At 46.5% G+C, this 127,225-nt stretch overlaps 1 protein-coding gene, 3 long non-coding RNA genes and 1 pseudogene across 4 annotated transcripts; 3 read left to right on the plus strand and 2 right to left on the minus strand.

Moving 5' to 3' along the window:
- Window positions 1–10,978: 10,978 nt before the first annotated feature.
- LOC126529811 (U2 spliceosomal RNA) lies at window positions 10,979–11,157 on the minus strand (annotated as a pseudogene).
- Window positions 11,158–12,784: 1,627 nt separating this feature from the next.
- On the minus strand, window positions 12,785–18,372 carry LOC129384425 (uncharacterized). The gene is made up of 3 exons (XR_008612146.2): window positions 18,142–18,372; window positions 16,745–17,042; window positions 12,785–13,477 (listed from the first exon to the last, which is right to left on the minus strand). It is a non-coding gene; the product is annotated as an uncharacterized lncRNA (long non-coding RNA).
- Window positions 18,373–45,840: 27,468 nt separating this feature from the next.
- LOC129384426 (uncharacterized) lies at window positions 45,841–47,006 on the plus strand. The gene is made up of 2 exons (XR_008612147.2): window positions 45,841–45,927; window positions 46,857–47,006. It is a non-coding gene; the product is annotated as an uncharacterized lncRNA (long non-coding RNA).
- Window positions 47,007–58,119: 11,113 nt separating this feature from the next.
- Window positions 58,120–69,186, plus strand: LOC129384427 (uncharacterized). Its single transcript, XR_008612148.2, has 5 exons — window positions 58,120–58,325; window positions 62,101–62,193; window positions 63,878–64,057; window positions 68,209–68,325; window positions 69,016–69,186. It is a non-coding gene; the product is annotated as an uncharacterized lncRNA (long non-coding RNA).
- Window positions 69,187–83,257: 14,071 nt separating this feature from the next.
- LOC126529604 (uncharacterized) lies at window positions 83,258–85,724 on the plus strand. Its single transcript, XM_050177120.3, has 2 exons — window positions 83,258–84,016; window positions 84,778–85,724. Exons 1-2 carry the CDS (start codon window positions 83,358–83,360, stop codon window positions 85,358–85,360), a joined length of 1,242 nt encoding a protein of 413 aa, XP_050033077.3. The 5' UTR covers window positions 83,258–83,357; the 3' UTR covers window positions 85,361–85,724.
- Window positions 85,725–127,225: the final 41,501 nt, after the last annotated feature.

Raw genomic sequence — 127,225 nt, forward strand, 5'->3', positions numbered from 1 at the left:
CATGGAGGAGTGTGCGACAGATACTACTCCCACAACATAGGGGTCTATTGGAGGCCATGGTACGGATTTCTCGGGTGTAAAAACTCATTTCATGGCAAAGAGCGGGTCCGGTCTTTACCAACAAGCAATGCGCAGTGTAGTGAAATACGTTGTCTTCATGCTAAAGTAAACTGCTTTTTTTGCTGCTATTTTACTTGCGAAATGCAAGCAAGATGTGGAGAGCAGTTAGCGTCTGGCCACATATTCCACATACTGGATGATCAGTACTGGCCAAGAGAAAAGAGAGTGTGCCATACGTGTGTTCTACTCCAAGTCGACAGAAAGGGACCTCTGTTAGTTGTGTTTTTGTTATAAGTGGCCCCCTTCCTAAATGTGGCCTCACTAAATGAAGTCTGAGTGTTGTATCCCCCAAGCGTTGCCAATAGTTGTTTGCGTAGGAAGGGTACCAGATCTATGGAAGGTACAGCCATAGAAGTGTTTTTAGTGTTTGTTCCTATAGCTGTAGCCAGTTTGTCCGCAAGCATGTCTCCTTCAGTGCTTCTATGCCCAGGAACCGAGCATATTACGACATCTTGAAAAGCGTAAGCTTTGCATGTAAGCCTAGTCAAGCTTAGTAATTGCAGGATATTTTTTTTTTGTTTTGTGGCGATGATAAAGCTTTAACGACACCTAAACAGTCAGTGAAAATCATTGCCTTCAGAATCTGGATAGGGTAGGTGTGCTTTACAGCCGAGAGTAGTGCGTAAGCCTCAGCCGTGGAAATGCTTGTTTACAGGCGCAAAGAAATGGCTTGCGCGAACGGTGGGCCCACTGCTGCATAACCAACGCGGGCATACGACTTTGATGCGTCCGTGTAGAATTATGGGGACTAGTATTTTGCCTAAAGTGCTAGGAAGTCTGTCCAGATGTGTGTACCGGGGCATGTAATCTAACCTCTACAAAAGACATGTCACAATCTATGAGCGGCAACTGTCGCAGCAGCAATAACGTTGCTGTAGCCAATAGTTGATGTTCAAGAAGTGGCACTCATTTTGTCACTAAGGATCCTCATTCGCCGAGAGAAGGGTTCTCCCACTGCAGGATGGTTGTGGAAGAAGATGGTACTGGTCATATATTTTATGGGTGAATAAGTCGGTTTGCATGTGTTTTGAGAAGGTACGTAAAACTGGGGTAGGACCTTTGGAAACGAAGTGACCATTGTTCTCATTCCATTGAGACTGTCAATAAAGCTTGTCCGGGAGGAACCGGTCGCTAACCGGATGTCTGTATGATAAACAGGGTCAAACACCTTCAACACAATATAGATGACAGTTTTATACACTATGGTCCCATAGTCAAAAGGTGTACACGCATGATACTTTTGTATACATGCTTGAGGCACTTCCTATCATTACCCTCCGTTGTTTGCGATAAAAATTTTAGGACATTCATTGTTCTTAGGCATTTGCTCTTAATATATTTTACGTGGGAAATAAACGTTAGGTTTTCACCTAATATGATGTCTAAAAATTTCTGTTGCGTGCTCACATGAAGTTGCTTTCTGTGCAGCTCAATATCAAGATTTGCGGGAGTCCTGTATTTCTTGATGAAAGAACGCAGCAGATTTTATGAGCATTTAGCTTAAAACCATTCCCAGTCGCCCGCTTTGATACTTTATTGAGGACATGTTCAATTTGTCAAGCGCAGACAGCGAGGTTGCAAGGGTTCAATCCTATCTGCACGTAATCAATGTAAGTGAAAAAAAATACTTGGTGGAATGGCAGTAGAGAATTCATTTCACAATAACAGAGTGCAACTAAGCACTCCACCTTGTGTTATTCCAGTTTCTTGGATAAATGGCGTGGCTATAGCATTGCCAAATCTGACAACGAACTTGGTGCGATGAATAACTTTGTATTACATTTGTGTTACGGATATCCGTTTCTGAGAGGTCTCGAAAAATTCCAAACTGCCACGTAGTGTCATAAGCTTTATAGATATCAAGGAATGCGGAAAGAAACACTGTTTGTGAATGAAAGCGTCATGAATGTGTGCTGTATCAATTGTTAAAGATGAAACGATTGTAGAATGGCTTTTTATAAAACCACAATAACATGGATTCAGCAGTTTGTTTGACTCGAGGCCGTGCACTAACCGGCAGTTGAGCATCGTTTCAAATCCTTTACATATACAGCTTGTTACTGCTAAAAGCAGGGAACTTGCTAAAAGGATGGATCTTTACCCTGTTTTAGAACAGGGACAACAATAGCTTCTGTGCATGCCACCATAATGTATCGTGTTGGCCAGATTGTATTGAAAAGTAGTAGCAGTATTATATCCATGTAAGAGTCAAGATGATTTAGCATTTCGTAAATAATTCTATCAGATCCCTGTGCACAAGTCTCACACATATGCAAGGAGGCTCTGAACTTGGCTCCATCAAAATGAGTGTTGTACGATTCATCTCTACTACACTTACGGCTTAGTGTCTTATACTCTTTTAAGCTTCAGGAAAGCTTCAGAGCAATAAATTAAACTAGATATATGCTCAAAACGCTGGCAGTCTCCTCTTCAAGGCAATTACTTCGATCGTCAACCAAAGGAAGAAAGTGAGATTACCGATATATTTTATTAGCCTTTTTCATCCTCTACAGCATGGCCTCATTCACCTTTGCACAACCAACCAACCATTCCATACTTTTGTTTCTTGTGCATTCATACTTGAGACGAACTTTTCTGATCATTCTCTTCACGTAATACGTCACGTTCGTCGTTCTTGTAACTTGATATGTTAAAAATTTACGAGGTTTTTTGCCGTGGGTGACTCGCATAGCAGACCCCAGGTTTTATTTTGTTGCTTACGAGCATTTCCACAATCTTTTCTCAGCCATGGCAGACTCCTTTTCTTTGGAGTTCAATTCGTTTGCTGAATACATTCTAATTCAGCATCAATTGTAAAAACAATAAAGCAGGCAACTACATCATCTATACTAAAATGATTCCAAGTATTTCTGGGCAAATCCATCATTTGTTTAACAATTGCCCAGTCTGTAGATGCTATTTTCCATTGAGGGGCGTATTGTGGAGGGTGCCATTCCTTCGTAGTTGTGAGACAGATAGGGAAAGGGTCACTGCTGTAAGGACCCTTAATCAAGTTTCATTCTGAGTGGGGCACTGACGTCGGGGATGTCATGCTTTGGTCTATGGAGCTTTGTGTGTTATGCGCAAGGCTGTTAAATGTTGGCTCTTGTTTAACAGGCATGTGGCTCAAGTGAAAATAAGTTAAATTTGCCGTCTCTTGCAACTCACCGAATATCTCCACAAAGTATTGTGTCTGTTAAAGTCGCCAACCAGTATACTAGGGCCGAACTGTCACTGCCTCAAGAGGCGTTCGGCGTTCTAAAGGCCGACATGTTGAATTGTTATCGACTATGATTGCTACACCGCCCCGCGCGGCATAAGCATAATCGCGTTCTTGCGAAGAATAGCGTACTGTGGAAGAAAGCTTGTGTAGGTTTCAAATGTGCTTCTTGAACACGCGTCACCTTTGCATTCAGTATATCCAAGAATTCCTTAATATCATCAATATTGCGGAGGAGAGCTCTGGCATGCAATCATTGAAGTGCTTGTCTATCCACATTGAAAGTGTTTTGTGCAGTGTGTTTACGAGGGAAATATGAGCTCAGGTGAGAGGACGCTTTACGGGCTCTGTTATGCCGGGTTTGTCTTTTGTGGTGCATTCGAGAGAGCTGCGTCGTTCCTTCGGCGTCTGCGACATCGATGCCCCAAGCGATGTGTCCATCCCTTCCACCGTGACGCTGGATGCCCGTTCGTGGTGTACGTTCACTGGTGCTTTGGACATTTTCGCGCGAGCAGAGGCCCCAGAGCCCGCATGCGCAGGTGATTGCAGGCGCCACTGCGTTGATGACGGAATGGTGCTAGCAACGTCCGCCTGGGGGGCTGGCGGCGTGCCTGTCGAGCCTGGGTATTTGGTCCGAACGGCCGCCAAAGCCGCTGTGGCACCGCCCCCTGACTTCCCCATACCGCATAGCTTGATTCTTGCGATGGGGAGAGATGTTTCCGTGCCTCTCTAAAGAAGATCTTTTTGATTTTCATTGCAATATAATTCTTCTTTTTTCCAGGATAGACCCGAGGGGCGAGAGTACGCTCCATGTTCTCTTTGGAAGTGTGCACAGGGAGGTGTGTCGGCACAGTTGTCGGAAGGCTGATCTTGGGAACTACATTTTGCCCAGGTTAGTCGGTCCCGGCAGCTCTGCTAGTCATGGCCAAATCTCTGGCAGTTGAAGCATTGGTGAGCACTAAAGATAAATAGCCTTAAGCTGATTCTTGTGCATCCAGTTTTAATAGTTTCAAGAAGTGTTGACTAAGGGCAAAAGTCAAGGTCAAATGTTTGGTGGGAATTTCTTTGTTGTCAGATTTAGTTTGATTATCTGCACATTGATGGCATCCTGGTCCTTCCAACCTACGAGAAGTACCCTTTCACTGAACTTCTAGAAAGATAGGAACTTCTAGATGGAAGGAACTTCTAGAACCTTAAGAGCAGCTTACCACCTGCCGTCTTCGTTACCTTGTAGCCTCGTCCTATTGTGATTTATAAAGATCTGGTGACGACAAACATCGAGACATTTGTTACAGCATTGTCGGATTTTTCGCTATGGGTCACCTGAAAACTCGGATATTTGACATGGCAGAGGAAGATGAAGGTTTCATCAGTCCGTCTTCTATTCGAAAGAGAGAATGATGAGGCAGGGTGGGTAAATAAGTTATAGCCATAAAGGTTTACGTTTTACAGCGAAGCTGTTTAACTCCAGCATCCGTATTCATCCCCAGCATGCGTGCCAAGCAGGAGGGGGGGGGGGGCGGTACCCTGGGCGGCTTACGCTCGTGTCGGGGACACGGTGCATGGAAAGGAATGGAGACGGGTATAGAGGGGAAAATAGTGTGGCGATGGTGTTGCAGCAATGACGACGGGCAAGGAAGATGAAGCAAGAGTGTAGTGACAGCGCTGATAGACTGGTGACGGGCGGTGGGAGAGGAGGAAATATTGTGGCGACGTCGCCTGTGAACGTGGCCTGAGCTTCTGTGGTTACAACGTCAAGCGCATCCGAGGTGCCGGCGTGGCTGAAGCAACGGTTGCAGCAGATGCATAGGAGGTGCGGTGGCCGTGGCGGCGCCCGTGTCAGCGTAGTGGGGCGCCATATGAAAAAACTATTATTTGATAATGTGTGCAGCCCATGTATGCAGCCTATGTATGCAGTCTAAGCAGCTTCGTTGGGGATCCGTCCCCATATATATGTTGCTGCCCCACAAAATTTTCTCGGCAGGGATCGTAGCCACCTACACGGAGGATTACAAGTGGATGCTACAATGCCTCTAAAAGGAGACTTGCATGCGGGAGCTGTACATCATCACTAAAAGGCAGTATATCATACCCAAGGTTGGACAGATTACACTAGGTTATTCCTTGCCACCGGAAAACAGGGAAATAATATGAAACAACAAAGTGACAGGAAAGACAATATAGAAAATAAGAAGTTAAAGGGCGTGGAGAGCGATAAGAAAAGGCGACGGCCGATTTTCCCAAGGCGAGTAAATCCAGACGTCATGTCTACGCGAAGCTAGGACCATAGGGTGTGTTGTCTCCGGCTAGTGCCCTTAGAAGCCCGAACACCTGACATCAGCTCAACCTCCGGTATCTCATTTTTCCTGGACACGGCTGAGCTGTTCAGGGGTAGACGTGGGAGGGTTCAAACCTTGTTTACCCTTGTGGGTAATGCACAACATAGTTTCTAAACAAAGTAAAATGCAATACAATTGTGTGCAGTCGCCTTGGTTAAAGGAAAGCTTTATTTTTAACATCTTGATAGACATATGTTAAAGTAATTGCTACTTGACGTTATCTCAACTGAGCATCTTGCAGATTACAAGCAGCTGCTCTCAGGTATTTGGTGCTGCATCTCGTTCTACTACAAAAACATGGAATGCACTTGAAGTGTTCAATTTGCTGACGAAAACATGCCTCGAACAACAACGCTGCGCATCGTTTTAAACCGCTGCTACGCGAACATAGGGCAGATTGGAAGATAATTGATTTTGTAGAGGTTGAGACGGAGAGTTCGTAGGCTGCCTTAAAGCAAGGCATGCAGGATTGAATGAACAAAGATTCTGCGCCAGAATTTACGGGCCTCCTTTGTGCACTCAGGAACTGGTACCTCTGCTCCACAATCAACTCTCTCATACACAAGTATACCTTGGAAGTGTACCTACTTGCATCGGTGCTTCTCCCCCTAGGCTCCGATAACTACTACTATCCCTTATCAACGAAAGTCATAAATATTCGTCAATACCTTATAGTGGAATATCTAGACGAATGCGATTCTAATAGCCAAAACGATTGAATTCCTATTCGAAACCTTGAATACGCGCAGAATGCAGTAGGATATATTCTACAACCTCCAAGACCTGAGCAAAACGCGCTTCTCAATTTGGGAGACCGTAATCGTACCAATACGTTTCGCGACTTCTCAGCTAGGGCCAAGAGCATGCACAGACACGCACTAAAATGTTATTTCGTGTCGCATATCTTTCAATGCTTTGGAAACAATTATGTTAAAATTAACTTTCGCACTCGCATTCAAATGCAGGATTGCCGCCACGCTGTGAAGTCCTCTGCATCCTGCGCTCATTACATCCTACGCTCAGTACATGTTAGCGAGAAATACTGTCTGAATATCTGTGGAAAAACATATTCAAGGCGCCTCCTGTACTTATGTCCTCATTCGTCAACGCCATCGATGAGAGACGTCACACGCGTACCGCTCGCAAACTTCCAGCAGCTACCCCGAACAAATTGGGAATTCCCGTGAAGCCAATACCACATGAAGGTGGTTCGGAAAGTGTGCCAGGCAGTAGTAAAAGGAAGAAGAATGTAAATAATATTTTCAAATCAATGAGATTTGAGTCTGGCGTCTTTTTAGTGGGTCTGGGCACCCGCCGCGGACGCGGTTCCGAGACCTACTCTCGAAGCGGCTTCCTCGGCTCGCTGGACGGCTCAGAGTTGTGTTGTCAGGTTCGAACTGAGCAGTGCGATCTGCCAGCGCTAGTGGAGGCTGGCACTTCCAGACTTGTTTGTTAAATCCTGACACTCCCATAACATGTGATTAAGTGTGGCAACCTCGCCACACGATGTGCATCTGTTTGTAGTGCACATGTCTGGATACATGGCATGCATGAGTCTGGGGTTTCGGCGAGAACTTGTTTGTAATTGCCCGAAGTGTACTGCTTACGTCCTGTCTAACCTAGCGTGAGGGAATGGGTATACGCATCTTTGTGACTGTAAGTGTATCGTGATGCCGTGGAACCTGGTCATACGATCCTCCCATGCCCAGACGTTTGCAGTACCCCGCGGGGGCATTTCCTCCGATGCTGCTCGGTGAGTGAGGCCTCGAGCAACCTGGCGAGCCGCTTCGTTGGGAGTGCTCAATCCAATGTGTGCCAGGACCCATAGCAAATGCCTTCAGTTATCGAAGTCGGCCTCTCCCTGGTGTATGGGATGTCGATGGAGTATGTGACACGCCTCTTGCGAGATGCGCCCATTTCCAAAGTTGCGAATTGCCGTTTGCGAATCGCAGATCACGTATGTAGCTTTGGTTTGTGTGAGGGCCAGTGCTATATGGGCGCTTCCTCTGCTGCTTCGGTATGTGCCGTGTTCACGGTGACGCTCGTGAGGTTGTTGGCTCAGTGGCTGGTAACTGCCACCATGAAACTCTTCCTGTCTCAATAACGGGCTGCGTCGGTGAAGACCGGCTCCTTGTCGTTGGAATAACTTTGGTTCATGTGTAGTACCGTGGCTTTACGTCTCCCCGTGTGTTGTTGGGGGTGCATGTTTCGAGGCAATGGTAGTACGTATAGTTGCTCGCGTATAGTTCTTGGAATTTCTACTTTAATGCCGTGCTGCGTGTGGTATGTGATGCCGAGTTTTCCGAGCACGTGTCTCCCAGGCCGGTTCTTGGATAGGCGCTCGAGTTGGGACACTTGTTGCGCCTCCAGGAGTTCCTCGAGCGTATTCTGCAAGCCTAGTTCTAAGAGCTTGTTTGTACTGACTCCGGGCGCAAGTTCCAAGGCACACTTGCGCATGCGTATGAGGGCGTTGAGATTGTTTCTCTCCGCAACCGTCCAGTTGTGAAACGCTGGCGTGTACTTTATTTGAGAAATGACGAAGGCTTGTATGAGTCGTATGACGCTGCTTTCCCGCATACCCGCGTGTTTGTTGGTGATTTGCCGAGTGAGCTGCACCGTGCTGGTGGCCTTTGCCGTTATCTTGCGAAGTGCTTCGCCATTGCCGCCCTTATGTTCTATCATCATTCCTAGTACCCGGATCTTGTCTACCATTGGGATGGGTAGGCAGTTTGATGTGTTTAGTTGGATCTCTTCCTTTGCCGGGTGCGGGGGGGGGGGGGGGGGCATGTTGTAGCCTTTAGGTGGGCGCCCCTTTCTGACCGGTCTATATAGCAGCAGTTCGAATTTTTCGGCCGTGCAGGTGAGTCCCTTTCCCATGAATTTTTTTACCTCATTGGGCGGCCTGCTGCAAACGTTGCCCGACTGCTCCGTCGCTGCTCGTTGTCGTCCAGATCGTAATATCATCCGCGTAGAGCATGTGATGCAGTCCTTCGATTTGAGGCAATAGGTCGGGTAACACCAGCAGGACGAGGTTGTGGAGCATCGGCGAGATGACCGAGCGCTGCGTGGGTGACCGAGCTCCCTATGTTGATTTGATATGACTCTAGTTGTCCCACTCGCATGTGAGTGGTTCTTCCCGTGAGGAAGTCTCGGACGTAGTTGTACGTTCGCAGTCCGATGTTTAGCTTGTCTATTTGTCGCAATATGGCATCGTGGCAAACGTTATCGAAGGCCTTCTTCAGCTCCAGCCCGAGGATGGCCCTCGTCGAGCGCCCCGGATGGTCTACGATTTCATGTTTTAGTTGCAGAAGGAAAACAAAGCAAAACAAGGTGGGTGCCATGACACAAAATCACATGGGCCTTGGGCCCAAACATGGGGAAAGTAACGCGCTGTCTTGAACAAGGTCAGTAAACGGTGGTTGACAGCGAAGTCTCTCAGATGTTTTTAGGTTGCACGATAAACAGTTTTACAAGCAAATGACATAGGTAAAATTAAATCACACGCTCTTTTTTGTTTCCTTTTCTATTCGATTTGTTCGAGCACAGCTTTTTACCAGCTTCTTTTTTCACGGGAGATTCAGGTTGAGTCTCGCTTGCTGTTTCGATCCAAAAAATTCACACTGCACAACTGAGAATCGAAAGCGTCCGCTTGCAGAAGTCTCTCACAATAGCAATTTAGCTATAGGAAACCGGGCCTTACATGCAATTGCATTTTGACCTTGGCTGGCAGTGAGCACACGCCTTCACTTCGTACTCAAGGAATAGACCACGAAAAAATAGTTATCAAATATAGTTGACGTAGGTATCACTTTTGTACAAATGCCTGATAATATAGGGTAGCATAACCTCTGACCTTAAAATCATAAATGCTTAAAAAATATTGTTGCAAATCTGTAGTTGACACATGCAAGCTCGCAAACTCATGGAAGACATCGACGTACACAATCATGCTCTCTAAAAACTTGAAGAGAATCGTCACTTTTTGATGCTGCTCAATGGAAATCGGGCAGTCTACTTTTGAGTTTTCGAGGAGGGTGACTCATATTTCCAAACCACAAGCTCTGAACATTTGTATTTCTTACATTCGGTAATGCTGAACAATGTATTAAAAATGATTCTCTCGGTGCATCGTTACCAAGACAGGGTTTGGCAACATTTAGTTGTATTCCAATTGTCGGTGAAATTCCAGGTCTGAATTATTCTTTCTTTATGCGATTCAAGCGAAACAAAAGCACGGTATTTGTGTACTTTATATCCACGACTTAGACACACTGCTGCATGGGTTTCAATGTACGCTCCCTACACGCAGACATGTGCTTAGCAACCTACTCTTTGGCTTCTTGACACACTTAGTTGGAGGTAACTTATGTGACGTGTTGCGCAGAAATTGAGCGGAGAGAGAACGTTCATTTATGTGTGAGGCTAAAAAAATGAGTCAGGTATGGACCTAGCCTTAACGCATATATGGAGACGAAGCATTATCGAGAGACCGTGCCATTAAATGGCGCCAAACATTTAGGCAGGGCAGGGACTCGGTGCAATAGGGTCCCAGAATCAGCCACCTCTAAACACCACGTGCCTCCCCACATAAGAATTGTGCATGCGAGCACGTTACAGCACAGAGGTCGGTCGCCGTGTTACTTAACGCGGGATATTCGGAGACTGAAATTTCATGCGATGTGTGTCACCGGTTCCTAAGTAATCATTTAAGAAAATGGAAACAATCTACAAAATACAATTCCAACCCCGAAAGACGAACGTGAAGAGAAGCCAGACAAAACACTGCCTTGGAACTTTTGGGAGAGGCCATTAGTTATCTCACATTATTTGCATGAAGCGTCCTTGCGCAGATGTAAGTTGGTGCTACCAGATTACCCTAAAACAAAACGAAAAATCTGAACGTCGCTTCAGCTTCTAAAAAACTGAAATATATGCTTCCGCTCTACCACATGCCCCATATTCGACAAGTAGCTCACCGTGGGACATGTCTATTTATGTTCCCCGTGTGAAATTGCCACTGCTTAGGGAAGTGCCGTGAAGATGTGGCGGAAATCCAAATTGATGCGGATAACGTGGGAAAGAGCACTCCAGATGAAGCACTATCTGATTGTTTCCGCAACCCCCATAAATAATGGTAGCTGGCCATGAATAGTCCACGAAACTACTTCCACAAGACCTCGAGTCTTTATTGTGTACGTTAAATATATTCAAGGTGCTTCCTACAGGCACGCTGTATATCGCTAGGTTCTGGAAAAAATAGCGTGCGTCTATCAAGCCATGTACATCGAGAATTTCTCACCATACGTGGGCCGATCCCGGAGATAGTGCAGTACCGGGCTGAACCGCGGAGGAGGGGATGTAGGCCTTAGGCACTTCGCCAACTAGCAAAAATAAGTTGAACATCTTAGGTTCATATGCTACCCGTATGAAATATAAGCTTAAAAGAACAGACGCTACCCTTTGATCCGCATCAGCCATGTCTACGTTCGCACCTCCCTCTGTTTGTCGGCGGTCCAAGCGCTTGCGTATCACCTTTCCTTTCCTTCCGCACTGCTGTGGTGGCGGTTCTATAAGCGTACAACCCGCCAGGACCACGAAGCGCAAAGAAATGCGAACCGTCCATGTGACCCCGATCCCGAAATCTTCAAACGTTTCACCGGAGCAACGGCCAGGTTTCAGAGGAAGTTTTCGGCTAACAAATTTTGCGTGGCCTATGTATTGTGCGACCGCTTGTGCTTCTCGAGTGACCTCAGAACCACTACTGCAGTGCGGGACGTCGACCAACGCACGATCGCCTTGGCTACGTTGAAGCGCTGTGTGCCCTCTGAGTGCGGTGAACTGCGTGTCTGTTCTACGTGCCGCGATTCGTTAGTAAATGATGTCGTGCCACATTCTGCAACAGTGAATGGGTGCGTATACCCCTAGGTTCCTTATCTTCCGAGGCCCAACATCGTGGAGGAGCGTCATGTCGCGCCTGGCCTACAAATTTTGTGCATAGAGCGTTTGACGCACGGCAATGGACAGTTCTCCATTAAGGAGCCCTCATACACAGCTTCGCTTCTCATCTAGCATCACGGTGGGGAATGGCACTGAATTTTTAAGAGTTGAATCTTGGAAGGTCTTTCCCTCCAACATGCTACAAACTAAGCTTCTTAGATGCCCGATTAATGATTCTGCAAGGTTGTCGCCTATTTAATTGTTCTAATAGCTGTTTCAGCAGCACTGAATTATATAGCCGTGTACTCTGAGATAACGGAAAGAAAATTTACGGAAAATAAAATGTGCTTAGAGCGCATACGGCTAGCATTACCAAATCCTGACTGTGAGCTTATAACTGTCGTTGAAATCAAAAGTGTGCAAACATTGCATTCTCTCCGTGCTAACATAAGGGCTGAAACATGGAGGTTAACAAGGTGCTCAACAACAAATTGCGGACAGCACGAAGAGCGACGGAAGGAAGAACGTTAGGCGTAAAGCTAAGAGACAGGAAGAGGGCGATGTGGATCAGAAAGCAGATGATGATAGCCGATATTCTAGTTGATGTTAAGTAAAAAAAGATGGAGCTGAGCAGGTCTAATTGCACAGGGCGGAAAAGCGGTGGTGTACCAGTTACAAAACAGATTCCAAGGGAAGAGAAGCGCAATCTAGGACGCCAGGAAATTAGGCGTGGTGACGAAATTTTGAAATTGAGTAGTGCATCACGTGGAGAATGAAGCATCGTGCGATTTATTAGTGTGCGCTCAAAACTTTGGGCCGAGTTTATTTGTTTCCCCTCACCGACCGTCGCTGTGGCAGAGAAGCCCGTATTGTTTCGGCGGCCCCCGAAAATGTGTTACCCTTTCTGTTGTGCTGTATTCGCGGTCAGCAAGGTGCATGTCTAAACTCCAGCTGCCGCAAGCAAACTGGTGGCAATAGCCTTAATTTTTTTGACGACGGAACCATGACGATAAAATGACAATGAAAGAACGTCACAATACCATGAAGGTGACGAACTAACAACGAAGCAACGACGATGACGCCATGGCAACGACGCTATGTATGTGTAGCGGTCCACTACTGCCCTCGCGTACCATTACCTGCCACCGCAGGCCGCCCTAATTAACCATATGTACGGCGTTTCTTTGTACTGTATCCGGTACCAGGCTAGAAACCTGCTTAAATTCGGACAATATCTGGTGTTCTTTAACGAATTTCTAGTACTAACCAAAGGGCCGCCCTAATTCGCATGATATCCGGCCTATGACCGGTTCAAGCCTATCGAGTCGCCTTAATTCGCAATGTACATACATGGTTTACACTGCAATATCTCGGAGATCTGCCCACATTTTTCGCAGACAAAACACTATTGAAACGTGATGGCGTCCTTGAGCGTGACCTTGCTTTGACCTTACTTGGGTTTCTCAAAGCAAAAAAAAAAAAATATTTTGCATTCAAGCTTTTTTCCAAAATTTGTAGAACCACATAACGGATTGAAAAGCGCGCAATGTCAAAGATAATTTAGAGCTTTATTCTAATATTATTCGGAACCTGAGAGACATCTGGTGGCTTGCAACTCCACAAACAAAGGTTTAAAACACTGCCGTGGGTGTCTTTGTCTCCGTCTTCTGCACTGGGCGTGTTTTCATAATAAGTTACCAACATGCCCATGCGTCTAGCCTTGCCCACAAACAAGCTGAAATCCTGCTGCTCACCTCGCCATCGACGCAGTAGGTCTCTGGAAAGGAATCGTCTCCCCTGGTACCGTATTCGTCGAAAACACCATACCTTAGGTGCGCCCACTCGTGCACGAAGGTATACGCTGAAAAAAAAAGTTGTAATAAAATAGTCACCCGCAATAAAACACACATTTTCTCAGCTCTCAAACGCAACTTCAGCGCATTCATCCCGCATGTAACGAGAGCCATGCACGAACAACCATTCCGGCACCGCCTTCTGCACATCCAAAAGGACCAACAACATTTAGCTTTCTTTCTGAATGGACATATCACACCTTGAAGATTTAAGAAATTCCGCGTACTGAATGCCTCCTCTTTTACATTAAGAGGCCAGACAACCGCCTAGCAAATGCCTTCAGATGTTGGTGGAAGTGAGAAGAGATATTTATGGGGATAGAATCGACCATGTGGTCCGCCTTTGAAGCCGAAATTGTAACTTACAATTTGCACTAAAATTCGCAAAACAATGACTCGCCATCCCGTCCCTGAGATGCAATGCTTTATTGCATTAGAGTAGCAGTAGTAATGGTAATTCAGAGTAATGGTGGTAATGCGAGTAACGGTAACGTTAGCAGCATGCAGCGGCTGGTCGTATTATCGTATTCACGCTGCTCCTCAGGAGCCCTAACCATGGGCTTTGTGTCCGTAGCGGTGCTGCAACAGTAATTAAATCCGCTGCTAGGCTGGTTATTTAATATATGAAAGGCTTGTTGATGTCACTCTCCACAACGCAAGCTGCCGTCGCAGCGGCAGCCTGCATAACAGTATTCTTTACCGTGAAATGCATGCGGGTACCGCTACGTGCATCGTACTGTTATCACGAGCTCCTAACCATGAATGATGTGGTTTGGATGCGTGTTTTATGCTTCTTTATTGAAATGGGTGCGGTATAGTGCAAGTTGTATTTTGATACCAAGGAATACACTTTTTTTTCTATCACTGAAGCTTTGCTTTTCAACTACTCAAGTATCGTTTTTTTTTTTTGTGAGGACGACGCATCGAAAGATATCCACCAACTGAAGCCTAACTGCTACGCAGTAAATTTGTAGGTAGCGTGAACTGCCAGTGAAGCATTGATGCTTCAAGTGTAGTAAATGAAATTACTGCACGCAGGTCGGCAGTAACTGCATGCCACCTACTTATCGTTTAAAATCCCAGTTCTTTATACTGCATAAGCGCTTGCACGTTATTGTGCGCGTAATACGACGTAAAAAGGTTCACGCTAACGAGAGGCGCTGCATTAAAGGCAGCGAGTGCCGTCCTTCATTGTATGGCGCCGTACATTAGTGTTCTTGTATGCGCGCGAGTTGGCGAGTGCATACCGAGGGTTTTCTGGTCTCCCTGTGAGAAACAGCACGTTATCCACTATAATTGCTCCGTAGATGGGTACCAGCACTTCCATAGGTTTCTTTTTTTTTTTAATTATTAAAGGTGCACGGCGCCATAAACGAAAACGTGCAGGTGTTATTGGTTGTGTTGCACATGGCTGCACCCACTCTCTGCCAGGATGAATGGCGCACCGCACCACGGTATAACCGTGCCTGTACACCTTCCACTCGGTGACGCGAATAGAGAATCCACTGCTGTAGCTCCTACAATTGATAGACTAGGTGCAGCGGACCACAAATAGGTGCAGGAGGTGTAACAAAACTTCGTTGAATGGAATAGACCTTATTGATAGGACTACGGATTGAACAGAATTGATATGATTACTAATATATTCTACCATTTAGCTTGGTTTGGCTAAAAAGAAAGCCTCGACTTGTGTATGGCCAAATCAGTTGGACTCAGCGCTTTAGAGAACATAAGACGCGGGAGCATCGGCTTGACAAATAATTACTCTGTTGAAGCTGTGCCCCGGATGTGTCTTTTCAGCAATACCAGTGAGTAATCACTATCGCACTAACCTATCGTTGTTTGCAGCATGCTTCCAGCGCACAATTACACCTTTGCTGCACATAAATAAAAAGTAGGACAAATATGTTTCGCGGCGTTTTCCGCATTATTATGCATCATTGGTAAGCAATCTGCGGCATTAAAACATCCTGAGCTTCGGAAGACTAATCAACAAACATTCACTTTATTAAGGCCAAAGCCTTGGATGGCTGATGGGTCAAAAACTTGAGCGTCCCTAAAATTCAATGGCACGTAAATTCAATGGCATAAAAGGGGAGGGTGGAACCTTTGACCTTTGGTGTCAGTCGAACTCTCGACCTTTGGTGTTAATTAAGCCGGGATTTATTAAGACAATTATAATGAACATAGACTTAAATAAACGAACTGAAACCACCACCTTTGGTGGGAGCAAAGCCCACGATACTTGGTGTTATTTAGGGCAATGTAATTAAGCCACAATTAATTACCATAGAATCAGACAAAGCAGTTGAAACCGCGACCTTTGGGGGGTAGGGGAAGTAGAACCCTCAACGTTTGGCAGGAGTCGAAGCCACGACGTTTGGAATTAAGGCATTGTAATTTAGATCTTTTACCACCCAGGTAAATGGGGCACTCGAACTCACGAACCTTGACTTTTGTTGCGAGTTGGACCTACGACCTTTGTGCTTACCTAAAGCGAAGTTAAGGCATTGTTAATTACGGTAGACTTAAGGCACTGTAAGCTATGAGCTTAGGTGGGAAAGAACAAGTCATAGGAAGTAACGACGCATGAGAATGAGAACGTAAAGTAATTTAATGAATGTGTCGTGAGCGCGCGCAGGCTTTCGGCCTTCATCCTCTTCAGCGTATGCTAATGTAGCTCGATTTTTCATAGGTGCCATCCATCCATCCATCCCCCCATCCATCCACCCATCCATCCACCCATCCATCCACCCATCCATCCACCCATCCACCCATCCACCCATCCATAAATCAGGACGCCGATACTTATGTTGCGAAACCAGTTTTCTTGAAATTCATAAACACAGAAGGGTCGCTTTAGATAACCAGACTTCATAAAAAAAACATTCGGGTCCCGTAGGAACACATAACTGCGGCAGCACCGCTTTTATCTGCTACCATTTGAGGTGACGTGATTCCGGACTACCACGTTTTGCGAAGTGTTGACACTAACCACCGTATTCAGAAATGCATCCTAACTTTAAGCTCATGCCCTGTTTTATACAGATGACGCTTCCCGTGATTGCGCCGAAGGGTACGCAATGAGCGTCCTTTGCATATTCACGCCAGGCGTCATTTATATGAAGTCAATCGTGGGCTCCAAGTTAAGATGCATTTCTGAATAAGGAGGTGAATACCGCTGTCGCGCTATGTATTTTTCATGCAGCTTCCAGCATGTGCTGCTGTCTTTTTTTCACACTAAGACCCTTGTAAATGCAACAAAAGATCCTTACCAGCACTTTCATTTGTTTCCGCCGTTAAGGGCCCCAGGTGTTGGAGATATTGCGCTGGAATGAATACGTAATCTCCCTTTCCTTGGCAGCCTTGTGACGTCACCGTGCAAGGCTCCTGGAATCCGCAACTCTTGGAACTCACGATTCGCACATCGCTGTTTAGGAACTGCGTTGCCCCTAGGTGACGATCCACTTTTCTTTTCGGCCAATATTTTGGTACCTCGATGACGAATGACTTGAAGTATACTCGACCGTTTGTTGCTCTGTGTAGGAACCGTGATGATGATTCCAGGAGGGCCTGCACGACCAGAGTCACGAGTTACGACTCTCTAGGCCTTGGGATACAGCAGCAATGTTACAAGCACGAAATATAATTGCACGTGCCACTTCATTTTTCTGACGAAGAAAAAAAACGGTAAATACCTCGCCTATTAGCGAATTGCTGTTTTGAGTCTCCAGGTACCGCTATCTTGCAAGCTTCATTGTAACTGTAGGCGAAATTTATGTAACCATTCATTGAGGAAACATACAGGAGAGCAAAATATTCAGTCCAACTAATTTTTTTTTTCTCCCTACGAATGACAAATTATTGCAAATGAGTTTCAGTGTAACTCCACTTTTTTTATTCATGTACCCTAAAAGCCCTTTTTTAGGTATTACACAGGGCTTTAGATTACATTACATAACATATCACGGTGAGTAAATAATGAAGATACAGAAGCCATTTGCTGAAAACATAACTTGATAAAACATACTGAAAAATACACTGGAAACACTGAGAACATACTGGAAAAAGTAGAACTACAACGGTAGTGAAAACAGTAGAGAATAGTATATTTTTAAGCGGTCGGCACAATACAACTCAAACAGACCGAACGCAATGAGCAGTTCAGTTGTCAAACAAAAGTACTGTTTGTATTGTTTGTACGTAGCGTTTGCTAGCACCACATAACATTCTTATGTAGTGTCCTTTTAACGACGGAAACTTGTAACTTCAACTATGCTCTGGTAATCATAGGTTTTTCGGGCCGCCAAGCTTTTGTGTGTTCTGTCCTGTAGCCTTCACTAAAGCCCGGGAACAAAGTAAGATCTCAGTTGCCCGAAAGCCCCTATAGCTTCATTATTGATGACCTATGCCACACAGGCGATTACATTACGTTTTTCAATACATGAGGCGTTAAATGTAGCATTTTGCAGTGCATATTTTTCGGTGAAGTATGGTCGGCCAAAAAACCAAATTTGAGCGGGCTCTCGGCTGTCGGCCTGAGTTCATCAGGAGACTAGGGACACAATTACTCAGAATTTAATCAAGTTTTATGCAACGACGGTCGTTGAACATACGTTCTGTTAGCTTACTAAATAAGCTTTAAAGAAAGTTTGAAGCCTCCAGCACGTACCTTTAGGTTGCGGATAATGTTTTCGTCCGGTGGGACCTCCGGCTCGATTGATACCAAAATATTGATATAGCCGCCATCCCTCTCGTCGATGTCCGTAGCGATGGCGCACGCCAAACAGAAAAACCACAGGGTCGCTGCGAGTGTCCCTTGGGAAACGCCCATGACTGTTCCGTAACGAGACCGATGAGGCAAATTTATATGACAAGCTTTACCCCCACACAAAGGAGTGTATACTTAGTACAAATGGGCTATTTGAAAAACTTCTAGCAAGCTTTAACGCCTGGGGGCCTCCTCCACCCAAAGGTCACTTCGGGCCTTCCCAGGGTTCCGCCTCTTTCGCATTGCTGGCCTTCATTCCCGCAACAACTGCGCTACTGCGCAACAAAGACTGTGAATCAGTTGACGCCGCTGCAAACAAAGCAAGCTCTCCAGCCAACTAAAGAAAAGCAACGGAAGCCACCTAACGCGAAGACTTCATGGCACAGTAAAAAATGCACCCTATGCTGACCTGACTTGCGCAGAAACACTCCACGGAGTAAAGGCCCGAGAAAGGACGAAAAGACGACGAACAAAAATATAAAGTCAAGTAATACTAGGCCAGGTCACACCCTTGAAGGGTACTGGTCGAACACAAGGCGTCGGCGATTGGCGCGTGGCGCACGCGTACTTCGTCGTTGAGAACGCAGCTGCTGCTGCTGCTGATGGTGGTGGTGGTGGTGATGGTGATGATGATAATCAACTCCTTAAAAGCAATCGGGAGAAATTCGTACTCTCTCTTCGACGTTGCCTTTAGTGTATGATCGCAAGAATTCTTTTTGTGCTTGATTTGTTTTTCTGTGCCATGCTTCAGTTACGCAAAATGAAAGAACAACGAAAACTCGCCGAATTACAGCGTCACGGATTTCACAAAGCGGAGCAGTATACAGTGAACTACAGTGGATCTAGTACCTTCTTTCTTTTTGTAAGAAGTGACCTTAATTAAGGTGCTTCTATCTTAAAAAGGAAGCTTTGAGCCTCTTGGTGGTTGGCATTTCTCGTGTCCGTCCGAAAGTGAAGTGTCCGCCAGCAAAGTCAAGCAAATAGCGCATGCGTGCATTGGAATAACGCATGCGACGTACAGAACAGCGTATGTTTCAATAGAAAACACGCACAAATCAAGTATCTATCACCAGCAGCAATGGCCCTTACGCCCGTAAGCAAGAAAAAAATGCAATGGCTCATACGTCGGGAAGACGAAGACACATTACACAGGTGTGCAAATTTTGGATTGTTTGTCGCGAGCGGAAGTTGACATAATATCCAAAAAACTTTAATATCATTTGTCCGTGTACTATCTCCCCTTAATAGGATTGACGTCATCACTCAGTCACGTGGTTTTGAGTGAGCGAGTGTATGAGTGAATAAACGTTTATTGGCTCCAGCAAAACGCGATAAAACGCGCACCCGACTAATCCCACGACGGGACTGACAGATCTAGTCTGCCGGCCCGATTGCGGGCGCGCTGGACCGCCATGATTTGGTCCTCGAAAACCGGACTTCGCAGGAGCGCGTCCCACTCTTCCTTGGTATACTTCGGGCACAGCGACCCGCACTCCCAGAGTGTATGAGGCAAAGTAGCAACCTCACCGCAGGCCACGCCAGAACAATTAGGATAAATATCGGGATACATGCTGTTAAGGGACGCCGGATTTGGGTAGGAGTTAGTTTGCAAGAATCTGAGCGTGACCGCCTGCGGCCTGCTTAGCTTGGAATGTGGCGGCGGGAAAACCCTTCTCTCTAAGTAAAATAATTTAGTAATTTCATCGTGCGTGATAAGATCGTCTCTGTGTCTGCTGAGAGAGTCGCCCGATCCGAGGGCAGCGCGGTCGCTAAAGCCACGCGCAGCCTCGCGGGCAGACTCGTTGAGGTTGAGAGTAAGCCTCTCAATTCGCCACGAGCTGGGCAGGGCACCAAAGGATGGAGTGTATGATGCATGTTCATTGAGCTGTCGAGTATTTTTTCTGTCGCTTAGGATGAAATATCTATGTATATATATTCGAATTAATAAAATGACGTACACTTGCACTCGGGCACTCGTGCAGCTGGCACGAGGAGAGGAAGAGAAAAAGTAAACGAAGTCTGTATATTTGCATATATATATAGCAAGCATAAGAAGCCAACAAGGACACCGAGGACAACACAGGGGAAACTACTCGTACTCACTACTTGAATTCAAGAAATGATAAATTAATGGCAATGAAAGTGGCTGCAAAAACAACTTGCCGCAGGTGGGGAACGATCCCATGTCTTTGCAATACGCGTGCGATGCTCTAGCAATTGAGCTGCCGCGGCGCCATTCTACTATCCACTTCCTGGGGCTTGCATGCTTTATTGCTAGAACTAACCCAAGGAGTACCAGCCAGCGCCACCACTCACAAACCGTTTTCATTTGAAACCTTCCACAAACCTCCTTTCTTCTCGTGCGTGCCTGCGTGTGCGTGCGTGCGTGCGCGTGTGTTTGTGTGTGTTTATACATACAGTGGGTGTTCTTTTAGCTACCCAAAATTTAGAAATTGCTTGTTGTAAAATGCTCAATTTTAACCCTTCATCTAGGTTACGCTTCGAGGACGCCATTACTTGCACGATATATCAGCAGCTCTTTCGACAAATTAATAAAATTAGGCTTAATGTCCTCTCTATTTTCTTATGGCACATATTTCTATCTACGAATTACGGTCGATGAATTCGCAAGACGTACCCACTTAGAACGAATTGTATGTACTGCAATGTTTCGATCTATTAATTTTCAGGGTGTCTGACGAAATAAAACGAATATGTGTTCCAGTCACTTTTGTTCTTGAAGTCATAAGCCAACGTTTTTGTTTTTTAGGAATGTAAGTGGAACGCCAACGCATTTTGTTGCACACGTTGAAAATTATTGCCTCGCAAGTGCTGCGGTCTCTATAATTTTTTTTCTAGTGGATGTACCTTGTAAACTCGCCGACTCTAATTCATAGATAGAAACGTATACCGCTATGTAACTAATTAAAATATTAACAACGGAATTCTGCTAATTATTGAGGTAAGCTTTTTGATGCGTCATAAGAGTATTGACCGGCTCATCAAGCAATATATATCAAGGGTTGGAATTGCGGTATTTGGAATAGGCAATGTTAGTGTAGCTAAAAAAAAATAAAAACGTGCAAATAACTTTACCCAAGCTTTTTAACGAAAAAGAAGAGCAACAAAACATAGTGCGAAACAGGATCTTAAGACCTCTGGTGTTCGGTTGTCCGAAGTCTGACGACTGAATATCGCAGGTCTACTAAATTCATCCTGAAACGCGTTTGTTCTTAATCTGTTTTCGTTTCTCGTTTTTTTTATGTTTGTTCAAGAGCTTAGCTAAACTTATCTGTGACACCCCGTATAAGGTTGCTGCAGGGTTATTTAGAGAGGACGATTTACAGATAAGAGAAAATGGACAAGCCTATGAAGCCAAAGGGTACTCTTTAATAATAAACGCTTGATTATTCACTTTAGAGCGCGTATTGCAGAAGATAGAAGCGTTGTTGACAAATTCGACTTCGTCCTGCTAGCCGCCTGGTTAGTTTTGCTGGTAAGGCGGGTGGCCTGGAAAGACGGTGGTCCCGGGTTCGAGTCTCGGACGAGGGCGACTTTTTCTTTAATTGCGAGGCTTTTATTTCGAGGAATCCGTACGAGTTTCCCCTGTAGCAGTTGCTACAATTGGGTCATTTTCCTTTAAATACTTCGCTCCTCCTTGCGGGTTTCCGCAGAACTATTAGATTCATTTTAATGTTAGGCGTATGGATTCACGCTTAGATAAACTAGACAGACGGTTCAGAAGCAGAAAGACAAACAGCATCTCACCTGGCGGAATACAAAAGAACTTCGCTTGACAACTGCCCTTGTCCTTGCACCGCAGCACAGAGCAGAGGGAACCATTCCAGGAGCCGGGACGTTTGTTGGTTGATGTCATGTCTGCTACGGGGCCCAGCAAATATAAATGTTCTCTGCAAGCGCCAAAGGCAATGCAGCCTTGAAAACAGGTCCAGAAGAAGGCATTGGTGCTGTGCGGTCGTCCAGACGCAGTCGGCAGCCCACGCAGGGTGTATCGCCGGTGCAAGAGCAATCATGTTTGATTCGTGCAGTGATTGAGGGACAGAAGTCGAGTGAAAGAGGGAACTTGTTAAACTTTCTTTTTGTTCCAATCTTTCTCACTCGAGTAATAGGCGCGTGACAAAAGGGAAAGGCGGCAGCAGTAAAATGTCAAAGGCATTTTCTGACACATCTTTTTCGATGTCTGCAATGCGACGGGTGACAGCGATCAAAAACAAAACGAGAGATGACATTCCGTCACGTGACCATACGGCCAATATTGGGCGTAAAACGTCGAAAGACTAGCGTTGAAAACTGATCAGTTCACGTGACGAGTATGGTTGTTTCAATCTGCCGAATGTTTCTCGAAAAAGTAACTAAGCAGAGTGCTAATTAGGGAAGTACGCTTCAGAGAACAAGTTATTACAATACCAGCTACTGAAGATATATTCACGTGGTGACTTGCCTTGAGGTCACGCGTCAAGCCTCGCGTATTTCCAGAGGAAAATCACGAAGCACTGCATGGTACACTATCCTTGAAAAGCGTTGTTTACGGAAATTATAATACGTTAGTTGCCAAACTTGAAGACTGGCCGTGTGGGTATAACGCATTAGAGGTTGGATTGTGCAACATATTGACGAGACCGAGCGCTCTGTGGTGTTTCTCTTCTGTGTGTCTCATCGAAATGTTGCGCAATCTAACCTCTAATACGTTAGCTGGCTGCTGTCTTGTTTCAATTGATACGTTTTGGTACTGAAATATAGGGCCAACTTTTATGGATGCCGGTATCGACATTTTAAAACATGTAGCCGTGGTTCTTCTGATGGTGTAAGAGGCTCTGAATATAAGCTTCTACAAATTTCGCTACGGTGAGCGTGATTCCTGGTAAAGGTAAGCGCGTAAACTTCAGAGGATCCGTTTGGAAATTACAACAGTAATAACGTACACGAGTAGTACAAAACAGAAGGGCGGAACGAAAGTGATAAAGAATTGTGCGCTGAATATGAAACCTGCAGATTTTTTTTTATTTCTAGCAGTTTCGGGATACTTGCACTAGGTTCAATTATTAGAACAAATGGTAAGAGGTTATACATAGTGAAGTGCCACCGGAAAAATTGCCCGTTGCCTTCTGTCTTACGGCACACGATTCTGTGTTCACGGCGTCTCCACGCGCCGTTATCGTAATGCATCACCCACGCGGCTGAATACTAGTGCCTGCGGGAGTCGCATCGATGAGCGAATGCGAGAGTAGCGCACATTGGTTGTTGTCATTTCAAACAATTTCCTAACTCGAATTGAACTAACCCGTTCGTTACCTGCGCGTGTCATCATAGCTTCGTGCTTATCCTGAATGACCAGTCGCGAGATACTTCTCTATTCTTCTTGCCGAAGAGGCAAATTGTTTGTGTGCTCGTTTACTCTTGTTACCACTATAATAAAACATGCAAACGCAAACATGCATTAAGACATACAAAGCTGGACAGTGGAGGCAGCGGAAGCAGGAAAGTGCGCCTAATTAAAAAAAAAAACGATGAAATACCGCGAGTTTGCGCACAACGAGCCCGACATGAGTTTGGGGCACGCCGTAGAGAACTCCAGATTAATTCTGACCCCCTGGGGTTCTTTGACATGCACCGAATGCCGTATGCACCGAAAATGCGGTCTTTGCCGCCGCGATTCATTACCTTCACCTTAGCGCTTAGCAAACGAAACGCCCAAACCAGTATGCACCAGGGCGGGTCGTTCTCATCAAAGCCTGTTCTTAGCACCGAAATCTTGGAACACATTTAGGAGAGCGCTTTGGTATGGCGAGCTTTGTGTGGGGTACGATGCGGGGTGATCTAAGTGTACTGAAAGTAGTAAAAATATAATTTCACCTAAGACACTTGTGTTATTCTACGAAAACCACCTGTAACGCAGCGCGGCAGCTTTGATAACATCTTTCTCAAATCCGACGACGTCCTCGAGGAACGTAGCACCAACTGACTGTTCGGCGAGCCCACATGCAGCACCAAAGATGCAAATTATTACTTTGAACTTCTCTAGCGCTAAGGTTCTTAAAGTGAATGCTAATTTCAAAGCATAAGCGAACTTATAGCGTACCCACCTACCTGCTACATGTAGCTACTCGGTAAACAAGATGCAATCCTAGGCCCATTCAGCTGCTCAAACAACTGAAATCTAAGTCCGCCACCGCTTGCACCACTCGGTCACTAACTTTTTCAACCAAAATACAAATACTGCAGGGCGTTTTTCGAATCCGCTGTGGCTATACAGTGTAGCCCGGGCTTGCCTGGGCAGGCGGAGCAAGAACTGGGCATGCGTGTTTTGTGAGTTTGAGCGATCATTGCTTCAGAATTTATACTCCCCCCCCCCCCCCCCCGCCCCAGGGATGTACTGCTCCATCCGGTCTTTTTCCGCCATGAAGCCATGCGCCGGCACGTGGCTTGAAAAAATAAAGTTTTGCCGTTTTCCTTCATCTTCGTCATGTGAGTGATGCTGTCGCACTATTTACGGCGATAAAATGCGCGGAAAAAACGGCCACTTTTGACTTTGCATACGGTTACCGTTGTCACTTATCGGGGAGATCCAACATAGGGGCACCGAAGCCTGAGATACCCGTAACGAACGACATCTCGCCAATGCGCATGCGTGTAGCGCCAACAGCTTCTTTAGGCATGCGTTCGCATTCGAGAGCTCCAAAGCTTGCGTGAACAGATATAGGCGTTGAAGTTTCCCAGGTGGTCACAACTAATCCGGAGTGCAACACTACGCCGTGCTCATAATCAAATCGTGGTTTTGGCACGTAAAACACAAGAATGCATTCATTCAAGTATGGGCACCTTGCAACGGTGAGGTGGCGCTAGGACCCTTTCAGTTATCACGCCCATGTAGCTAAAACCAACCGCTAACGCCACGATGAAAATGCAAGATTTTAAAAGCCGACAGGAACCCACACGCTCCGTCACACATCTGAGTGATATACACCGAGCTTAGCCGAGCTTAGACCAAGTATGGAGTTGTTCCTTTTGTCATGTTCATGCGTGTCCATGGCTTATCATCGCAGCACGGACAGTGTCGTTAAAATTTGCTGATCGTAGGTACTCTTGCCCGCAGCAATGGGCTATCGAAAGTACCACAGCAAATATGAATCGCATTGTTCATTTCAAAGACGAGGTCTCTTTTGGATGGCGATTTCACACAGGTTTGGCGTACGTGGGATCTGGGCATCTGACTGGCCTTTCTGTGAAAAAAAAATGGCTCTTCCGCGCCTCTAGGGCATCGTAACGAGCCGCGAAAGGTATTAATATGCTGGTCTCACTGAGACAAAAAAAAATATAGAAATGGTCGCAATGTAGGCGAAGGTAACGGCACGGCCGTAATTAGCGTCAGTATAATCAGAAATTCACCACGCTTTATCGTGGATTGCAATTATGAAAAAATCACTCCCAAGTTCCCCAGGAACGGCCAGGACCTGATTGACGCCCTAAAAAGCATATGCCTAACTAGCGACCCTGTGCGACCCTGCCTCCTAAGTTACGAAGGGGAACCAAGACTAGAAATGGACGCTCTGTTGACGGAGGAAAAGGTGTACGTTGCGGCGCGAGCCTCACAGCGCAACACCACTCCCGGGGCCGACAAAACTACCAACGCCATGAATAAAAACCTGAGCCCGATACACATCCTAGACTTAACCGAATACCCTAGCGAAGAACTCTGGGCAAGCACCACGTACCGGACGAGTGGAAACACCCCGAAAGCGTGGCCATTCACAACCCCAAAAAGAAGGCCACGATCGAGACCCTACGTCCCATCTCGCTGACGACGTGCTTCGGCAAGCTGTACGAGACGGCCATCCAAGCCCGCCTCCAGCACTACGTAGATGACTGTGACCTCCTCCCGCAATACATGCTGGGTTTCAGGCCGGGACTCTCTCCGCAAGAGGCTTTCCTAATCCCAAGTGCTCAAGGGTGTCTCGAAGGGACGAGAACATTGCTTGCTCGCGCTCCACATAAAAGGGGCCTTCAATAACATATCTCACGAGGTCACCCTCAAGGGACTGAACGACATCATCCACGGGGAGTGCATCTTGAATTACATCAAATCGTTCCTGACGGACCGGATGGCGACCATCGGAATAGGCCAGACTCGATCGGATAAGATCGACGTGTCCAACAAATGAACGCCGCAAGGGTCGATAGCCTCCCCGATTCTCTTCAACATCGCTGCGGAAGATCTGCGGTAGATCCCGAACCCGGGTAATGCCCTGTATGCAGGCATCATGCTCTGGGCCACCAAGACTCGTTCGCACAAGAAGAGGCAGCCCTTCAGGAGGCCGCCACAGCTGTGGCGAGATTTGCGGCAGCTAGACGTATGCGTTTCGCGTTGGAGAAGTCCGAGGGGATCCGGATGCACGGAGGAGGAATCTGCCAGCCTCCCGGCTCCATCGAACTATACTGAGGGGGCCAGAAAATTACGGAGAGCAATGAGACCGGGATTCTGGGTTTTTGGATCCACTGCAACCTGAAAACCTCCCACGCCATCCAAACCCTCAGGTCCACCACGAAGCAGATCTCGCGGATTATCAAAAGAATAACAAGAAGCCGTAGCGACATGCGACGAGAGCGCATGCTCCGCCTCGTCCTGGCCCTGGTGATCATTAGAGTGACGTATAGCGTGAGGTATCAATACCACTTACCAAACAAACAAAATCAAGAATAAGTCGATGCCATCATCAGAGGCGCGTACGAAATGGCCCTGGGTCTCACCGTCACCACCTCAACCGAGAAGCTCGCGCTCTCGGAATGCACAACACCTTTACGGGGCTGTAGGACACAGTTTTAGCTCCGCAAAAAGCCAGATTACATAACACGACGGCGGGCACAGCCATTCTCAACTGGACCGGAACGGCAAACGGAGTTCCGCGCTCTCCGTAGGCAATGACCACTCTCACCCGAGTTCAGAAGCACGATCAAGGCGAGCCCCATACCCAAGCACACGAGTCATGAACTCCACCAAGGCCGACGCAAGGCGAGCGTCGACAGACAATTCAAGGATTACCTGTACGTAACGTGCGTGGACGTTGCTGCGTACCTCGAAGGGCGTCTCTTGGCAGTAGCACCGTGAACGGGAGAGACAACTCCTTGACCCTCGCGGCTTCCGTCAAGGCAGGAACCCCATCTGCGGCTGAGACCATAGCCGCGGTGCTAGATCGCCAGACGAACCACGGAGATTACTTTGGTAAGGACTTCTCGGTATCCCCGATTCAGTCTGAGTACATAGACGACACAGTGTCCCTAACACTGTTGTTCATGTTAACGTCCAATAATTGCCTTGATTCCTTTTCTGGAAAAGTCGATTGGTTCACCTGGAGCTGAGGCAGCTTTCAAAGGATACTCGCTTATTCCAGTCTGGAGTTTTTACTTCTTCAATCAGTGCATTAAGTATAATTGATAATTTTTCTCTTGCATATATTTCGTGGCTATTTATGTCTTCGTGCCCTTAGATTTACCTAGAAGTGCATTGGTCATCTGCATCTCTTCGTGCCACGCACCTAATGAACATGGTTCATTTCACTATAGTATTGTTTTCTTTGATCATTGGCCCTGATCAATATTCCACCATCAAGAAGCGCGCGTCAAATGACACGATATGAATAACATTTTCTTCCGTAGCCTGAATTAGCAGATAGGCGGCCTCTGTGACAAGAATTGCTTGTTACATTTAGAAAACAAATTTCAAAACAGCAGTTCATCTGGCTCAAGCTACAATTGGTACCAGGAGACAAGAGTCGCGGGCGCACCAATGAAAGTAAAACCACAAAAAAATCTTACTGTAGAGACTTTCTGCGAGAAAATCGGGCGTCCACGAGCGTCCGCGCAACGAACGCGCGCTCGCTTGCAGACGACGCATTTGACAACGAAAGCAAAACTGAGGACGTCATGCTGTATCCCCGATACCTCAAGCATTTATACGCAGCAGAAAGGTCTCGATATAAATGTGCAGTGCAAATAAGTCAGTATTATCAGAGCGTGCGCGCGCACTCGGTCTCAGGGCCCACAGTGAAGTTGCGTTGAATATGCCGCGAATCGCGTCTCCACCCCAATCCAGTTTGCTCGCAGCGCCCTCGCAAACCTTTTCCGCACGCGGTGCCTCAGTGAGAGAACGGCTTTCTGTCCACTAGACTATACCCCACTACGCACTACCAGGGGCATAGAGTTTCCTACAAAAATTACTAGAGGGAACTCTGGCGCTCCAGTCGTTGTCCTACCATGGGAATGATGGGAAGTACATGGATTTGTCTGATCTTCGTGCTTGTGCATTCAGACGTTCTTGTGGCTTTGTATGTTACGCTATATTAATCTTATTGTCGTATATTTCAGCTCAATCTATATTCTTCGAAGTGCAGAAGACGCCAGGAACGCGTACAATTGCTATTAATTGCAACGATTGAGCTTGTCCAGGTGGCCAAATCGAAACGCGTCAAGCGTCTCAAGGCACCGGCATCCCGCGATAAATTCATAAGGGCGTTTTATTCACTTGTCGATACATGCGTCCGTGGCTTAATGGTTTGAATACCAGGCTTCTGTGCTAGAGTCCCTGTGTTCGAAACCTGCCGTCGGGCAATTTTAATGATGTTTATTTAATTATTTATTACGCAATACACTGCTGAAAATGACGAGTTTACGAAGTCAGAAAGCCGTTTGAAGCCAAAAGTACGAAGATTAGGCAAATCCATGTAGTTTCCATAATTCCCATGCTGGGACAAACGCTCCCATTGCAGCTCCCGTAGACACTAGCGCCAGAGTTCCGTCTAGTAATTTTTGTGGGAAACTCTGTGACCAGGGGGGGGCTAAAGTGTGGGATGAGGGGGTTCTTCTCCAGCGTCTGCTAGGGTGCCCGTTGAGGTGCCCCATAGAGTTTCATATTAGTCTAACTAGAGGGAAATCTGGCGCCGCGATCGTTCAACCATCATGGGGATGATGGGAAGTACAGTGGCGATCAATATGAAGGTGATCGCTCGAGCGGCGACCGAGGAAAGGAGCAGCGCCACGTTACGTCATCACCCTCCGTGGCGAGGAGAACATCAAAGTAGCTACCCTCTCACTTTTCGCTGTTCCTTGAGCTGCTGTCACTCCCTTCTAGCAAGTCCCAAATTTCGTTGTTTTTTTACGCGTCAGCAGACAGATACGCACGTGTCGTAATCTTGTGTATACTGCTAGACCGGACGCAATCAATTGGAAGTTAATCGTGCGAGCGTCCACCTATGCTAGATAAAGGCGCCTTGCGCGGCATTTTTTTCTCTTTCAGGAATAAAGTTACGCTATATCTTCCGCTGCACTCAGGCTCTTCCACAAAGAACGGGCAGTCTTCTCAGTAACGATAGTGTAAGGTTTCACTTTCTTTAATTCCTCATTTGCACTGCACACTGCCGCATCTATTAGCTCTGCGACGGCAGCAAATTTTGAAGCTCCCAGCTGATCGAAATTATTAATGCAAAAGCGATACATGAGTTATCGGCAGGAGAAAGCGGCGGACGTGGCAGCGTCCAGAAAAAAAAAACGACACCGAAAACCACCCAAGGTAATCGGTCATAGGAATGGAAAGGTGCTTTCTCTAGCCCATTGTTTACGTGGGCTCCGATACTTCGCTATAAGGGATAACTGCACACCTGAATTTCGGTTAGCAATAGAGTGAATGGAGGAAAATCAAGAAAGTCAAGGCATGATCTATGTCATTCTTGGGGGGGTGATAATTGAATACTCATGGTTGGGATTATTTAAGTCAACCGATTAAAGATCAGATACTGATCTATGACATCTCGAATCAGCACTTTCACATTAACAGCACGAAAATAGTCTGAAGTGCCCCCGTATCGTTCCGGTGCCCTCTACTATGCACTTTCTCCGTCCTTTTCTTCACTCCCTTCTGTACCAGGGGTGACATCTAATGCGCCTTCACTTTCCTGTAACTACAATATTACAATATCATAATACTATCAATTGTTTCGGTGTTCAACACTGCCGTTCGTTTATACTCTTTGCCTGCAGCCGCAAAAGTTGTTATTAAAAAGTCAAAACGAATTGATCAATATTTTATTCACTGCAGAAAAAGAGGATAATTTTCAGCACGCTGCACTCATCCATAACATGCAACATAAACTCTGTCGATAATGCCCGCTTCAGACGTGCATTGACTTTCTATCAATGCTTGATAGGGCGCCCTCCTTTCCTTTGGAGGTCTTCAATTCTTGCTGGCCAAAGATGCATAGAGTGACTCTGCTATGGCCGGGTCTCCTCGAATGCGATTCCATTCGCCTTCTACCGCTTGCCACAATGTTTCTGGACTCCCTTTGTCCGGATGCATGCGAGCCAGGTTAGCTTTTATAATCACCCAAATGTTTTCAATTATGCTGAGGTCCGGACTCCGCGGTGGCCACTCCAGCTGTGCGATGGGAGCATATGGGAGAAGAATGCTGTTACAAATTTCTATGTAAGCTTCAGCTGTCAGCCTTCCCGGAATGCGGTACAGCGGGCCAAGACCTGCGTAGCTGATGGCACCCCACACGTTCACAGAGACACGTTTGCTGGCAGAAAAGTTCAGGACGTTGTCCTCATCGCACCTTCCGGAACAGAGAAAGAAAAAATCAAATTTGAAATGCGTAAAAAGCATGCGCATTCCTAGCTTCTTATTTCACCTGGACCCGGAGACCCTCCAGACGCGGAGGCGCTGATTCCAGCAAGTGGAGAATGTGGACTCGCTGCCATTGGTGCGACGTCCAGTTTCTGTGACGGTTGGCAAAGTTTAACCGTTTCTGAAGGTGAGTTGCTGTAAGGAGGGGCTTCCTTGCGGCTACGTGACTCTTCAGTCCTGCCTCATGAAGTCGCCTTCGAATAGTGGGCAGACTAACATCAACGTCGAGCTGCTCGGCAATTTTTTTGCTGTTCTGAAGGGGTCTTGGACGGCTGCAGCTACGATGAGGTGGTCTTCATCTTCATCCGTGTTCCTGGGCCTCCGGCGATGAGCGGCATCCGCTACACGGTTCTCTGAAATCGGCATTGAGGCTATGGTTTACAGTTTTCTGTGGACGGCCTACTATGGCAGCATTTTTTCTCTGAGAGAAGCCTGACTTTCCTAGACCGATTATTTCGCTCCTTTCCTCCGCAGTTAACCGCCGTGGTATATTGGGGGCGACTGAAGGCGGTAACAAAAGAAACGGCATTTCTGTGTCACGAAGAGGCTCTGATAAGTCTGAAATGCTCGCCGGAAGCTGCGCACTGAGGACGCCCGGTGACTTTTTTTTTCTATGCATTACCAGTCTGGCGCATGTGGGCCGTAGAAACAGTGACAGTGTTATCAAAACCTGTGACGGCAGAAAGACCCGCGCCTGCTATATCGGCAAAAATTAAAAAGAAATATACAATGCAGATAAACCGAAGCCCAGAGAACAAACACAGGAAAAAGGTGGCGAAGTAGTGTTAGGGGTGACGGTTGTAGCCCGGAAGAGCCTACGAGGGAAAGAAGGCAACGCAATCTTTGTCGTCGCAGTTCCGATATCGGCCGCTATGCAGCTGGAAAGGCCCGCCGGTCGATGCTCGCGCGATCACCTTCACCTTGGTCGCGACTGTACAGGCTACGGAGTAGCACTCTGTTGACTGGCGAACTAGCCTACAAGTATTCTTTAGCAGTTTTGGTTTCGCTTCAAGCGCACTTGCTATAATCTGCAGTGCGACGCAACGCCATCCGTCCTTTTTCTGTTGCTCGAAGTGACGATAACGCGCTGGGCCAGCGGCTGGGACGATCTTTGTGTTGCAATGTGGTGTCGAAGCTCTGACGAGAAAGCGACGATATCGTAAACGTTGATAGAACATGTTTTGATCGTTTTGACCTTGGTTTTTTAAGTGTGTACAGGTTGGCGCTGTAGGGTTACGTGCTTTATGGAACTTCAGAATACGAAAAACAAGGTACTATTGATACAAGATATAGACAGTTGTACTTCTAGTGGCTTGAAAATCACATTTTGTTGAGGGCTTCATTACGCATTGCTCGTTTATGTGCTCATTGAAATGAGTGTTTTAGGACTTTGAGAACATGAACTTACTTGTGGCAGGACAGGTTGCTGCTACCTGGCTGTAGTCTAGAGTCACAAAATGGGTAAATGCAAAGCTACGCCATAACGCTTCGGAAGGGGCAGGTCAATATAAAATATAATGAAGCATACTCGTAGGAGGCCACAAGAGTCTTAGCTAGCACTGAAGCACATGTGCTTAACAGGGAGTATTAGCTCGGGTGCTCCTATCTAGACATGTAAAAGGAGAGCTCGTTTTTCTCGGCAACCACTGCACCAAATTGGACAAGGTTTGTTGCATTTAAAAGGAAAACTTAAAAGCAAGTGTCTGTTGGTTTCTGATTTTTGTTTTAGGCCGTCAATTTTTTATTGAAAATTGGCAAAATCGAACATTTTCAAAAAACGGAAGTATGAAGTTTACAACTCCGTAACGCAGCAACGAAAATTGATAATACAATTCCGTGAATGGTACCTAATAGTACATAACAGTGGTATAGTACCTAATAGTAGTAGTAATAGTATCTAATAGTACATCTCAGAAAAACGTTTTTGCGTTTTTACATGTATTGGAATAGGCCGCGTTGGAGTTGGGCCCGAGGTAAAGCATCCTCTTAAAATTACTTGAAGACGTTCAGCAATCGTGACAGCCGACGCAGCCTTTCGAAAGAGCGAGAGAGTTCGCAAGTTCCTGTCGTCTGCGAGAAAAGTGTCGCGTTTGCAGCGAGCAGGCGTCGTAGCGGACGACACTTGTAGCATTCCTCTCAAGCGGGCAACACTTTCTCACAACGTAACATTTTTATTTCCATAAACACTTGATGAGTATTTTTATCTAACTACATGCACGGTTGTTATTGCTGTTGTTAAAATTGAATGAATGAATAATTTGAAAATTGAAAAATTTGAAGAAAATTTAAAATGTATATTTATTCTCTGGCGTTAAATTGGCTACACAATCTAACAAGAATGCATAACCTGGGGTGCCCTGCTGATAAACCATAGTAAGCCGTGCTTCAGTCTCAAAGTCACACAATTTTGATATAACGTGTTGTACATTATATATGACGTTGCAGAAATAAAATTAGATTTTCTGCGATAATATATGAGTACAGCTTTGTTTACTGCGCCGCAAGCAAACGCCGATAGTCTAAAGATCGAAGTCAATCCGAAGCCTGTACTTCCCATCATTCCCATGAAGGTTGAGGCAACGCTCATGACAGCCACCGTACACACTAGCGCCACATTTCCCTCTAGGGTATTGATTTAGAAACTCTATGGAGCGCCCCGATAGCCTCCTCGCCCGCCGCTCCGTACAGTAGAAACAACCACGGCGTTGGCCACACGAATCGCGGACGCTGTACAAAAATAAACTCCGTTTCATGCATCAGGTACAATGCTGTGAAAGCTACGCTAGTAGTGCAGTCTCCAAATAATATCGCTCCGCGCGTTCCGTGCATGGATTGCTGGGCGTTTACTGGCGGCGTTGCACGTGAGGCTGCCGTGAGAGCATGCATGTGGGGCTGCCGCGGCGGGAGGGAAATAACAATAACGAAAAGAAAATTTTATAAAACAACGTGTTAGCAGCCGAATGAACGCATGGCTTGATGGCTTCTTAGGGTTAGTTCTTGTTTTCATTCAGAACTCACCTTACATAAAGAACATTTTCACGAAGATCCGCCAAACACACCGAACTCTTTCTCAGTGCGAACGCAGCCACTGCAAAAAGTGTCTGTAGCATCCACAGCGTTGCACCTGATGTATGAAACGCAGTATGGTAGATGCCTTGGGCGGACACCGTAACAATGTTTCTGGCGCTCATGTCTACGAAAGCGATCTGCAACGCGGAAAAGTGCGCCACATCCCGGACCTCGTCTTCAAAGCGATCTGCGATATCTGTAGAGTGCACGTAGTGCCGGTAGCACCGCATGCGCTTTGCGTTCGACGTTTTCTTCACGCTGAAGCGAAAGATGCATGAAGGTCAATTCGCTCGCTGCTGCCGCGATTGCTCACTCCGGAATTTCGACAGCGGGTTCCGCGCTCATCGAGCGAGATGTGTTCATGTCTACCAGTGCGCGAGTGACACTGTGCTGGTTTATTTGGTTAAAATACGTTGGGGTGCTAGTTGGTTTGACTGAATGGTAGAATGTGTCAGCACCGATGGCGTAAGCGCGACTGAACAAGAACGTAGAAAGAAACAGACACAGAAAGACAGCCTGTCTGTGTGAGTCTGTTTCTACCTACGTCCTCATTTAGTCACATTTAAACATGTTTAAAAGGGTATAAAGCCACAAAAACTACTGTCCTTACTTCGTACAGCTGTACAATAATTTTCTATGGCGATCAGTGCTTCGCCTATCGAGCGAAACCGCGATTTTTATTACAAACGACGACGACGTCGAAGAGCGGCAAGCACGAGGACTCGTGGCGCAAACAAACAAAACAAAGCAAAAATTAACCAATCTGGAAATCCCACGCAGCTCCAAAGAACCGATCAAAACACGGAGCTCCGAAGATCACCAATCCTGGAACGACACACCGTGGACCAGAAGAGAGAACAAAGCCGAAGCGCGTCGTTAGCAGCATCAGATCGCCGACTAGCAGAGGGTCAACCGAGCTGTCTTCCTCCCACTCTGTACGTATGTAGTCTGTCTCCCAGTCCCAGTCTGTGCGTACGGTAATCTACCGCATGATTGCACTCGCGTTATGCCAGAACTCCTTGGTACTGATTTGAGTTGTAATTGTATCTTTCTACCCCTTACGCAATGACTCCGCCGACATGGCTGCTGTGGTGCTAGCGTCAAGCCTGTTCAGCGCCATAACGACGTTTTATAACAGAAGGGCCATCGAGAATGCACTGTTCTCGTGGGTACGTTACCCTATGACCATCTATGCGCTGATGTACACATTTCAGTTAGTCCGCAACACGTTGGGCTTCCATGACCTCAGAGAGTCTTTACAGTGAATGTGACCGACAATCACACTTCGGTCGCAAGCACCCCGACAAGGCGTGTCTGGTGCCAGCTTTACTCAACGTATCGCAGTTTTCAAGCCTTCTCATAGTGTTCAAGGCCTCACAAGGGTTCTCATAGTTTTTCCTTCTCGCCGCGAAACTTTCATGTAAGCTTATAGTGATTACTTCTTTTGTAATTATAATTTTTATTCAAATATTTATGTATAGGTACGTTACTGTTCAGTGCTTCGTTAGTCTACATAATTAATTAGGCAAGTTAGATCTGTAGCTTGGTTGTTATTTAGATCGGCATTGGTGAGTTTAACTAATTAGTTTCTTAGCTTATTTCTTTATTACTTATAGAAATTGTTCAATTCAACCAATTTTTGAGGCTTTCAATTAGTACACTTAGGTAAGTTAGGTAGTGTTGTAACTTCGCCGACAGCCAGCCACACATCAAATATTAGGAATTCTCACTACCATGAATCATGCTGCCACTACACGCAGGCACGACTTTTAGGTGCAAGTAGATAAAATTTCGAGGTTAAATTGCTCTGTAGCCGGTTTATCACAGAGTTGACCCATGTGTACCTTTTGAAATGTGAATTTGGCCGCTGTTGCAAATGAAGAACCTGGAAATGAAACACGGCGTTGTAGTTTCGAAATTGTTCGCATTAAAATTGTCGAACAGGGCGTCGATTTGCATGTTGTGTCGACAAGACGTCGTTAGTAGCAGTTGACCATTGCGCGAAAGTGGGTGAATGCCTAGGACGCCAGTAAAACTGTCTACTACAAATAGTAGACAGTTTTAGTTACACGTACGTAGAGGCTTTGCGTACGTAGAGCTTCTACGTGTCAGCAGTGCGCATGCGCACAACGTAGCGGGCGCGCGCGCGTCTCACGGACGTACGTGAGATTCAATTCTTTGCGTGCGTTTCTTGCGCACGTAGACAGCTTCACGCGGGAGTTTCGCCAGATCGCAAACAAGCGATAGCGGGCCGCGCGCGCGGACGGCTTGCATCGGAACACGGCGACAGGATGGCTGGAGCAGCTCCGCGCCTTCTCTTTCCGAAAAGCGATGATTTAGACCTGCTACGCGACGTGAGGGACTGTAACCCTTTCGAGGAGAACATGAGGCACACAGTGCGGTGGGCAGAGATCGCTGTCCGCTTGACAGAGTCTAATCAAAAAGTGTTCAGCGCCCGCACTGTTCGCGACCGGACGGACCTGCTGCTCGCGCAACATGCTGACCGAGACCGGAGAAACCTGAGTGGTTTCGTGGTTTCCATTGAGCGCACAACACATAGCGCAAGATAGAGTGGTCAGTACAAACATTTCTTTGGTGCCACCTCCTAGGTCCGGAACCGAGGAGGAGTACTCCGAACAAGACCAGTTACTCGAAGAAATTTTGACAATCGCGAAAGAGAACGGCTATAAAATAAGAATCTTTAAGAAGGCACCGCTGGGCTCTGGCAGCCGAAACACATCAACCGTCGGTAGAAGTTCAGCGGCCCATGCGAGAGACGCCGCAGCGGAGGCACACGCAGCGGGCCTCGACGACACAGCAGAATGTAAGCATCTCGGATCTCGTCTTCCATTTTAAATGGGGAAGAGTTATTTAGCGAGTACTCGGAAAACAAAAATTAGTCAAATCCTGCTCTTCACATAACGCGTTACTCACGTGAATGCGTAGGTCTCCATAAATAGGTATGGGAAACCAAAAGCTGTATATCGTGAATAACAATTCCAGCGCCCACCACATAATGTGCCGGGACTCAAAACTCCCAGCTTTCAGCGCCTTGAAGTGGTAGGCAATTTGATAAATTGGGGGCAATTTGACAGATGGGGCTTAGATTTCAAAAGTGTGGGTCACTTAAAATATTTCAGCGGGGCCAACTGGAAAGTCTGGGAGTGTCCCTTGACGTGGGAAAACAACCAAGAAGTTTGAAAGGTGCACGTTCCAAAAATTGGCGGGTTGGTCCTTGAACTTCACATGAATGCCTACGCATTGTCGGACAACACCTGTGGAGGTTCTCAATTTCTTCCTCTAGTCCTCTGTGCAGCCGATACAGCTGGGTCTAGTTTTATGATCTCTTTTGGTACAATTTCAGGCGCTGGCGGAAATACAGCGACGCAGCTCTTCTCACAGATTGTGAGCGGATGCAATGACAATGAAGGCATCGAGGAATCGTACCCTCCACCTGAACTCGACATGGACGATGCACCGACTGTGTTCAGCCCCAGTTGTAGCACAGAGTGCAGTCAAGTGCCTTCACCGGCAAGCATCAGCAGCCCACCAACGAATGCACATCAGGGTGCCGAAGGAAACGTGGATCAGCCACAGCCTCCTAGGAGTGAGTCCACGCGTGGCCGCGGTAACAATACTGTCTCAATTTAGTTGCATTCATCAGCCGCTGAAAATTTTTGGCTTTTCATTTCCACCTGCGTGCATTTTGACAACAGCGAATGCTAGTAATGACACGAACTGACACAATGTGCCGTTGACAAGAGAACTGCTATCAAATATATTTTGAATTCGTAATCCAAGCAGGCACGTTAAAGTGTTTTGGTCTCAACCTCAATAATTATACCTTTGGCACATATAGGAGCATCTCTTATACGTTTCTGCAAAAAACCCTCATGCTCCTGAATAAATTATTACGTTGATGCCTATTATAGTATGCCAATTCGATTCTGCACTCAAGACCACCCGTTATTTGTTCCTTATCATATTCGAGGACGTACAAAGCAGCTTGTGATGTTTGTGTGGGAACGTTAGTCTGTATGAATAAATGTGTCCCAAATTAATGCAGTGCTCTCATCTGTGGTGCCATGCCAGTAGGTACGGAAAAGGTACAGAAAAAAAATGGTATCTTGTGTGTGTATGAGTTACCTCAAAAAAATTGTTTGCACAAAATCACTCTTAAAGATGTGTCGTCACACTGGTGTATTTTTACTAACGGTGCATTTTCCTACACTGCCGTATCTTACAGGAAAAAGAAATCAGGCTGGAGGGCTTGACCAAGCTGACTACGACTTCATGGAAAAAAGGATGAAGCATGATCACTTTATGAAGCAGAAAGACTATGTCTTTGAATCGAGGCGCATCGCACTGGAGGAACAGGGCCATGCCTGGGAAAAGGAGAAATCTCTTAGGGAAATGGAATTGAAAGAGCAAGAAATTAATCAAAACGCCTTTGACAAGGCAGAGGAAAGACGCATACGATCAGAAGAGCGTGCTGAGGAAAGGCGTCAGAGGGCAGAAGAACGTGCTGAGGAAAGGCGCGAAAGGGCTGAAGAGCGCCGCATGTTTACAGCTCAGCAGCAAATCTTTACGAGCATCATGGAAAGCATTTTGAACAAAATTAGCTCACTGGAAGATGTTGTAAGAAACAACAAATAAAACACTGTAGATTTTGGCATTGCAATTGCAATAAGAGTGACAAACTCATCTCAAAATTGCACACATGTTGTAACTCAACTTTATTACAGCAGCCACACAAAATAGTGTCGTTGACAGTGAGACTCCACAGAACAGAAAAAGAAAGCTGGCACCAAAGCAACGTTGAAAGCATTGTGCTTCAGACATGTGTGCAGTTAGGCACTAAACATATAAAAACATGACAGCTACTACGAACAATCACTTCTACAAGGGTAAAGGCAATCTGGAAAGCATAATGCCTTATGTTTGAGACAGTCAGCACTTCAGTGATGTGGCCTCAGGTACTCATTTAGACTAGGTGGGTGTAGTTCAAAGTACTGAGACACCTGGCTGCCGTACAAACACGCGTGACAGTTAGTCAGAATAGTGGCTGCTTTGTACACGTGAGCGACTTCTTGTCGCAGCAATTTCCGATTTTTTTCAAAATCCAGAAACGCAAATTCACTGATCACCTTCCCAAATCCCCATTCAACAGCCTGGCCAACACTACTCATGCTAGTGTTGAATGCCAACTGCGTTGTTGCCAGCGAAGAGCCGCCATAGGGTTTCATCAAGAGTGGCTTCAGTGGGTACGCAGGATCGCCGTATATGACGAACTGGTGGGGCCCCACCAACTTTTTCAGTTTCGCATAGAGGCCACTGCTCTGGAGTATCCCTGCAACAACAACAACAACAGAAAACCAATTCAATTGACTAACAAAATGAGACAACATCTGTCATATTAAAATTAGTACTTTAAGTAAACATTTGCCTCACCAACTATTCCTCAAGGGGTCAAGAAAGCTATGTAATAGCAAGTGTGAACATATGCGGAAAACTATTTCAAACATATCAAAGTGAAAAGGGAGGAGAACAAGGCTCAGGTTGGCACCAAAGCAATTTTTGCCCGTACTTACCTTCCTGAACATATATTTATGAAAGAGACAAGCCATTTCAGGTACCTGACTGTGTCTTAAAAATATCAATGCAAAGTTCTTTCACACAAGACACAGGGCAACCTACCTGCATCATGCCGCCTTCCAGGATAAGGCCTGTCAAGTTGGCACACAATGCCATTGGGACACATCACCGACTGGTACTTGAGCATGTGCATCCGCTTATGGCCAGAAAAATAATCGCGTTGGTTCCTTTTGGGTCGGCATATGGGGCGTGCCGTGCCGTCGATAAATGCCCAACAGTTTGTCAGCGCTGCACCACGGTTCCGGATGGCCTGCAAGACAAAATTAAATGTGATCAAAGCTCAGGCTGTAGTTAAGCGTAAAATGGTATCTGTTCTTTTAATAACCTTTCTTACATAGAACCCTCTGTCGTAGATTATATCGCCCATAATGTATACGTACTTAAGTGAAATATTGTAGCTTGAAATACACAACCTGCACTGATCACGTGTAACGTAGTCTACATGGCTATCTTATGCGAACCTTGTTGAGGTGATGTGCCGTTCGACCTAAACTGAAGAGACTGAGATTTCTGTGTCAAAATAATTTTTCGAACAATATGTCGATTACGTGTGACAGATATAACTGCTTTATAGATGTCTTATGTGCGAATATGAGTAGTTCCAGTAATCGCAATGCTCCCGCTTGTTATGGCTATTGTCTTCTCTATTTTATACCGGCACATGTCGACGGCTTGTGAATTTGTAACTTTCTTATTCCCATCTACCGCTGCAACTTTAGTCCTCAACAAAACAGAAAAGCTGAAATAACAGTGAAAACAAGGCACAGTACCATACAGGGACAAAAAAAAATGACGTTGTGTAAACAGACAGCAAAAACATCTGTTCTTGTTTCTGTTCAGTACCAGCACGAGGCTGGAAAAAAAAATAAACAGTCAACTTACATTTGCAAACTCTCCAAGGGTGGCAGGACACAGCCAGTCATGGTTGTTGCAGTCTTCAAGCAGATGATGAAACTCGCTTACGATGTACAAAATAACTTCTGACGCCACACTTGACATCACAGATGAATGCCTGCCGAATATAGTTTCGAGATCACACCACCTGTTTGGGTAGGCAAGGCGTCGAAGCGTAATACACAACGCCTCCCGACCGGGCACAGACACATTTTGAGCACTCTTCACGGTCTCCGGCAGTTTAAGAGCACGAAACAAGTTATCGAAATCCTCTTTCTCAAATCTAAATTGCTGCCTGAACAGTGAGGGCTCTATGTTGTCAGTGTCGAGCAGCCCGCGCCGCGACCGATAGCAAAGCAACTCCGACGTCCTCTCGTGCCTGAAGTGGTACTCCAAGTCGTCCAACGAACCTTTCAGAAGCTCTCGCTGCGTTTTTGTCATCAACAGGTCATCTATTTCATTCCAGGACAACGTTGACAGCAGGTAACGCTTGCACAACACACTTCCAGACATTGCTGAAACAATGATCGGCACGCTTCAATGCACAACACCATGACAACACTGGCTTGGCTGAAATACTCATCTTGGATTGAATTGGCTGCCGCAGTGTTCATACTCCCCGATAGATGGAGCTACGTGGTCCCTCTTGTCGCGCGTCACGTACGTGTAGCTAAAAGCGTTTCAGAGAGCGTGCACGTGAAGTACGTAGGCTTTTCACGTTTGCGTACGTGAAGCCTCTATGTACGTGTAACTAAAACTGTCTAGTATTGAACCATCCTGCTGCCACGCTTCTAACGCTCATTTTCACTGACGGTGTCAGTGGATCTTGTGTTTGAGAAAAAAAAAGTTCGACAGACGAAACTGTTTACGTGTGGAAATCCAATGTGAAGCCATTATAGTACCTTTGGTGAAGTATTTTCGATGTATGTTCTTGACATGCATGAAACTCTGTATGCTAAAAATGTTTGACACCGTTGCAAGACAGAACTGGTGGGGTGTTCTTGTTAGACAGAAAGCACATTATCGCCCTCGCGATGTGGTCGAAGAGCAAACATGGTATCGCATCGTTGCTGTTTTCTCCGTTCGCACGGCGTCGTAGCTGAACAAGTAACAGCGCAATAAAATCCAGGCACAAGAGAGCAGGAAATAGGCTTGCCTTTGGCCTCCTTTCTTGTGCCTAACGTTTTTAGTACGCTAAGTTACCTGTTCAGTTATGGAAATCCAACTATCCGAACCATCAACTCGTAAGGCGTCAATCGCTACACGGTTGTTAATGGACGCAGTGCAGCTGTGCGCTTTTTTCTGACTATCCCTGTGCACATATTTGAAGCTGTTTCAAGCGTGCGAGTACAGTTTTTTTAGTCTACTCTTTTTCACAATCCTGGACAGGTATTCCGTAAGAGTCCATCTAGTGGACTGTCCATTTCGGCCGCTGCCAATTGGATGGAGTTGTGCGAGCCAGGAGGAGACCAGCGGCCGCGGCCAATCAGTGGCGGTTGAAACGGACAGTCCACTAGGTGGACTCAAATGGAATACTTCACCCCCCTCCCCTCTTTAAAACTGATGCTAGCGCTAAAAAGGTCGAACACACGGTGAAGACGACAGGCGACGACGAAACGCTAAGGAAGCGCTCCCCCTCCCCTCCTCCCCGGATAAATTCTGAAGATAGCGTAATTTTTTTTGTCCTACATAAGTAATTTCTCGAGTAGCTATATTCTACCGAACATTTCACAAAACTAAACGGGTTCTGCGAATTGCGAAAAAAAAAATTATTTTAGCCGTATTTTTCATGGTGTAACTGTTACTAACGCGCTAACCTGTGTGGTGTGTGCGTTTGGTTGTTCAGCTGTTAAAAATGTTTTCTTATTAGGTGTGTTTCCCTGATATTCTTTATGCTTTGTGAGTTGTTGCTTGCTCCTGATGTTTTTATGTACGTTGCTTCTTCTTTTTTGGTTTCTTGGTTCATTATGATGACTACACTACCTAGTTGAACGGAAAAAAATCTCTTGTAATTTTTTTTCTTTCCGTGTATGCTGTACCTGAATGTACACTTCTTTTCTTTTGTAGCCCCCCCCCCCCCCCCCTTTGTAATACCCTCCTTCAAGGGCCTTTAGAGGTATTGTAAATAAATAAATAAATAAATATCGAAACGTCCCACTCCAAACATCTAGCTAAATGCGGTTGTGCCTTCACCAAAGCGGTCGTCTGACGCGATACATTTCACTCAGGAGTGAAGCGGGTGCACTCAGGAAAGCAGGACGTTCAATTTACCGAAAGTTTAATGTTCCTTGTCCATTCCTTGCAACCACTGCACAGTAATGGCAAAAATAAGTCGCGACTACAAACGCGTACGCAATGACTGAAGGAGTTATGCCTCCAGAACCAATAATTTATTGGTGTTAATAATTAGGTAGTCTATCCTCTATTGAAATGTTTCGCTTGGGGTTTTACGTGGTTGATATCAAAGTACTGCTTAAGATTTCGAGCCCTCCAAATGTACTGTTGTTACAGGGCTTTGTATAACTGTATAGAATATGTACTCTTGCTAATCTTTCATGCAGGTTAATAACCCAACTGTCCAGTTCTACTTCGGATCCTGGGCGACGGAGACTGTGAGCCTGCTCCTAAGAAAGGGCCAGACAGCACATCAAATTAAGGATTGTTGTACGTATCAGGCCATTTTGCTTGGCATAACGTGGTGCCCTAAATGTTCAAGAAATGCAGTACCTGATATGTCACAGGGAGCAATGAAAGTTAAATAATAAAGACGCCTCACAATGATGAAAATGTCTTTGTCAGTGACGGCGAATGAATGCCGAGTCTGGTTTAACTTGCATGCAACAATTTCTTTAGGCAAGAGCAAATTGCTATTGGCCTCGAGCTCCACCAATGGAAAAGCTGGCGCCACCGTTGGCGTGATGTGCTATGAGGGATCACGTAGACATAGCGGCCGCGTCGGGCTGCTTCGGGAGCGCCGAAGCGAGCTGAAAAACGGATTTTAAATTCCCTCGTACACTGCGGTCCTCATTTAGTGGCCAGATCTCCCGCTTTGAGTGTCTCCTTTACAACGATTGAAAGCACTACAATAGGTAGTGGCTGCCTTTGAAGGCGCGCAACATGTTAGGCTACTGCTCGGTGGCGCAATGCCGGATGTACGCAACGGAGCCCGGTGTGAGCCTTATTCACACGTAGCCGCAGGACAAGCTGCGTGAAGCTTGGCTCGCGAAACATAAAACCAGCAAACGGTCATCGGCTACAACTCGGGTATGCAGCAAGCACAGACGCGAGGAAGATTTCTACTACGGCGCCGGGTCTGCGATCTTCGGAAAACGCGCACTAAGACGCTCGCCCGAGTCCGCTGCGCGACTAATGTCATGGCGGTTTGGTCGATGAACTTGTCGATGCTATAGATACTGGCAAGTTCACTGGAGTGGAAAGCGAGCGTAAGAAGCACATTTTTTATAAAAAAGTATGACAAGGTCATGTTTGTGTTATGAAGTAATGCACTGGATTACAAAAAAGAAGCAGCGGGAAATCACACGCTGAGAACACCGATAAGCATACAGTGCGACGCAACTCGAGAAATAATATTGAAATGTCCAAGAATTTAGAAGAAGACAAAAGATTGAATCGTCGCGACGGCACATCCCCGTAGGCGTCGAAGTCTCTACAATGAAATTATTTTTCAGCAGGTCTGATAGCGCCCACGCAACAATGGTTGCTTGTATACTGTCAAATGCTCATATTCTGCGGCCTAAAGCTCATGGCACGGTTCGAAAACGCGCACACGGCGAAAGCGATACAGTCGCTGCCAACTTGTGGGATCGCTGCATTGAGGCTTCATTCTATTACGCTCCATTAAGTTATACAAACACTATCACGGCGACCGCGCGCAGTGGCGTTCACTGTACGTATTCGGTAAAGAGATAGCGCCTGTGAACGATTCCATGCTTTCAGTTTGCCCAAAATTATTATTTAGAGAGTAAAAAACTTCTCTCGTTTCGAAAGTACTTACAGAAATATCCGGAAGAGCACCTGCGTGGTGTTTTCAGTGAGCCCTGACAGCAAAACTTATGAGGAACGCGCCGCGTGATCCTTCATACTACGCCAACGAGGTGCTTCCGATAGATGGCGACTCCGTAACTCCTCGCCGCCAATATTACTTTCTCTCCCTCATCGTCAAAGGCTGGCAAAAGAACAATCGATGTCACTGTGTTCTCAGGCCGTGACGATCTGGTGTGCTCGCAGTCGAGGGCGGGGTATAATCAGTAAAACACGGTATGCGATGTGCTAGGCGTATGTGTAAAAGATGCAATTCAACGTGTAAATGTAATTCAAGATGCAATGTGTAAAATCCGCTGCGGGCCGTTTGCACGTCGAGACGGGTAGGCCGTGCCTGACCGCCGCGGCCCAGGCCCTCTGGACGGCCCGTAGCCGAGAGGCGAGGTTAGAGCTCTAGAGCGCCTCCTCCCACTCCTCTTCCATAACTTATTCTTCTACTTTTCAGCACCTACGTGGAATGAAGCCATCATTCTAACGACTTCTGGAGTGATGGTGGGAATAGGAATAGGCTGGTTTCTCAGAGGCAACCAGACTCCACTGAACTCGCCCCCGCCCCAGACCGAGCACATCGTCATGCAGAACTTCATACAAACTTGTCAGTCCGGTCATCAAAACGCTGGTGTCGACAGAACGATGCCAGCCATAGAGGTACTGTGAAAAGCAACAGGACGTCTAAAATACATGTATCATGCAGAGTAAAAACTGTGAAATTAACATTTAATGATAAGCAAAGTATTTTTTTAAAAATGTAAGCTTTATTCTTATTCGTTGAGTATTGTTGTCGCGTATAACTTTGAACGGGGAATTATGTATCAATAAAGGCAATTAGTTGAGCACTGGTAAACTTTTTCTGGTTTATTTCTCATTTCTCTGCAAATGTTCCCGGAGTTTACTGTTATGAAAAGAAAGATATCAATTCCATAACACAAAGGACAGCATAAACAACCAGATGATGGACGCATTGGCTGTTCTAAATGTATGGAGAAAACTGCGCACAAGTTATTAGCCAAGATATTCAGAGTCATGTTTCTATGGAAGGCCCACCTTCCAGAAGCGATGGGACTAAAAGCTTGATGGTACTGTTAACACATTGGCAGTCTGGATCAGAGAGGTTTATAGCGATTGCCATGGTGACCATCAGGAGCCGGGAATGGCATGTGATGAAAGGCAAATAAAGGGGCGCGACAGTCAAGCATCTGTACAGTGTGATGTAGAGTTGTTGCATTCTAAATCACGCGTCTGACTTTCGAATCGCAGCGCCGAAGGAGTTCAAGCCAGCCGCCGCGCCAGAGAAAGAAAGGCCGTAGAAGCGGCAGGTAAGTTTGCCCCGATTGTGAATTTGTCTTGATAGATCCTATTTTTTTTGCTCCTGTCCATTGTTCGAGCTCACACTTAACGGAACAGGGACTGATGGAGTGCCTATATACCATTAACATACACTATAAGCCCTAATGTATTATCAATGCACATAAATAAGTTACATCCTTCGATGTCTATAAGCATTTATGTTGACATTGCAATCACATTTATCATTTTGTGCATCACAGATTGTATTATTAGAAATGAGTAAAGCTAAGGATGTGTGATCGGTTGCTACCAGCGAATACCAAACCGAAATGTTTTTTTCTGCATTTGCATTTGTCTTTAATTTATCATTTCTGCAGTTCAACTAAAGGCAAACTTCCCCTATGTTTTCCTTGGCTTCATTACCTGCTGGCTTGATGTAGCTGGGTTTAGGCAAAATCGGGGCCGTTGGTTCCCATTGTTCCTACACGTTCATATTATAAACAAAAAAAATTCATTGCTCTAGCATGGGCGCAAAATGCGATGCAGTGTGTGTCACAATATAACGGCGTCTTGCAAAAATCGCAATTCAAAGCCTCACGTAATTTTAATGATAGCAACGTTCGCCAGTTCAACGCAATTTTAAGAAACAACTACCTGGAGACTAACCTGGCTGTTTTTCTTTGCCGATCCTAGAAATGGCAGGTAGCACAGTCTTTGTGCCACTAAGCAGTTGCAGGGTGCAATGTGCAACTAAGCATGTCCCACTAGAATTGAGCACCTCTTTACTGAACGTCTTGGGTATCCTGATCCCAAAACCCGTCAGGCGTTTAAGGTATCTGTTCAACTTTCTCTGTCAAAGTGGGGCGAGAGGATATTATATGCTACTAAATTTTTTACACATTTAAGAAGTTCTATCAATGCTTCTAAATGCAACGGTGTAATTCCTTTTGTTTTCCAGCGTGCACACCTGGCCGCTCAGAGGGACAACCACACCGGCAGACAGCGATGACTAGCCGCGTTGTTTCTTATTGGTATTTTGCTTGCTTTTTTTTCTTGTTTGTTCTGCCAGGATTATTAAAGCTTCTTTCTATATGAAAATACACCTCAAGTGCCTCATGTGCAAGAGCGTCTCTCCTTTCTTTCTAAATTTGCACTCATCTGCATGTAGGGTTTTTTGATAATACGTCTGGGCTACACTGGACGTAGGTCTATCGCATCCTTTTCTGGAATATGTTACGCTGCTTGTCACAGATTCAGCTAAATAATGAGATACAGCATTGTAATTACTGGAATTCAATGTGGAGCAGTGTGCTTCTGTGTTAAGTTCTCTAAAAGAGAAGGAAATAGGTGAGAATAAGTAATTCGGCACATTGTAAGGACTAGAACATCGCTTTTATGAGAAATTGCGCTTGGGGTGACACGCTGTCTGCAATATAAGTTATTATGAGAAATTGCGCTTGTGGTGACCTGCTGTCTGCAAAATAAGTGCAACAGAAATACTTGGACCTGCTCACGCGCTTTCATTATCGTACCCTCAGCATCATTCATACATAAATGGAAGTAGAAATTCCGGTGGCACACTATAATCTTTCCACAAGACACTGCCTTGAAAACATTTGTAAGAACACTCCTGCCTCGAAAACATTCTGATTCAACTTCATCACAAGGAAACACGTCAGCAACCTACATTAACCTCCCTCATTACTCTATGCAAAGACCTCGGTAGTGAAGTGATCATTTTTTTTTTTTGCAAAGAGTTTTATTTTTCAGCTGTTAAGCTTTGCCATTAAAGAAAAAGTAATTAAATGTGCTGGTACAGCGATGACTAGCCGCGTTTTTTTCTTAATTGGTATTTTGCTTGCTTTTTTTGACCTTGCGGCGTGCCCCGTGGGCCCAGGAGCACCTCGTCGGAGACAAAGTCGCCGATCTGCAGCTTCGCTTTCCTCCCCGTCAGGAACGAACGGACGTAGTTATATAGTCTGGGGCCCAGCTTGAGGTCTGCCACGGAGGCCAGAATGTATTCGTTGAGGACGTTGTCAAATCGACCAACTCATCTAAAATATGTGCCACGTACCTTATAGCTCAATACCATAATGATCAACGTCGAGGCACTCTGAGAAGCTGTGCACCTAATTCAACCTTCAGAGTATCTCTATCTTGTTTTATGTGAGTGAGTGAGTGAATAAACATTTATTTGGTCCAGCAAAGCGCGTTAAAACGCGCACCCGGCTAATCCCACGACAGGACTGACAGATCTAGTCTGCCGGCCCGATCGCGGCGCGCTGGACGGCCAGGATTTGGTCCTCAAATACGGGACTTCGCAGGAGCGCGTCTCACTCTTCCTTGGTGAACTTCGGGCCCAGCGACGCGAATTCCCAGAGCATATGAGGCAACGTAGCTACTTCACCACAAGCCATGCAAGAACAATTCGGATAAATCTCGGGATATATGCTATTAAGGGACGCCGGATTTGGGTACGAGTTCGTATGCAGAAGTCTTAGTGTGACCGCCTGCGGCCTGCTTAGCTTGGAGTGAGGCGGGGGGAAAATCCTTCTCTCTAAGTAAAAGAATTTCGTGATTTCGTTGTGTGTGAGAGGAGCGTCTCTGTGTCCGGGGAGAGAGTCGCCCGATCCGAGGGCAGCGCGGTCGGTAAAGCCACGCGCAGCTTCGTGGGCAGACTCGTTGAGGTTCAGAGGAACCCCCTCAATCGCCCCGACGTGTGCAGGGAACCAAAGGATCGAGTGCATGGAGGTGTTGCCCTGTTTGGCGCCTTTCAGAATTTGAACTACCTGCCGGGCTACCCGGCCTTTCTGGAGTGCCCTGATGGCGGCTTTCGAATCGCTACACCCTGTCTCTCCGACCGTCTTGCATGGCGAGTGCAATGACCACTTGCTCGGCCACCTCTGGCTTCGTCGTCCGGACGGAAGCACAGTTGATGACTTTGCCCAGCGTGTCAACGACGGAAACCGCAAAAGCCTTGCCGTCTCGGTATGCAGCTGCGTCCATGAAGCTTGCTGCGATTTTGTCCTTGTTTATTTGCTTTAGTATAATAAATGCTCTTGCCTTGCGACGACCTGCGTTGTGAACGGTATGAACGTTGTGGGGCAAAGGGGCGACCACGATCTTCTCCCCTATTTCTCTGGGGATTTGGATGTCTTCAGCCAAGTTCTTGGTTGGTGCGAGTCCGATCTCCTCGAGGATACGCCTGCCGGCCGGCGTGGTGGACAGCCGAGTTAGCTGGGCCCGTTAATGAGCCTCGGCCATCTCCTCCATGATGTTGTGTATGCCGAGCCGAAGGAGGTCCACTGTATGCGTTCTGACGGGCAGCCCGAGGGCTCTCTTGAAGAATTTTCTAATGAGGGCATTAAGCTTTTCCCGCTCGGCTCTGAGCCAGTTGTGCATGGCCACCGTGTAGGTGAAGTGACACAGCACAAAGGCGTTGATGAGCCGAAGCAGGTTGTCCTTGAGGCCACGATGTCTGTTCGTGACCCTTCGGACGAGGCGAAAAGCATTGTCGGTTTTCGCAATTATCTTGCGTAACGCAGTGCCGTTGCCGCGGCGTGATTCTATGAACATACCCAGGACTCTGATGGTGTCGACCCTGGGTATCGGGTCACCGCTCCGAGTGAACAGGTGAATGTCACTTTCCGAGACCGGTTTCCAGCCCTTGGGTCTGCGGCCTCTTTCTTTTCTATAAAGGAGAAGCTCAGATTTGGTCGGGGAACATCTGAGCCCGGTGGGTAGCAGGTACTGCTCCGTGACGTCTACTGCCTCTTGCATGGCGCTTTCCCCTTGCCCTTCGCTACCGCCAGTGCACCAGATGGTGATGTCGTCTGCGTAGATGGTGTGTTTGATTCCTTCAACTTGGGCCAGATTCCTCGAGAGGCCGATTATGCAGATGTTGAAGAGAGCAGGCGAAATGACCGAGCCTTGCGGCGTGCCCCGTGGGCCCAGGAGCACCTCGTCGGAGACAAAGTCGCCGATCCGCAGCTTCGCTTTCCTGCCCGTCAGGAACGAACGGACGTAGTTATATAGTCTGGGGCCGAGCCTGAGGCCTGCCACGGAGGCCAGAATGTATTCGTGGAGAACGTTGTCAAACGCTTTCTCGAGGTCGAGTCCGAGCAGGGCTCTGGTGTCTCTGGTACTGCCATCGATGATTTGATATTTGATCATCTTCATGGCGTCCTGCGACGAGAGGCCGGCACGAAAGCCAATCATGTTGTGAGTATAGATGTTGTTCTCTTCGAGATATCTGTTTAGTCTGTTGAGGACGACGTGCTCCGCCACTTTCCAAACGCAGGAGGTGAGAGAGATCGGTCGGAGGTTGTCCACGTTCGGAGCCTTGCCGGGTTCGGGGATCAGGACGACGTTGGCGGTCTTCCATTGCTTTGGGGCGCTGCCGTTTTTGCACGTCTCGTTGATCTCGGTGAGGTATGCGATCGAACCGTCGTCAAGGTTCTGTAGCATCTTGTTGGTGATTCTGTCGGCACCTGGCGCACACTTCCCCTTGAGCGCGAAAATGGCTTGCCTAATTTCCCCCACGGGGAAGTCTTCGTCCAATTCCGGACGAGCTGGGCCGAGGTAGTCGGAAAACCGGTCTTCCTCGTCTCCATGCTTTATGGGAAGGTATTTCTCCATGAGCCTGGCAACCAGCTCGTCCCCGGAACAGGATATGGTAGCTTCGTGAAGGGCTTTGGCGAGCTTTATGTACTACTTTGTTTTATGTACTACTTTGTTCTTCAAGTAAAGGGAAAAGACACTGACATTACAGTCTAGCGAGAAGAGTCAGCAATCTGATTTTCTTTAATGGTAAAATTCTATTGCATAAAAATTTCATGTGCATCAATGCTTCCTTGTAATGCATAAAATTTTACTTAGTTTCCTTACCAATGATCAGAATCAGAATCGCAGTCTGACCAGTCTGCAATCTTACTAACCATTCTGCTTAATGCTAGACCTACCACCTCCTCTTAGGTCACCTATTCCCTTCTCTAGTCTCTAGGCAAACAGTTGAAACTATATATATATATATATATATATATATATATATATATATATATATATATATATATAAAGCAAACAAACAGAGACAAAGGACAACATAGGGGAAACTACGTCTGCTTACTAATTCCAATAAAGAAGTTATAAATTCATGTAATTGGAACGGGATGATTATATATATATATATATATATATATATATATATATATACACATTCCAATGCATGCACGTGAAAACAGCCACCATATTATGAAATGGTGTTCAAATCTTGTGCCACTTGTCTAGCGGCTTCTACAACAAGCACACCTTGGTTAAACTAATTTCTCAGTGCACTATTAGGCAATGCTTTGTATTGAGGTAGATATACAGGAGCGCAGGTAATTCTTCCAATATTGTTTGTAGTGCTGGCACATTTTCCGTGAACACTCAAGATTCCTTCTCCATTAGACCTCTCTATAACCTTCGATTCATTACGCTGCTGCAACCATCCACAATGTGCGCGTGCCAACCATATCAGACATGTCCCAGAGTTCAGCTAAGCAGACTATCCCAGATGTAAGGGAGCAATTGAAACATCTGAATTTTATTGAATTCTGGGTTTTTACGTGCCAATACTACGATTTTATCATGAGTTAAGCCGTAGGGAGGGACTCCAGATTGATTTCAACCACCAGGGGATATGGAAACATCAGTGCAAGAATTATATTGAAATAGGTAATTTAACAGAATTCGTAAACAATAATAAATTCAGGCATATTTTAATAAAGGGACGTAATTAACATAAGACTAAGCAACTGATTAGCCGAAAGAGCCTGGTTTATTGTGAGGAACCACTTTATTCCAGGCGAGCTCGTGCGTGCTGCCACCACGGGGATCAAACTGTGCAGCTGGTGATGACATATACAGATGAACAAGATGTCCAATGGATGATCATATGTAGAGATGATGAAGTTGAAAGTCGGGCATGCGTTGTGCTCACACTAATTCCCTCTCGTTGTGGAAGCGGCTGCTTGGTGGCGCGAAAGTATTATGAAATGCGTCGAGTATATGGTTTTAAGCGAGAGACATGCGCTATCTCGGTCCCACGGCTACGGTGACCGGGCGGCATTCTAAGGGGCGAAATGCGGTAATTGACATGTGATGTCTGCTCAATGACCCTATAAGGTTCAATGAAACGCGTGAGAATTTTTTTACACAAGCTAGGAACGCGCACAGGTGTCCAAACAAGAACTTCTTTGCCAGGAGAAAAAATCACAGCATGGTGAGTCGAGTCGTAACGAGACTTGCCAGCGTCCTGGGACATACCGGTGTTAAGGCGGGCGAGGTGACGGCAGTCCGCGAGGTGAGAGTGAGAAAGAAACTGTTCCCAGAAAGGAACTGCTGGGGGTACAAGAGTCGAAATGAACGATATATCAAGAACCAAACTTGACGAGCGGCCATAGATGAGGGGAAAAAAGGTGAAAGTAACGGTGGTACGTGGCATAGCCGTGTTATAGGCGAGTGCCGCCAACGTCATGATTGCATCCTAGTTCGTCTGGTCTGGACGGTTGTACATTACAACCATGTCGAAGAGGGTGCGATGAAATCGTTCCGTGAAGCCGTTGGTCTGCAGATCTGGAAGTTGTCTTGTGAATTGTGCTTGACGCACACAGAACCTAGGAGGATAGACGAGAGGAAGGCTTTGCCGCGATCTATGAGGATAACGAGTGGAGATGCATGGCGTAAGAAAATGTTGCGTCGAAAGAAATCGGCGACTTCAGCAGCAGTCCCTAATGGCAGAGAGGCTGTGTACGCGTAACGTGTTAGATCGTCCACGGCCGCCACAATACTTACAATATATAACAGAGTTGACAAAAGCTAGCTCATACTACAGTTAACATTTCTTGTTGCGGTTTGCTCGTATGCAAGTTCAGGGTGGCATAAAGAAGGCGCAGGGGAAGAGGGTTAATCAAATGGAGAATGGGAGGAGTGCTTATTGCATTCTCAATTTCGTCCGTGTGGAAGTGTGGACAATGTTTTGGAAGGGCCTCTGAAGCGGCCAGCGAATCTGACTTCTCATAAGTCATACATACATACATATGTGATCGCTACACGTAGTAAGAGCTATAAATGTTCTACCTATCTTAACTAGATACTTCCCAGATTGCATAACTTAACTCTGTTTGTGTAGTGAGCCAGCATACAAACACAGACGCACCAGTTTATGTTCAATCGTAAATGAAAACACCCAATGTTCACACCTTTACATAATTTGTCGATGTATAAGTGAGTCCAGTAATTTCATTAGAAAAAGTTAAAATACATGAAAACAATTAGGTAAGTAATACAAGAAGTGAAAACACAAATTGCATTTTTGCTGTGCCTTAGGATTTCGAAGCCTTTTCAGGTAACTAGAATGAATCAGTAATGAACTAGGATGTGCTTCAAAGACGACTTTTCCCTCTGCAGAGCGTAGTAAATGTTGCATGAAAATGCATCAGCTAAGCATAAAGAACACGAGCTAGCTATATGCCAGCTTTAATTGTAACCCTTTTCGCAGCAGTGTCGTGTTTCTTCTTTTCTTTCGTCCTTGTCTGTTTAGCGCTGCTAACTTACGAAACATGAAATACCACCAACTAGCCCTAGTTTCTTTTCTAGTACTTTCCTTAAGCACAGCTGTATAGATAAAACAACTTGGAACAGACTAGAATATCTTTTTTGTCGTTGTATTTTTTTTTTGTTATGGTGCTAACTTTTCGACAAGACGCGAATACGCACTCAAATAAACTTTTAGTTCAACATTACATAATATATGGCTTGCTTATTAAACTTTATCACGAACACGTAACTAGACTAAATTGATTGTCAGTTGCCTTGTTTCAGTCAAGGTATATTGAAGTACCCCGATGGGACGAGGAGAAATAATATACGCAACACGACTAGGTGTTGACATATATGTCACTCAAGAGGACAGTTTCAGTAGGCCTAGAGTTTCAGAAGACCCTTTTTCTCGGTAATGTGGATTACAGGATTGCACAATATTTGCACAAAAACTCATCACCTGAGCATAAAAACAAGTGCTAGGTAATATTACCTTCGCAATAAAATTTGTTTGTAAGGACTGTGTGAGAAATAACACCGTGTATTGTGAAGAGTCGCATTGTTATGCGATTGAAAGGTGCGCAATGAGCGAAAATAAAAGGAAATTTTGCATTGATATTTCAGAGAGGGCATTGATTGTGTCCCTTGACAAGTATACTATAGGAAAAGAACATCGAAATAAATTTACATGAACGCGAAAAGAACATAGAAGTTCCTAAGGTCAAACATCCTGAGAACCCGTGCTGGCACATCAAGGAAAAAATTTCCACGCCTGGGGTATAGTAAAAAAAGAAAAAAAAATGAAAAGAAAAAGCTGCATGAAGAAAAGATCTGTGGGACAGTTATTAAGTTTGTCAAGCATATTTAACAGGTTACTACTAGTCCAGCAACACGTAAAACTTTCCTCTTTGCACAAAACACTTTGTACTAGCAGTCCCAAACTTTGGCCTAAGCCAAACTTGGGACTGCTAGTACTTTATGGGCAAGTGACATGTTTTATTTAGTATACTACCAAGCAAAGGAAAATGGCGTACTTGAGCATGCAGTCGTCATTCAAAGACAGCAATTTCATTTTTGGCAGAAAAGGAGGCCTTTGCCACTTGTCGATGTGCTCCACACAATCATTGGCCCTAATGACTGATGGATATCTGCAAAATTCCCGGGGAAAAATCTTAAATACACCTCATTTTATGGATAACAGAGATTTTTTGTCCTAACAGTTCACTATCCAACGGTATTAGATTCTTAAATGCTAGTGCCAAAATATTACTGAGTTGAAGTGAAAGACCCTGCAAAGATTAGTGTTACATTCCGTTTCCACTATCTATTCAAAGCCATGCTGCAGCAAATCTGGTTCACAGCTCACAGCTCACAAAATAGGTTGTCTCCTGGCTACACTGCGATAACCTCGGTCTCTGGCCGCAAATATTCATATACTAGTGTGAAATGCGCTTGTAGGCGTTGCTGACAAGCAATATGCTGTCGAGTTGTCATGAACACTACCACACCACCCTGATTTTTAACATCCTATCTCTGTTTTATAAAAGAACCCTTCCCCAAGCATCAAGTAGCGGACTAGAAGCACTTCACTGAGGACGACCTCTCCGCCTTTCAACCATAAAGTTTCTCACTAAAGACATTGATGAGCTTTCGCTGTGATTATCAAATGCAAGTCACATGCACGACTGCTCTCACAACTCCTTCAAAGTCCATGACGTCCTCAATTGTCGCCGTGAACCTCTGCTTAGCCTCCACAGTAAGCTGGAAAAGGCAGTTCCGCATTTGGGTATACAAAGCTACGCTCGTCTTTATTAATGGAATCCGCATTGTCTAGGAACTTCGCACATTTTAATGTATGTTATCGATCTCTAACCTCGGTAATGCTAGCACAGACCACTGCCTATGTGCCTGAATTTTGGAATAGAGAGAGAGAGAGAGAGAGATGCAAATGAGAGAAAGGCAGGGAGGTTAACCAGAGTTAAAACCTCCGGTTTGCTACCCTGCACTAGGGGAAAAGAAAGGGTAAGTAAAGACGGAAAGAAGAGCGTGACAAAAATAAAAGCGTGAGAAAAAATATGAACAGGGAGGGAATGGGGTCATTATATTCTTTCTAATAGGCCACTGTCACGTAAAAAGGTCAACAAAGCCTTCACCGACTTTCGCTTCGACGACAATTAATTTGGAATAGACAACTTGGCAAAGTACATATTGTCACGGTTGAACAATGAAAGCGGCAACGGTCAGGGCCATGACTGAATGCTTGAGCTAGGCATAAGCCTATGTTTTTGTGCTGCATCGCTTGACGAGTACCAACCAGCCACTACTACCAATTAAATACGCCTCGTAACATCTTTCGGTGGAGGTGCTAGATACGCTTGGCTACAACCCATTCCTGCATCTCCGTAGCGGAAGCCAAGATTGTCCCATCAGGATGTCGTAAGACAGCTTAGTGCCTGCGCAGTTCATGCCAGCTCCATTACGGCCATCTTTTCGCATCCCTACGAACTCGGCACATTCTACTGCACGGCCACCAATGACCTGGACAATTCGCTTGCATTATACGAGCGTGTCAGCGACCACAATTGGGACAAGGCGATGGTGCTTGTGAAAAAAAAATTATTTAAGGGGGTTGAGCACACCTATTTTTTAGCACGCATAAAGAACATGTAACAAATTGGGGCGTCTGCAAGCAGAAAAATAAAAATTGTGGGGTTTTACGTGCCAAAACCACTTTCTGATTTTAGGCGCGCCGTAGTGGAGAACTCCGGAAATGTCGACCACCTGGGGTTCTTTAACGTGCACCTAAATATAAGTACACGGGTATTTTCGCAACTACGCAACTTGTTTAGCCAATCCGTTGGACAACAGCTGGCCACAACAAAGGAACTCCCGTCAAGAACTCAGTCAGCCACGGAATTGCACATCATGCATATTCAAGACGTGTTAGCCCTGTGCCGAAAAGTTGACAAAGACATGTCGGAGAGGGACAATGTCGGTCATGTGTTAAAAGGCATACCTGATGATGCGTTCAAGTTGGTATTGAAGAAAATCTCCACGGTTGAGTCCAGCGTCCCTGAATCTCAATAACGCTTTTTTGAACATCGGCATATGATCAGACTTCAGTGGCTGCCAGGTCACTGCACCATCATCAGCAACGAGGGAGCGACGAAGCAGCGCGCTCCGCTCACCGAGACCAACGTATGCGTGTGCCATACCGCAAGCTTACAATGCTTGATGTAGAACGGCAACTTGATCAATGTTCTCACGAAGATGTGTGCGGATGAATTACTGCCATATTGTAAACAAATTTCTTATTAAGTGCTTGAAAACGCTATATGCTGGCAAGGTTTCAAAAGGGCCACGTTTTAAATCACGTGATTTATATTGAGGCAGCTGAAATACTTGTTGTAACTACTGGAAAGTGACAGATACACTGTAATTTGAGTGTAGAGTCCGCAAGGTCACATAGATCACTTGCCTCTTCGTTCACTCAATGCTTGGAAGCGATGATTTCGTCTGCTCTCTAGCGCTAACATTGCAGCTAGTGTTTAAGATTTGTCCTTTAGCGCAAGCCATATTAGGCTTCAAGATCTACAGAGGGGGTGTGAACTCTACTCCATTCAAGATGTCAGGTTTGCAGGAAATAACAACTGCGCAAATTTTACATCGTTTCAACGGAGACCACTTTACTGTGTGCCGGGAGGCGGAAATTCACAATTTGGTTCACCATATTCCCGTCAATATCACATTCGTATAAGTAACTCTGCCACATGAATGCATCACAAGGTACACCACAATGTGCCACAATTACACTCTGCACTGATACTTCACGCCATCTCCTTTGTCCTAAAATGGCTTCCCACCATCAAGACGTTCCCTTTCTTATGACACTCTTGACTGTCCTATTGGCTGTCCCTTCATCGCATTGTGAACAAGGCTTCCGTAGGGAAGCGGAAACATCTTTAAGATTTATTCTTTTTTAGTACTTCCCTTGGTCGGTGACCGTCGTCTTATTGCTTCTTGACTGTCCGCACCCGCTATAAGTTCGGATGGTTGGTTGGTTGGTTTCAAACTCTGTTACCTCACCTTAGCGGCGCGATGCGCTAACATTTCGGCGACGGACTACTCAGTGACTCAGGAAGGAGAGAAAATGGTTAGCAAACCATTGACCCAGGTAAGCAAAAAAAAATGTTTAGATTCAAACGTACAAACAAACGTAGAAATACATAGTCTCCACTTTGGGCGTTAAGTACCGAAAAAACGCGAACGCGTTTAATGTTCACAATTACAAGCATCGACACGGGAATGAGTGGAGAAGCAGAGCCGTGGCGTTCCTCATTGGACAGTGGCGCAACTTGGCGTTTTCTGCGCGCATCCTGAGCGCGCGAAGGTATCCCCGTGCAACCTTTCTGATCTCACTAGGAGATACAAAATGCGATTGCCTAATTGTGCAGCAGATGGGGTGTAGTGCTGTGCGCGAAAACGAGTGTCCGGCATGGCGAGTGCAAAAGATGAAAGCAAGGAGCGCGCGCACGGACGTGCTAGTCCAAAGCTTTAACAAAAAGATGAGGACGACGAAGAGGGCAAAGCACGAGGACACGTGGCGCAAGTAAAGAAAATAAATGAGATATGAACCAATCTGAAACGCCAACGCAGCTGCCAAGAACCAATAACTGGAAGACACCGAGCTCCGAAGATCAGCAATCCTGGAACGACACACTGAGGGCCAGAAGAGAAGAAAGAAAAAAACGAAGCGCGTCCAAGAACGGAGGCAGACACCGAAGACAACGAGATCGAAGAGACTGGCCGAGTTGAAGAGCGGCGTCACCATCTTCTGTGTAACTAGGTAAGAACAGCGCCGTTAACTCATCTCCTCGCCCGCCGCCTGTCAACGGTGTACGCTTGTTTCGTTGTCTCCGCCGTATGCTTGCACTCGCGTTATGCCATAACTATTACCCCCGTATTCAGAAATTACATCTTAATTTGAAGACCATGCTTGACTTGATATAAATGATGCCTGGGGTTCACGCGCCTAAGACGCTCATTGCGTTTCCTTGATTGCGTTCACATGGCGTTCACGACAGGCGTCATTTAAATGAAGTGAATCATGGGCTTCAAATTAAGATGCAATTTCTGGATACGGGGGTTAGTGGGTTGTTGCTATTCTGAGTTGTATCTTGGTATTAATATTTCATCAAGTAATACGGTTGTCACACGGCGCACTTTTGATCGCGATCAGGCATGATCCGGAAAGAATTTCTCGGTCAGGACTGGCTCCTTTGCACAAAATGCGCGAGATAGTGAATCGCAGTCGAGAATTTTGATCCGGATCGGTACCGATCGCGATCAGAAGTGTACGTGTGACACCGGTATTATTCTCAATCTCTTTTTTTTTATCATGGGTTTACAAAATTTATTGTGTGCTTTCCTGAAATGAACGGCGTTGTGCTAGATTGGGTACTCTAGTGTTCTGCTTCAGGGACCCGTTCGAAATCTTAGCGAATGAACCTGCATCACGGCAATATGTAGCGTCATCGCCACGGCCACGCACCATCACGCGGCACCATCGCGGCATGGGTCTCGCGCGGCTCGAATCGAGGGCTGTGTAGAACGCGCTTTTGTACCCCGCGGGACCTTTCGACGCCACACCGTTCCAGACTCGAGCATGGCGGCTGTCCTCTTAAGTGGCGCTTTGGGGATCCTCCTTGTCTACACGGCGCGCGTTGTCATCGAAAGTGTGCTGCGATATGTGATATGTTTCCTTCTGTCCATCTCTGCTCTCACGTGCGCATTTCAGTTAGGCAGCAAACACGTTGAGTTTAGAAAGATCTTGATGAGGGCTAGTCGGTTCATACTTAGAATTGAGGTTAAACAGCGCGAAACAGACGAGGACACAAGTAAACAAATACCACAGACAAGCGCTTGTCTGTGGTATTTGTTTCCTTGTGTCCTCGTCTTTTTCGCGCTGTTTAACCTCAATTCTACGTTGGGTTTCGATGACCTCGGAGAGTCTTTGCGGCGAATGTGACCGACGATCACACTTCGGCCCTGAGCACCGCGCCAGGACGTGTCCGCTGCCAATAACGTTACTCAACGTATCGCAGTTTTCCAGGCTAAGGCAAGGGCCCTCCTAGTCATTCCTTCTGGTCGCGAAACTTCCCCGTAAGTTGAGTGATTACTTCTTGCAGTCAGTACGATAGATACTTGGTCAGTTATCTACAGTTATATTACTTATTATTTAGTGTAGTTACGTTAGCTAATAACCTATTAGTATACGTTATTCTAGTTAACCAGTTTTCTTAATTATTACGTAATTATTTAATTGTTGGCGATATATTTGTTAAAATTCGGTATGGGTGAATTAATAATTAGTTCTTTAGTTAAGGTTAGTTGTTTATTATGGAACTTCTTCAGTTATTTTCGTTAAGCTATTCAATTAGTACAATTAGTAATGTGAGTTAGGTAGCCTTGTAACTTGACCGACACGCAGGCACGCAGTAAATGTTTGGAGTGCTCGCTACCATGAAGCATGCTGTCACTACACGCAGAGAGATGTACAGTTGAACTGAAACATGACCGGTTAAAAACAGTAACGCCGGCCTTTCACGTGCAATTACATAAAGGTGCCTGGCGAAATTGCTCTGCAGCCGGTTTATCATGCAGTTGTCTTCAGTGCACCAATGTGAATTTGATGGCTGTTACAAATGAGAGAACCTCGAAATGAAACAGGGCGTTGTAGTTCTTTCGAGAGTGCTCGCGTTTACATTTGCAAACTCTGTTCAGGAACAGGACGACGGGTTGCATGCCATGCCGACAATATTATCACGCCGTTAGTAGCAGTGGACGCGTGCGCAAAAGCGGGCGAACACATATAACGCCCGTGGTGTCTGTCGGCCGTTCGCTTCCATGCATTTGCGCCATGCTCCGCGGTGCGTTCACTGTGAACGCTAAAGGGAAACGCTTCCATGGCGATACGCGGGAATTTCGTGACCAGATGAAAAGTAGCGAAGTACCCTGCTAACGCGCTTCTAACCGTCATTTTCACGAGCGATGGCCGTGGATTTCCTGGTTGAGGATAAAAATGGGGCAGAGACGCTTAAGGCTGCTTACGTGTGGGAACGCGAAAGCATTCTAGTCAAATTTAGTAAAAAATGTTTTCGATTTGTTTTCGACATGCGCGAGACTCTGTAAGCTTGGAATGTTCGACAACGGAGCAAGGCGTATATGGTGAAATGTCCTTGTTAAAACAGAAAGGACATTCTTGCGATGTGGTCGAATAGCGCACGTGATGTAGCCTCCTCACCGACTAGTTTTCTTCGTTCGTACAGCGTCCTCCTCTCCACGGTTGTCAGCAACACAAAGCAGACTTTCAGACAACCAGGAACGAGGAGTCTTCATGGTGTTGGGGTGGCGTGCTCCTCTAGCACCCATCAGGCCATGGCTCTATTCCCACCCATGCCGGAAATTAACCCAATTTTCTTTTGAATGTCGTTAATTGTTCGCTTGTGTATAGAAACACCCCTTGAAATTCTAAAGTCAATCTGAGCGTTTCTGACGCATTCTCACTCCTCGCCGTCGGCAAATTTTGCTACCATGTTCCGGTCATGCCGATGCCGACAGACTTTCGCGCAATCGAGTACATAATGCGTCCGCAAAGAAAAATAAGCACGGTAAATATAAACCTCCCCAGCACCAGACGATTTATGGCAGGTTAGCGCATTCCTAATTGAAGCACTTGCGGCAAAGTTTCGAGACGTGTGTTGCTACTTCGGACACGTTCAGGTCGCAACTGGTGCTGTCAAAATTTAGCATTTTTAGGCGAGTTGTGTACCCACCACGTTGTATATCGTTTGGCTGTGGCCTCCTGATAATGACAACGAGGTCGCTGGTTTGATTACCGGAAGCGACGCTGAATATATAGCGCGCAGTTCCTTCTGCTAATTAAATATTTCATTGCAGCTGCTTGCTTCTTTCTAACTATACTGTGAACACATTCTATGCTGTTTCATGCCTGCGTCAGAAGTTCTATAATCTACTTTTCACACAGACCAGAGAAATTCTGAACATAGTGTGACCTTTCGTTTTTTTTTTTCCTACATAAGTAATTCCTCGTGAAGCTATATTCTACCGAACAATCCACATGTAATTGGGCATGCCCGGAGAAGTGTGAGAAAAAAAATAAATCTTAGGCTTATCCATCGTGGTGCAAATCTTGCCCACGCTATAATGGTGCAAATCTTGCCTACAGACTAAAATGCGTTGCGCGCGTACGAATAGGTCGGTTGCAACAAATGCGCCTGTGGGGACGGTCGCACCTGTGGGATGGTCACACCTGTGGAACACCTGACACCTGTGGTGTCAGGGTGAACGTCAGGGTGAGCCCATGGGCAAGTGCGCCTATAAGACCAATAAACCACAAGAATCGATACATCCATTTGTGTCAATAATTCGATAGTCTATTGGTTTTCTAGAGGAAGCTTTTGGTGGGGTTTCTTGTGGGTTTGCCAATATTGATATCCAACCACTGCTCAAGATGTCGACCCCTCGAAACGTTGTATATACTGTATTTCCGGGGATTTGTACAACTCGTAATCTCTGCTTTTTGCTATTGTTTTGTACAGATTTACACCTCATGGACAACAATTTATGGTGCATCTTGGGCACTAGAGAAGGCCAAGGGTGACCTACTGCAGCACGACACGAGTTCCATACAGGTGGTGTTCATTCGTACGTAACGGGCGAAATTGCTGAACATAATGCGCCATCATTTTTTTTTTAATTTCTTAATAGAGAATTCGCTACCGCTTAGCTATAAAGTTTTGCCGACCGGAAATAACGCAATTGTTGTGAGTATGGTATTCGCTCTAGCCTTTTCGAAATATTTTGTCAAAAGTTGTCGTACGCACTAAATGCCAGATAAACAGAAAACACATTTTTCATAGAGGCAAAAGCTGCCACCAATGCCAGTCAAATGTTTTATTAATCCAATTCGTACGTCGGTGCAGCGGCATGAGCTCTGTCATGTATGCGCCGGTTTCGCAAGTTAATTAAGGTATAGTATATCTAGACACTATGGATAGGTTAACATGGCATCCCGGGAGTTCTCAAATGCAGTGGCTCAAATGACACAGGGAGCTGTTAAAATGAAATAAATCGGGCAACCCATAATGATTAAGAGGCCTCCGTCAGTGACGATGAATGAATGCCCAGTTTGTTGTAACTCGCATGCAACAATTTCTTTACGAGAGATCAAACGGCTGTATTACGTTCTCTCACTGGTCGTGGGAAAATGGCAAGGAAACAATGGAATGGCAAAAAATTGGTGGCATTGCGTTATTCATTTCAGACCGTGAAGATCTCGGGCGATTATAGCCATGTGCGCGTCAGAATCAAAATACGGTACATGATATAGGTGCATTTGTAAAAGATTCATTTCTTTTATAATTGAACTTTTCTGGGTGATTCAAAGCCCAATATGGCCCCGAATGACAACCCAGTACGGAAGTGCGAACAGATGTGAAATCGTGTTAATGGTGTGAAAACACCGCTATATTCGCGGCCCAAAGCAAATCATCCGAATCATGCTTTCCACGCTTCATCTGTCTAGTCTCGGTCAAAATTGCAGGTATAAATGTACGACACAAGATGTTTCCAGGATAATTCCTAATTAAACTTGCCCCTGTTTGTACTCATGTTAAACCATTCCGTCTGATGCTGGGTACCACTGACCAACGCTGTTACAGTAAGCGCATTTCGCGATGCGTCTTGTGATGCGTTTTTCGGTGCCCATGCGTCGGTCTTCCCATGCCGCTTATCACAATACATAACCTGGGCGCAATACTTGAAGTGAATTTTTTGCAAGGCTGAATGTCTTCTTCTGACTAAACCAGTTCTTGTATATACTTCCCAGGCTAGACCATGTGGCCTCTTGCTCCGAGGTTTGTTCGCCTCGTGTTGCATTGTAGGGAATAATAACTAACTTTCAGAACCGTTCAAACATGCGAACGTTTTATTTGCAGTAAAGCGTTTGAGAATGTCGCGTACATCTGATACACCGACACATAAAATGGCAGTGTGATAATTTTCCATGGAAGACATTAGTCAACGAACTGCTGCCCTTCCTCCTGTCCCCTTCGTATGTCTACAAGCAAAACAGCCAGGCCTGGTACAGTATATAACACTCGTAGTTATGTTAGTTTTGTTTTACTGCTGCTCGATAGTGCACGTCGGCAGGATCCGGAGAACCACACTGGCCCAGTCTTGAACATATCAGTTCACTTCTTCCCGCTTCTTTCGAGGCACTGTACATAGAGTTACTAAAACGCGCTGACACATGCTATGCAAGGCCACGGATACACACACATACAGTAGGGTGACCCTCTCAATTTTAATTTTCAGACCCATGCTGGAGGCCACGTGTCGTGTTGGTGCTCTACATGTTCACCGTAGGTGTTATCTGCGGCTGGATCATCCGGGGCTACAGCGCAACTAGTTCGCAGATAACGATAAACATCTTCCAGCAAAGTGAAGCCGGCTATCTCCAGACGCCAAGCTCCAGTGCAGGCTCCACAAGCACAGGTACTGTGAGAAGCAACGGAACGGCTAAAATAGACCTGTCCAGCACAGCAAGAACCATACCGAAATTAATATCTAGTGACATACAAATGAATTTGATAAAAAAACAAGGCCTTCAATTTTTTCTCTAATTCCTAATCTTTTAATAGCGGCGTTACATAAAACCTCGGACGGGGAATTGTTGTATGCTCGTTTAAACAAAGAAGGCAACTGACTAAACACCGCTAAATTGTTCCTGGTTTATTTATAACTTCTCAGCAAAATTTTAGTTAGCCTACTTACAAACATGGCAAGCAAGATATCACGGGACAATGTGTTGATGAAGCCTTTGAGGGTGAGCCGGTGAACGCGGTTCAATCTCGCGTGCGCGAGCGATGTACGCGGCCCAGATGCGTGCCCTCTCCTGAGGCGCCCGAGGTAGAGGGGTGAGATCAGGGAGGAGGGGCGTTGTTCTCCGGCGGCTGCCACCGTGCCTCAATGTCCTTCTCGCCCGCCGCTCCATACACAGACAAGACGTTCATTTGAGGGATCGCCAGTGGTTTGTGCGCAGGCGCGAGTAAGAGCGGGCGCGAGAGAAAATCTGGGGTCTTTTGCTCCTTGAATACATAACCCCGCCTAGGTACTAGGCAGGAGGTTTCTTAGCGCGTGTTGTGCGCGTGTGTCCCTCGGCGTGCCGGCATTGTGGAGTGGGGTCGCGTTTGTTTACGCTGGGAACGCTGGATGCTGGCGCGGTAAAGTAGGTAAAGCAGCCAGCCGAGTCCTGGTGGATCGTAGCTTTCACTCGCGTTACGGCGATGTAGGTACCTTGTAAATAACGTCACAGATGTTTCCGTGGGATCAGTAACGACCGTAGTGGGGCCCAGGCCGCATATATTGAAAATCTAGAAGGCAGTATGCCTTAGCAACAGCGGTTGAACTCAAGTGGCTGAAAGGCCACCGGTAACGATGACTGACCAAGTACCAGCGCCGCAGGCGCGAAAAAGTCTGTCCGACGTACCTTCAGAGGCAAAGTTCTGGCTGGTGTTGGAGAAACCGCGGGGCACCGTAGTACTGAACTTAACGTCACAAGTTGGCGGCTCGACGTAACTATATTTATTCAATCGTGTTTTTCACTAATTGCAACAACGTGTAATTTTTTCGCATTATTGGCGGCGCCTCCAGGAAACCAAAGCGGCAACGGGGACACCGAAGCTAGAACCCGGACTGGTCCCGTCCGTGGACGGGGCTCGCCGAGGCCTGCGCGTGCCAGGGGTGCTGCATAGGACCGGCTATCAGCGGACAGGCAATTTTTTATGTGGACGCCCCCTGGCATGCTTCGGCCTCCGCGGCCCCAACCCACGTGCCGCCTTGCTTACAGCCTTTATCCCCCCGCTACCCTTTGGATGCCCTGAAAATCCTGCGCCGCCTGCTTTACTATAACCTCAGGTGCTCTCCTGAGGCCTCCATTTTCCGGTTACATGTGCCCTCCTGGAGCAGTACTTGTAAAAAATTCAATCAGTCGTCGCTACGAAAAAAGTGACCCGTGATTAATACAACATCAGTCAAATTAACTTGCCCCTTCAGACACAGTGATCACCAAATGGGGCGTCCGTGCCCACTGAGTCACCGCGCGGGCACCCAGCGGCGGAACATAAACTCGACCGCACTCAGCAATGGCGGCATGTGTAGTGGACAAAAGCATGCAACGCGCGCCAAAAAAACCTCCTCGGTAGTGCCTAGGCAGAGTCATATATTCAAGGAGCAAAGGCCCCCAGCTCTCTCACGCCCTCTTTTACTCGCACCTGCGCACAAACGACTGGCGATCCCTCAATTGAACGTCTCGTCGTACAGAGTGGCGACAACCGCGGCGCCTACTATGGCGTTGGCCACGCGACCCGTGAGCGCCGTAGTAAGCCCTTTGGTGGACGCTGTATAGGGATGCGTTGCAGGCGCTCGTGTCTTGAAAGCGATTTGCGATGTTGGTGAGTGCGCCTAGTGCAGGTAGCTTCGTATGCGCTGTGCTTTCGACGTTTCGTTCCTGCTGAAGGGAGACCAGGGATACATGCATGAAGGTCCATTCGCTTGCTGCTGCCGCAATTCCTCTACGGAATTTTCACAGCGAGCTTCCGCGCTCATCGAATGAGATTCGTACATGTTTACCTGTGCCTGCGTGACATTCTGCTGGTTAGTTAAAACACGTTGGCGGGCTAGTTGGCTTTGAATCCATGACAGATTTTGTAAGCGGGACTGAACAAGGGCGTCGAAAGAAGTAGACACGCCATGACAGCGCTGTCTCTCTGTCTGCTCCTCTCTACGTCCTCGTTCAGTCACGCTTACACATTCTATCATTGTTAATTCAGTTAGTAAGCGAATGTTTACAGATTTATACGGGCTATAAAACTACCATTCTTACTTCGTACAGCTGTCTACTAATTTGCTATCGCAATCGATGCTTCGGCTTTCTGGCGGAACTGCGAATTTCTATAACGCAAAGATATTCACCCGTTCATGTCCTTACCGAAAGCCCACCTTCCACAAGCGATGGGACTAAATGCTTAGTGGTACTGTTAACGCATTGGCAGTAGAGATAAGCCAGAGAGACTTGTAGTATTTATTTATTTATTATTTATTCATTCATCCTGTCGATCCCATCAGGGATCGTAACAGGAAGGGCATGCATAGTTATCTTACAATGTAACAATAATAATTAGCGCAATATTAAGATTACACATAATAGACATGCAATTAGCAAAGGCAAACAATATAAAAGGCAGAAAAATACGTTGTAATAATGTTACGAGGTAATCAAAAAGGTAGAAAATTTCCAAAGGTGAACAAAATGGTAGGCATTAATTACACAATAAGACATAGCGGCGAATTTTAGAGTAACAAGGGGTAATGACATACTCTGTCAAATTAGGCAATAATTACAGCAGGAAAAGAAGTAAACAATTTGCATAAATAAACAATAGTGCTCAGTAATGGCAAGTAATACAAGTGAGGTATGCACAAGAGGTAGTACTCTATAAGATATGTTTAAGGTGTCGTTAAAGAAATTGATTATGTACACAATAGAATGAAATAAAACAATATAGCACAGAAATAAATGATATCATAAGAAGCAGAAATAAATGGTGTCACAGGTAAGTCATAAGTGTGAAGCACGCAGTTCATTTTCGGCTAATGTCAAAAAAGTAGTTAAGGTCGGACCGTTTTTAATACTAGGGTCCAGCTGATTCCATTCACGTGTCATTAAAGGGAAAAACGAATGCTTATGGCTTTCCGTATGAAATCGGTGTTCGTTTCATGACAGTGAATGTTTATGTCGGGTGACTCGCGTTTGTCCTATAGATAAGTATTTGGAACTGTCTATTTTCAATTCATTATGAATAAGTTGATACATAATTTCGAATCGCGCAACCTTGGCTCGATTTCGTAAGGTCAGTATAGCGGCCTGTTTTAGCAATTCTATGGGTGTGTGTGTTAACCTATGTTTGTTGTAAATATATCTTAGTGCCTTACTTTGAATTGCTTCTAATTTGTTAACGAGTTCTTCGGCGAAAGAAAACCAAACAACGTAAGCATATTCTAATACAGATCTGACAAATGTGTTATATGCTAGTAGTCTTGTGTTTGGGGGTGCTAGTCTAAGATGTCTGTTTGGGAAAAAACAACTTTTTTTTGTGCGGTCGAGGTAACGTTGTTAACATGGCGTTCCCATCTGAAATTGTGTGTTAATATTAAGCCAAGGTACTTGTGCTCCTTCCCTTTGTTAAGTGTGGCTTAAGTATAGGCGGGAAAAAAGAGACAATGCATGAAGCTAGGTTTATTGCCTGCATAGATCACTGGCTTAACTGCCTAACTGGCTATTACTGGCCGACGAGTTTCAAAACGAGAGCCACTAGTATTCATCAACTCGCCATCTCCTTGAATACTGCCTTCCCCTACTCACGCACGTTGGAATTCGTGCACGGAAGGCAAATGCGGGTAGATATTTGAAAGGCCCTTGTGGATTGCAGGCGTTTGCCGTGTCATCCATTTCTTGTGCACGTCAGGAGTTGTGAGTGCCATGTGATGACAGAGAATGTAGAGGGGCCCGAGAATGCCGAGCGTTCGTACAGTGTGATGAAGCGCTGTTGCACTAAAATCACGCATTTTTGACCTTCGAATCGCAGCCCCCTAGAAGACGGAACAGCGGAGAGAGAAGACAAATCATATTCGGGAGAATGTTCAAGCAGCTCTACCCTCCCCGCAAACCGCTCGAGCACCTGCAAGGAAGAAAATGCGCTATCGTGAGTTTGTCTTGATAGAACCTAATGTTGGACTCCTGTCCACTGTGAAAGTTCGTGCTTGGCGGAACAGGAAGTGGAGTACCTATATTCCAACATACTCCATAAGCGCAAATATAACATCAATACGCATAGATAAATTACATCCTTCCATGTCTCTGAGCGTTTGTCATGTGCAAGTTGAAATTATATTTATTGATCTTGCGCATAACAGATTGTATCGTTAGGACTGAGTGTAGTGTAGCCTTGGATGTGGAATCGGCGCTCATCCGCGAGTGCCGGCCCTAATGTTTTTTTTCGTCCACTTTCGTTTCCGTGTAAATATTCATTACTGCGTTCAACTACAGGTAAACTTGTCTTGCAGCTCGTAGGTAAAAGCCCCTTCTAATATTAATTATAGCAATGTCCAACCGATCCTAGAGATAGAAGGTAGGGCAGTCTTTGTGGCAATTGGAAGTTGCAGGATGAAATGCGCCACTAGGGTACGTCCCACTGTAAATGTGCACTTTCCTACTGAACATCTTTGGTACCAACTTGGGTAAGCTGATTTCAAAACCCGTCAGGCTTTTAAGGTATCTGTTCACCGTTCTCTGTCAAAGTGGAGGGAGAGCATATGTTACAAATTTTTTTACACATTTAAGAAGTTCAACCAAATGTTATATATGCAACGGTGTAATTCCGTTTCTTTTGCAGACCTGCTGATGTTGCCGCTCGGAAGGCATAACCACTCGGGGACACGACGATGACTAGCCGCATTTTTTATTGATTAATCTGGCATTTCGCTCGCTTTCTTTCTTTATATCTTTGCGTTATTATTATTAAAGCTTCTTTCTCTGTGAAAATACACTGCAAGTGTCGCACGTGCAAGAGCGTCATTGACTTCTTTGCTAAATGCGCACTCCATCTACTAGAAGGGTATTCTTATACTACGTCCGTGCAAGACTCTAGGTAGGTGCATTGCATCCTTTCCTGGAACTGCTTGCCACAGAGTCAACTAAATAATGAGATACAGCATTGTAATGACTGGAATTCGATGTGAAATGGTATGCTTCTGTTAAATTCTCTGAAAGAGAAGGAATCTAATATGTAATCGGGCACATTGTAAGAACTGGGACATTGAATTTATGAGAAATTGCACTTGCAGTGACATGGTCTCTGCGAAATATATGCCGGAGAAGATCGTCAACGTACCCACGTGGTTTCATGATCGAACCCTCAGAATCGTAAGCAAACGGGAGTGCAAATCCCAGTGAATGCACGGTAATTTTCCCCCAATGCCCTGCCTTGAAAATATCTAATAACACACGTACCTCGAAAGCATGCCCGCCGGGGTAGCTTAGCGACTATGATAATGGGCTGTTAAGCACGAGGTCGCCGGATTAAATCCCGTCCAGGGCGGCGCCATTTCGATGGGTGCAAAATGCGAAAACTATCCTGTGCATGCATTGAGGTGCACCTTAAAGAACCCCAGATAGTCCAAATTTCCAGATTCCCCCACTACGGCGTGCCTCATAATCAGATCGTGGTTTTACTTTAATTTCACCTCGAAAACATTCAGATTCATCGTAATCTCAAGGAAACACACTAGCTACCAACATTAACCTCACTAACAACTAAGCGTCAAGAGCTTAGTAGTGAAGTGTTTTTTTTCTATGGATTTGTATTTTTCCGCATTTGTTTACCTTTATCTCCAAAGAAAATGTAACTCAATGTCCTCATACTTGAGGTTAAACCCGCATACGTAGTCCAGTGTACAAATTGGCCAACTTTCGTATATATCAGTATTTGCCACATACCTCACAGCTCAGTACCACAATGGTCAACATCAAGGTACTCCATTTCCGCACCTAATTCACCTTTCAGAGCATCCCTGCGAAACTTGAACTTCATGAACTTCCTTTTAATACTTCTTTGTTCTTCAGCTGAAGGTAAGTCGTTCGCGTTACACTCTAGAGAGTACATTCGGTGATCAGTCATGCTTTTACACTCAAAATCATCTGTACAAAAAACGTCACGTGTATAAGTGCATCCTTCTAAAGCGTTTACCACCTTGAGACAGCTTCTGCATACCAATATTAATAATAAAAAACTTTATTGCAATGAAAATTATCTCAGAGGGGTGGTCGGAGCCTCTCAGTCCAGGGCCCCACTGAACTCCACCGCCTGCCTGACCTGGCTAATTTAGGACTTTTGTCCTGCCAGGTTGGACCGGGTGAGCTGTGCCTCCCATTGCTCTATTTGCGTTGCTGGTATTTCGCCTATGAGGGTGCTTAGTGCACTCCCAGGTTATATGTATTAGGCTAGGTATGCCAACGCACCAAAAACAATTCGCTCTATGGCGATTGGGATACATGGCGTTTAGCAATTTTAAATGGGGGAATACCCCGGTCTGTATTTTACGCCAATCGGCGGCCTCTTCCCCGCTAAGTTGTGGGTGGGGCGGCGGGTATTTTCTGCGGACTCCACGCTGATGAGCAAGGATGTCTTTGGCATTTAAGTTTGTGGAATTTTGTGAGGGATAGTGCGGGTTGTTGGGGTTAGAAGAGGACGCCGTCGCTCGGTTAGTGAACCCTCGAGCTAACGCGTTAGCCTTTTCGTTCCCCTTTACCCCCGCGTGGCCCGGGCACCAGAGTAGGCGATGATGGTGGTTGAAGGATTTGGGGATTATCGCGAGGCTAGCCGCAGTCGCGTGCCCCTTGAGAAACGTGCGACATGTCTCCTGGGAGTCCGTGACCACGACAGAGTCCCTTTGCGAACGCTCCGCGTGAGCGAGTGCGATCGCCACTGCTAATATTTGATATGGTACGTGTTGTACGATAGGTACAACACGTACTACACGGACGCAGCTGTGTATGCAGAAGCGACCGGGCAGCGCTACCAAAGGAGGTACGCCGATGAAATCAGATAGCACAAGGTTCGGCGACAACAGACAGCTTAGAGAAGCATCGATAACTTTCCAGAAACTTCGGATACATGCAGACGCGCCCCACGCTTTGTGATAACATTTGTTAGGCGGCGAAAAATGGTCGCCCGATGAATATAAGTACACGTGCCAATATAAGAAACTTAAACATGTTCATGTATGCTTTCCTTGGCCTCATTATCTGTTGGCTTCTTCCGATTATGTTACTTCCAACACATATACATATTTTCCTCTGGTATGTAAACAGCTTTTGCATGATGCTGGAATGCAATATAAAACATTATTGCAGGGCCGTGTTACGTAGAAAGCCTTACATTGCCCAGGCATGGCGTATTAATGTAAATCTAAAAAAAACAATTCTCACTCTAGACAGCAATGCTGTGTACTGCTGTGTGCAACAGTGTTTAAATAAAACAACTTGTTCAGAAATAAACCCACCAAATAAAGAGGAAATATGAAAACTAGATGAAAATTTCTGCGGTTGCATGATAAAAATTTAGCACAGAAACAGAAGAAGAAACAATGAAGGAAGCGCGAGGATGGTTTATTTTGGAAACACGAGGCAATATACTTGAAAGATGTATATGAGCTTACACGTGGAGAAATGTTGTTTACGTAGAAGCTAAACTACGAACAGGCTTAGAACACACTGATACAAAGTGTCGAGCATGTATATCTCATCGTGCCCTTAAGTGAAAGAAACATGGCTTTGTGATGATTCGCTATACATGCCCGGCTCACACAACTTAGCCGCTTCTATGTAGGCCTTGTAAGTACTAGGTGGTCTGTGTGACTTGTGCAAGCTTTAAATATGTACAAGTGCCACGTAGCTGAACATAACCAAGGTAATGTATTTTGCCATCATTTTGAGCAAGTGAAACCAATTGTTGCATTTTTCCTAATTGGGTAATTAGTTATTAACGATTATTTAACTGCTCAAATATTATATTCAAGGTAAAAGTGTCAGTGCAAAAATTGTAGAGCATCCTGAAAAATTCCCAATCCAGCTTTCTACTGCTCAAAGGTGCAATACAATTTTTTTTTTCAAGCTTGAAAGAAGCCTGTGAATACATGCAAGAAGTGCTGTGCAATTAACCACTCGTGCACTTGAGCACCATTTGGCTCCTTCTTTCATGCTAGAAAAAAACACTTTTTGAGTAGAATATTTTAGAAATTGATTAATTATTATTGACTATGTTGTAGGCAAAATGCATGAAATAGTGTGACTGCCAGCTCCATTTTCGACGACATGAATTGACTGCCTTTTCATGTTCAAATCTAGCTATACATGGTGCGTGTTTTGAGCTGGTTCTGTTTTTAGGCTGGTTTTGACTAACTGAAGCCTAGCACCCTAATAATGGTGTCTACAGCCTAAAAAGAAATTGGTACATAAACAGTCGCTGTCAGTACTCCATACTCCTTTAGCTTAGTGCAAAGTGCTTGTGAGCCAAGAAGTTGGTAGTTCTAAGCAGTATTTCTCATTCTCACCTGGTGTTATAGCCCAGTTACTATGGTGCCATGCTGCTCAGTCATGCTGGTCACAGCTTCAATCTAGGCCATGGCAGCTGCCTTGCAAGGGGGGTAAAATGCAATAACGCTTATGCACTTAGATTCATGTGTACATTAAAGAAGGCCAGGTTACCAAAACTTCCGGTTGTGACTTTGGAATGTAAAAGCCAGTAATTTAATTTAAGAGCCTAAAGGTATTTTATTAGGGGCAGGACATCATCTTGAGCTTTTACTGCACTGCCATGGTACCAAGAAGCTCAGAGTAAATAAAAACAATTTCTTAGACAATCTCCATCTCTTGCAAACATTTACAAACACTTCTCTGCATGCACCTGTGTTGATGTTATATTGAGTTCCGTATGCCAAAGCGAGTTAGGATGTTAGAACAACTTTCAAACCTGTTTTTTTTTCTTACCGCTTTAAAGTTCTTGGTTATATTGCATCTCTGTGTGTGCCGAATGCACATTTCAGTGCATCAATTTCTTCAGAATGTGCACTCTTTATTTATTTGTGCATAATAAAGGGTTCAGAAGAACTGCTTTCTGAAGATCTGTACAACAAGGAAAAACAATTCTATGTAGGCTGCACAAAGAGAAAGGATTGTTTTGTAAATATGTTATTTAGTTATTTTAAAAAAGGCAGCTGTAAGTATTCTGTTCCAAAGTGAAAATTGCCCCTACCTGGCTCTGCTTCATTTTACGATGTTGATGGTCCATTCGGGCCCACTCAGCTGACAGAGTGCACTTTGACCATGTCCGATGTGCTCTCACCAGGCCCAAGGTCGATCGACATCCTCACCAAAAGTCCAGTCCGAACTCTGTAAAAGCAACATCTCATCATTTTGCTATCAGTGTTGTCACCTTGTGTGTTTCACACACGGCCGTCAGTGAAATATTGAAAAAAATTCAAGCGTTTTCTGGCAGCCAAGCTGAATACACAATAAATTGAGAACATTAAAGAGCAAATACAGTTGTCACATTAGATTGATCAAGTACAGCAGAAATGGAAATAAATCAGTGATACTGTGTGCGTTGGCTTTGAATGCAAGAAACGTAAAAACAGGAACTCGCAGCCACGCCACTGAATTTCCCGCGTTTGCTACACCTCACAACAAGTTTGGCATCGTCCGGTACTCGGGGATAGTAATCGCTTAAAATTAAGATGAACGACCGTCGGCACAAATGAACAGGATACTTATTCGGGCAATATTTGCGCATAAAACAACTAACGTAGCGAAGCTACTGTCAAATACCCGATGACGCATCTGCGGGCGGTGTGGTTTGGGCGAACAATTCAAAAAGGAATGCGAGTTTCACTTGTTTCACGCCTACTAAGCTGATAGAATTTGAGTTTATTACTAAACTATACTGGATATTTACGCTCTGAATAAAACTCTGGAAATTTTGTTACGTCACTTTGCATACGTATGAAAGTGAGAAAATTGCTTTTATTGTATTCTGTTTAGGCGGCATATAGCAGCTACCTATTTCATGCAACAAAAGCATGAAAGTGGTACTCGCGGCACGGAAAACAAACACATAGAGCGCCAATGTTACGCCTCTTGGAGTTAGAACTAAGCAGGATCAAACCAGTTTTCTAGCCTTTATAACGGCATGAACACGACCAAACATCGAGCGAAACAACTGTCTGCTCTCGAAAATTATTACCGCTTCCATTTACATACCTATCGCTGCCACAAGCAAAAGTCAATGGGCTAGCTCTCCACAAGCCGCAGGTTAGACTGACAGCAACATATTACGGTAACGTCAGACAATTTGCACGCTGACTTAGCAGCCGCAGTGTGCGCTAAGAGCCGCAGTTCTCATTTGCCGCTCGAAATTCACAACATGATGACAGGCACTCCATCTTTCACATGAAATATTGCACGCTTTGCTCCGGAGCTCAATAGGAGGGGGAAACGCATTGGCGCGTACCTGAAATCAGCATGCCGAAAACCCGTCGACGCTTCCGAACCCCGTACGGCCGCTTCACTTGGACGGGAGGCACTTCTATCAAACATTTCACATGCGCCATGTCTCACACCGAATATGCGAACACGAGAAAATGACGCAGACCGCGTTGTCACGCCGTGCATCCACCGATGAGCTGCGTGCGCGGACTTGCAGAGAACAAAACCATACAAAACGTTAGGCACGAGAAGACGGCGGCTCTCGTTGCGGAGGCGAAGGTATTCTAGCCACCCTAACGAAGCAGCGGTGTAGCCATAGAGAATGGTGTAGCGGTGAACCAATGCTGCCAACTGTTGGTTCCGACGTTATGCCGGCGGTGGTGGCGTTAGTGGCGTGTGTTGCGGCTGTCTAATTTTTTATTTCTTTTGCCCAAACAGTATAGTTAAGATCAGTTCTTTGTTTACATTTTTTTCACTGTGTCACTTGGCATTATTCGTTTGTCTTTTTATGCGATTAAGCGGTCAATTATGGCCTCCTAGATTCGCGTGCACCGGCTTCGCATGCAAATCTCGGAGGTCATAAGACAACGCGTAAGGATACGCCGTCCTTGTCGTTGTTAACGTTTCATCATCGTTTCTTCAACTGAGATAGAGGCGTAGTGTCCTTTTTCCCCGGGGTGGGGAGGGGGCGACCAAGATGGCATCGCCCAGCGGGGGGCGGGGGAGTAGGTTGGGGTTGGTTGTTATCGCGAAAGTCGCGAACCCTGCGATTTTTTTATAACGTAAGCATTTGTATACTTACCTAACCAGAAAAACCATCCGTCCGTCAGTCGGTACAGCATGATATCTTTCAAAATAGAACCCGCAGCAGCGAGTGAATTCACCTTCGTGCTAGCTCTCGCTTTAACGCGACCTAAGCGGCGAGAACATAGCGCTCACGAAGCTCTCAGCTCATGCCGCACTATGCACTTTTCGCAGATCACTTTCAAGATAGGACTACGCGCGTCTGTTTTCAAAGCGAAGTAAACGGTGAGAACACAGCGCGTGAAGTTTTCAGCAGTGGGCACACTCTGTCCGCATTGCAGTTCGCTTTCAAGATACGGTTCGCGCGGCCGTGCCACAAGCAGCCTCCGCCGGAGAACGGCTGATAATGGTTCGACGCGGATGAGAAGCGCTAAAGAGCGATAATGGCTCAAAATGAACGGAACGTCACTAGCGCACCTGGCCCCGCCACCTGCGGTACTTTGCTTGCGCCATTCGCTTGGTGCCGCCGACCACAGCAGCTTGTGTCGCCGCAGCGCTGTTTCGTCGGATCAAGTCTCAGAACATTGATAACGACATGGACTGCGTGTTGATGAGGAAGAGTCACAATGCTTACGCATGCTCAGACAAATCCCGGAGGAGTTCCTGTGTGATTTTATTTTGCCGGAAATGGGCAATCGGCGGTGACCCAGAGTTGACAATGCATGTAAGAGGGGTGCGAAGCTTTTATTTTTATGAGAGTCTTGCCCAGCTCCCAAAGATCTGCTCAAGCTAAGACTTGCTGATGGCTGTATGTGGTTTTTTTTATTGTCGCATGCCCTCGAACCGCCATGAGTCCTACTGTGTAATGACATTAGGGCAGTATTCACGTCCAAAAGGAAATGCAGCCGCTAATTGGGCTGCTTAAGGTTTGCGGTCTGGCGGCAGCTCTTCTCCCTTCCCCCGTTTCCGTTGACAAGTTAGGGGGAGGGGTCTAGAGCAATCTTACACACCCTTCCCCACACTGGTGTAACCAGAAAATTTTTCGTGTGAGGGGGGGAGGGTCCCAATTGACCGCGGAGGGGGAAGGAGCGGGGCCATTGCCACAGTAGCAAAACATTTACTGTTAGTGAGCGTTACAAGTGCCCGGCGTGCCCCACTTGGCTACGCCACTACTCGCCCCCCGCCCCGCAATCGACGCAAATCGAGCTATCAGAACGTGCATGACACGCATGTATGACATAACATGAAATGACATGCCGCGAAGTTGGCATGGATGTCGTGACATCATCATCATCAGCCTATTTTGATGTCCATCGCAGGACGAAAGCTTCTCCAGCGATCTCCAATACCCATGTCTTGTGCTAACTGCTTCAACGTGTTTTCAAGTTTCCTTATTCTATCGCGTCCACCTTATTCTCTGCCGCCCTCGACTGTGCTTCCGTTCCCTTAGCACCATTTCTGCAACTCCAATAGACCAGCAGTTATCTCCCTTACGCATTCTAATGTCTCCCCAGCACGACTTCTTCCTTTTGATGTCAACCAGAATATCAGCTATCCCCGTTCGCTCTCTAATCCACATCGTTGCCTTACAGTCTATTATCGTCATGCTTAATATTTTTCATCCCATCGCTCGTTGCGCGGTCCTCAACGTTTTCTCAAGCTTCTTTGGTAACTTCCAAGTTTTGGCCCCATACGTTAGTAACGGTAGAAAGCAATGATTAGCAGTGAGCTCCATGGTCATGATTTAGTAATGCCTTCCGTAAGCTCTCCAATTAATTTTTTATTTTTGTTAATTTCTTTGATCAGAGGCCCCTGCGAGTAACTACCTCAATAAACGTATTTCTGCGCAGGTTCTAGAGGCTGACTACCACCCATGACGTTTCGTTCTCTAGCCAGGCTGTGGAATATTACTTTACTCTTCTGCATACTAACATTCAATCCGACTTTTACACTTTCTGCGCTAAGGTCCTTAAACGTTTGTTGCAAATAGTCTGCAGCGTTGCTGAGTATGCCAATGTCATCTACCAACCGTAAGTTGGTGAGCTGCTTACCGTTAGCCCTCACTCCTAACCATTCCCAGTCTAACTGGTTGCACACCTTTAAGTATTTAGTGATAGCATCGTAAATATTTTGCCATTGATCATTCGAAGCCTTTTGCAGATATCTGGCTATGCAAAGTCGGCGCGTTAGTGTCATCCGTTCGATATCAACATTCGTGAGAAACTTGATTTTTTAACGCTGTTCAGAGTCAGTGCGATGCTGCCTAGATGCCCCGATCTAATCATTCCAGCTACCTGATTCAAGCGCAGGTAGCGCGCGTTCCATGTATAGCCAATATCAATGCGTTAACTGCCAATATTCATTTATCATATACTGTAAGCTTGTTCACTTACTCCCGTATAATTAGGGTGCAAATTAGGAAGACTGGGGTGTTCCAAGGGTGTTTTCTTATTGAACACCCTTTTCCGTTAAAAAAAGGTGTATCGAGGGTGTCTACAAGGGTAAAAGTATAACTACACCCGCATTATACCCAGAAGGGTGTGAAAATTTTAGGAGTGTAGTGGCGTCACCGCTAAGTGGCAACGTTGTAAAGCGGAAACTCAGTCATCAAAGATGCCTAAATTCCTTCATTGCGCAGGATAATTTGTTGTAGGGGTCTTAATTGTGTAAGCGTTCACAATTCAAATAAAGGATAGCGATTCACCCAGGACATCATCAATGCTTCTTATACGTGTCATTTCGCTGTAGAGGCCTTCGTCGTGCTGGCTTTCGAATGTATTCTGGTAACATCGTTGAAGTAGTTGCGTATGCATTGGTCTGGAGAAATAGTGCTTACATTTGCCGACGCTTACGTGAACATTTGGTCCTCTAGGATCGAGCACGGTGCAGCGCTTCTGTATTTGTGTATATGTAAGAATGAATGTCCGCGCAACCTTGAGCGATCGGAAAGCGCGTTTTCCCCTCTTGGCCGGTGGAGAGGGGAGGCTTTGTGTCCGGCCCGCAGAGCCCTCCCCATCTCAGTAAGGTGCCTGGTGGTGGTCCCGTGCAGACGATGCCCTCTCGGTGAGCGCATATTTCCCCCTCATCTTTTAAGAGGTTCAATACTTACAAGCATTTGTCTCGCAAACCATATTTATTTCAAGGAAATTTTCCACGTCTCAATAATTTCTCTCGTCGTATTCGAGTGCTGATTGCCGTGTTATAGTTTGTTAACGAAGCTTTCCCTCAAGTCTAAATATTTTAAGGCAGTTTGTCGGGTGCATATCATGGCCACGCACGCTTATATCGCCTTCCGTTTCTCTACCACGGTAGCGCTTTAAAACCATGGCGCTGAAATTTTGCTTCAGAGAGTTTCCTTTCCTTCCTTCTTTTCCGCCCTTAACCTGGCTCGCTTAACTACTACACGCAGAGACAAAGCAACAGCGCGCGCATTAGATCCCATAGATGAGATGAATATTTACAATTATTAGTAGGGTTAATTATATTCGAGTGCTGATTGCTGTGCTATCGTGTGTTAACGAAGCTTTCCCTCAAGTCTAAATGTCTTAAGGCAGTTTGTCGGGTGCGTATCATGGCCACGCACGCTTATATCGCCTTCCGTTTCGCTACCACGGGTGCGCTTTAAAAACCACGGCGCTGCAATTTTGCTTCCTTTTCCTTCCTTCTTCTCCGCCCTTAAACTTGCTCTCTTAACTACTACACGCAGAGACAAAGCAACAGCGCGCGCATGCGATACCATAGATGAGATATATATATATATATACACACATAGAAAATTATCAGTCATAGCTCTCGTAGTATAGCCCTCGGGCCGTTTCCTTTTTTTTCTTTCGAAAGGAGTCCGATTAGGGCTATATATAATTACACGAAGGTATTTCGCCCTCGTCAGCAGCAGTCCTTGAGATAGTTATTCTGGCGGCTAGCTTCCCACGCTATGCGTGCCGCCCGCGCACCTGGTTAAGCTGTTCCTAGACGCTAGAGTTATACTATGTCCGCGTAACCGTGAGCGATCGGAAAGCGCGTTTTCCCCTCTTGGCCGGCGGAGAACGGAGGCTTTGTGTCCGGCCCGCAGAGCCCTCCCCATCTCAGTAAGGTGCCTGGTGGTGGTCCCGTGCAGACGATGCCCTCTCGGTGAGCGCATATTTCCCCCTCATCAATTAAGAGGTTCAATACTTACAAGCATTTGTCTCGCAAACCATATTTATTTCAAGGAAATTTTCCACGTCTGAATAAGTTCTCTCGTCGTATTCGAGTGCTGATTGCCGTGTTATAGTTTGTTAACGAAGCTTTCCCTCAAGTCTAAATATTTTAAGGCAGTTTTCCTAATCTCTAAAGCCGCTCGAGTTCGCTCTTCTCCGCGGGCAGCCATTTTTCCAAGAAAGTATGCCTTCCAAACCGGACAATCAGTCCGGTTTGGAAGGCAACGCGGACAACATCAGTCCGTTTCCACGTAAATATGAGGCTCGGAGCAGGAGCTATGGCGCTTGAAAGTAACCTGGGGCCTGACGAACCAACCGACTGAGCTATCTTTCCGGGCAACATCCAACGGTCGCGAGTTCAAATCGCCTGTTATGTTCCTTTTTCTTTCCCCTTTTTCTTTCCTTTTTTTTCTTTGTTTCTTTTTGATGTCTTTTCCTTTATTTTACCACTGTACGAGAACCCTCCTAAAAAAAAACATATAAATCTTCAATTATGGATGGCCACACATGTGCAGGTCATAAATACCAGGTTCTCTAGCCGAGTGCCATCCGTGCGGTATAACCGAGCTCAGATTGGTCCACCTTGACTGATCAAATAGGGCACCACTGTAGGTTAAATGAGGTGTACAACTCCTGCGGGAGCCGCCGTGGTTACTCAGCGTCTATGGTGTTAGACTGCTGAGCACGAGGTCGCGGGATCGGATCCTGGCCACGGCGGCCGCATTTCGATGGGGGCGAAATCTGAAAACACCCGTGTACTTAAATTTAGGTGCACGTTAAAGAACCCCAGGTGGTCGAAATTTTCGGAGTCCTCCACTACGGCGTGCCTCATAATCAGAAAGTGGTTTTGTCACGTAAAACCCCATAATTTAATTTTTAATTTAGCTCCTGCGGGGATGATAGAGTATCCGCCTCCCGCGCAAGAGGCCCGTGTTTCAAATCTCGGTGCCGCACAATTTTCCACCGGAAAAAAAAACCGTGTGTTGAGAAAATTGCACAAACAGGCCTGGAGTGCGGCGTGATCCCGGTAACCAGAACCGGTACCGCACTCTCTCACCAGAGCAGGATTGGCCACCCTGGTGCAGTACTTGGCCACAACCTCCTATATGAACACAGCAATCAAACCCCGGCCCTTAATCCCCAGCAGCTGCGAAGCAACTGACCACGGCGGCGGTCAGACCTGGGACGCTGCCGAGGGTGCTAAGAATCCCTGGCTCCGGACAGGCCGCCATTGGAATATGAACCTGGCAACGTTTAACGCGAGAACGTTATCTAGTGAGGCGAGTCTAGCAGTGCTATTGGAGGAATTAGAGGGCAGTAAATGGGATATAATAGGGCTCAGTGAAGTTAGCAGGCCAAAATAACCATATACAGTGCTAAAAAGCGGGAACGTCCTGTGCTACCGGGGCTTAGCAGAGAGACGAGAACTAGGAGTCGGATTCCTGATTAATAAAAACATAGCTGGTAACATACAGGATTTCTATAGCATTAACGAGAGGGTGGCATGTCTTGTTGTGAAACTTATTAAGAGGTACAAAATGAAGGTTGTACAGGTCTACGCCCCTACATGTGGTCATGATGACCAGGAAGTCGAAAGCTTCTATGAAGACGTGGAATCGGCGATGGGTAAAGTCAAAACAAAATACAGTATACTTATGGGCGATTTCAATGCCAGGGTAGGCAAGAAGCAGGCCGGAGACAAGTCAGTGGGGGAATATGGTATAGGCTCTAGGAATAGCAGAGGAGAGTTATTAGTAGAGTTTGCAGAACAGAATAATATGCGGATAATGAATACCTTTTTCCGCAAGCGGGTTAGCCGAAAGTGGACGTGGAGGAGCCCGAATGGTGAGACCAGAAATGAAATCGACTTCATACTCTGCGCGAACTCTGGCATCATACAAGATGTAGACGTGCTCGGCAAGGTGCGCTGCAGTGACCATAGGATGGTAAGAACTCGAATTAGCCTTGACTTGAGGAGGGAACGGAAGAAACTGGTACATAAGAAGCCAATCAATGAGTTAGCGGTAAGAGGGAAACTAGAGGAATTCCGGATCAAGCTACAGAGCAGGTATTCGGCTTTAACCCAGGAAGAGGACCATAGTGTTGAAGCAATGAACGACAATCTTATGGACATCATTAAGGAGTGCGCAATAGAAGTCGGTGGTAACGCCGTTAAACAGGAAACCAGTAAGCTATCGCAGGAGACGAAAGATCTGATCAAGAAACGCCAATGTATGAAAGCCTCTAACCCTACAGACAGAATAGAGCTGGCAGAACTTTCGAAGTTAATCAACAAGCGTAAGACAGCGGACATAAGGAAGTATAATATGGATAGAATTGAACAGGCTCTCAGGAACGGAGGAAGCCTAAAAGCAGTGAAGAAGAAACTAGGAATAGGCAAGAATCAGATGTGTGCGTTAAGAGACCAAGCCGGCAATATCGTTACTAATATGGATGAGATAGTTCAAGTGGCTGAAGAGTTTTATTGAGATTTATACAGTACTAGTAACACCCACGACGATAAGGTTAGGCTAGAGGAACTTGAAATCTCACAAGTAACACCGGAAGAGGTAAAGAACGCTTTGGGAGCAATACAAAGGGGGAAGGCACCTGGGGAGGATCCGGTAACAGCAGATTTGTTGACGGATGGTGGGAACACTGTCCTAGAAAGACTGGCCGCCCTATATACACAATGCCTCATGACCTCAAACGTACCGGAATCTTGGAAGAGCGCTAACATAATCCTAATGCATAAGAAAGGGGACACCAAAGACTTGAAAAATTAGAGACCGATCAGCTTACTGTCCGTTGCATACAAAGTATTTACTAAGGTAATCGCAAATAGAATCAGGAATACGTTAGACTTCTTTCAACCAAAGGACCAGGCAGGATTCTGTAAAGGCTACTCAACAATAGACCATATTCACACTATCAATCAAGTGATAGAGAAATGTGCGGAATATAACCAACCCTATATATAGCCTTCATTGATTACGAAAAAGCATTTGATTCAGTCGAGACCTCAGCAGTCATGAAGGTACTACGGAATCAGGGTGTAGATGAGCCATATGTAAAGATACTGGAAACTATCTATAGCGGTTCCCCAGCCACCGTAATCCTCCACAAAGAAAGCAACAAAATCCCAATAAAGAAAGGCGTCAGACGGGGAGATACGATATCTCGAATGCTATTTACAGCATGTTTACAGGAGGTATTCGGAGACCTGGAGCGGGAAGAATTGGGGATAAAAGTTGATGGAGAATACCTTAGCAACTTGCGTTTCACTGATGATATTGCCTTGCTTAGTAATACCCCTGTCACACGGGCACCCGCGAACTCCGTTGAGCATGAAACTCCCTAACGGAGTTTGACGGCAATGGAGTTGCGGCCGTGCTACACGGCACAGTGCGAGCTTTCGATGGGCGCCGCACGGGGTAGAAACGGCGCTGCTGCGCTTACTTCCGCGCGCAACTGTTCACGTATACAGTCACCGTTACAGTAATGTATGAGTATTTTTTTAACACAGTATGTAATAATATACAATCACAGCGAGAAACTTTGTGGTACGTTACCGCAAGACTTTTGTTTTCCAAGCATAGCGAAGTTGCAAGCGATGCTGGCCACACTGCGCTCTCGCTTTCGTGCGTGGGCAGCGCGGGTGACGTTGTTGGGCCTATGCGCTTCGATTTGTGGTTCTGTGGTTGTGATTCCGCTGTATAATCGTGCTCGCGCTGAGCTCAACTGCTTCGACATGAGTGACGAAACTGAAGACGTCAAAAAGAAGGTTGCCCTCGCCATCGCCACAATAACCGGCATTGAAGTGGACATTGAAATCTCGGCAGCGAAAGTGCGTACCCTCAAGCGCCAAATAATTGCCAACAACAGCATGCTGACTGGGTTGGCATCGTCATCAAACCGCGCTCCGAGGGAAGTGTGGGCCTATGCTCGGCATAGGCGTTGGTTTGAGAACACATTGCCAAACCTTGGGGACCAGAATTTCCGACAGTCTTTTCGTGTGTCGCCAACCACGTTCAAATATTTAATCGACGTTTGCCGGCCCACGATGGAACGTCAGACGACGAACATGCGCGCAGCCGTTCCACTGGACAAGAGGGTCGCCGTAGGCCTGTATAAGCTCTGTTCGTCTGCCGAGGACAGAACAATCGCTCACTTGTTCGATATTGGCAGGTCGACGGTGAACATAATTTATCGTGAATTCTGCGAAACTGTAGTGGCAACGCTGGAAGCAGAGTGGGTGAGGATGCTCAATGAAAACGACATGCAGGAACACATCGAGCATTTCCATGCTTCTACCGGGTTCCCTCAAGGTGTGGGCGCTCTGGACGGTTGCCACTTTCCAGTTTCTCCGCCAAAGGAACACGCCAGCGACTACTATAATTACAAAGGCTGGTAAGTGCACGAATGAAGGGCGAGCGTTGCCTCAAATAGGGCAGCTATAGGCGATTGATTGAAATTGAACTGAATATTTCTTAATTATTTATTATCAGTAGTTCTTCGAAAACTAGGCAGCTTTTTTTCTACTTGCACACCGCACAACATCGCAATGTGACGCTGCTGTAATGAGTTAAGATGCAGGTTATGACGCTAGTGTTTTCATCAAATGCAAGCTAAATGCATTGTTGTAACCAGGCGTCCTGGATGGCCTAAAAGTGATGAAACTTTGCTAAATATAATTCGCGTAAACATAGAGAAAAAAAATTTACGGTGCCTACAGTCAGCATGCAAATGTACTTCCCTGTTTACAAGTGCTGTTTATTATGTAATATGGAGCATATAGCATTCCAAACTTTGCTGTCATGACCTGCCCTTGTACACCAGTTTATCTGACTATCACGATAGGTTGAGTGCCTGTCAATGACGAGATTTTTACCTAACATTGTCCTCAAAGAAATGAAACAGCTGATACGTATGATACAAGAGCTCCTAAAATGTTTCGCTTTATCCAGGTTACATTGCATATACCCCACATGTTCATTATAACTGCATCTTGTTCAGTGTACTCCTAAAAGTGAATTATTACTTTCCCTCTGATGCTGTTGCTTCATTCTCTACAAGATATTTTTGCCATGTGTGCTTACAGCATAAAACTATACAGTTTCTTTGTTGTGGACTTTACCTTTGACAGTAATATTGTTTTTTCTTTTTTCTAGGCACAGCGTGATACTGCTTGCACTGGTGGACCACCACTACATGTTCCGGTACATAAACGTCGGATCACCGGGAAGATGCCACGATGCGCATGTGTACCACCAGTCAAGCCTGTCTCGCGTTGTTGCAGGGCCCACATTTAGACAGCCAACCAGCCTGATAAGCGGTGTTGCTGTGCCCCCCCTGATACTTTGTGATCAGGCATTTCCCCTCACGCCAAACCTTATAAAACCATTTGCGAGCACAAGCAGTTCTAAAGAGCAAAAGCTTTTCAACTATGAGCTTTCTAAATCTCGCAGAATAGTAGAAAATGCATTTGGACGGCTTAAAGCTCGTTTCAGGTTTGTAATGAAGAGAATGGAATGTGACATCAGCAATGTGCCAATTATAATAAGGGCATGCTGTGTACTGCATAATATTTGCGAACACTTTGGTGATTCTGTGTCGCAGCAGTGGATCAGTGAGGCACAGCAGTACAACACAATTTTTCAGCAGCCAACACACACTACGGATGCACTCATTTCAACTGGAAAAAACATTCGAGCTGCAGTTGCCATGCACTTTCACCAACAGATGGCCCAATAGCCAAGCCACAAAGTTGAAAAGTGCAATTGGTAGACCTTTATTTATTAAAATATTGGGACAGCAGGTCCACCAGCTTTTCTTGAGCATTCACTTGTCTTTCCTTCAAGGCTTGATCAGCTTTTGTAGCTTGCTCTAGCGTAGCTATAAGTTTGTTCTGCTGTGCCAGCAAGCTGTTTCTGAAGCTTTCTGAGGAACTCTCCCTCTTCCTTTTTTGTGGGCGGCGCTGTTGCTTATGTCTGTTCTCTTTGGTATCACTTGAGTGGTCTTCTAAGTCGACTACTTCCTCCGCAGAAGTACTCTCACTCGACTCCATGCTGGAAATGATCTGGAATGAATAAAAAGGATTTGTTCTTTAAGCCACCTACACATCAATTTACTGTTTTCAGCCATATATATTTACACACGAGTGCAAAGCCAGAATGGTCATCTGCCACACAAAACAATCTGTTGGTGAATATGACGAGCAGCTTAGGTATTATGTGTATTATGCGGAGGTATTCCAGTTTCCTTATTTAGTTAATTTTTTTTTCTGTGGAAAGTAATTGGGATACTCATAAAAATAAGGCAAATCTAGAGTTCAGGCTTATTTCCTATAAGCATATTAAAGTATCACGTATGTTTGCACTTCTTACCATTTCGACAGTTTCATCCGGAGAGCAGGGGCTCTCCTGAATGAGGGAGCGATCATTTGCTGGCAGGGAACCCAATATTCTGTGTATTTCGGAAAAGAACGGCCAGGGAGACGGGGAGGATCCTGTTGTTCTTTCCCGCGACTCTTTCCTGGAAGCACAGAAAGCGATGATAATTTAAAAAAAAGCTAAATACTAGGCAAATAGCAGAAGCTAAACAAGTTTTGAAATGCTTGCTGTTGCCATGACAGGCAGATATGGACCGTACATGCAACATTACTTGCTGATTCCATATGCTTGTTTACAATTACTTCGTGATTATTTTAGTTTTTTTTAGAAACGGGGACTCAAGATTTGGGTACCTAAACTGCATTGAGCTCGCAGCCCTCAAACGAGGAAGACTAAGAGCTCACAATTGGGGTGACAACAGTAATGTTGGGTTATAATCTGGCTTGCTACTATGATGAAAAAAACTGCTTAACAGGACGAAAAACATGAGGTGCCCAAATTCAACAGAAGGGTTGTGCATGAAAGATGTATTTAAAAATGTACTGCTTCATTTCGGTAAAGCTTAACGGTGAAATTTAGCTGAGTGCCTTTGAAGCAATCACATAAACCAGCTGTGATTATTAAGCATGCTGACACACCAGATTTGTTGATTCCGCTCAGGAACTTCCTGAAGAATTATGCAGAAATGTAATGCAGTACCTGTCTCAATCGTTCTATTTTGTATATCATATGGTTTTCTCCAGGTGCACGAATGATTTTCGTTAAAAGGAAACTACGCACAAACCGTGAGATATTGTTTTAAGCCGTTTGTGAAAGCTTTGTCACCAAGGTGGGCCACCTTTATTCTGTTTTCAGACTACACTACAGGTTTCGGCGTAGCAAAACCGGTGAGCCTCGTCACTTCAGCGCTGTTACATCGCCGGCATTGCAGCACACTTCGTCAAAAAGAAGCTCTTCGTATTGTCAGTTCAGTCGATCAGCACTCGGTCACTTATGCACGCCATGCAGGCGCAGACGCGGCGACTTCACCACAACGGCCGCCAACGCAGCCCGAGCAAGGCCCGAGTTCGCTCTGACTCGGCTGTCACGCGAGAGATGCACTGTGCAGGAAGCCCTGCCTTAACTGATTATTGCTATGCATCTCCGCAGGCAGATACTACGTTCCGAGTACCGCGAACCTAGGACTTTCCTGCCTCCCTATTCTCGTTCTTTGCTTAGTGCACGTTGCTTACCTGTATCTCTGGGTCAGGTTGTCGATCTTCGTCTGCACCTGCCGACGAGTTCTGGCGATGCCGCTCTGCGCAAGAGCTCCGACAATGGCGTCGTACACTTTGGCGTTGTGTTTTTCGCCTCGGAGTTGCGGCAAGTGGTCCTCCCAAAGGCGGATTAAGGCCCAAGTCTCCGCCTCCGTCCACGTTGACCGTGGCTGCGGAGTGCTGCAGCTGCGCTCCCCTGATGCCGATGCGAGCGAGGAGGACGATAATGCGCCGGGATCGCTCATGGTGCGGGTCGCCCGGAGAATTTACCCGTACGGCTTCAAGACACGCACGTGCGGCTCGCGTGCGTATACAAACGAAATGGCGGAACGACGTTTCGGCGTGCCGAAGTATTGGTGTCGAGAGTACAGGCGCTAATGCCCTTAAAAACAAATTACAACGTCCATTATGTGGCATATATCCCAAGGCAAAAGAAAATAATAATGCTAAAATTTGTAAATGAACCAGTTACGACGATTTTACTAGCGTGGTTTTCTGCGCAACTGTAGCTACCTGGGAACGAGAGTACTCCATCCAACCGTAATGGTCATTGCCGATCTCCCTTCGCCCGAAATCTCCATTTAACTTCCTCGGCGCAAGGGAGACCGTGTGACACGGAACGCAACTCCATTGGCGTAAAGACGAAGGAGTTCAATGGAGTTCGCGGGTGCCCGTGTGACAGGGGTATAACTCAGGAGACCAATTGCAATGCATGCTCACTGACCCGGAGAGGCAAAGCAGAAGGGTGGGTCCGAAAATAAATCTACAGAAAACTAAAGTAATGTTTAACAGTCTCGGAAGAGAACCGCAGTTTACGATACGTAGCGAGGCACTGGAAGTGGTAAGGGAATACATCTACTTAGGGCAGGTAGTGACCACGGACCCGGACCCGGACCCGGAGTGAAATAACCAGAAGAATCAGAATGGGCTGGGGTGCGTTTGGCAGGCATTCTCAGATCATGAACAGCAGGTTGCCATTACCCTCAAGAGAAAAGTGTATAACAGCTGTGTCTTACTAGTACTCACCTACGGGGCAGAAACCTGGAGGCTTACGAAAAGGGTTCTGCTGAAATTGAGGACGACGCAACGAGCTATGGAAAGAAGAATGATAGGTGTAACGTTAAGGGAAAAGAAAAGAACAGATTGGGTGAGGGAACAAACGCGGGTAAATGACATCTTAGTTGAAATCAAGAAAAAGAAATGGGCATGGGCCGGACATGTAATGAGGAGGGAAGATAACCGATGGTCATTAAGGGTTACGGACTGGATTCCAAGGGAAGGGAAGCATAGTAGGGGGAGGCAGAAAGTTAGGTGGGCGGATGAGATTAAGAAGTTTGCAGGGACAACATGGCCACAATTAGTACATGACCGGGGTAGCTGGAGAAGTATGGGAGAGGCCTTTGCCCTGCAGTGGGCGTAACTAGGCTGATGATGATGATGATGATGAAGGTCATCCGACGTATTGGCGCACTGGACTAGGAGGTCGTGCCCGACGGTATTTCGCATTCACAGCAGCGCCGCGCATGATCTGAAGTGGTCCACGTGGTGCATCCTAAAGCATTTTACGGACGCTGACGAACTTTCCTTATTTTGTTGTTTTCTTTGCTACGACTGCTTTTCTTTATTACTTTCGTTTGTTTGCAGCATCGGGTCGATGCATTTTAAGCGGGGGTATTGACACGTGTACTTATCTTTGTCGGGCGACCACGTTCGGCCGCCCAACAAATGTTATCGCGCCGCGCAGGACACGCCTGCATGTAGCCTGTTTTGTGGGCACAGGTTAGCCCAATAAAATCTAGTTTTGCTTTTCACAGTATTGCTACTGTGTTCTTTGACTTCACGACTACTTGACAATATGAAGCAAACAGGCAATGAAGTAAGAGAAAGTATTAGAGAGTTCATTATTGCCACACAATATCTGATATCATGCCTGTATGATAGCTATCCTCAAAACTTACCCTCCTTGTCTACTGCACTGTCTTAAAAATCTCGTAAGTTTCTGAAAATTGCCAGATGATAATAAAGTACTGAAACGCATGCACGGTGACCCAATGAAAGCCCACTGAGACACTGTACAACGATTGAAGTGGTGATTTATTCCTTCGGTCATCGGTCGCATGCGTTCTTCAAATTCCTATTTTAGTGCATGCATACTGTAAATACGGCTGCCCAAATTTTTGTGCGCTGCTGCTTTTCCTGCTCCCGATTCTCTCTCTCTCTCTCTTTTTCTTTGCGTCGTTAAAAAGGGTGGGTCCCCTTTCCTGCAATGTCATACGCGTAAATTCTCTCAGCGGCTTCGCTCCACAAAAGATGTGGTGTTCAAGGATCAACAGGAAATGCGCGCTTTAGCACCTATACTTTTATTGGTTTATTATTATCACGTGCACCCCACTATAACCACATGAAAGCAACCTTCTCAAGACTCCGATTAACATTGAGCTTCAAATGCTAATGCCCGATCATAAACTATGCGGTACTCATAAGTAGCGATGTAACGAAACAATGTCAGTTGTCCTCGATCGTTAACATCATTTCCTAAATGGTATTTAAGTGCTGTCATTGACAGCGTGGTTCATTATTCGACGACTTCGCTTGCCTGCACTGCCGTCCGTGTAGTAGCGCCTATCCTTATTGGTGTGTGATTAACATAAGAATAAAATAATACTCATCACGCACTTATACTTTCTTCCTCCGGCGTCCCAAATGACCATGAGTTGCGTCCGTCAAGTTTTGCACATGAACATCTTCCACATAATGGGGGGGGGGGGGGGGTCTATTAGGCCTCGTCGGTGTGGCATTTTGCTTGTTTTGTAGCGCAAGTGCCCAGAGCAGGATACAAATGACACAACACAAACATTTTACACAGAAACCCTCGTGTTTTACCTTTCTTATGCCATATCTGATCTTGCGCTGTACGACCCGACGTGTTCGAGTGCTGGAATTTCCGCGTAGAATGGAATACGCGCCGAGTTCGTGCGGGTAAAATAAAAAAGGAAGCTGGCTTATTAAACTGTCTGATGTAGGTAATGCCGTCGGCAAACCCTATTGAAAAGACCCGTAGGCCCATTATCCATATTCCTATATTATCCTGCATGTACTAAAACCCACATAAACCTATACGATCGTACACAATTATGGCACGAGGCATATGGGTCTTTTGCAACGGGATGGACTTCCTGTCAACTGAGGAACTTTTAAATGAGAAACAACTAAAAGGTGACGGTACCTGGTGGTAATTACGGTGAGGTTTTTCAAATGATAAAGCTGGTTTGACTAAATCTATTAAAGAAATTCTCTTAGTATTTCTTTTTATAAGATTTCTTTTTATAAGAAAAAACAACTTCAGAAAGAACAGCAAGCATGAGTATATCTTATGTCAAAGTGTTGCTCAAACACGCATAGATAGATCAGAGACGAACTTCTACGGTGCGACCTCAAACAAATTTTAGACATAGATAACATTTAAATCGCTTATCGCAAGCTTATTGAAGAAGTCTCTCGAATATATAAGAACCATTTTACAGAAAAAAAGCTCAGGCTTGGTAAAAAATTAGCAAGCCGTGGATAACCCTCGAATTGCTAAAACGAATTAATTAGAAAACTGCGCTCTCTCACAAGCTCGTCAAGACTAAGGATCCAAGTACATTAAAGGGATAGTAGTCCCATAGAAACAAGCTAAATAAGGAACTAAAATTGCATAGGAAGTCCTATTTTCATGCAGACTTCGAGGTTTCTTTGAACAAACCTGATTCCTCATGGAAAAAGGTAAATGATCTCTTAAATCATCGAAAATGAGCTCCGCGAATACAAACTCTAGTACTTGGTGGAAACGAAGTATCGGGAAGGCTCTTGCAAATGTTTTTTAATGATTACGTTGTAAAGTTTTCTGGTGGTAGTGCGTCGTCTGATATTAGTGAATTTATGCCAAACAGAAATTTATCTGCACTCTTTCTTCACCCCTTTACTGAGCGCGAGGTGACATCAGTTTTCCTTTCACTAAAAAATAGCTCAAGTTGCGATGCAGAAGGCATGCAGGTTCGCCCTACCAAGTATGTGCTTGATATCATTTCCCCGTGCATAACCTATATTTTTAATTTGTCTTTGCCAAGCGCTATCTTTCCTGAACGGATACAAATAGCGAGAGTGTCGGTATTGTTCAATAAAGGTGACGGTAATGATACTAAAGATTACAGACCCATTTCTTTATTACCTGTGTTTTTTTTTCGAAGGGTCTAGAAAACTAATACTAATGCAGGTTTCGAAGTTTGTTGACAAGCGCAGCCTAATTTCTCCTGCCCCGTTTCGATTTAGAAAACGACGGTCTACAGAATTAGCACTACTGCACCAAAAAGAATTTATTTTATCGCAATTTGAAATTAAGAACATAGTCCTTGGTATTTATATTGATTTTACTAAAGCATTTGATTGCCTCCTTCACTCCGTTCTGCTTGATAAGCTTGAAACCTACGGTATTCGAGGGATCTGTGGAAGCCTTATATAATCTTATCTTGATAATCGCTATCAATATGTGGAAATAAACAATAGCCGCTCAAATTTGAAACGTATCACCAGAGGCGTTCCTCAGGGTAGTATTCTTGGCCCGTTCCTGTTTATTATATATATAAATGACTTAGTAAATATCTATAAAGATGTGAAATACGTAATGTACGCAGTATTGTACTGAAGGCACTGGGCTGTGGGCATGGTGCTAGTGAATGAGAAGAAGACGACGAGGAGTGCTTGCTTGCCCGTTTCCATATAGCACCGACCTGTCTAAGCCTACCGATGGAACCTAGAACTAGTGCTGCTAGGCGAACACCCCCGTTGCATTTGGTGGAGGTGCTGGGCACCTCTTCGACATCTTGGAACTCCGTAGTCGGACGCTACCACCAGCTGTTGCAATGGATGAACCGGGACCATCCCAGGCTGCTGCTCCCGTGCCCCAGGCCATCGTCTGCTCTGGCGTTATCCGCCAGCGCGATCCGGCTATATTTAGCTGCACAGACGACCACGACGTGGAAGACTGGCTCACCGAATATGACCGTGTAAGCGCCTATAATAAGTGGCACGACCGCGCCAAGCTCACAAATGTCATATTTTATTTGACTGACGTGGCCAACCTATGGTTCCGCAATCATGAATCCGATTTTACCACCTGTTCGGCTTTCACGACGACTTTGGTTGAGGTCTTCGGCTGTCCCGCAGTTCGCCGGCTTCGCGCTGAGCAGCACTTGTGTGGTCGAGCTCAATCCAGGACGAGAACTTCACCAGTTATATTGAATACGTGCTCTCGTTTTGCAAGCGCGTCAACTCATTTGTGGACGAAGCTGACAAGACCAAACACGTCATGAAAGGCATGGATGACCATGCCTTCCAGATGCTCGTCGCGAAGAGTCCCCGGACTATTGCCGAGGTCATACAGCTTTGCCAGCAGTATCCCTTATGAAAATGATTATGTACTTTATGTTTACTGTATGTTTCCCGCAGTTCACATTAGGAAATGTCCTTTATGTTTCCTCTATGTTGAAATTTGGCCACTGCTTTTATGTTTCATTCATATGTCCTCCCTTTATGTATTCCTTATGTTACCGTACTTTATGTTTCCTCTATGTGGAAATTTCGCCACTGCTATTACGTTTCCTTCGTGTGTCCTACCTTTATGCACCCTCTATATGGCCGCAGTGATTAAATTCTGTATTTTACGTAGACATGCATAGATCAAGAGTTCTTTGTATACATTTTATATTTGATAAATTTTTCCTGAGTTTAAAAGTTTGGCATTGGTTTTCTTTGTAACGTTATTGTTCCCTACATGATGCAGTATACGGATTGGAGTACCGCTGTACGTTCCTCACTGCAGTGCTGCTGTTATTCTAGTTATGTGTTTGATACTAATATAAAATGTAATGTTAGGATGGAAAGATCAGGTTGGACCAGTGCTTGCACTTTTAAAAGAATGTTTTGACTATACTTCGCAAAGGTTCGTCTGAAACTACGAAACGTTTATTGGACTATCTAGATGTTACTTCAGTTCGCCAGGTCTGCTCACAGCAGACCTCTAGAATGTAGTGCTTGGATGAGAGCTCACAAGGCACCTCAAAAACAAAACAAAAGCCAATATTTTTCATTATTCAAAAATATTCATATAAGCAAGAACAGCTTGGCCTGTATGCACACAGCTAAGAAACGTGGAGAAGTCAAAAATAGCTCATAAAAACATCAGAGCAACAGAGAAGCTTTTAACCAATTGTTGTTTGAAACAGACTAAGCTGCCAGTCCACTCGGGCATTAAACTGCTCACAAATTCTTTTAAACATTATTGAAGCAGCTGCTAAGTAGTACATGACCTTTAGGAGTAGGCAACTGACCAATAAATCTTGGTGTGCTCCCTTTGTGTGCCTGCTTGTACAGATGCCTCGTAGTTATATCTCAAGTGGTTACACTGTTATATGGTAAAATTCGGGCGGGAATAAAACCAGCAGCAAACATCAGACTACCTGGGAAATTATCACCAAAACTTATATATCTAGTAAATCAAACGAACAATCGGTGATGAACGGTCTAAAACCTAGGCCGCGATATTGTAGCGATCCCTTTTCTTATGCTACTCTTTTTCCTCATAGATCTGACCGACATTCTGCTATCGTTATCGACTAGAACAGCCAGCCGTTGAAGGTGGGTTATAAGAGTGGTAAACATCGAGCGGCAAGCATCGCAAGAAAATCGCAGCCCTTATTAGGCAGTGCTACAAGCCACTGACTTTAACAATCGCAGGAGCTGACATCCCGTTTTTCGGATGAAAATATTAATGAAAACGAGCGTCTGATTGACATGCCTCGAAGAAAAAGAAATTTCGCTGTTGTAATGCCGGGCTATATTTGCCCTACAATATAAAAGACAAGTACGCGAGCACGTCGAAGGACACAAACAATGCAGACAAGTTCTCACGATGCTGGACTTAAAACTGAACACTATCAATAAAATAATCTTTACACAAGCTAATATCTGTTCAAGTGTCAAACACCGCAGTCGTGTGCCAACTCGCGATGCCCACGACACACCGACATACATTGCACATGTAACTTGCTGAAATGCATATTCACGGAAGAAGTTCTTGCCGGGAAACTACCGGGGAAACAGTAGCTTTCAGCATTCACGTAAATGTTCGCCCATCCAGTCTCAACAATCAGCGGTTGTAGCACTTCACTGCAGAAAGCAAGTAAGCGGTCAGAAATAATACATTTCACGGAAAATCCCATCGTGAAGCGGTTTGCTAAATGTGCACAGCAACATGGAGAACATACGCTCAGAAAGTGCTCTGTTGTAAGTGCACAAAGCTTACTACATGAACCATAAGCTGCGAGAATTCGCGCAAGCGTCAGACTTGCTTACCTTCAACATGCGGTCAGCGAATGCTCCTTCGTCTTGCAGGCACCAAGCGACGACGCTCTTTCCAGCGCGAACAATGTCGAATTGTCGATGAACACCAGCACACGAAAGCACAACTTTCAACAAATTACTCCACGCACCATAATTCGAAGTCACAGTACCAGATATTTCACGAGCGAACGCGGACAGGCGAGAACAAAGGCAGCTCGGACGGGCGCTGTAGTACACGGAAGACACTTGCTTATCACAGGAAACATAAGGCGAACTAACAGCGTTACACGAGTCCAGAAGTTTCCTGATGGTGAAAATACAAGATACGGATCCCCTTTTGTTTATGCACTTCTAAAATACGATTTAATTACCGTCTAACTGCAACGAGCTCTCTCACAGCTCACAGATCCAACGCAACGTGGCCCAGCTGAATATATCATCCAGTAATTTTACCGGGCATAAACGCTGGATGGATGGATATGATGAGCGTCCGCTTTGGAACGGGGCGGTGGGTTGCGCCACCAAGCTCTTGCTACTATACTGCCTAATATCCTACCTAGGTTAAACAATGAAAAAAGAAAAAAAAACACTCTGAACTACCACGCCCGAATTTTCTGATCCCCTATTGCGAACTGTGCTTTTGTACGTCTCCGTCTTTTGTCGTTTTCCTACTTTTCTTCCACCAATCATCCAGTCGCCTCTTACTAATGTCTATTGCGGACATGCTTGCTTTACCACTGCTCCCTCTGAACCCAAGGGCTTTAAGGAGACCAGTGGTGCCTAAATCGACCACTGGGTAGACGTCTTCACATTCTGATAAAACATGCTCCGTAGTTTCCCTAGCTTTACCACAGCAAGCACATGCTTCTTCTTCCTTTTTATATCTCGCTTTATAGGTGCGTGTTCTAAGGCATCCCGATCTCGCTTCGAAAAGTTATGAGCTTCTCTTTGAGTTATCATAAATGGTTTCTTTCCTGATTTCCTTTTTTCCTCTTAAGTAGTTACTCATGGCAGGTTTCTTTTCCATTGCCGCCACCCATGAGATTAATTCAGCCTCTCTGATTTTCCGCTTGACCTTCTTTGTTGCTGTGTTGTCCACCCTACAGGCCGCATACTTGCTGGTAAGCTTCCTAGCTCTTTTCCTCCACTGTGAAATTATTGTTTTTCCTTTACAGACACCTGAACACTCTCCCAGCCCATTTACTTTCTTCCATATTCCACAGCCGTTCCTCATATTCAATTTTACTGCGACCTTCCCTCACTTCAAAACTAGTCCTGCCCATATCACCCTGCACAGCTTCATTTGTAGTATTCCTGTGAGCGCATATTGCGAGGCGACCCACTGACCTTTGGTTCCCGTCGAGTCCTGATTGTACCCCTGATTTATAGCAAACAACCGCATTTCCAAAAGTGGTCTCCAAATGTGGTTCCAAAATATTCTAGGTGTGGCCTTCTTTTTCTCATGTATTTCTGACAACCAACGTTCCCTTTCACCTTTTAATTTTGCTTGCACCAGTATTTGAACCATAGACGTTTTCGCCCGGTATATTTCCCATTTACTGGTTATTTCATCCTGTGGCAACTGCGCCTTCTTTGCCTGCCTGTGCTCTCGAGATGCTTTCTGTTGTTCGGCGATCGCTTCTCGTATCACCTTGTTCCACCAGCTTTTCGGTTTCTTTTTTCCTTTCCAACAAACATGTTGTTTCTCTTTCCGTATTTTTGTCGTTATTACACTTAGAAGCTCACCATATTCTCACTCTTTACTTGGACATTTGCCAAGTTCTTCCTCAACTCTAGTGACTGTAATTGCTATTTGTTCAGCGCTCAAATTTGGTCTGGCCATTTTGCTCTCCTTGCTCTCTCCCTGAACTACATATCCCATTTTCAAAATGATGCGTTTATGGTCACTCCCTATGCTTTTAAACCTTTCCTCATCGATGACCATTTCTCTCAACTTATCAAGAATTCTTTCTGTCATCAGACAGTAATCAATGGTCGAATGCCAGTTTCCCACTTCCCACGTGATCTGTCCTTCACACTTAGGCCCTGTATTCACGATCACGAAGTTAAGTTGCTGACAAAGGTCCAGCATTGACTTCCCGTTATTGTCGGTATAGCCATCTAAATCCTGTATGTGGGCCTTCATGTCACCTAATAGGAAAATTTCAGCACCACTCCCGAAACCCTTAGTATCAGCTCTTATGCATTCCACTAACTCTTTATTCTTCTCTGTGCAATTTTTTCGGTCCACAAATACGTAATGCCCAGCCACGTTTCTTTTCCAGTCATCGTACCTGATAACCAAAGATGCTCTTGACATTGTGAATTTGCTCTTTTCCAGTTGGCTTCCTGATGGATGAGCGTTCCGACAACCCCTCCCTTTCTTTCCGACTTAGTTCTGTTTCACCCTGCCCAAACATAATTCTCAATAACTGGCTGCTCTTCTGAGTCTCTAAGGTGCGTTTCTGTAACCGCATACACCCCTATTTGTTCTCTGTGTAACTGCTCCTCAATCTCTGCCCACTTTTCCTTTCTTCTGCCGCACTGCATGTTTGTGTAGCCTATTGCATGGCGAGCTCTTTTTCTTGTTTTCCTCCTTTTTCTGTTATCGACGCCGATGCTCATCTGATGTTCCCCTAAAGGACCTTCTTCATTACTATCTGCTCTGACCTCCTGAGCGCCCGCGGGCAACCTAAAAAGCCACAGCGCGACCACCAAGTCGCCAGCCCACTTCTCGTGCTAGCCTGTAATTGAAGGGGATCCCGTCTCGTTTAAAACCGCCACAACGTCTCACTCCCCTGTTTACATCGACAACCTCGAAGCGTTTCTCTCGGCTCATTTTCCATATTGCCTCATTAGCAGCCACTACGGCTCTACGTACGTGACTGTCACGCACAGGAACCTCCGGCACCGTGCACACCACGATCTGCACATGAGGGGATAGCTCACGCAAGTCGTCCACCCCCTTCGCCAAGCGCTGGGCTAGTCGTTGCCCTTTCCTGTTTAAAACGTCATTTAGCCCAGCTGCTACTATGACGAGGTTGCGCACATGGGCATTTTCCACGAGCTTCTTTTTGCTCGCTCCATGACAGAACCCAGTGTGCGCCCTGGAAATGTCCCTACTGCCACTCTTTTGTCACCTTTTACCCTCTCCATAATTGCTTTTGAGCACCCAGCCAGGTATCAACCGCCAGCGATAATCACCCTTTCACTCTCTCCTCCCTCTCCCTGCTTCCCTTTGTCATTTTCCGCGTGATTCGGACTCGACAAGGGGCATTGTCCCCTGGGCTCCTGCTTTTTCTGCGCACAAAAAGTAGAAAATGATGAAGACTAAAGGAAAGCAGAAAGAGACTGCGACGTTATTTCAATGGAACTGTAGGAGTATTAGAAACAAGATAGGGGAGTTACAACTATTCGTTGATAAATTGGACCAAAAACCAGATATCATAGCGTTACAAGAGACCAACGGCCGGGCCAAGCTCGCGGGATACATTACGTATACGGACCCTAGCGAAAAGGGTACTGCGATCTTGGTCCGCAGCAACGTGGCGGCCACACAGCACGTGACCGCTCAGCGAGGGTGCGAACGTACGCTCATCGAAATTCACAGCAGAAGAGGGGGGGGGGGACAAGAACTTTTTCGTCCGGAATGCTTATTGCCGACCTTCCAGCAGGGTCATTGACTTTGAAGGCACCATATTGGACTGCATTAAAGAAGCAAAAACAAGACCGATTTTAGTGCTAGGAGATTTCAACGCCGCCCACACGATGTGGGGTTATAAATATTCGTCCAAAAGAGGAAACCAATTGGTTAAAGCTATAGAGGATCACGACATGGAGGTGGTTAACGAACCGGGCGTACCAACCAGGACAGGCACTAGCACGGTCAGAGACACCACACCTGATCTGACGCTAGTTCGAGGGAACCTCGACGTAACTTGGCGTAACACGGGGGAAAATCTTGGCTCGGATCACGATATAATTTGTGTAACCCTCGGGGGGACTGACATCAAGGCGAAACTGGGTCAAGCCAACATTACAGACTGGGACCGGTTACGTAGAAGCGCAGACAGTGAAGGCGAGGACGAAAACCAAGACACCAAGACGTATGAGGCGTGGGCCAAAAAGCAACGCGAACTTGTAAAGAAATTTACGCAGAAGATTACTACGACCACGCAAATTCCCTTCGTAGACAGCAGGCTTAGTCACATGTGGGCGGCCAGGCACGGTCTTACTCGAAGGTGGAAGAGGCAAAGACATAACAAGAAGCTTCGCAGACGTATACACGCGCTCAACAAGCAAGTGACCGAGTATGCGGAACAACTATGCAGGGAAAACTGGATGAAGATGTGTGATGACCTGCAAGGCACACTGTCTACGAAGAAGACTTGGAAGCTGTTGCGACACCTCATAGATTCGTTAAAAAGCAAGAGCGCGTGCGCTCGAGACCTCACAAGAACGATCAACAGTTACGACGGGGACGGGGAGAAGCTCATTCGTGAACTCACAAGTAAATACCTCAAGACCGAGAAGAGCGGTAACCCGACTCACGAGTATGAAGGTGATAGCAACGTCGAGATGGACGAAGCCTTCGCCGAACTGGAGCTGGTCGCGGCCATCGATGAAAGTAATCAAGGCAGCGCACCGGGAATTGACGGCGTTACATACAAGATGCTAAAAAATATGCGCGACAAAAGCCGAGCTGAACTACTAAACCTCGTCAACGCGTCCTGGGAGAAGGGTTCGTTACCAAAAGAATGAAAAGAAGCGGAGGTGCATTTCATTCCCAAGCCGGGGAAACCACCCCACGTCGACAATCTACGCCCCATCTCCCTCACGTCATGTGTAGGGAAGGTGGTCGAGCGTGTGGTGTTCAAGAGACTACAGAGACATTTGGATGTCACTGATTAGATGCCACCGACCATGTACGGATTCCGGAGGCACCTGAGCACACAAGACGTCTTGGTGCAAATACACGAGCTGGTTATCAAGCAAGCGAAGACCCCTACGCCAAGAGCTATCCTGGCACTCGATCTCAAGGGGGCCTTCGATAACGTCACACACGAAAGTATTCTCCGTAACCTACACCAAACGGGATGCGGAAAGCGAACATTCAAATATGTACAAGATTTCTTAAGCAATAGAACAGCAACCATCAAAATTGGAGAGGAGAAGTCGAAACCGATAGCCCTGGGAGACAGAGGCACCCCGCAAGGATCGGTTCTTTCGCCGCTTCTCTTCAACCTGGCACTACTCCCTCTCCCGACTTTGCTTCAAGACATAGAGGGCATAGATCACGCTCTCTATGCAGACGATATCACTGTGTGGACGTCGAGGGCAGGGTCGGAGAGTTGGATGGAGGAGACCCTTCAGACAGTGGCAAAGACCGTGCACGAGTTCGCTAAATTGTGCGGCCTCAGTTGCTCGCCACAGAAGTCCGAGTTACTCGTCATCAAGCCAAGAAGAAAGAAAGGAGACCAAGAGAACGTACGCATCACCATCGACGGGACGACCATAACACCAACCACGCAAGCACGTATCCTGGGTGTCATCTTCCAGAACAATGGCAAGGCGGGGGCGTCGATCAACAAAATCAAAGTTTCAACCGAACAAATTTCGAATATGATCAGAAGAGTCACAAACAGACAAAGGGGATTGAAGGAGGACGATGTACTGACGCTCGTCCAGGCCTTCTTGACGTCGCGCATCGTTTACGCGGCGCCGTACCTCAAATTACTGAAAAAAGACAGGGACCACTTGAACGTCATTATACGAAAGGCAACCAAGATGGCGCTGGGCATTCCGAAGCATTCTTCGACCGACAAGCTTCTCGGCATGGCCAAGCACAACGTCGTCGAAGAGTTAATAGAAGCTCATCTGTCTAATCAAAGAGTTCGGCTCAGTCAGACGTCGGCGGGACGTCGCGTTCTTGCCAAGTTGGGCTGGCAAGAGGCAGAGCGGAAGGAAACGGGGCCGTTACCCAGGTTGTGGGCGCATAAAATCCACAGTAAGCCGCTGCCTAGAAACATGAGGTCGGGTCGTAACGACGGCCGCAGAGCGGCTCGTATAGCGGCTTTGACGGAGACTTTGGGTCAAATAGTAGAAGAGGAAGAGGGGGTCACTCTCTTCACAGACGCTTCGTTACCCAAGTTTTCATCAAAAGCAACGCTGGCAGTTACGACGCGGGATGTGCTCATAACCTGCGCCTCCATCAAGACGTCTTTTCCAGAGGTGGCAGAAGAGGCCGCGATAGCGCTAGCACTCGCGCAGCCCAAGGTGGGAAGAATTGTCACCGACTCGCAAAAGGCGTATAACAACTACAGGAAGGGGTGGGTGTCTCTTGCGGCGCTAGATATTCTCCAAAGTAAACGCGACGTACCTGAAAGGAAAGTTGAGTTAATATGGACACCGGCTCACTCTGGGCTGGAGGGCAACGAACTTGCCCACGAGTTCGCCCGAGAGATGGAACACCGCGTTGAGGAAGGTGAGCCACAGTCCATATTTAGTTACAGAGACATTACGAACCATTATAAGACGGAGAGGCGCCGTTACCCCGATCCTCACAAATCGCTTAGCAGAGAACAGCAAGCGATCTACAGGCAAATACAGGCAGGATCATTCCCGCACCCTTACCTTCAAAACAAGATGTACCCGGAAAGGTACGACAAGGATTGTAACTTCTGCAAAACTCAGTTAGGCACGCTCCAACACGTCATTGGAGTATGCGATTTTATCAAGGCGATCCCCCCACCTCTTAACTGCCCCGCTACCTTACCCCATCCCTCATCCACCCTTTCCGAGCGATGGGAGACCTTGTTAACCAGCACCGCCCTGGAAGACCAGCTTGTCCTGATCTCCAGGGGCCAGGCGGCTAGGGAAGCATATGGTTCCCGTGAAGAGGGAACCACTTCCATCGACGGCGTCTAAGATGTCGAGCTCGGCTCAATGAAGTTGTTTCTCTCTCTCTCTCTCTCTCTCATGGTAGGTGCTGCTCTTTCCAGCTAACCCTTCATCACCCTGCCTGCGTTCCACGTATTTCTCTAACCCTCCCGCGCCTGTCGCGTCGGGGGTCTGCGTTCCATTGTCACGCACATTCTCGGTCACAATGGCGGCCCTGTTCAGCTTTTCCTCGGCTGCTTCAAGTCTCTTCAACTACCTTCCGTGCCTCAAGCTCCCTCTTTAGCTCATTTTTGAGCTCTTGCACATGTTTGAGAAGCTCTTCCTGGAAAGCCTCCATTTTCTGCAGCCTAGTTTGACATCACATTGTGTGCCGGTTGAATCGACGCCCTCTCCATTCTCACCCGTGTCCTCATCTGCCTTGAGGGACCCCCCCGTACTGCCTGCTTTACCGGATTTCTCGCCATGTATTGCACGACTTTTTGTAAATACTATAATACTATATCAATGCAGAGCACGTGCGTTTTAGAAAAAACCGATACGCGCCGCATACAAATCCTCAAAATGCCTCAAAGCAGCTCTCACCACTGTTTCAATCAATGCCGCGGATAACGAAGGTATCACACGCACTCGCACGCGCTGAACCACGCGGCCACGCTCTCACTTTGTAACCAAACGCGCACAGTAAAACCACTAATAGCTATTTGTCTTGTCACTTCCAAGCTACTATTTAACGACTACAAACACTCAACGTCCCACTCGGCTGCATGTGTTGGAACACGTGGCACGAAAAGACGCTCAAATCATCCTGCAATACAAATGTACAAGAAGCACAATCGCGCATTCGAAATACGAAAGACAAAAAAAGGAAAGAAATGGAAAGAAAAGAATTAAATTACTATTTAAATGCCAAAAACCAGCAAGTAAAAACAGAAGCAAGCTCAAATCATGCTCCCTGTTTAGCTCATTTTTGAGCTCTTGCACATGTTTGAGAAGCTCTTCCTGGAAAGCCTCCTGTTTCTGCAGCCTAGTATTGACATCACATTGTGTGCCGGTTGATTCTACGCCCTCTCCATTCTCACCCGCTCCTCACCTGCCTTGAGGGACCCTCCCCCCCCCCCGTACGGCCTGCTTTACCGGATTTCCCACCATGTATTGCACGGCTTTTTGCAAATACTCTAATACTATATCAATGCAGAGCACGTGCGTTTTAGAAAAAAACCGACGCGCACAGGATCGAAATCCTCAAAATGCCGCAAAGCAACTCTCACCACTGTTTCAAAAACAATTAATGCCGCGGAGACCGAAGGTATGACACACTCTCGCACGCGCTCAACCACGCGGCCACGCTCTCACTTTTCTACCAAACACGCACACTAAAGCACTAATAGCTATTTCTCTTGTCACTTCCAAAGTACTATTTAAAGATTACAAACACTCAACGTCCTACTCGGCTGCATGTGTTGGAACACGTGGCACGAGAAGACGCTCAAATCATCCTGCAAAACAAATGTACACGAAGCACACCCGCGCACCCGAAATACGAGAGACAAAAAAAGGAAAGAAAAGGATTAAATTACTATTTAAATGCCAAAAACCAGCAAATAAAAACAGAAGCAAGCTCAAAGCATGCACAAAAACTTATGATTTCGTCGTCGCCACGGAGCCCCGAAAAGCACGTCCATTCGCCACAATATTGTTACGTAGGAAGACGCAGACGAAAAGCTATGTACAAATATATTTACAAGGAAAATACGCTGCGCTTGGCCAAGAGGCAACAGCCCGCGCTAGCTTCTCATCGCCGTCGTCGTCTTCACACTGCTGGCCTTTCGTGATCGCGCATATTGTGCCGTAGCACTACCCCCGGCTGCAAAAGCGCCGTCCCGGAGCGACTAAAGATCGGACTCGGAAGCAGTGTAGTAGGCCTTGAGCCTACTGACGTGTACGACATCACTAGATGCCACAGGAGAGGACGAGGTTGAGGCCACAGGAGCAATTTCGTAAGTCACAGGCGTCACCTGGCGCAGCACGCGGTAGGGCCCTGTGTATCGCGAAAGGAGCTTCTCTGAAAGTCCGACGTGACGAGAGGGCGACCACAGGAGCACGAGCGCACCAGGTGAAAACTGTACGTCACGATGGCGGGCGTTGTACTGACACTGCTGAGTGGTCTGTGAGGCCGTCAGTCGAGCACGGGCAAGCTGGCGTGCATGGTCAGCGAGGGCGATGGCGTCGCGCGCATACTCGCTTGTTGAGACCGCAGCAGGAGGAAGTGCCGTGTCTAGGGGCAAGGTAGGTTCGCGACCGTACAGTAGATAAAAGGGAGAAAATCCGGCGGTGTCGTGCCGGGAAGAATTGTACGCAAATGTTACGTAAGGAAGGGCAATGTCCCAGTCGTGGTGGTCCTTGGAAACGTACTTGGCCAGCATGTCGGTAAGAGTACGGTTTAACCGCTCTGTCAGGCCATTGGTTTGAGGATGGTATGAAGTAGTCAGTTTGTGTTGAATGGAGCAGGAACGCACAATGTCAGCGATAACTTTCGAGAGGAAGTTTCGACCACGGTCAGTAAGCAGCTGTCGCGGGGCGCCATGAAGCAAGATAATGTCACGCAAGAGAAAGTCCGCGACGTCAGTGGCGCAGCTGGTAGGGAGAGCCCGAGTGATAGCGTATCGGGTGGCGTAATCAGTCGCGACGGCTACCCATTTGTTCCCAGAAGATGACGTGGGAAAGGGACCGAGCAGGTCTAATCCAACACGAAAGAACGGTTCCACAGGGACGGTGATCGGCTGGAGATGACCGGCAGGTAGCACCTGAGGTGTCTTCCGACGCTGGCAGGGATCACAGGCAGCAACATAGCGTCGAACGGAGCGAGCGAGACCAGGCCAATAGAAGCGGCGGCGGACGCGGTCGTACGTGCGGGTTACCCCAAGATGTCCTGAAGTGGGTGCGTCATGCATCTCAAAGAGCACAGTCTGTCGTAGCTGTTTTGGCACGACAAGAAGAAGGTCAGAGCCGTCAGGGAGGAAGTTCCTTCGATACAGAATGCCACCCTGGAGGACATATCGGCGAACGGATGCGTCGGTAGGTGTAGAGCGCAGACGCTCGATAAGTGCTCGCAGCGATAGGTCTCGGTACTGCTCATCGGCGATGTTACCGAAGGCAGAGACAGAGAAAATGCCGTTGGCGCTACTACTGTCGGCGTCGTCAGGCTCGTCGACCGGGTAGCGAGACAGGCAGTCAGCGTCCTTGTGCAGTCGGCCAGATTTATAGGTGACAGTATACGAATATTCTTGGAGGCGTAAGGCCCAGCGACCAAGTCTTCCTGTAGGATCTTTCAGTGAGCATAACCAGCAAAGCGCGTGATGGTCTGTGACAACGGAAAAGGATCGGCCATATAAGTATGGGCGGAATTTCGCAACCGCCCAAACTAGGGCCAGACACTCACGCTCAGTGATGGAATAGTTGCGCTCCGCGGGTGAGAGGAGCCTGCTGGCGTAAGCGATAACACGGTCGTGGCCACGCTGGCGTTGTGCCAGTACTGCTCCAATTCCGTGACCGCTGGCATCAGTACGGACTTCGGTAGGCGCAGAAGGATCGAAATGGACCAAAACGGGAGGCGTTGTGAGAATGTCGATTAGATGAGAGAATGCAGAGGCCTCGTTATCGCCCCACTGGAAAGGAGCGTCTTTTTTCAAAAGGTCGGTTAGTGGTCGTGCTATGGCGGCGAAATTTCTCACGAAACGGCGGAAGTACGAACAAAGGCCGATGAAGCTGCGCACATCCTTGACACACTTCGGAACAGGGAAGTGCGTAACAGCATGGATCTTGCCTGGGTCCGGTTGCACTCCGTTCGCGTCAACGAGATGTCCAAGGACGGTAATCTGGCGACGGCCGAATTGGCACTTCGATGCGTTGAGTTGCAGACCGGCTCGCCGAAAAACGTCCAGGACTGCTGAGAGGCGCTCGAGGTGCGTAGCGAACGTTGGGGAGAATACGATAACGTCGTCCAAGTAGCACAGGCACGTGGACCATTTGAAACCGTGAAGAAGGGAGTCCATCATGCGTTCAAAAGTGGCAGGGGCGTTACATAGACCAAACGGCATCACTTTGAATTGATAAAGACCGTCGGGTGTGACAAAAGCAGTCTTCTCGCGGTCGAGATCGTCCACGGCAATCTGCCAGTAGCCGGAGCGAAGGTCAATAGAAGAGAAATAGCGAGCACCGTGGAGGCAGTCAAGGGCGTCATCAATCCGAGGTAGGGGATACACGTCCTTTTTGGTAACCCTGTTAAGGTGCCGATAATCCACGCAAAAGCGCCATGAGCCATCCTTCTTTTTGACCAGTACTACAGGTGACGCCCATGGACTATATGATGGTTCAATAATGTTCTTGGCAAGCATTTTGCGAACTTCTGCGTGAATAACTTGACGCTCAGCTGGTGACACTCGATACGGGCGGCGATGAATAGGAGGGGCATCGCCGGTATTAATGCGATGTTTGACAGCTGTAGTTTGGGCTAAAGGACGATCGTTAAAGTCAAAAATATCGTGGTAGGAAAACAGAACGCGGTATAGTTCACGAGCGTGCTCGGAGGGCAAGTCGGGGGCAATCATTTTCCGTAAGTCAGCGATGGTACAATTTGCCGACTGCGATGGTAGAGGAGTATCGGATGAAGTGTCGTCTACTGCAATGGATGCTACTGAGTGATCCTCGAATGAACAGAGCTGGGCCAAAGACATCCCACGTGGCAGCACTTGTGTCGTCAAGCCAAAGTTGACCACTGGCAGGCAGACGCAATTCGCCGTAATAGATAAAACTGTATGGGGTACTGTGATCCCATGTGTAAGGAGGACGTCTTGCATAGGAGCCGCGATGTAGTGACCGTCGGGGACTGGTGGGGATGACACTAGGTCAACGTAGGTCAGTGCCGAAGGTGGCAAGCGAACGAAGTCGGCGGAACTGAGGCGACTGGGGTGTGGTTCAGCAGGATCCAGAACAGGCAGGTCAAGGCGGAGAGTACTGGCGGAACAATCGATGAGAGCAGAATGTGCGGAAAGGAAGTCTAAGCCGAGGATGATGTCGTGGGGACAGTGGGCGATGACTGTGAATAGCACGATTGTTGAGCGATCGGCGAAGGAGACGCGGGCGGTACACATACCAATTACGGGGGCTGTTCCGCCATCGGCGACACGGACAACAGGCGTCGTGGCGGGCGTGATAATTTTCTTGAGCCGGTTACGAAGGTCAGCGCTCATTACGGACAAATGCGCCCCAGTGTCTATGAGAGCAGACACAGAAACACCGTCGACTTGCACGTCAAGAAGGTTCAGATGAGTGGGCAAAGTCAGTAGAGGATTTGGCGGCGTAGGGAGCAATGCAGCGTCACCTCGAGGCGCTGCATCGTCTAGTTTTCCGGCTGGGAGCGGCGTCCGAAGGGAGTCGGCGAATAGGAGCGACGGGGCTGGGGAGAGCGAGATTGTCGTCGTTGGGGCGAAGGCGAACGAGAATAGGGGCGGTTCGTTGCAGGAGAATCAGTGGCGGCATTATCGGAGCGTGCGGCATAGGGACGAGAAGGGCCACCTGAGGGGCGAGAGTAGGCAGTATAAGTAGGCCGGCTCGGGGAACTCCAGCGACTACGACAGTGCCGAGAAATGTGCCCGATTCGATGGCAGTGGAAACAAATAGGCTTGTCGTCAGCAGTGCGCCATTCAGATGGGTTGCGGAAACGTGGTGGGTAAGAAGATGCGGGACGGGGCGAAATCGAAGAAGCCGGGCGGGTATTAGGGCGATGGGCCGAGCAGATGGTGTGAAGACCCATGTTTTCAAACTCCTGGCGGACAACTGCCTGGATCAGTGAGACCGTGACTGCAGATGTGTTGGTGGGACTGGAGTCGAAGGCAGCCGGATAGGCGGCCTCGATCTCACGCCGGACGATCCTGGTAACATCGGCAGTGTTGTTGGGACGAGGAGCGTCGGCACAGGAAGATGTCGCTGGGGTGTTGGGCAGACGGGCAAACTGCTGGTCAATACGTCGGCTTTTGGCGAGTTCCAGGCGGCGGCACTCTCTTATAACAGCATCCACCGTCGCTACGTTGTTGCAAACGAGCAAGTTGAAGGCGTCATCGGCAATGCCCTTGAGGATGTGGGAAACCTTGTCTGACTCAGTCATGTGGGTGTCAACTTTGCGGCACAGAGCCAAGACGTCCTGAATGTACGTGACATAGGGCTCTGTTGACGTCTGCACACGGCCGGAAAGCGCCTTCTGCGCGGCAAGTTGTTGACCGTAGGGGTTGCCGAACAAGTCTCGAAGCTGTGTCTTAAGTGAATCCCAACTGGTGAGCTCATCTTCGTGCGTGCGATACCAAACTCGAGGTGTGCCACCGAGGTAAAAGACTACGTTGGCGAGCATAATAGTAGGGTCCCACCGGTTATTGCGGCTGACGTGTTCATACAGGCTGATCCAGTCATCGACGTCTTCCCCATCTTGGCCCGAGAATACGCCAGGATCACGGGGAGCGGGGAGAGTGATGTAGGTCGTCGAAGTGGCAGCAGGTGTCGGAGCCGGCGGAGTCGGGTTGTCGTCGCCGGGAGCCATGAAGGAAGGCTCGACGTACCGTCCACTGCGAAGCTCCGTGACGAGGTACAGGGAACGTCCACCTCCACCAGATATGTTACGTAGGAAGACGCAGACGAAAAGCTATGTACAAATATATTTACAAGGAAAATACGCTGCGCTTGGCCAAGAGGCAACAGCCCGCGCTAGCTTCTCATCGCCGTCGTCGTCTTCACACTGCTGGCCTTTCGTGATCGCGCATATTGTGCCGTAGCAATATCCAAGAAGTTACTTTTCGTATTTTCTAAATGTGTGCATCGGGTAGAAGTGTTCGAAATCGTAGCTTGTCTGGGTGGGTGCCATTTCTCAAGTATATGTGGTGTGTATGCAGCGTTCGCCATAACCTTATTGAAAAAAACCTCTTCTGTGCGAGTAAGCTCGCCGTTGTCGTCAAACACATGTACTGGTGTAACTTCTAATAGCCTCCGTTTACTGTCTGCTTTTATTTTAGTGCAAATGTAATGCATAAGTGCTCTGCTAGGAAAGCCATCGGCCAAACTCTTTAGGTACGGATTTTGGTCCACGGGGTTTTGGTCGGAATAGAGTGTGAGAAGCTGTACGTGTAACCAAGCCCTCCCGCTTGCACGGCAACTGCGTGAGCGGCTGCGTCTCCCTCATCCGTGCCGGTGTTCCCCGGTGTCCATAGGATTTCAACATCTTTCCCAATGTCCTGTGTTCTCTTGAGGGTTTTTCTGGTGTCGTTGGCCACAGCATCATCTGTCGTAGGCACCGTTAACTCGGTCACCGCTTCGTACGAGTCAGTAAGGATCCGATAATTATTTCCAACACTCTGCTTTACAATGTCTCCCATGTCAATGGAAATGGTGTTGACTGCTCCCCATATAGCTAAGGGTTCAGCTTCTAAGGTTGCAGCCCCAGGATGCTGACATGTGTGATAGCCACTGTGTTGGGGTTCAGATGTGCAAACCCAGGACATGCTTGCGATGTCGTTTGTGATTGCAGCGTCCGTGTAGATGTCAATGTTGTGCTGCGGCGTTCTTGGTTCCAATCTCTTTTCAAATATTTTTCTACCTTCCGCATTTCGTTCCACCCATACGCGACATAATCAATGAAGCACAAATTCGACTGCGATCCCCGTTGGAAAGCACGACTCAAGGAAAATAGATCGTGGGGTGGGAAAAACAAATCATTGCGAAGCCAGAGCCCGTGGAAGCGACCATAACGCCACAATGGGGAGCACCACGGTGCATACGGAGGCAAGATAGGAAAAATAACAAAGGGCCTGTCAGTGCTAACCAATTCGTAAATTAATGTTCGCTGACAGTCAAAAAGGTTCGTTTTAGAGACACTAAAGATATATTTTCGATTTTAAACCTGCAAACTATGCAGAGTTTTAAAACTCTAAGGTTTGTTCCCTTAGCGGGCAAAAGCTGATTATTTGGGGAGAAAATGTCACCACATTGTCTCTTCACAGATTCCGAGCTGTCTTCCCGTATTTCGGCGGTTCTGGCGCGTCAAAGCTCGATAAGTGTTTGGGTATTTTACACAATGCGCCATTGTCCTTCTTTGCAGAGAAACAATTACCGGGTGGCGACACAGCCTTCAAGTTCCCTCACGGACGCGCTACGACGTCACTGAATATGACGGGGTCCACTCGAGCCTAGATAATTTCTTTATCGGTAAGCCTGAACTACACCGCATTTCAAAAAGCCCAGAACTGGGAAGCTTTAGCTCCTGCACAGCTTTCTAAATACATGAAAAAAAACAGAAATCCTTTTTTGCCGGCAATCATTACACCAAAATTCATGGGGTTTGTTGCATTAAAAAGGAAGAGGTAGAGTCTAGTGACTGTTGAAAGCGGAATTTTGATTTCGGCTGACAACTTTTTCTACAGACATTGTTTTGAAAAATTGTAATATTTCAGAAAATATAAACTATCCCCTTTATAACGGTGTAACTCACCAACGAAAAAGGATAGAAAGATTCGTATATATCGTCGCCATCCTAGGATAAATCGCAAAATTATTAAATGAAACGTAAACTGAAGCGACTTAAGGAAAAAATACCTTGCTTCAACTGTTCCACGCATTAAAAACTGAACTTGTCCCAGAGTCAAATACAGCAAACTCTCATTATTTTTGGTCCGACGTTCCCCGAATTTATCAGTAACGATTTTACAAAATTTTTTACTTTTCTAGGCAACGAAATTATCAGTTAGCCAAAATTCGAATTAATAATAACGTTGTAACCGACTCCACCATCATCACGCATGGTTCTAACTTGTATTTCCCAAGTGTGTTCCTTAAGGACTGGGCAACCACATCTGGAATTCCAACTGAAAGTCCTAGTGAAGTACCAACTATTTCTGTGAACGGTGTACAATTCATTTATAAAAGCTGGAATTTCAATGGCTTCCTCTTGTGGCAAGTTGCTTGAACACATATTATCTGGCTATCTAAACTAGTATCTTACATTTTATCACCTGTGCAACATGGCTTCTGGAAATAAATATCCACTGTGACGCAATTAGGACAGTTAATGATGGTGCAGTGGTGCTTGATAAATCAGGCAAGATTGATGTACTTATTTAGATTCCCGCAAGGCATTTGACATAGTTACCCGCAGTAGACTTATTTATAAACTGGAAAGAATTCGCGCGTCCCCACTTACTTTGGATTAATGCTTATTTAAAACACAGGGCACAGTACGCACATGTTAATGGTTGCAAATCTAAAACCCTCCCAGTTACGTCAGGTCTTGTTCGTATTAGGCCCGCTGTTCTTTCCAAAAATGTTTCTGCCAGGATTCTTGCAGATAACTGCATTCTTTTTAAGAGCTTAAACGAGCAGAATGATCATTGCATCTTACAAAAATCGCTATTAGCCGTTCGTCAATGCTGCGGTAAATGTAATATGCAACTTAACCTAAATAAAACTGTCATCTTGTGAATTTCGCACAAAGAACAAGTTTCTCCTTTTTTTTAAAACCCACTAAATCATTCTGTTATGGAGGACACACATCATAAATACTCAGGGACCACATTAACAAACGATTTAACATGGGCAGCCCATACTTCAGTCATTTGTTCTTCATCATTTTCCAAGCTGTGCTTTCTGAGACGGAAGCTTACAGGTACTCCTAGTAAGCTTATACTTCTTGCGTACATATTTTATTAGATTAATGTTAGAGTACGCGTCTGATTTACGGTGGCCGTTCAGAAAAAATGATATCTACCAGCTTGAGATGGTGCAAACGTAAGCGATAAAGCTCACTTATAACAAACCCAAAGGTTACATTCCCCCACGACAATAATGGAAGCCAGGCACATCCCATTACTTAACATACGCAGGAAAATGTCCCGTTTGTTGTTCAAGCATAACCTTTTGACACACAAACTAAACATAAAGCCACTCACAGTACTTAGACAGCTATCGTCTAGACGAACACGCCACACAGCAAGGCGTTTGGCCGAACCAATTTTTGCAAGAACTGAAACATTAAAAAACACTTTTACCTACGCACCGTTTCCCACTGGAATTCTCTTCCAGGGGCCATTTTCCATCCCTCTCATTTTCCTAAAGCTCCAGAAACAGAATTTGTTTAAGTGAATGAGTGTTAGATATATATATATATATACTTCAACGCATAAAACAGCGGTTTCTTAAAACGGAAACTAGAACGCCAATGCATTTCGTCGGACACTTTGAAGATTGATATATTGTTACGCGCGAACGAGACCGTTTATCACCCTTGCAGGTGAATGGGGCTGTTTACTGTAGGTCGCGAAGGTGAGTGCAAAAGTGGCCCGCTGGTTGATCAACTCAGCGTCGTCCTCTTCTTCCGTCCCCCACTCGGGACCGCAAGCACGTTCACCGGTCGTCGTTTTCTTCATGCGTAACATTCCTCTCGTCACAAACGAAGCCCGCCGGGCGAGTCAATTCATTTGTCTTGACGTGAAGAATTTTAGGCGGGCGACATGGGCCACTTGGGTCTTGGCTGATCTCCTACCACTCGCCGTGAGGCGAGGTATGGTATAGGTGACTTCCGTGAGTCTGTTAATATTAACAAACGGTCCAACGTAGGTGGCCAAATGTTTTGGCATAACCCGCGCTTCCGTTCTGGAGTTCACAACCAGACTAAATCCCCAGGGCGATAGGTTACATAGCTGAATGTCGTAGCGTGCTTTTGATCTGCCCTGCGATGCCAAAGTGCGCAAACGAGCAATACGACGAGCTTCTGCGGCAAGGCAGAGAGTCTCGGCGACAGTGGGATTTTCGTTACTACAGAAGGGAAAACAGTGTCGATTGTGTACCGGGGTGGCCGTGCGTACGGCAGGAAGCAAGGGCTATAGCCGGTAGTCTCTTGCTTGGCGGTATTGAACGAGTACGTGATAAAAGGCAGTACATCATCCCAGTTCTTTTAGTCGGATGAAACATACATAGATAGTATGTTTACAATTGTTCGGTTGGTGCTCTCCGTATGCCCATTCGTTTGTGGATGGTATGGTGTCGAGTGACGCAAGTAGGTTTCAAGCAGACGACGCAGCTCTTCTACGACATCCACGGTGAATTGTCGACCACGGTCGCTGATGATCACGCGAGGCGGACCATGTCGCAGGATGACATAAGGCAACAGGCATGTTGAAACGTCAGTGGCAGTTGTGCAGAGCACGGCCGCCGTCTTGCAGTAGCGTGCGAGGTAGTCGACGCAAATAACTCTCCAACGATTTCCCTTGGCTGATTTTGGAAAAGGGCCTACGCAGTCAACGCCAACTTGTTGGAAAGGCGTGCTTGGAGGCGGGATCGGCTGCAGAAGACCAGCTGGAGCAGCAGAAGCCCGTTTGTGGCGCTGACACTGCGTCCAGGTGGCCACATAAGTCTCAACATACTGTCGCATTCTAGGCCAATAAAAGCGTTCCTGAGTCCGGTAGAGCGTCATCGCCAAACCTAAATGGCCAAACGTAGGGTCGTCGTGCATACCACTCAGAATCGTTGTGCGAAAGCTCTCCGGTACCACTAGGAGAAAACGTGCGCCAGTGATGGAAAAGTTCTTCTTATACAGGAGTCAATCACGTACACAGAAACGGGTTGCTGTCGTCGAGGCGGTCGTAGCGGTGAAGAGCGGTGTTAATATATTGTCTTTTAGATGTTCAGCTTTCAAGCATTCGAAGTCTGGAAAACGCGGCGACACAGAAGCCACGAGGTGATCGAAGTCGCCGGCGTCACAGTCCGTAGTGCTAAGTGGCATACGCGAGAGGCAGTTCCCATCAGCGTGTCGTCGACCGCTCTTATAAGATACGGTGAAGCTATATTCTTGCAGTCGGAGCGCCCAGTGCTCAATGCGGCCGCAAGGGTCACTAAGATTCACAAGCCAACACAATGAGCGGTGGTCGGTGACCACAAAATTGCTGAACCGCCAATATTACCGCGAGGCATTCTTGTTACGTGAAAGTGTAATTATGCCCGGGCCTACTTAATGAGCGGCTTCCATATGCGATCACGTGTTCGCGGTCACCGTGCCGTTGAACTAGGACGGCCCCAATACCTGTGCCACTGGCATCCGTATGGAGTTCCGTCGCAGCTGAAGGACTGAAGTGTTCAAGAACGGGTCGTGACGCCAGCAGAAGCTTCAACTGACGAAAAGAAGAGTCGCACTCCGGAGTCCACTCAAAGGGGGTGTCCTTTCGTAGCAGGCAAGTCAGCGGATACGCGACGTCGGCGAATTTAGAAATTAAGCGGCGGAAATAGGAACAAAGCCCCAGACAACTACGGAGCTCGTTGACAGAGCGCGGTGCACTGAACGCTTCAATGGCTGCTGTTTTCTGGGGATCAGGACGGATGCCATTCTTATCGACGAGGCGTCCAAGCACAAGGGTTTGGCGGTCTCCGAAGTGGCATTTCTTAAGAGTTTAAAACTAGACCAGCGTTTCTGATTCAGTTCAGGACAATATTCAGACGCGAGTTCTGTTCGCTGAGGGTGTGGCCAAAGATGAGGACGTCCTCGAGGTAGCACATGCAGTTGTTCCACTTCAAGCCGCGCAGAACAGTGTCCATAGATCTCCCGAAAGTTGCCGGAGCGTCCCACAGTCCAAATGGCATCACGTTAAATTCGAAGAGCCCATGAGGGGTTCAGGATGCATCGGAATTTGCCAATAGCAGGATCGTAAATCTAATGAGGAAAAGTAAGAGGCGGAATGAAGGCAGTCTACGGCGTCATCAATACGTGGGAGTACCCGTCCTTTTTTGTTGCAGCATTCAAAGGGCGATAGTCGACGCGAAATTTGCAAGATCCTCTTTTTTTAAGAAGAGTTACTGGAGCTGCCCATGGACTCGCTGATTCTTGTACGACTCGATTTTCCATCATTGCGTGCTCTTGTTCGTTGAGAATCTGGCGTTCTGATGGTAAAACACGATATGGCTTTTGTCTAATCGGATTTGCCGAACCCGTGTTGATAGTATGGCGCGTTCGAGACACAGTTATTGCAGGTATTTCGTGCTTCTGCGCAAAGTCGAATACCGAAACGTGCTTCGAAAGCACACCCACTAAGGTTCGACGTTCACTGGTGCTGAGCGATTTATTTACCATTGACAAAAGAGCCGTATCCGAACTGTGGTCATCAGGTTCTCCGCCACATATGTTAGTTCAGCCACTGATATGGACGCGTGTCTCCTGGCGAAGGCTAATTTTATGCCGTCTGGTAAAATAACGGGCTCCTTAGAACAGTTTACGGTCCATAAGCCAGCGCGTCCGCCTTTGATCGATACCACACAATGTGACATCAACACATCCTTCTTCACACAGTGAAAGTGCATCGGTTCTAGGGTAGCTTCGAAGCTCTTGGAATCGGCAACGCAACAGATGACGGGGACACAAACGGTAGATGATGCAAGTACGACTGTATCACCACAAACACACAGTGTAGTTTCGCGATCTACAGGGTTCTCCACAAGTCCTGAGGGAATCCTACCACTTATGAATACCTTCACTGTGCGGCAGTCGACAGTAGCACCACACTCCGGCAAGAAGTCCATGCCGAGATTAAAATTATTGGTCGAGCGAGGAGTAATGACAAAATCTGTCGCAATAACATGACCTCCCATAAACACATCAGCGCTACACACCGCAACAGGTCGCAACGGCTCGCCACTCACTCCACAGAACTTTGAACATTCGTCCCATTTAAACAAAGCCTTCCGCCCTAACACGTGTTTAAAAGAGACGCTCATGACCAAAATTGTTGCACCTGTGTCCTCCAGAGCCATCACAGGGACATTATCTACAAGTAAGCGCACTTTGTTTTTCAGCATCAACACATGAGGTATTTCTGTCAGTAGCACGTCTGCAGCGACGGCACCTCCATCGGCCCCGCTAGCTAGTTTTCCGGTGACGAAGGGGACGTGGTGCTACGCAGGGGTGAGGGAGAATGGGGAGCACGACGTTGCGGTGGGGGTGTCAAACTCCTGTAAGATGCCGAGGAGCGATTCCGGGAGCTTCTCGGCCAATACCAATACTCGTCGCCAGATGATACGTGTGCTGGCCACAGGGCACGGTGTGGCCGTTCGGAGGGCCGTAAAAACTGTCAGGGCTGGCCATACCACGTGGTCATACGCTCGTTGCAAAACCGCGTTATATTACACGGAACACCGCAGGAATAACACACCGGGGTTGCTATGCAGGATGCGCCGAGTTTAGCGAAACTCGGTATCTTCACGAGCTCTGGCGACACCCCAAGATGAAAGCACGAATGGTACCGAGACACAGTTTATCTTTCGACAAGCCTCCAGTTTCATTGGTTTATCTAGATTCACTCTGGGTGGCTATCATTCCATGGGCGTTGCCTTCTGGGCGGTCGACAAACTGGGGCTCACGTGATCATACCGTTGGTGCATGGTCGCGCCTTCTTTCACTTGTTTGTCGTTCCACCGAGTGCATTACACGCACAAGCGAGTTATAAAACAAATGCATTTAGTACCATATTATTAATTAGTTTTACGTGGTTTAAAAGCATTTTAATGCTTACAAGATGTACACTGAATGTGTATTCGACTAATCTGTAATTTAGTACGCTTCGCATTATACCACGAGGGAACGCTGTGGTGGCGTCATCACATCCGTTCACCGGGCGTGCATGGCGGCTAAACATCGCAGAGGCCCAGTGTAAACAAACTCGTACAACGAGCTTGCAGTGCGCGTCGTAGTGATCAGGCTCGACGATGACCACTATTTCTTGGATAGTTCTGTTCCTCCGTGAGCAATCTTTCCGTACACCCCTTAAGACTGCCAATAGCTTCGGCGATTTTACAGATCGCAACGCGCACCTACTGTTCACGGCGCAATGCTGAAGAAACAACTTGCCCGGTGCTGCTTCTTTGAGTGCGCTGAGTTCCTGTATCTGCGTGACTGCGAGCGTCACGAATATTGCATAGTGTGTGCAAAAGGAAGACAGCCGATATAGCTACGATGCGACAAGGAGGTGGTGCCGACGATGGTTCTCGCAAACAACACAGTGAAGGAGACATCGACAAACTGCAGATAAGTATATTTTTACTGTTTCATATTTAGCATAATAATAGTGCACGGATTAAGTCACTTTCGTAGTAACGAACTGAATGTCCAGCAGTTTAAAAAAGACATTGAGAACCAATGAGTGTTCGTGCTTTTACATGTACGTGGGCCCGAGAAAATATGGAAAAGATAAAGGTAACCTTCACTAACTTGGTGAGATAACAGAAATTCATCAGTGACATTCAGCCCGCAGAATCTATGGAAGAGTATCTTTATCCAGGTGAAATATCAATAGCAGGTACTGATATAAAGCAGGAAATTTATACAAAAATTTCATGGGTTGAACAGCACATGGGAGGCATTCCCGAATCGTGATCGCCACGTTACCGATATCCTTGAAAAATTTTTAGAATCATTGCATTCTACCGGTTATGCAATATGGGACATAAACCTGGCGGTTAACAAAGAAACTTGAGAAGTCAAGGACTGTGTAGAAAGCGAAGTAACAAAAATTGTTGGAGATGGCATTAAGGCAGGAAGACGGTGGCGTAGTAAACCGTGGCAACTGATATGCTAGTTGAGATTAAGAAAAAAAAAATGGAATCGGTCGGCAGGCCATGCACGTCTTCAATCATTTGTCGCCAATGTATAACAGGTGATTACATAAGCGTGACAGAATGGATGTCAAGGAGAGAGAACTGCAGCAGAAGATGGTAGAAAATTGCGTAATGGGACAAAAATATGATGTTTGTAGGCATAAGATACAATCAGCTCGCATAGGACGGGAATGTAGGGAGCGGCATTGGTTTTGTAGTGAACAAAAATAGGTTTGTGGTGCTGACAGTAGAGACTCGTGAAGCTTCGAGGACACCTCAGCTGTTCGCACACTAATAAACATTACAATTGGCTCCGAAAAAAAACAACCCGTTATGAAAAATAAAGCAACGTTGTCCCGACAAATTGTTTTATTACGCATACACTAAAGGCTTTCACAGTTAAGGGCAGTTAGTACCAATAGTGCAATGCGCATATTTATTTGTAAATAATGGTTTATGTGCAGTTGATTCATTCCAACAATCCACTTTTTTTGCAGCAATACATTCTGCTGCTGGAGGCACTCAACCACCTGGTGGCAGTAGGCGAGCGCCAGGCACGTGCTCTTGAGAGTGTGGCAAGATCCAGAGGGCTGCTCTGCAACAGTAGGATCAGTGCCCTCACTGCTTTCCAGTCGAGCCCCCAGAACACACCTTATAAAGGAGCTTTCAGTTTATTATTTTGTTTATTATTCAAGAGCATGAATAAAATAATTGCAGTAAACATTGTGCTGTGCATATTGGAACACTTGTAACATGCACTTGATGTCTCTTTAAAATGGGCAAAAACGTAAGACAACCTGTGCCACTATTGGACCATGTAAATGAAAAAGACACTAATGCAGCATATACGTCATTGTGCTGTTCGTTCTTTCTATGTGCAAGAATACAGTGGGTGTTGATTAGCCACAAGATGAACGTTGTGTGTCTTTCACAATGAAAAGACAGGAAACGGCATGAGCTTAATAATGCTATCACCTATAGACTGTGCACATGAATGCAGCACTCCCCGATTTAAACGTGCCATTACATGCATGTTCGATACCACATATTCTTTAACAATGTCATATATTTGCATGTACTAATTTTCACACAGCTTAAGCCCACGCATAGCTCACTTGTGATGTATCCATATCATAGGCCAAATAATTGTACACTTTGTCCTTTTGTGTTGTATGAAAAGCGGTATCCTCTAGTCGGATACAACTTCACAAGACAGGAGAGGCCCCACCCAGATGACCGAAGCGCAGCAGCCGATTGCCTCCGCGTCTAAACAAATAGTCCCTCTCCAATGAGTGAATGAGTGGGTATTAGTGCGTCCAGCGGCAGGACGTCAGTGTAGAGTGTGTGCCCATTGGTGCAGGCTTGTGTTCACCTGCCGTTAAAGTGCAGATTTTGCGGCCTCCTAAAGTTGTATCCGACTATAGAATCACGTAATTCCTTGCACTGGTTGCATAGACTTTAGCAACTTGATAGCACACAATGATCAGGAACAGAAATCTATAAGGGCACCCAAGCAAAGCTGGCTGGCCACACTTCCATTATGAGAGGCTGTAAAAAGTTCTCGCCAAATATTGCCATGACATCCTTGAAAAAGAGGTGGTGTTTGGCACTTCTTTAGAATCAAAAAGAGATTACAGTGAATGTTGTGTACCACGTATAAACAAACTGAGCTTGGTTATCTGCACAGCATGTAATGGAAGCTTGTGTGCTTAACATAGGAAACAAACTGCTCTGTCCAGTACAATTGTCGAGTTCGGTGTGGCACCTATTATGTCATTAGTGTCAACATACAAATTTTCAAAGGCCATTCATTTCACCATTATTTTTGTATGACGGTTCTTTCAATCAGTGCTTGTATTACATGAGCAGTTGGATTTGAAAGCAAAGCTTTGTTTGCAAACCTTCAGACTTCCATAATTGTGTGGCAAGGCACTGGCACGGTGACGAATAGCTCACACTTCCTCGATCCTGCACCACAGAGGCCCAATGCTCTATTTGAAGTTGGATCGCGTAACAATTCGACGGCACACAAAGGAGAGTAACACACACAGCAGAGCGTTCTGCTGTGTGTATTTCTCTTCTTTGTGTCCTGCTGTGTGTGTTACTGTTTGTGTCCCGTCGAATTGTTGTGCAATTCAACTTCAAGCTTCTGTACCAATACAACAAGTCTTCAACCTCACCAATTCTGTAGTTATTAAGCCACAATGATGCACATCTTTGAAATGTCCCAACACGAATTAGCTCTCCAACAAATCACCACAAGCATAAAATTTTGCTGCACAGGTGTATGCACATGCCATATTCTGTACCACTAAACTCGCAGGAATCAAAGAGGCAAGCATTAACCAGCCTTACTGCTGCCGTTACCATCATCATCATGACACCGATAGAAAGAGAGTGCTGCGTTTCAGTAAAGGGAGTGCCGGAGGGAAAGGTGTGACAGCGAGGCTTACAATAAAAATAGCAGTTACAAGACATGTTCAGCGCCAAAATATGCTGCATATCGCTCATCCAACTCTGGCATTGCGGCAAGCTTTTACACGTTTGAGCATGTCACAGTTTGTGTAATCATTGCTCTAAAGCTGTACAAAAGGTCTATTCGCTCTGCAATCTTTATTTTTATCATGGCGGGTTAAAGACCCACTTTTCATTGGCATCTGCACCACATTTCTCCCGATATGTAATTTTGCCTTGGTGGTTCGCGACATGTTCACGCACACCGAGTTCTGCAGAGCATTGGATCTGCATTGTTCTACTGCTGAAGAAGTAGAGCCCCATTGTGAGACGAAAATATACGATTTGTCCATCCAGAATAACGCTTCCCCCCCCCCCCAAAAGAAAATGCACTGAACCACTGGCACATGCATCAACAGTGAACACAGCAAACACTCTGAAGTATTTTCTTCATGCAAACCAGCACACTAAGATTCTCAATGCATATTCATTTCGCCATAAATGCATAGGCACAACCGGCTTGGCGCGACATCCGCATCTCGCACTGCAACGAATTGTGCAATGCCTTGCTGTTTCATAGTGTGGCCGATAGATGACGCATGACCAAAATTCAGCATTATGCATACTAAGTAACTTGTACTAAGTACTAAGTAATCTCATAAAAAACCCCAAGTTCTTTATGAGATTAGCATTCAGAGGGTACTTCACACAATTTGTGATATCCATTTATCAATTTTTATTTCATTAACGTCTTTCCCCAAACGGTGAGCCATTTGGAAGGCACCCTGATAGACAAGTAGAACAATCGGTAAAAAGTCAGCAACCAGCGAAAAAGTCAGTATCATAGGCTGCCGCATGTGTGATGTCGGTAACACAAAATTTAAGTCGGCTACACAGAAGTGACAAATTTGGCAATATGGTGCATCTAGACATTGCTTCAATGCTAATCACAGTAACGTTGACATTGAAGGCGCCTTAATTCCTACGTATACGTTCCGTCGACACACCCGACTACGTTCGTAATGTTTCCGCGAAGTAAGAAGCGTTCTTTTATAAATGCCCGCTCAGCCGCAGTCTTCGGGAAAGCCAGCCACCGCTTCCGCACTGCCGAATCAATAAGCGCATCAGACATCTCTGATACAGAGGCTCACAGTAGTTTGATGACGCCCGATGTAAGGCTCGGCACCGACGCTTCCCTGAAAACTCCCAGTCCCGTAGAAACGGAGGGCGCAGAGGACTTGCTTTTCGACGGTGAGCGAATGAAGCCCGCCACGCTGTCTCCACAGACGAGAGCCTTCGCCTAGCTCGTCACACAGCCAGCGCACTGATGTCTTCGACAGGCAAAAATGACGCTGAAACTCCACGGCGGTCATGTACGTACATACGTGAACGGGTCCAGACGGTCATACTGACGCTTGCTGCCGCTGGATGCAATAACACAGGCTGCTGCTGCCGCCGCCATGTTCCCGAGTTTAACTCGGAGGGGGTTTCGCGATGTACGAGTTTAGCACGAGTTCGCCTATCAATCAAAGCCAGAGGTCACGCCCCGCGCGAGGCATGTAACTCTTGTGCGCGCACCCACCTCGGTTTGGCCACGCCCAACTTATCTTTCGGCAACAGCGACGCGGTGCCGAGCTGAGAGGCATCAACAACATTCACCACCGACATAAAACACGCACAACGCACTGTCATCGGTGATGTACTGCGCACTACTATCAAAAACAAAGCGTTGACTGTCGCTGGCTTATGCATATATCTTCACGGGCTGAGATGGCCCCACAGCACGGTTTCATTGCCTGCATTGTTGCGACGTAGCGCACAGTAAATAATTATCGGCACGTCACTGTAGCTGCTTGCAAGGCGTCGATGCGCCGAGGGTGACGACGATGCTGAGGAGTGCGTATCGCAGCAGTCGTTTGAGATGGCGGCTTTGTCATCGGTGATGCATCGAGCCACAACGTCGTAAACACGATCAGCGTCCGAGAATCGCTCGCTCTTCTAGACCCAGTGCAATGGCATTTCTTCATCACAAGCACTGCGCACTCAACAGTTCCAACACCTTCCCCAGTTCGAAGTCTCATTTCATAACCGCACACATGAGCCCTCACCTGCCAAAATGCGATTGCTGCGGTGTCGTTGCGATATCCTTCTGCGATCGCTGCTGGCTCCAGCATAGGTGATCCGCAAGCACCTTGGAGTGCACAACACACTCAAATACTGCGTACATGCGCTGAGAGGCACTTTCACTGGGCAAGCGATGACAAGCGATGAATTGTGTCGCTGAGAAGCACGCACTTCTTCGCAATGCATCGCCGAGGCTTCGCGCACAAAGATTGGTACATTTTCACTGAACTTCGTCACTACGGACACTACGGACCGCCATTTTTCTGCGACAGCCGTTGCTCCCGTATTTATGACTAGTGTATCATTTTTAGTGGGTAAAGCGGGAGCCTTGAATCGCCTGCGATGAACAGCCGTACCGCGGCGCTGCGTTTCTATTTCACTACTAGAGAAAAAGTGGTGATCACTGACATTATTGAGAATAGCACTGTAGCGCCGCTAGGCGACTTCTTACCGTATGAACTGCGTCGTGCGTGCGACACGCTTCAATGTATCCGCTTCTAAGCTTTCGCCTCACTGTCGCCACTCGCGGCAAGAAGTGCAAAATTTAATGATTTGCTCGATCTCCGTTTGTCATCAGAAATTTCTAGCATTCAAATAAAAAAACAGACACTTAAAGAAATAAAAATGTTCGTTATTTTATTTATTGTATTTTAACGTATTCGTTTGAGCGAAAGCGTAGGTGCAAGAATGCGCCGCATGTACCCTGTTCGCATTCGATGGAGGATAGAAAGATAGCGCCCGAAAGAGGAGGCACGCCCTTGACGCGCCCGGGAAAGGCGTGGCAAGCGGCTCACGGCAAGTGTGCAGACAGACAGCGGGACAGTCACGGTATTGCAAAGTTGCGATAATCCGTTGATAACATTTCGCGGCGCTGGCGCGTTTCGTTGTGCAGCCGTCTGCGCTTGAAGCGTGGAAGCAGCGTGCCGCGCAGGGAGCGCTCATGTTGTCATACGCGGCTTTTTGTCTACATATTTTTTTGCCCGCAGCCTTTGCGCGTTTCACGCTATCTCCGTTCACTGACTGCCGTCGAGCAAACTCGGGTAAAACTCGGGTGAACGAGAAACTCGGCGCATCCTGCATAGCACCCCGGCATAGGTCGAAACCTTGGTTGTTCGTCGATGAACCGGATATTAGCATTTTCCCTCGTGCACTGGGTCAGTTCGTAGCGTGTGTCACGACTGTACATCGGGCGTCGAGAAGCCGTACGCTGAGCGCATTGGTCATAGCACGGAGTCGGATGGCGTGTTGTCATCCTCGACTGTAGGGCTGCGCTGTACTCTACGGCCGCTGCGGTAACCATCGGTTGCCAAGGGGCGGAAAGTGACGCCGTCATAGCCTCACGTGACGCGTACGTGCCATGGTGGTCGCCAGTTGGATGCAACAACTCTTGGCGGCGGAAAAGTTCCTCGCGGACAATCTGTCGGATGGTCGAAGGAAGGTCGAGGCAAGGGCTCGTGTCCACACTGGCAACCGTCGTAACGTTGGCCAACCGACCAAACTATGGCGCAATCTGACGCACCTGCATTGTTTCAAAAGTTCTGCAATGCCGAATGACGTCGGACACAGCATTGAGGCTCTCCTTTCCAATTAGAAAATAGTACGCATCCTCAGCCACTCCTTTCAGCAAATGTCCAACTTTATCTTCTTCCGACATGCGAGCACTGACCACCTTGCACAGCTTGAACATTTCTTCGATATATGTTGTGTATGTCTCACTTGGTAGCTGCGCCCGTTGCGACAGTGTCTGCTACGCACGCTTCATTTCGGCGACTGAGGCTCCAAAACACGCCTTTAACTCGTCAACAAAATATTCCCACATCGTAAGCGCGTCCTCGTGATTCTCGTACCACACGAGGGCGGTATCGGTCATGGAGAACACCACATTGGTGAGGTGAGCGGTTGCATCCCACCCGTTGGACTTACTCACTCGTTTGTAGTGAACGAGCCACTCGTTGGCATCTTTCCCCCGCTTTGCCTCCGAAGGAGGATAGAACTCGGTAGTATGGCAGTGGACTGCTAGGCGCTGCCCTCGGAGCGGCTACTTCTTGTGGCATGTCGAAGACGGTCAAGGCTGATGGCGGGAGGCGCGCTCTTCCAACGGCTTCGTTGCTCTGCGTTGCCCTCCAATCCTATAGCTCACATACCACAAACGGCAACCAAGGATAGCGCAATTTTCGTTCTCGTGTGCTCTTTATCCAACGTTCACAATATAATGAATCAAACTCTGGTGTCCAGCGCGTGCTGAAGGCGCACAGTGGCCTATGAACAATGTCGGGGTGGAGGTCTCCGCGGACCACAACAAACGATATAAAGATAGCAGATGCGCCATCGAGCGCCGAGAAGGAATATGACAGTATGTGTTCACCTTGACGCCTTCTTGTACGACAGACGTGATGTTTCTTATAACTACATCCAGGAAGTCGTTGATTCTGTCTGCAAAAGGGGTGTGGTGGGAAACTTAGGGAAGCGTTGGCATAGCAGGTGTTTCAGGGACAATCTCATGGAGTAAACTGCGTCATTTCTTTGACGATACATTATTCGCGCGGAGAGCATAATTATTTAGTGAAACATCGTGGATGAATTCGTTAAGCAGTTATAACGCTGACGAATTACCTTTCTAATTTATGGCTTTCAAACATACTCGTTGATTTTCTTTTTTTTTTTTGAGGTCGTAAAGTGTTCTTTCTATTTAAATTGCCAGCGGCAAATAGCATAAATGTTGTACGTGAGCTGGAATACTCGAAGCGGTAGACATCATTTGCAGGCGAAATGCAGCTGCTTAATTCACTATTTGACAAAACAATGCTAAAAAAAAATTCAAGGTAATTTCTTTACGATGCACATTGAAATTAATTACGAGTTGCAAGCCAAGAGTTTTGCAAAAGATATCCACTTAGAACGAACTTTAAGGACTGCACGGGCTTCGAGATATGCTCCGTAATACATTTGGTAAATATGCGCTGTTGTTCCACTCCGTTTTAAACCAAACGGTCGTTTTATGCACTGAGGAACGAAAAGTCGCGAACGCCCACATGTATATTGTCGCACACTTTGTGAATGAATATTTCAAACCAGTGTCATGCTGAAAATTCGTTCCAAGTGGATACGCCTTGCGAACTCACAAGCTGCACTTCGTAAATTGCAATATGTTCCGTCAATAAATAATGCTAAGTAATGTCTACCTCTTTGAGTTATGCAGCTCAATGAATGGTATTATAATATCTGCCACAAGCAATTTAAAAAAAAAAAAAATTCTGTTTGACCTTGAATAAGAAAAGCGAGAACGGACCGGTATATACGTTTTATGTCAGGGGTGAAAACGGTTGTCCTTCGAAACGTATTTCATAGTCGGTGCGGGGAGCTTCCTGCACTCTTCGATTCGCGTTCCATTTTGCCTTAAAAACTAATTTTCCACACACGTAGTACTTAGACTAATAAAGTATCTTTTCAAAACCCTACTATTCTAAATTTCGCGGCAGTACATTTGTTACCAAAATATTAAATTAAAGTGAAAGATTGATTTCTGAATTTATCGCCAATACATCAGTGCGAGACGTTAGTGTTGCGTCACGGAGTCCAAAGTGCTTCTACGCATTCGAGAAGTTGTGACTCAGTAAATGCTTCTGAGCCTTAATTATGGTAGGCATTATCTCGGACGCAACTTTGATGCCGCCTATTCGAATACATGTAAAACGCAGAAACGCTTTTATGAAACAGCCCGCAGCCATGTGGGCGATCTCATGTGCACTTCCGAGGGGGAACCAGAGTGCCGTGAGCTGGAAAGGGCTAAGCTCGTCCGCAGCGTCTGCTGCTGAGGTCATGATATAGGAGTTCTGTGGTACCAGTGCGTGTGACGGGCATCACAGCCCCTGCAAGGGGCGATGGCGAGCGGTTACGAGTTGGTCTCAGCGAGACGCGCCCTTGGGCGTTGTCGCCGCTAACACCGGTACGACTAATTTGCGACGAAGCGCTGCTCTCGTCGTTGGTGGAGCGAAAGCGCGAAAAGAAAAGTGTAGGGCCGCGCCAGACAGGCTGTGCGCCGACGATGGCTGTGATATGGCGCCAGAGTAGAGCGTGTCGTCCGTACGGAAACGAAGCGCTGCATGAACGGAGGCCTATCTGCGGCGGCAGATGTGAATCGCACCCACGCGTAACCCACGCGCTGCCTCTCGCAATCTCCCGATTAGCGAGGCATACGCTCCCCACTTCCCTCAGTTAGGATCGTGCCGCACAAGACAGATTGTCCGCTCCAGCGAACATACCGCGAAATGACGAAACCTATAGAGCTGCGCTGAAATTTCGTATTAGGGAGTATCATAGTCGTCGGTGATTTTTTTTTCATCGCCTTTTTCCCCCCTTCTTGTGAGCGCAGAATATCATATCGGGCACCGTCTTGTTTGCCTTTCCTTCTTCGTTTCTCTCTCTTTTCGCTGCCATGCCATCGTCATGGTTCCGTCGTCGGTCGATCTTCATCGTGCCTTCCTTCGTCGCCATGCGTGGTATTCGCATGTTCGAGAGGGACATGTTTTCGCTGAGCGACGCGTTAAAACTTCACGAGATTTAAAATAAAGTTGTTTCCGTCCATCCATTCCCATGCACACCGCGCGGGTATCACATAAACTTATAGCCCAATGACACGACGTAGAATAACCAGGGCCGCAGCTGTGTGACTCGAAGCACTCTGCTCCGCTCTGGCCAGGTGGTGGGTCTGAATTCTAGAGCTAGATTAGGTGCAGGGGGTGTGTGATGGTAGCGCCCCCACAAGGCCGTTGCCGGAATTCGAATCCGCTAGCCGGTGGGATGACGGTGTGCGTCCTCGGCCTCGAAAGTGACCGGGATCCAGGTGCGCTGTCGCTGGTCAGACGTGCTTGGCAAAATGCCGAGTATCCATGGCTCAGCTTCAACCCAGCCCACACCGACAGTTGGGTGACCAACTGTCGCGGCGTGACGGATTGGTGTTGATGTCCCACTGTCAACCTTTCTTTTTTCTCTTTTTTTTTGTTTAAAGCGATACCATTTATTTTATAGGCTCGGTTCCGGAGTGAAAAAATAGTCACTTGAGGTTCACTTTCCATTCGCGCCAAAATAATGCTTTTCCTTTTTTTCATTCATTTTTGTTATGCTTATATATGTTCAGTTCTGGCTCAATGCCATTAGTTATTGACTCATAACCAACTCTGTGAACAGAATTATGCTACTGCCACAGGCACATTTTTGAAAGTTTCTGTTTGATCTTGAAATTTAAAAAAGAAACCCGCCCGGTTGGTTCCGCAACTGTAGTTGCAGAAATACCATTTGCTGCGATAGCGTGAGAGCCCTCCGACGTTACCTTTTAGATGAAGGTGTTTACTAATGACTATCTTGGAACTCGTAGACGTAGTTCAGTGACCTTCCGCTGCATCAGCACGAGGTCGGGGGTTTGATACCCAGTCATGCATGACGGC

The sequence above is a fragment of the Dermacentor andersoni genome, chromosome 9 (genome assembly GCF_023375885.2).
Source record: "Dermacentor andersoni chromosome 9, qqDerAnde1_hic_scaffold, whole genome shotgun sequence".
Taxonomy (NCBI): Eukaryota; Metazoa; Arthropoda; class Arachnida; order Ixodida; family Ixodidae; genus Dermacentor; species Dermacentor andersoni.

Excerpts from the sequence above, each read along its gene's own strand:
- LOC126529604 (XM_050177120.3), top strand. The coding sequence starts at position 83,358 with ATGAGTGACGAAACTGAAGACGTCAAAAAGAAGGTTGCCCTCGCCATC. Across the intron at positions 84,017-84,777 it reads TACTATAATTACAAAGGCTG|GCACAGCGTGATACTGCTTG; the intron begins GTAAGTGCACGA and ends TCTTTTTTCTAG.